Genomic DNA, 144,179 nt, shown 5'->3' with positions numbered 1-144,179 from the left:
TCTATGGAGCTGAACTCCCGTTCAGATAAAAATCTTTGCAAGATGCTGCACACACAGATGCTGTACACATGCAACAGATCAGTGTCTGCAAAAGATCTTTTCCTGCAAAAAATCCATTCCTGCAAAACGCATTCATAGTCTATGATATCTGCAGATGTCGTACACACCTTGTTTAACGGACAATTATCTGTAGACCAGATCCACCAGGTTGGATCTTCAGATCGGCAGATAATTGTCTGATCTGCAGATGAATGTCCATTAAACAAGTGTGTATGGGATCTGCAGATATCATAGACTATGAATGCATTTTCGGTAAGCCAAGGAAAGAAAAGTTCCAGCACTCTCACAACAGCAGTAGGAGATGGGACTCAAACCTGATGAACTTGTAAAGTATGCAAGTGCAGTCTCCTTGAAGTGCGTGCACAGGCTGGGTGAAGAACAACAAATCGATGTGGAGAGGGAGACAAGATATAGCCAGCACTGCAATTCGAATGTAGTTTATTGAGACGACAAAATGATGAAGCACTTACACAGTGCAGTTTCTAGGCTAAAATGCACCCAGGGCGAGTGTGTAAAAATTGCGCCCCCCCCCCCCCCAAGCAAGGTATGGGTGCCCGCAGTATAGGTTAGCCAGGTCTAGTTGCACTTAGTATAGGTCCCCCCAGTATAGGTAGCCAAGAATAGGTATCCCAGTATAGGTAGCCAGGCATAGGTGAGCCAGTATAGTTGCCCCCGCTATAGGTTAGCCAGGTAGGTGCCTCCAGTATAGGTAGCCAGTATAGTTGCCCCCAGTATAGGTTAGATAGGCAGGCGCCCCCGGTATAAGTTAGTTAGGTTGGTGCCCCAGTACAGGTTAGCTAGGTGGGTGCCTCTAATATAGGTAGCCAGAATAGTTGCCCCCAGCATAGGTTAGATAGGTAGGTTCCCCCCAGTATAGGTTAGATGGGTAGCTGCCCCCCAGTATAGGTTAGATTAGGTAGGTGCCCCCCAGTATAGGTTAGATTAGGTAGCTGCTCCCCAGTATAGGTTAGATTAGGTAGCTGCCCCCCAGCGTAGGTTAGATTAAGTAGGTGCCCCCCAGTGTAGGTTAGATTAGGTAGGTTCCCCCCAGTATAGGTTAGATAGGTAGGTGCCCCCCAGCGTAGGTGAGATTAGGTAGCTGCCCCCCAGTATAGGTTAGATTAGGTAGCTGCCCCCCAGCATACGTTAGATTAGGTAGCTGCCCCCCAGTATAGGTTAGATTAGGTAGCTGCCCCCCAGCGTAGGTTAGATCAAGTAGGTGCCCCCCAGTGTAGGTTAGATTAGGTAGGTGCCCCCCAGTGTAGGCTAGATTAGGTAGCTGCCCCCCAGTATAGGTTAGATTAAGTAGCTGCCCCCCAGCATAGGTTAGATTAAGTAGGTGCCCCCCAGTGTAGGTTAGATTAGGTAGGTGCCCCCCAGTGTAGGTTAGATTAGGTAGGTGCCCCCCAGTGTAGGTTAGATTAGGTAGGTGCCCCCCAGTGTAGGTTAGATAGGTAGGTGCCCCCCAGCGTAGGTTAGATTAGGTAGGTGCCCCCCAGTGTAGGTTAGATTAGGTAGGTGCCCCCCAGTATAGGTTAGATTAGGTAGCTGCCCCCCAGCGTAGGTTAGATTAAGTAGGTGCCCCCCAGTGTAGGTTAGATTAGGTAGGTGCCCCCCAGTGTAGGTTAGATTAGGTAGGTGCCCCCCAGTGTAGGTTAGATAGGTAGGTGCCCCCCAGCGTAGGTTAGATTAGGTAGCTGCCCCCCAGTATAGGTTAGATTAGGTTGGTGCCCCCCAGGGTAGGTTACATTAGGTAGGTGCCCCCAAGGGTAGGTTAGATTAGGTAGGTGCCCCCCAGTATAGGATAGATAGGTAGGTGCCCCCCAGCGTAGGTTAGATTAGGTAGCTGCCCCCCCCTTCCAGTATAGGCTAGATTAGACAGGTGCCCCCCAGTATAGGTTAGATAGGTAGCTGCCCCCCAGGGTAGGTTAGATTAGGTAGGTGCCCCCCAGTAGGTTAGATTAGTTAGCTGCCCCCCAGTATAGGTTAGATTAGGTAGCTGCCCCCCAGCGTAGGTTAGATTAAGTAGGTGCCCCCCAGTGTAGGTTAGATTAGGTAGGTGCCCCCCAGTGTAGGTTAGATTAGGTAGGTGCCCCCCAGTGTAGGTTAGATTAGGTAGCTGCCCCCCAGTATAGGTTAGATTAGGTTGGTGCCCCCCAGGGTAGGTTACATTAGGTAGGTGCCCCCCAGGGTAGGTTAGATTAGGTAGGTGCCCCCCAGTATAGGATAGATAGGTAGGTGCCCCCCAGCGTAGGTTAGATTAGGTAGCTGCCCCCCCCCCCCCTTCCAGTATAGGCTAGATTAGACAGGTGCCCCCCAGTATAGGTTAGATAGGTAGCTGCCCCCCAGGGTAGGTTAGATTAGGTAGGTGCCCCCCAGTATAGGATAGATAGGTAGCTGTCCCCCAGTGTAGGTTAGATAGGTAGCTGTCCCCCATAATGGAGGGGGGAGCCGGAGCCGCGGGGAGGGCAACCCGACCTCTCCCTCCCTCTCCTGGGCCGCCCTCCGTGCTCCCCCCTCAGATGTAGAGCGCAGCAGCAGCAGCAGCAGCAGCAGCAGCAGCAGCCAGGGAGGAAGCGCTGTAAACAACATACCTCCCTGCGTTCCAAGCGCTGCTCTCTCGCCGCCGGTCTCTTCCTCTCTGCCTATACGATGATGCACACGCTGGTTCCTGTTAGCCAGAACTAGTGTGTGCATCATCGTATAGGCGGCAGAGAGAAAGAGACCGGCGGCGAGAGAGCAGCGCTTGGAACGCAGGGAGGTATGTTGTTTACAGCGCTTCCTCCCTGGCTGCTGCTGCTGCGCTCTACATCTGAGGGGGGAGCACGGAGGGCGGCCCAGGAGAGGGAGGGAGAGGTCGGGCTGCCCTCCCAGCGGCTCCGGCTCCCCCCTCCATTTCAGCGCCCACCTCCCAACAGCGCCCCGGGCGGCGGCACGGGCCGCACGGCGCTAAAAACGGGCCTGCACTTACAGTTGGTTCAGGTGAGGTGCGAAGCGGATGTGGTGGGCGCCAGGTCTAGGTCCCCCTGCGGACGTCCGTTTCGCGCATCTAGCGCTTGTTCACCGCAGTGGGGGAAAGTGCTTCATCTTTTTTTGGTCTCAATAAACTACATTCGAATTGCAGTGCTGGCTATATCTTGTCTCCCTCTCCACATATGAATGCATTTTGCAGGAATGGATCTTTTGCAGGAACAGATCTTTTGCAGATACTGATCTTTTGTGTCTGTACAGCATCTGTGTGTGCAGCATCTTGCAAAGATTTCTGTCTGATGGGGAGTTCAGCTCCATAGAAAAGACTGTGTAGAGTATGGCTCTCATACTACATGAAAGGGGGTAAAATTGGTCTGTGATCTTTCATTTTCCAAAGACTTTTATCTGACGTGTGTACGCACCTATAGTGAAACAGAACATTTAAATGGGGTGAGAGGTTGTTAGCTGAGATAAGACTCCTTGTTTACACAATGCTTACAGACTTGGGAGTCAGACGCATCGTAAATTCCCAGTTCACAAGTTTAGCTATATAGGCTGAGTAAGAGTTTTGGCATTAAATATCATCAGCCAGCCTCATACCAGTATAAAAAAAGTTTTTGTCCTTACTCAAGTCTTTGTCCACCGCTTTGGACCAATTATATAGCAACTGGGAGTCCAGATTTGGTATCGTTAATAGTGTGCCTGCGTCCGTTCATACAGAGTTTGTCCAGTTTCTCCCACATACATTATGTTGGTATGAGGCTGATAAAATGTAACGCCATAACTCTTTCTCAGCCTGTATTGCATCTTCTCTGCTTGTAGCTAAACTTGTGAACTGGGAATTTACAATGTCTCTGTGACAGCCTGACTCCCAATTCTGTGAGTATTGTATACATAAGGGGCTTGATTCACAAAGTGGTGCTAACTGTTAGCACGCCTGTGAAAACCCCCTTAACACGTCTAAACGAGCTTTTCGCACGTAAAACTTTATGCGCGTAAAACTTTACGCGCACACTGCACAGAGCGCAGGGCGCTCCGCGCGAAATGCCCATTAAAGCCTATGGGACTTAGCGCGCATAGGACTTTGCGCGCGTAAAACTTTGCGCGCGATCTGATTGAGAAATCCGGTGCTAACCTACTTAGCACCCTGGTTAGCGTGTCTAAAGACTTTAGACGTGCTAAGTAGGTTAGCACCGCTTTGTGAATCAAGCCCCAGGAGTCTTATCTCAGCTGATGCCTGGTACACACCATGCAATTTTCAATAAGATAGGTGGGTCGATAGATAATTTCCGACAGATCGTTTTTCTGATCACATCTATGCAAATCTATCAGAAAAACGACCAGAAGTAAGATCGGACCTGTTGGAAATTATCTAGCTAATGGGAAATTAGATGGTGTGTAACAGGCTTAACAATCTCTCACCCCATTTAGATGTTCAGTTTCACTTAGAGGAACTTCAGCCTAAACAAACATACTGTCATTAAGTTACTTTAGTTAAGTTAATTAAAATAGATAGGTAATATCATCTTTTACCCACCCTATTTTAACCTCCTTGCCGGTTACCCCGAGCTCAGCTCGGGGTAACCTGCGCAGGAGGATTTCTCAGGCCCCGCTGGGCCGATTTGCATATTTTTTTTCCTACACGCAGCTAGCACTTTTCTAGCTGCGTGTAGTACGCGATCGCCGCTGCTCGCCGCCGATTCGCCGCTACCCGCCGCGCCGAGCCGCCCCAGACCCCTGCGCAGCCTGGCCAATCAGTGCCAGGCAGCACTGAGGGGCGGTTCGGGATTCCCTGTGACGTCGGTGACGTCCATGACGTCAGTGACGTCATCCCGCCCCGTCGCCATGGCGACCGGGGAAGCCCTGCAGGAAATCCCGTTCTCAACGGGATTTCCTGCATACTCTGATCGCCGAAGGATCGGAGTGGGTGGGGGGATGCCGCCGCTCAGCGGCTATCATGTAGCGAGCCCTGGGCTCGCTACATGATTTAAAAAAAAAAAAAAGTGCGGCGCTGCGCTGGTTAAAAGAACAGGCATTTGTGATTTCATGGGGGCAGCCATGTTTTGGTTGAAAGGAGGTGACAGGGAGCATGAGACACAGTTCCAACTGTCCTGATCACCCCTCCCAGCTGCGCGCACTAGGTAACGAGAACAACATCAGAAATCCCATCATGCTTTGCACAGCATCAGGGGAAAAATGCCTGGGAAGATTTCTTTGATGGAGTGGGGCTTAGCTTCTGTGCAGCTAAACATTAGGCTTTGGTAAGAAAAACAAAGTTCTGATGCTGTGAAACTGTTAAAGAAACACCAAGCATTTTCAGTGCTGCTGAGTAGATTTTTAGTCTGGAGGTTCACTTTAACCACTTGAGGACCCACCCTTTACCCCCCCTTAAGGACCAGCGCTGGTTTGAGTGATCTGTGCTGGGTGGGCTCTGCAGCCCCCAGCACAGATCAGGGTGCAGGCAGGGAGATCAGATTGCCCCCCTTTTTTCCCCCCTATGGGGATGATGTGCTGGGGGGGTCTGATCTCTCCTGCCTGCTGTGGGTGGCGGGGGGGGGCACCTCAAAGCCCCCCTCCGCGGCGAAATCCTCCCCCTCCCTCTCCTACCTGGCCCCCTCCTGGAGATCCTGCTGCACAGGACGCTATCCGTCCTGTGCAGCCAGTGACAGGCTGTCTCCTGTCACATGGCGGCGATCCCCGGCCGCTGATTGGCCGGGGATCGCCGATCTGCCTTACGGCGCTGCTGCGCAGCAGCGCCGTACAAATGTAAACAAAGCGGATTATTTCCGCTTGTGTTTACATCTAGCCTGCGAGCCGCCATCGGCGGCCCGCAGGCTATTCACGGAGCCCCCCGCCGTGATTTGACAGGAAGCAGCCGCTCGTACGAGCGGCTGCTTCCTGATTAATTAGGCTGCAGCTGGCGACGCAGTACTGCGTCGCTGGTCCTGCAGCTGCCACTTTGCCGACGCACGGTATAAGCGTGCGGTCGGCAAGTGGTTAAGGCATCTTAATTGCATGTATTTATGCTTGAAAAAAAAAATCTACGTATCGCCTTTTGATGTTGCATGTATATAGCTGTCTGTTCCATCAGTTTGTAAGCAAACAGGAATGAAGCCCGACGAAGGCTATACAGCCGAAAGCTTGCTTACTCTTATTGAGTTAAGTTCTTATTAAGTTAGTTCAAAATGTAATCACTGTGATCCAATCTGACGAGAATCGGAAAGGAAAATCTATAAGGCCTAAGACCCACTTTTGCGCCTTAGCAAAAGTCTGCAATTTCCGTGATTCCCAGAGAGATTGCAATTAGGTCCTGCATCCCTTCAATGCGTTCGCTCCGGGGGCACTCCAGAAATGCTGCAGCCTGATTGCCCAGCGCAAGCACTGAAGTAAAACCACCCTTATAGATTCCACTGCCTGAATGTCTCAGCCGCGGGCATCTGTATTTAACCTAAGTCACGTGTGTCATAAAACATCATTGCATCCGGTGACGTCAAGTCGTTCTGAAGCTCCGCCTATTGCATTTCGTTGCCTAACAACTCCTCAGGGACCCCGAGGAGTTGCTAGGCAACCAAATGCATTTGGCGAGCTACAGAGACGCAGTGACGTTTTATGACACTCAGCTTAGGTTGAAGCTCGAGACTGAGACTGGCATTCAGGCACACACGCTGTCCTTCACCAGGAGTTCCGAGCCTAGTACACATTGCCCACCTGCCAGTCGGGAGCCTTCAGACTTTGAGGCTGATCTTGTTTTTAAAATTGCTTATGAAATGTTGAAACAATAAAAAAAAGCCTTGCACTTTTTTTCGAGGCTGCTGTATAGATACGCAAAGAGCACACTTCTCCTGTATAGACTGTATCCGAGTGACGGAAGTGACGGGACCCGGTTCCTGAAGCAGCAGACGGCGGCGTGGGAGCAATCCCAGGGCCGGATTTAGGCCAAGGCCATATAGGCCATGGCCTAGGGCACCACAGGAGGAAGGGCACCACAGCAGCAGGCTAATCTGGTGCAGCATTTGCAAGCTTACAAATGCTGCAATGCAGGGAGATCAGGCTAGCTCCTGAGCGCGGTACTCTGCTGATAGCTGCCTGTGCAGCAGCCACCTTGCTCTCTGTGCACGCTTGCATTGTGGCCGGTGGCTATGGACTTGGGCAGCATTGGAGACGGAAAGGAAGAGGAAGCTTCTGCACTGGAGAGGAGAGGAGAAATGAGTGACACTGATGGCTGCTGCTGTGTGAAGGCGAGCTGGCTACCTATACTGAAAGGGGGTGGGGGAAGGATGGATTAAGGGAGTCATCTAGCTGCCTATACTGGAGGGAAAGGGGGAGAGGTCATCAGGCTACCTATGCTAGAGGGGAAAGGGGGAGGAGTCATCAGGCTACCTATGATAGAGGGGAAAGGGGGAGGAGTCATCAGGCTACCTATACTAGAGGGAAGGTGGGAGGGGTCATCTTGCTACCTATACTGAGGGGGGGCGGCTGATGACATTGGCCTAGGGCGCTAAAGCATACAAATCCGGTCCTGAGAGATCTGAGCGGATGGGGCTGGAGGAAGCCCCAGGTATGTATAAAATCTTTTTGTTTCATTCAGCTCTGAGTCCCTTTATGTAAGCAACTGTGGTTACCCAGGGCTTGGACCAGTACAACAGAGTAACCGGGTAGCTCGGGGTGACCCAAACCACTAGGAAAGTATATGAGACTCGGAGACCAAAAATCCATCTCTGCCATGCACTGATGAGGACCAAAAGTCCACAACAGGCCGTACATGTGCAGTGGCGGGACACTCATAAGAAACCCGACTTACAAAAGGGAACAGCAGAGAAGCGGCGGAGTGCGGGATGGTGGCGTAGGAGCTGGAGAACTTCAGGGGCTTCAGCCCCGGGTAAATAAATGGGCAATTATTTTTTTCACAACTGTAGCCAGATAACTAGATATTAAGGTGTTGGGGAGGTTGTGGGCCCTGTGGCACCTCTTAGTCTATAGCAATCAGTGTGTGACGGCTAGGGTGGCAGGGATGGAGGGGCGCACTTTGGTGTCTCAGCCTTGGGTGCTGGAGGACCTTGTCCCGCCTCTGATGAGAAGAATATGGAGGCTGCCATATTTATTTCCTTTTAAACAATGCACATTGCCTGGCAGCCCTGCTGGTCCTCGGCCCCTAATACTTTTAGCCATAGACCCTGAACAAGCATGCAGCAGATCAGGTGTTTCTGACATTGTCAGATGATCAAGGCCCGTTTCTAGGGGCCGTGCAGCCTTGCGGGCGCCCTGAGTGCTATTGGGAGGGGAGCGCTGTAATGGAGGGGGAACCCGCGGGGAGGGCAGCCCTCCCTCTCCCTTCCTCTCCCCGGGCCGCCCTCCGTGCTCCCCCCTCGGACTGCAGAGTGATTGCAGCAGGGAAGCGCTATACACAGCTACTCACCTGCTGATTCTGTGTCTCTAATACTTTTAGCCACAGCCCCTGAACAAGCATGCAGATCAGGTGCTCTGACTGACGTCAGACTGGATTAGCTGCATGCTTGTTTCAGGTGTGAGATTCAGCCACTACTGCAGCCAAAGAGATCTGCAGGGCTGCCAGGCAACTGGTATTGTTTAAAAGGAAACATCCATATCCCTCTCAGTTAAGGTTCCCTTTAAAAGGAAATAAATATGGCAGCCCCCATATTCTTCTCACTTCAGCTATTCTGCAAGGTTGTAAAAATCATATATGCAATCATATTGCAACACTCTAATGAATATTCCCCAGTCTACAGCAATGCTGCCACCTCCTGGTTAAAATGAAGCACATCAAGTTGAGAATATTTGACAGAATTCGACATTATTATTATTACTACTTATTATTTATATAGCGCTGACATCTTCCACAGCGCTGTGCAGAGTATATTGTCTTGTCACTAACTGTCCTCAGAGGAGCTCACAATCTAATCCCTGCAATAGTAATATGTCTATGTATGTATCGTGTAGTGTATATACTGTAGTCTAGGGCCAATTTAGGGGAAGCCAATTAACTTATCTGTATGTTTTTTTGAGATGTGGGAGGAAACTGGAGTGCCCGGAGGAAACCCTGCGCTGGGCTGCACTGCAAGGGGAAAGTGCTAACCACTATGCCACATTGAAGCTTATTAATATACTGAAAAAGCGAAGTGGAAAAAAACACATTTAATTAAGGTGGCCACACACGATACAATAAAATGATCCGATTTTACGGCAATTCGATAAAAACTCCCGTAAAAAAACTCCCGAAAAAAATCGAAAGCTTTTTTTTCTTTCGACTGAAAAATCCGATCGGATTTCCCATTTTCTTCGATTTTTAAGAATCCAGAATGCCAGATATTTTTCATTGACTTCTATAAGAAACGAATCGAGCGGAAACATCGGACAAGTTGGAATTTTATCATCGAAGGCATCTATCGAAACGATTCTTACAACAAAACGTATCGTGTAAACCCAGCATTAAAGAGAGTCTGAAGCGAGAATAAATCTCGCTTCAAACCTCATAGTCAGCAGGGGCATGTGTGCCCCTGCTAAAACGCCGCTATCCCGCGGCTAAACGGGGGTCCCTTACCCCCCGAAATCCCCTCTGAGCAGCGGGGGATCTCTTCCGGATTGAGGCAGGGCTAATGGCCGCAGCCCTGCCTCACGCGCGTCTGTCAGCGCGTATCTCCGACGGCGGATTGGAACGCATCGTGGGAGGCGCCGAGGGACGGAACAAAGAAGGGTAAGATTAACCCCCTCTCACCAACCCGCACAGGTGATGTAATTAGCAGGATGAAATCCGAAGTTGGTATTTGAGTATGCCTGACAGGCAGTATTCTTCTACTTCCTCCATCCACAAGCCGTCCATCCGCAAGCAGCAGAAAATGGCAGGCAGATAAGGATTCTTCTAATTAGACTTAATTGCCCAGAGCGGAGATCAAACAAACCTTTTACGGAGGGGGAGGAGGTGTACACTGTGCTTCAAACAGAGAATAGAGAAGATAAGTCTCACATGAAGAACTTCACACCAACCCTGTATAATGGCAGTGAAAAGGGGGCAGGGGGTTTAACTTCTCAAACATGGCAGCCCTTTCAGCTATTTGAAACCACAAGCTGCTAAGATCCCTTTGAATGCCCCACGAAATATGGAGAACAACATGACTATGATAAATACTACATTTAAATGTCCAAGAACTATACAGCGGCCGGGTACAAGAAACAGTCGTGAAGAAAGCCCTGCCCTTGCTAGCTCACAGTCATAGTCCCAAATGGAGGGTGGGTGGGGGCATAGTAAAACTTCAGTATCATTTATTTTAGTGTCACTCTTCCTTTATGCTGTGGGTATCAGAGCACTGTGGAATGATCCATTAGCAGGATCCTGGCATACAGGCTGAAGAGAACTGCAATGCAAGAAGATTACATTGAACTGCAATGGGATTGTCACAGGCCGCCACAAGAGGGTGCACTGGTTCCATGATCTCTGGTGACTCTGGAAGCAGCCTAGTAAGCCTAGAGAGTATTATAATTATTGATGATTTACAGTATATAGTACCAGCAGCATCATCCAACAGAATACAAAGTATAACAACACAATATAAACAATATAACAGGTAACAATGTACAGCAATGGTGGCTTACAGATGCAGCGAACATATTGACTACGGATTTGTACATAGGGGTGGATGATATGTGTGCATAATACACAGCATAGAGAGACCAAGAGGAAAAGCCAAACAGTCTAAAGGGTTAAGGCCCAGGAGTCAAACTCCAAGGCCCGCGGGCCAAATGTGGCCACCCTTTAGATTGTAAGCTCACAAGGACAGGGCTCTCTCACCCTTTTTAGTCTTGGAATTTGTTATTCATTTCATAGCTTGCACTCAGTTATGCAATTCATTCAGTGGCGTAGCTAAGGAGCTGTGGGCCCCGATGCAAGTTTTACATTGGGGCCCCCCAAGCACTCTATACATAGCAATTTATACTACGCACCAAAACCTGCCAATGGCAACTACAGTGTCAGAGGTGAAAGAAAGGGATGCAAAATAGCTTGTTAATGATTACCACTATTCAAATTATCTATAGAAGTGATTATTACCAGCACAGGACCAATAGAGAGCTAATACTGTAGTTGAGGGAGGACCCTTTGGGGCCCCTCTGGCCCAAGGGCCCCAATGCGGTCGCAACCTCTGAAACCCCTATTGCTACGCTCCTGAATTCATTCATCATGTTACATCTGTGTGAGAGATAGCGGAAACGCCGCCAGGACTGACGTGGTGGCGGGTTCCGCACCACAAGCGGCGGTTCCCGCATCTCTGCCGGCGGACGGTGCAGTGTAGGCGGCGGATTCCGATAGCTCGGCGGACTCCGCCGCACAGTTGCTGCCCGGGGGGTCGTCCGCTCCCTCGCTGGCTCACAGATTTAGGCGCGCGCGAGGAGACAGGAACTTTATGCTAGTAGAAGGGGTGTCAGCTGACCAGGCCGGTCAGCTGACTCCAGCTAGTCTCCAGATTGGCTGAGGGTCTGGGGCGGCGCTGTGCAGCTCTCTGGGTACATATAGGGCTTGCTTGTCAGTAGCAAGTTGTCTGCTGTCGTGAATACTTCTGTGTTAGCGCTCAGACCTTAGACTAGATCCCAGGTGTCGAAACCAAGGACTTCACACCTAAGATTAGGATTGTATATTGTTTATATCTGTGTATGACTCTGGCTATCCCTGACTATCCTTTACTCTAATCGTTATTGTACTTTTGCCTATCTGATTCAAGTTGCCGACCCTGCCTGTTTACTGACACTGAATCAGCCTTCTGTTTCTGTACTTTATATCTCCGGTAGTTTACGACGCTTTGTGAATCAATCCCTTTGTGTTGAACTGACGCAGAGATATGATAACTTCAGTTATTTCATATCTCTTCCTCCCTCTAATGACCGGGGGTTAAACTGGATCATGTAGTAGAGGCTGCCCATCTCTGATTACCATCTCCACCCTCCGGCTGGACACACAGACTGTCCAGAGTCCTTGCATTGCCTTTCCATATACTATCAAGGATCTGGCTTCATATCCTTGAACTATTATATCTTCTGTTTGGACTTACAGTTCCAAAGGACTTGGTAAGTCTATGGCTCAGACTGTATCCAGTTATTTTAACTTTTACGTTAGCACAAAATGCTAAATATTGTGATTGTGATTCCTAGTGGGTCCCTGGCCTTAGTGTGGGTGTGTGGCAGATGTGTTGAGGGAGAGACAGAGGCGCTTGGCTTGCTACTGACTTACTCTAGTTACTACATTATTTGCCTGATGAAGCAGGATTGCACCTGTGAAACGCATTGCATTGTGGAGTATTATAATAAAACAAGTTGTTATCACCTACTGAATCGAGTCTACTTTTGGGGAGGAAAGTCCACCACTACCTCCCTTTTTAAAAAGTTTTTAGCATCTTTTATCCTTTGTTGGCACCTCTGTTCCTACAACCAGTATATTGTTGAGCGAGGGAGTTCAAGAGAAGGGGAGAAGATCGATAGAAGTCCTGTAGGCGGGAATGAGAAGAGGTGACCAGAGAGGAAGACAGGAGAATGTTGTCAGTAGAGCGGAGATTGCGTATAGGATGGTATCTGGAAATAAGATGAGCAGTGCATAGAAATGAAAATCTGCACTTACCTGGAGCCTCCTCCAGCCCCCCACATAGTCCACGAGGTCCCTCTGCATCCTCTTGGTCCCCTTGAGAAGTCCCTCTGACTCCGTTAAGCTGGCGGCTTCATTTAACGTTGTTAGCTACTGCGCCTGCATGGCCTGTCCGCGCACCTGACACTATCACGCGCCCATAGCCGTAAGCCTGCGCGGTACAGTCTTTTGAGAACCGTGCATGCGCAGGAGGCTTACGGCGACAGGAGCGTGATAGTGTTGGACACGCCCGGGGACCTCGTGTGGTACGGGGGGGGGGGGGGGGGGTCTGGAGGAAGCACCAGGTAAGTGCAGATTTTCATTTCTATGCACTGCTCAGGGTCCCTATAAATAAGAAGGAGCTAAGTTGTAAAGTGCTTTAAGATATAAATTCAGCACAAAATTACATGAGAATTACACAAAATTACGAATAATTACACGAAATCAATTGAATTGACAAATCTCAATTAAGTATGGGCGTAATTGTAAAAATGTAGGTGAAATTTGTTGGTATCCTTGACTCCTCCCCTTTTCTTCTTTATAATTCCGGTAGACTGCTGTCGTACACGAACAGACCTCGGCACTTGCAGATCGGCCCGTGGGGCGGGGGACGGGCCAGTAGCTGTGAGTACAGTATGTGAATGCAGAAGATGCAGAGTCATGTAGAGTCTGCAGATTGCAGCGTCGGTGAAAAGCATGTACTCCACTGCTGAGAAATACCGGCTATTCTTAGGAAGTTCCCATTTACTGTACAGAGACAATGAGAGACGTGTTAGGTGGCCACATTCCACGAGACAAGCTCTGGCAGGCTCACTGAATACAGTCTCTGCAATTACCTTCTGTTCAGCACCTCCTGTGTTTAGAAAGCAAAATGATACTGTTTTTGGCATAGATAAGGGTGCTGTTGGGTTCCTTTTGGTCCTGGTGGTTTTGGCACGTACGTGGAAAAGAGGCGGGATCTGCGTGCCAGATCCAGCGATAAAATATTGCTGATAGTTAGCATATCTGTAATGTTATCAATAGTCTTCTATCCTCTTATACATCAACCTATTCCTTCCCTACATACAAAAAACAGTGACTTCCCCCCTCCTATGCCCAACACTAAATTCTGCTCTACCTATGCTTAACACTAACCTCCCTCCTACCTACGCCTAACACTAACCTCCCTCCTACCTACGCCTAACACTAACCTCCCTCCTACCTACGCCTAACACTAACCTCCCTCCTACCTACGCCTAACACTAATCCCCCCCAACCTACGCCTAACACTAACCTCCCCCATACCTATGCCTAACACTAACCTCCCTCCTACCTACGCCTAACACTAACCTCCCTCCTACCTACACCTAACACTAATCTCCCTCCTACCTACACCTAAAACTAACCTCCATCCTACCTACGCCCAACGATAATCCCCCCCAACCTACGCCTAACACTACCCTCCCCCACACCTATGCCTAACACTAACCTCCCTCCTACCTACGCCTAACACTAACCTCCCCCCTACCTACACCTAACACTAACCTCCCTCCTACCTACGCCTAACACTAATCTCCCTCCTACCTACGCCTAACACTAACCTCCCTCCTACCTACACCTAACACTAACCTCCCTCCTACCTACACCTAACACTAACCTCCCTCCTACCTACGCCTAACACTAACCTCCCTCCTACCTACGCCTAACACTAACCTCCCTCCTACCTACGCCTAACACTAACCTCCCTCCTACCTACGCCTAACACTAACCTCCCTCCTACCTACGCCTAACACTAACCGCCCTCCTACCTACGCCTAACACTAACCTCCATCCTACCTACGCCTAACACTAACCTCCATCCTACCTACGCCTAACACTAACCTCCCTCCTACCTACGCCTAACACTAACCTCCCTCCTACCTACACCTAACACTAACCTCCCTCCTACCTACGCCTAACACTAACCTCCCTCCTACCTACGCCTAACACTAACCTCCCTCCTACCTACGCCTAACACTAACCTCCCTCCTACCTACACCTAAAACTAACCTCCCTCCTACCTACACCTAACACTAACCTCCCTCCTACCTACGCCTAACACTAACCTCCCTCCTACCTACACCTAAAACTAACCTCCATCCTACCTACGCCTAACACTAACCTCCATCCTACCTACGCCCAACGATAATCCCCCCCAACCTACGCCTAACACTACCCTCCCCCACACCTATGCCTAAAACTAACCTCCCTCCTACCTATGCCCAACGCTAATCTCCCCCAACCTACGCCTAACACTAACCTCCCCCATACCTATGCCTAAAACTAACCTCCCGCCTACCTATGTTTTAAACTAACCTCACTCCTACCTATGCCCAACGCTAATCCCCCCAACCTACGCCTAACACTAACATTCCCCTACTTATGCCTAACAGTAACCTTCTCCTACCTGTGCTTAACACTAACTTAACACCACCTATGTCGAACCTCCTCTGTACTTATTCCTAACAATAACCCTCTTACCTATGCCTAACACTAAGCTCAATCCTACCTATGCCCAACACTAAACTCCCCCCTACCTAACCTTACATTTACCTCCCCCTACCTATGCTAAACTCTAACCTCCCTCCTACCTACATCCAACGCTAACTTCCTCCCACCTTCTCCTAACACTGACTTCCCCCCACCTACTCCAAACACTAACCTCCTACCAATGCCTAACACTAACCTCCCCCACCTACTCCTAACACTCACCTCCTACCAATGCCTAACACTAACCTCCCCCACCTACTCCTAACACTCACCTCCTACCTATGCCCAGCACACTAACCTCCCCCCACCTACACTTAACACTAACTCCCTACCTGGTCCTAACACTAACCTCCTACCTACACTTAACACTAGCCTCCTCCTACCTACACCTAACATTAACCTCCCCCATACCTACGCCTTAACCTATAAATAAACAAAATAGTTCTATTATATTTCCATACTTCGATTGATGCCAGTCATATGAAAATTTGTGGGGTTGTTGCGTGACACAACATGATAATACGCGATCATATTTCTCATAGCATCTTCTGTCACAGAGATATGGTTATTCTGTTATACAAACTGATAACTAATCAGTGTTTTGTTACTTATGAACTCCAGAGAACCCAATACATCCATAATTATGCGCATCTGCACTACCTGATGTATTGCCACCAAGATATATTTACAGACATTTCATATCTCTTTTGCCCTCTAATGAGAGGGGCAGAACTGTATCAGCTGTCAGAGTCTGCCCATCTCTCATTGCAATCTCCACCCCAGGATAGAGAGGGTTAAAAGTCTGAACACACAGAATGTCATTGGTCCTTTACTGCTAATCCATCCCATCATGGATCCATCTGCTAGCCCAATTGGACCCAGTTTTTTACTTTGGACTATCAACAAAGAATACAGGGAGGAAAATACAGCTTACTACTCCACCACATCCACTAGGAGCAGGACCAAACACAGCCAGGCCGACCACATGCAGAAAGGGAGAGACCTGCTGAACTGGATGGATAAAAGTCCAATTTTTATTTGAAAAACATCAAAGCTGGACAAACATCAATAATCATATAAAAATATCAATGAAGGACTTTCTACCAACATTGTTGGATTTAAAATCCCAAAGAACACAGTCATTCCATAGACTGCTTAGACTTTATCCAGTTATAGGCTCGGTCCACACTACAGGGGATTGCAGAACGCAACCCGCGGTTCAGGCTCCGGTTTTCAAAAACCGGAACATAAATGGATAAAAAAGGATCATGCTGCATTTTTGCAGCACATTTTCAGTCCGTTGACGTGGTCGTGGATGGGAGGGCCGCCATGCTGGAGGGGGTAGCAGCCAGGAAGGGGGCCAGCAGGTACAGCGGTGGGAAAGGGGGGTCGGACCTGCCCCCTCCCTCACCTGGGTGCACTCTTCCGCGCTCCCTCTCAGCTACTTTTGTTATAATCATTGCCTGCGGCGAGCGGGAAACTCACTCACTTCCTTGAGTTCCACCACTCTCAGCATCACTTCCTGCAATGCCGCCCTCTGTACGTCAGAGGGCGGCATTGCAGGAAGTGATGCAGCGAGCGGTAGAACAAGGAAGTGAGTGAGTTCCCCGCTCGCTGCAGCCTTCCTGGCTGCTACCCCCTCCAGCATGGCAATGATCTCCCTCCATTTTTGTATGCAAAGTATCCTGTGGAGAAGGAGATCCGTTTTTGTATTGCCTTTCACTACCCCTCTGTTATTCGGGGTCCGTGAAAAACCTGCAAATCCGGACTCTTCCGTTCAGTTTTTTTTTAAAGTGTGTGAAGATTAGTGATGGGCCGAACAGTTCGCCTGGCGAACCTCTCTGGGCCTCTTACTACTTCCGGGTCGCAATGACCCGGAGTAGTACGCCTGCGCTGGCCGGCGGAGCACATCCTAGATCGCGCTCCTGTTGCCGGGCACTCTCTGCACATGAGCGTGACGTCACTCATGACATCACGCACATGCGCAGAGAGTGCCCGGCAACAGGAGCGCGATCTAGGACGCGCTCTGCCGGTCAGCGCAGGCGTACTACTCCGGGTCAATTTTTATAAAAATAGATTCGAAAAATCAGTCACACTCGATTGTTTTAAGCTGGCCATCCATCTAACGATTTTCCAGGCTGATCGACTATCCGATTCAATGACTTTATCAAATCGGATGAAAATCAGTGCTGCAATATGTCTGCCCAATCGATGATTCGATCAACAGTAGTAAGAGGCCCATGGATTTAGAGATGTTCGTCGGCGAACAGTTCGGGAACCGTTCGCCACATCTCTAGTGAAGATGGCCGCTATTTTAAACATTGGTATCCGTGGCTCCGGTTTTGATCTGGGCCAAAAAGCGGCGTCACGGATACAGTTTTTAAACAAGTGTGAACCAACCCATAATCTCTACTTTATTTTTTCTCAATATTTTTACCATATTAATCTGTTCATTTCATACATCATTGTTTGTCATCTTTCTGTATTCCTCTTTATGCACTATTTTGTCATTTGTATTGAGACACAAATAATTGCAGTCGCAGAAACAAGCAGTCTACTCTAATGTAAAGTAAAGCGGTCCTACTGCACTAGACACACTTACAGACACGGAATACAGATGCATAACACAGAGATTTTATAGTTAGAACAAGACAAGAGTTGTCTTCTGTTTTATGTGGGCTGCCATATTGTTTTACTGCAGTGAAGTTTCACCGTCCGTTTGGTGCCCTCTACACACAGATATCTTGTGGTGTCAGTTTTATGCCTGTTGTAAAACCGCTCTGACAAACCTGTCACACAGTTCAGATCTCAACCCCTAACGTCTTCACATACGAGGAATGGAAGACACAAAGTCTGGCGTCAGCAGTGCAATACAATCTATTTATTCACTTATGTCTGGTCGTAATCCCAGCTTTGGCGTGACCTACTCTGTGCAATAAAGATTTATAGCACTTATTATTGTCTCTTTGTTATAAGCCCAATGCTTAAAGAGAACCTGAGGCGGATTTTGACATGCCTCTGTGTCTTTCTCCTGCTGCCGCCAGTTCCCTCCCCCCCCCCCCATCATGCTCTGCTGTCCCCCCTGATACATAGCAACAGGCTAGCGTCAATCTGCTTGTCACTAGCCTGCTATTTACCTGCAAATGTCAATCAGTGTCCTCCTCTGCCTCTCACATTACATGCTGCTCTCTCTGCTGCTCCCCGCCTCCGATAGCTTCCTCCAATCGGAAGTTAAGACGCGACCCAAGAAGTACTACAGAACATGCCTTTGTGTCCTATTACAGCGGAACTGAAGATAATCTAAAAATAAAGAGTTTCACTTACCTAGGGCTTCTGCAAGCCCCCTGCAGCCGTCCTGTCCCGCGCCGGTCCTTTCAGTTTCGCCATAATGCCACTGCACGGCTTTGGCCACGTGTATCCTTCTTTGCGTTCCAGACTACAATAGCGCTATTGCAGACAGGAACGTGTAAAAAAATACGCGCGGCAGCCCCTCGACTTACAAGTTGAGTAACGAAGCTAGCTGGCGGCGGGTAACAGAGGATCGGGCAAGACCGGCGCGGGACAGGACGGCTGCAGGGGGCTTGCAGAAGCCCCGGGTAAGTGAAACTCTTTATTTTTAGATTATCTTCAGTTCCGCTTTAAGATTTAAAAAATGCACCTCGGATTCTGTTTAAAATCACATTGGAGAAGAAAAACCATAATAGATAAGAAAACTCCTCCAGATACAGCAAAGTCCCTGTTATCCATAACTCAGGCAAGCGGAAGTCTCAACTATCCAGCATGCCTGGCTGAGGGAGATAACGGGGACTATGATTTTGGGGTTTTGGAGGACCAAAAATACTCACGAAGTATCCAGTGCTGTCTGCTAACTTTCCTGTAGCTCCTAGCGACTTTCTGGTGTCTGTGCACGGCTCCTGGCATGTCATGTGACACAATGGGCGCGATTCAGTAAACGGTGCTAACCCAGTTAGCACGCCTAAAGGCTTTGGTCGTGCTAACTAGGGTGCTAAGTAGTTAGCACATACAAACTACTTAGCACCGTAGTTAGCACATGCAAACTTAGCACCGTAGTTAGCACATGCAAACTACTTAGCACCGTAGTTAGCACATGCAAACTTAGCACCGTAGTTAGCACATGCAAACTACTTAGCACCGTAGTTAGCACATGCAAACTTAGCACCGTAGTTAGCACATGCAAACTACTTAGCACCGTAGTTAGGACATGCAAACTACTACTTAGCACCGTGCTAACTAGGGTGCTAAGCTCCATGATTAGATACCCCTGGTCTTGCTAATTATGAGCTTGTAAAAGATAGAATATTTGGAAATTTAAATTCAATCTGAGCTCTATATATTATGTGACGATCATTATATTATTGTTAACAATACCTCTCATCTTCCACAGTGATAATTGATGCTGAAGGCAAGCTACTGTTGGAAAAGTTAGGAGGCGCACTGCTACACTGCATATTCTGTCATATGTTCCTTTTCTTTGTTGAATAAACACTGATTTTTTTTAAAAAAACCTAGGGTGCTAAGTAGTTTGCATGTGCTAACTATGGTGCTAAGTAGTTTGCATGTGCTAACTACTTAGCACGTGCAAAGCTTGTTAGCACATGCAAAGTGGCTTTTCACTGGCGTGCTAACACTTAGCACCCTTTTCTGAATCAAGCCCAAAGTGTGTCGGGTGAAACACCGGGAGCTGTACACGGAGGATGCCAGAAAGCCGCCAGGATCTGCAGGAAGGTTAGAAGATGGAGCTAGACACTGCCCAGTGGGGGCGCTTTTTTGGCCAATTGACTTTGCTGTAGTATTAATTGGAAAAGCAGAGACGGGACAGGGTCTTCCAGACACTAAAGTGTGCCCCTCCATCCCTCCCACCCCAGCCGCCACACACTGATTGCTATTAGACTAAGATCCGCCCCAGGGCCCCCAACACCTTAATCTCTAGTTATCTGGCTTGCAGTCACTGCCATGTATCCCCTTTTCTTATTTCTCTCTCCTTCAAACACAATAGGGGAATGATAGCTGAGTGAGTTGTGTGCCCCCTCCTACACTGCGCCCTGAGGCTAGAGCCTCTCTTGCCTCTGCCCAGCCCAGAGGAAAAGATAGCCAGTAGGAAAAGGTGTGGAACTGTAAGCTAGAAATAATGGCATTGCTCAGTCTAAAGGTGGCCACACATGATAAAATATTTTCAATTCAAAAAAATACAATCAATTTTTCTTATGGATTGTAACATTTGAAAAAATATGAGCAATGTATCACACACACACATACACACGTCCGCTTTTCCCCCAATTATGAAAAAATACTGCTTGGGTCTATAAATCAAGAAAGTGATAATCTATCGTACACCATTCAATTTTTATAAAAATAGATTCGAAAAATCAGCCACACTTGATTGTTTTAAGCTGGCCATCCATCTAACGATTTTCCAGGCTGATTGACTATCCCAGTGTTTCCCAACCAGTGTGCCGCGGCATGTTGCCCGGTGTGCCGTACAGGTCTGGCCTCTCGCCAGACCTGTACCTACTTTAGGGTGCAGGAGGGGGGAAGTAGAGCTAGAAGGAGGGGCAGTGGAGGCAGCGGTGGGGAGGGGGCCTTCAATGCCGCCCACTGTTCTTCCTGATTAGCGGAAGCACAGTGGGCGGTATTGAAGGCGGAGATGTGTGACGACATGACGTTGCCGGCGCTTGGAACGCAGAAGTGGTGAGTAATTCTCCGTATGCCTCCCCGCCGCCGAGCCGCACTTGCCACCGCTAAACGGAGGGGGAGAGAGGCAGAAGGAGGGGTCCCAGGTGAGGGAGGGGGGGGGATATTTCCCCCCTCCCCATTGCTGCCTCCACTGCCCCTCCTTCTAGCGCTGCTTCCCCCCCTCCTGGGCATCTATACTGGGGGGAACTGTACTAGCTATACTGGGGGCAACTAAACTAGCTATACTGGGGGCAACGAAACTACCTACACTGGGGGCAACTAAACTAGCTATACTGGGGGCAACTATACTAGCTATACTGGGCACTATACTGGGGCACTACCTACCTATACTGGGCACTATGCTAGCTATACTGGGCACTATGCTAGCTATACTGGGCACTATACTAGCTATCTGGGTACTATACTAGCTATACTGGGCACTTTACTGGCTATACTGGGGCACTACCTATCCATACTGGGACTATACTAGCTATACTGGGGCACTATACTAGCTATACTGGGGCACTATACTGGGGTAACTATACTAACCATACTGGGGCAACTAAACTCCCTATACTGGGGCAACTATGCTAGCTATGCAGCCGCCCCCCCCCCCCCCCCCCCATAGCACGGCACTGTCCACTTGGTCGCGCAAACACCCGCGCCGCCGCCCCCCCCCCCCGCCGCCGCCGCCGCCGTTCCCCGGAGAAAAATATGGTCAGAAAGTGTTCCCCGGCCCGGAAAAGGTTGGGAACCACTGGACTATCCGATTCAATGACTTTATCAAATCGGATGAAAATCAGTGCTGCAATATGTCTGCCCAGTCGATGATTCGATCAATTTTGGACCGAAATTGGTCGACTGCATTGATTTGACTTACTAGAAAATCTTGGTCAAAAGTGCACAGCGGTAACAATGTGCGCTATCACGATGACCGACGTACGCAACTGACCCATCAACCGCTGTCCCCCCATGGTGTCCATGCTCTGTAAATTCTCACCTGTCCTGTTGGCATGACCCCTGACCTTTCTGCCGTTACCGCAGGTGGCTGTACCAGAAGCGTGTGTGTGTGACGTCACATGTGCCACCTGGTACAGGAATTCACAGCAACAGCAGACACAGGGTGACAGCGGAGGAGTGGCCGGGAGTTGCACCAGCAGGGAAGTGAGACTTTTTTGAGCAGAGGGGCCAGGAGGACAATTTACATTTGGGGGGTGGCCAGGAAGACGGCGTCGCTAGGCCTATTTCTAAAAGATGTAAGGCTAAATTCTATTGGAAATTGGTCAGCGGTAAGGGGCGGTTCTTCCATGAAGCAATGTAAATCAAGTGCTTCAGGGCGGCAACAATTAGAGGACGGCAAGATGTGGCTCCCCTCCCCCAAATGCCCCCCTCCTCGCTCTCCCTGTCTCGCACTCCCTAGATTGCACAGTGCCACTTCACTCACCCGCCGTCAGTGTTCCAGCGATGGGATCTCCATCTGCCCATCCAATGTCCTGTATCCACGGCTACAGCAGTGCCTCGTGTGACCTGTACTGCCGGGTCAGATAAGGCGCTGCTGTAGTCAGAGAGGAAGCAGGATTTCACGTGTAGCTGGTGATCCCAATCTGGTGACCCCAATCTGCTTAGAGCAGGTGAATGATGTGGCGCCGGTGCAGCACATACCCGGCATCCTGGGGATCAGATGCTGCAGGTCAGCAGGGAGGAGATGCTATGGGAGGAGGTGCAGCACATACCCGGCATCCTGGGGATCAGATGCTGTGGGCCAGCAGGGAGGAGATGCTATGGGAGGAGGTGCAGCACATACCCGGCATCCTGGGGATCAGATGCTGCGGGCCAGCAGGGAGGAGATGCTATGGGAGGAGGTGCAGCACATACCCGGCATCCTGGGGATCAGATGCTGCGGGCTAGCAGGGAGGAGATGCTATGGGAGGAGGTGCAGCACATACCCGGCATCCTGGGGATCAGATGCTGCAGGCCAGCAGGGAGGAGATGCTATGGGAGGAGATGCAGCACATACCCGGCATCCTGGGGATCAGATGCTGTGGGCCAGCAGGGAGTAGATGCTATGGGAGGAGGTGCAGCACATACCCGGCATCCTGGGGATCAGCTGCTGCGGGAAAGCAGGGAGGAGATGCTATGGGAGGAGGTGCAGCACATACCCAGCATCCTGGGGATCAGAGGGCCAGCAGGGAGGAGATGCTATGGGAGCAGGTGCAGCACATACCCGGCATCCTGGGGATCAGAAGCTGCGGGCCAGCAGGCAGGAGATGCTATGGGAGGAGGTGCAGCACATACCCGGCATCCTGGGGATCAGATGCTGTGGGCCAGCAGAGAGGAGATGCTATGGAAGGAGGTGCAGCACATACCTGGCATCCTGGGGATCAGATGCTGCGGGCCAGCAGGGAGGAGATGCTATGGGAGGAGGTGCAGCACATACCCGGCATCCTGGGGATCAGAAGCTGCGGGCCAGCAGGCAGGAGATGCTATGGGAGGAGGTGCAGCACATACCCGGCATCCTGGGGATCAGATGCTGTGGGCCAGCAGAGAGGAGATGCTATGGAAGGAGGTGCAGCACATACCCGGCATCCTGGGGATCAGATGCTGCGGGCCAGCAGGGAGGAGATGCTATGGGAGGAGGTGCAGCACATACCCGGCATCCTGGGGATCAGATGCTGCGGGCCAGCAGGGAGGAGATGCTATGGGAGGAGGTGCAGCACATACCCGGCATCCTGGGGATCAGATGCTGTGGGCCAGCAGAGAGGAGATGCTATGGAAGGAGGTGCAGCACATACCCGGCATCCTGGGGATCAGATGCTGCGGGCCAGCAGGGAGGAGATGCTATGGGAGGAGGTGCAGCACATACCCGGCATCCTGGGGATCAGATGCTGCAGGCCAGCAGGGAGGAGATGCTATGGGAGGAGATGCAGCACATACCCGGCATCCTGGGGATCAGATGCTGTGGGCCAGCAGGGAGTAGATGCTATGGGAGGAGGTGCAGCACATACCCGGCATCCTGGGGATCAGCTGCTGCGGGAAAGCAGGGAGGAGATGCTATGGGAGGAGGTGCAGCACATACCCAGCATCCTGGGGATCAGAGGGCCAGCAGGGAGGAGATGCTATGGGAGCAGGTGCAGCACATACCCGGCATCCTGGGGATCAGAAGCTGCGGGCCAGCAGGCAGGAGATGCTATGGGAGGAGGTGCAGCACATACCCGGCATCCTGGGGATCAGATGCTGTGGGCCAGCAGAGAGGAGATGCTATGGAAGGAGGTGCAGCACATACCTGGCATCCTGGGGATCAGATGCTGCGGGCCAGCAGGGAGGAGATGCTATGGGAGGAGGTGCAGCACATACCCGGCATCCTGGGGATCAGATGCTGCGGGCCAGCAGGGAGGAGATGCTATGGGAGGAGGTGCAGCACATACCCGTTATCCTGGGGATCAGATGCTGCAGGCCAGCTGGGAGGAGATGCTATGGGAGGAGGTGCAGCACATACCTGGCATCCTGGGGATCAGATGCTGCGGGCCAGTAGAGAGGAGATGCTATGGGAGGAGGTGCAGCACATACCTGGCATCCTGGGGATCAGATGCTGTGGGCCAGCAGAGAGGAGATGCTATGGGAGGAGGTGCAGCACATACCTGGCATCCTGGGGATCAGATGCTGTGGGCCAGCAGAGAGGAGATGCTATGGGAGGAGGTGCAGCACATGCCCGACATCCTGGGGATCAGATGCTGCGGGCCAGCAGGGAGGAGATGCTATGGGAGGAGGTGCAGCACATACCCAGCATCCCGGGGATCAGATGCTGCAGCCAACAGTGAGGAGATGCTATGGGAGGGGGTGCAGCACATACCCGGCATCCTGGGGATCAGATGCTGCGGGCCAGCAGGGAGGAGATGCTATGGGAGGAGGTGCAGCACATACCCGGCATCCTGGGGATCAGATGGGCCAGCAGGGAGGAGATGCTATGGGAGGAGGTGCAGCACATACCCGGCATCCTGGGGATCAGATGCTACAGGCCAGCAGGGAGGAGATGCTATGGGAGGAGGTGCAGCACATACCCGGCATCCTGGGGATCAGATGCTGCGGACCAGCAGGGAGGAGATGCTATGGGAGGAGGTGCAGCACATACCCGGCATCCTGGGGATCAGATGCTGCGGGCCAGCAGGGAGGAGATGCTATGGGAGGAGATGCAGCACATAACCTGCATCCTGGGGATCAGATGCTGCGGACCAGCAGGGAGGAGATGCTATGGGAGGAGGTGCAGCACATACCCGGCATCCTGGGGATCAGATGCTGCGGGCCAGCAGGGAGGAGATGCTATGGGAGGAGATGCAGCACATAACCTGCATCCTGGGGATCAGATGCTGCAGGCCAACAGGGAGGAGATGCTATGGGAGGAGATGCAGCACATACCCGGCATCCTGGGGATCAGATGCTGCAGGCCAGCAGTGAGGAGATGCTATGGGAGAAGGTACAGCACATACCCGGCATCCTGGGGATCAGATGCTGCGGGCCAGCAGGGAGGAGATGCTATGGGAGGAGATGCAGCACATACCCGGCATCCTGAGGATCAGATGCTGCGGGTCAGCAGGGAGGAGATGCTATGGGAGGAGGTGCAGCACATACCCGGCATCCTGGGGATCAGATGCTGCGGGCCAGCAGGGAGGAGATGCTATGGGAGGAGGTGCAGCACATACCCGGCATCCTGGGGATCAGATGCTGCGGGCCAGCAAGGAGGAGATGCTATGGGAGGGGGTGCAGCACATACCCGGCATCCTGGGGATCAGATGCTGCAGCCAACAGTGAGGAGATGCTATGGGAGGGGGTGCAGCACATACCCGGCATCCTGGGGATCAGATGCTGCAGGCCAGCAGGGAGGAGATGCTATGGAAGGAGGTGCAGCATATACCTGGCATCCTGGGGATCAGATGCTGCGGGCCAGCAGGGAGGAGATGCTATGGGAGGAGGTGCAGCACATACCCGGCATCCTGGGGATCAGATGCTGCGGGCCAGCAGGGAGGAGATGCTATGGGAGGAGGTGCAGCACATACCCGGCATCCTGGGGATCAGATGCTGCGGGCCAGCAAGGAGGAGATGCTATGGGAGGGGGTGCAGCACATACCCGGCATCCTGGGGATCAGATGCTGCAGGCCAGCAGGGGGGAGATGCTATGGGAGGAGGTGCAGCACATACCCGGCATCCTGGGGATCAGATGCTGAGGGCCAGCAGGGAGGAGATGCTATGGGAGGAGGTGCAGCACATACCCGGCATCCTGGGGATCAGATGCTGCGGGCCAGCAGGGAGGAGATGCTATGGGAGGAGGTGCAGCACATACCCGGCATCCTGGGGATCAGGTGCTGCGGGCCAGCAGGGAGGAGGTGCTATGGGAGGAGGTGCAGCACATACCCGGCATCCTGGGGATCAGATGCTGCGGGCCAGCAGGGAGGAGATGCTGTCTTGGAGGGAGCAGAGGGAGGTAAGTATAGTGCCAGTCCCTGCAATGTACAGCCCCATGTGTCTCTCCTCATGTATTGCTTCTGCTGTCTGCGGTGTGTGGCCAGGCAACAAATCTCTCTGTGATCAGATTCGATCGGCGTGATCTGTCTTATGGCCGATCTGCTCCATGTTTCTTATTACTCACATCCAATTCTGACAATTCTAGTCCCCAAGCCGTCTGAGCCAGGGAGTAAACCAGAGTACAGTAGAGAAAGACATATACTGTATAGCAATACAGGCGGAAACTGCTGCGCTGTAATACAAATACCCCATCATCAGATAAAAAGTCTAAGAATATTCTCAGAAGTGAGCCCTGCAAAGAACAGGTGTAGCTTGCAAACTCATGGGAGTTAGTAAATAATTCCCAGACAGGACTGTCTAGACCCTTTATGTACTGGAAGGGAGCCAAACTGATCTGTAGTAAAGGTGGCCAAACACACCATGCAATTTCCCATCAGATTTTGGATCAAATCGATAATGTCTGACAGGTCCAATCTGATTTCCGATCGGTTCTCTAATTGATTTTTTACAGACGTGATCAGAAAATCAATCAGAAAAACGATCCGAAATCAGATCGGATCTGTTGGAAATTATTGATCCAACCTGAAATCTGATGGGAAATTGCATGGTGTGTAACCAGGCATTTCGGGTTCATTTCCACTACGGTCTAATCTGGCCCGACGGCAGCGATTCCCAGCAAGCCGTGCTCAGATGTCACTCCGAGGAGGGGAAGGAGCACCTGACCAATGCTGGTATTGAGCGCTAACCAGCACCCGGCCGGTGCAAAAGAGCAACTGACAGGCGGTGAATTCACTGCATTTAGCTGCCCGGATAAAAGAGGCGTCAAATCTATCAGTTGTGCTTCGCTGGGCGAACGAACGGCCTCTCCATATTAAAACCTTCCACTCCTCGGAGTTTCCCATCATCAGGAAACAGTAACACCCTTCTTTCTAGAACAAAGGTGAACCCAGCCACCGGTAATCTCTCCCTGTTCTGGCCTGACAAGACAGACTGCATATATCACAGCTACAGATCTACCCAGCGCCTCCATCACTAGTTCCAGCAGCTACTGCCTGAAAACACTGGCCGGAGGGCACTACAAATACCAGCAGATGCTGCCGGCAGATGGCTACAGCCAGGCGATTCTGCCGAGTACAGAGCTTCCAACTGTCCCTCTTTTGGAGAGACAGTCCCTCTGTCACCCGCAATTGTTCCTCTTTCAGGACTGATGGACAGATCTATGATGGACAGATCTATGTTAATATATGAATTTTTCTACTGACAAATGTGTTTAATTTGCTCTAAACTTTCCAATCCTTCATTGATATACTCCGTCTTATTAAAAACTCACCTCACTGGGGCACCTATACCTGGCTACCTATACTGGGAGCACCTATAACTGGATATGTATACTGGGGGCACCTATACCTGGCTACCTATACTGGGGGCACCTATACCTGGATACCTATACTGGGGGCACCTACACCTGGATATGTATACTGGGGGCACCTATACCTGGCTACCTATACTGGGGGCACCTATACCTGGATATGTATACTGGGGGTACTGATACCTGGATACCTATACTGGGGGCACCTATACCTGGATACGTATACTGGGGGTACCTATATCTGGATACGTATACTGGGGGTACCGATACCTGGATACGTATACTGGGGGTACCTATACCTGGATACCTGTACAGGGGGCACCTATACCTGGATATCTATACTGGGGGCACCGATACTTGGCTACCTATACTGGGGGGCACCTATACCTGGATACCTATACTGGGGGCACCTATACCTGGCTACCTATACTGGGGGGCACCTATACCTGGATACCTATACTGGGAGCACCAATACCTGGCTACCTATACTGGGGGCACCTATACCTAGATACCTATACTGGGAGCACCAATACCTGGCTACCTATACTGGGGGCACCTATACCTGGATATGTATACTGGGGGTACCTATACCTGGCTACCTATACTGGGGGGGGGGGCACCTATACCCCTATAACTATACTGAGGGCACCTATACCTGGATATGTATACTGGGGGTACCGATACCTGGCTACCTATACTGGGGGGCACCTATACCCCTATAACTATACTGGGGGCACCTATACCTGGCTACCTATACCTGGCTACCTATACTGGGGGCACCTATACCTGGATACCTATACTGGGGGCACCTATACCGGGATATGTATACTGGGGGTACCTATACCTGGCTACCTATACTGGGGGGGGGGCACCTATACCCCTATAACTATACTGGGGGCACCTATACCTGGCTACCTATACTGGGAGGGGGCACCTATACCTGGATACCTATACTGGGGGCACCTATACCTGGATATCTATACTGGGGGCACCGATACCTGGCTACCTATACTGGGTGGGGGCACCTATACCTGGATATGTATACTGGGGGCACCTACACCTGGATATGTATACTGGGGGCACCTATACCTGGATATGTATACTGGGGGCACCTATACCTGGATACCTATACTGGGGGCACCTATACCAGGTTTTGGCCTTTATTAAATGAGAAAGATGAGTAAGGTCAAGGCTGGTTTCACACTGGGGCATTGCATACCCTTTAAAAACAGGCTCAGGCTCTTGGTTCACTGACTGATGGACCAATGAGAATCCTCCCTGTTGGTATGGAGGATTTTCTTTGCTCTCTTGCAAACCATTGGGAGCCTGATGCTTCTGCTAGCCTCTGATCTGTATGCTGGGGAGCGTCCCCTGCAGTGGATTGCAGGATTATGCAAATGTTGAATGTAAATTCATGCAACATGAAAATGGACCAATCAAATGAAGCCAAGTTGGGATTCCATCGGTCCATTTTCAAGCTACATAAATTGACATACAAAACTCGCATTATCCTGCATCAACTCTGAACTATTTACCTCTCATTAGCCATTCCTCGTAAAGACATCTTGTGGTGCCCTGCATCACTGAGCTGTGCAGCGCTCCTGTGACACGAGCCGTGCGCAGAGGATACCGCAAAGCTGTTGGGAGCTATAGGAGTGAAGAAGAAGATCGGCGCCTGAAGGATTCGTAGGTGATATCTCTACTCTGCCTGTCATCCGAGGGGGAGGGGGGGGGGGGGGTTAGTGTTAAGCTAAGTACCCATGGGCAGATCACAGCCAGATCTCTATCTATACAAATGTTATTGTATTATTCTATTAGATCTGCAAGTGTTGTTTGCGCCATCATAAACTAACGATCATGTTTAAACGATCGCATCAAAACCCACGAAAGTCGATGAAGATTGGAACGATCCTCCGCAATTTCATCTAACATGGCAGTCGGTCAAAAACGAACGATCGCCATGGGTGGCATATGTCGTCAGACATCATTTAACCTATTTACGTTATGTGCATGATATCACAGAAAAATTGTTTATCGTGAAAAATTGCGTCGTGAGTATGGACCTTTATTTTTAACGCTGGTTGCTTGACTGTTGAAGCAATGGGCAAGAACACAAATCCAGCAATCCCCTCCTGTGTTGGATAAATGACACTCTACTGTATTAGTTAACGTGGCCATACATCAGGTGACTTAGCAGTCGATCAACCATCCAATTTGATTATAATCAAATTAAAATTGGTGCCCAATCGACAATGCGACCAATTTTGGGCCGAAATTGGTCACATTAATCGATCAGGGAAGATGTTAGACCGTTGTGGTCCGTCAGGTACACTGCGGTAATGTTGAGCGATATCGGTACAAGCGACGAATGTGAAGAAGCGGCGTTAATTATTATTCCCCCTCCAGGTCCACGTGGATAGTGGGGAATGATATAATTTGGCTTCCAGCTATTGATGGAGGCCGAATTACAGTTTTAAAATGTAACTTCTGCTCCGTCTTCTGACGGCACCGAGGTTACTCAGTGTGCGCCCAAATCTCCTGCTCGTGACATCATACATGCGCCTACGTTACTATGGCAACCACATGGGGCACGTGCATGGACAGATGAGCCCGGAAGCAGCAGCAGACAAGTGGGGGACGCGAGAGAGGTAATGTATAGCACGCGGGGCACATGGAATATGGGGGGGGGGGGGTGCTCCAACTAATTAACCTACACCGTGGAGCTAACCTACTTCCCATAGACTTTACTATCCCCTCCAGAGGCGTATCTAGAGGGGTGCAGGCATGTCTGGTGCCATGGGCGCCATGCCTGCCCCTGTGCTGCACCCCCATACCTGCCTCCGTACCTCCCCGTCACTCAGACCTCAGATCAGATTAATTCTGTTAACTGGGGAACATGGCTATTTAATTTATGTATGTAGGGTGCACTTGGCTTAGTGTTAGAAAAGAGTTCAGAGAGGGAATAAGAAGAGATATTTCCAAAAAATTAACTTCAGCAATATACTGAGCCAAAACTATAGGCAACCATAAAATGTACGCGAGAAAGGATGCTGTTTTTAGATGAGAAGGGGGCTCTGACTAGGGGGAAGGTGGGTACAATTTCAGTGTTTGATACACCCCTGATCTCCTCCCCTTCCCTAACCCATCCTACTATGGGCTCTATTCATAAAAAAATTGTGGTGAAAAAACTCGTGGAGGGAAAATACATCGGTATTTTAGACTTCTGGGTGGTCATCCATAAAAATCTTGCCAGCTGCGATACAAGTGCGGAGATCTCCCGCTGAAAGCTGGCGGTAAGCTGTCGGAAGGCATGCGGAAACACTTACGCCGGCAGAGTCCCTCCGTGCGCTGCTCTCTCTGGGAGGTCTGTCCCATTCACTTTCATGTAATCCGAACTCTTCACGCTACATCCGAGGAAGCGGTATTTCCCATCCTCATACCGCTTCCTCTAACCTTTATGAATGGACATTTTGTTACTTTTTCTAGATAAATCTAGAAAAACACTGCACAGGGTGGAAATTTGTCGCTCTGCTGGGGAATTGTAGCTTATCATGCGGAAACAGCATTTATGAATGCCCACTGTGCTAAATGGACGGGAAAGTCAGCTGTTTTGAGCGCTAAACTGGCGGAAAAAGTTTTATGAATAGAGCCCAATGCGTTTTTGTCACTGGACGTAGGAAGATTTGATCGTCGGGACACCGGCGAGGCGAAAATGAGCGTACGGTGTATGGGTGGCCGACAGATCTCTCTCCGATCAGATTCGTTCACAGAGAGATCTGTCTTCTGATCAGTCTGCCATAAATCCTCTGATGTATGGGCACCTTTTATCATTCATAAACAGGCTGTCGGTAGTGCGGGAAAACACCGTTCTTCTCCGCAACCGGTAATTAAGACTGCTGGGTGGCCATTCATAAAGAAGTCTGCCTGTTGCGGAAGAAGTGCGGAGGTTTTCTGGAGGCAGCTGGCGGCAGCGTGGCGGTAGGCATGCGGAAACTTAAAAGCTGCCCGATTCCCTCCCTGTGCTGCTCTGTCTGATGCTGCTTGGGAGGTCCCTCCCATTCATTTATATGTATTCCGCCCGCCTATCGCTACTGTCGAGCAAGCGGTATTTTCCTTCCGGATACCGCTTGCTCTAATCTTTATGAATGGACGTGTTTGTTACTTTTTCTAGATTAATCTAGAAAAACTCCGCACAAGGCGGAAATGTATCGCTCTGTCACCTTTTCATGCGGAAAGAGCCTTTATGAATGGGGCTTATGCTGAGTGGTCGGGAAAGTCACCGGTGTTAAGCATTTCCGCATGCGGAAATGCTTTATGAATGATACCCAAAGAGCCCCCTGCCCAAGTGACTTGTCACATCCTGAAATGCCACCTGCCATTGGTGCTGAGTCACCCTGACTCACAACAAAAGTGGGCGTATCCCTGCCTCCTAGCCACGCCCTCATGTCTCTTGGACACCACGCAATCACCATACGAGCCACGTAACGTGCCCTGCGTAGGCACGCCCAGTCTGCGCTGCACATTCCGAGCTGTCAGGACCTTCGGCGACGCGCATAAAACTTTCCTCCAATCAGGAGTCAGCGGGCACACGCACGTCATGGCCGCGAAGCATCATGGGAAGTGTAGTCCGGGATGAGACGGGGCTTCCGCAAGTCCTGGAACGGTGAAAAAAGCCCCGGTGGCTGCGCTGTTTCATCACAGTGATGTATGGGGGTCGCCACACCTCGTGTGCGGCGCCGGGGCTGCACAGCCTTTACTTTCCCCCGGGAAGGTCACTATGGAGGCCTGGTGACGGGTCGGCCACGCCCCCGTGACGTCACTTACCGGCCAGGTAACTTTTAATTGGGCTGTGGGAGGGAGCGCGTGCCGCACAGAACTTTCATCATCCACTGACAGCGGGGGGAGCAACTGCTGGTGAGTATGTATCTGTGCATAGTGATATTATACTGTGTATGATTAACATAGAGACTGGCTGTGTATGTCATATGTGTGTATAGGAATATATGCATGTGTGCAGAGATGGATGGAGATATAATGGGGCCCTTGGCAATGTAGAAGATTTGGGGCCACCTTGAGGTCCTTTTGGTAAGCTGAAGTGGAGAGAGGTCAGAGAAGGTGGAAAGTTGGCCCCTTGACACCCACTAGGCCCCAGGCACCTGCCTAGATTGCCTGGTGGATGATCCTGCTCTGCATGTGTGTGTTTATATAAATTATAGATAAGTGTTTTTTTTGTGAATGTAAATGTGTATATACACTCATTCACAGACTCGTATGTATTTCCACTCACACTCTCTCTCTCTCCTGATTGACTGATGGAGCTCTGCTGTCATACTGATAGCAGAGCAAGTCTCTGATGGCAGAGAGGGACAAACGGTGAGAGAGACAGGTCTGTGCAGTGCGGTCAGTGGTTTTTTTTTTTTGGTTGTTTTTTTTTTGCCAAGAAGTCTCTGGTCCTTAGAGGATACATCCGAGGAGCATAAAAATAAAAAAATCCACTTACCTGGGGCTTCCTCCAGTCCGGCAGACATCCTGTGCCCTCACCGCAGCTCAACTCCACGCTGGTGGTCTGGGGTCCCCTCCGGCGCAAGATGTCCACTGCGCCTGCGTGAGTGTTTCTCAGAATTGCGTTGATGTCATCTGGACGGCGCAGTTGTTCTGTGCCTGCGCCGTACTACCCAGATGATGTCAGTGCGAGTGAGCCGTACGCTGGAGTGCAGGAAGATGCCCATCTGGCTAGGTCAACATCTGCACCGGAGAGGACCGGGGGCCTCAAGCTGCAGTGAGGGCACAGGATGGCTGCCAGCGGCTGGAGGAAGCCCCAGGGCGGATTTTTTTATTTTTAGGTTGCTCGGACCTTCCCTTTAAGTGGCTAATAGTAATGGGTTTATTACTCCATGAAGGAGTGAAAAAGTTGGATCTGTCGTGGTAAGCGGAGCGTACTTCTATGCTGTCCGTGATAATCCCGGATGCGTTCCCCATATAGCCTATGGTGGAAACACATCTGCCCCTGGCTCCAGCCGGCCCACAGCAGATCATGGGAGCAGACACCCTGCAGATGGGAACCGAGCTTTAGGGTACGTTTCCCCAAATTTGCATGTTATTTTCAGACGTGAAATCGCATGTGTATTTGTATGCGTCCGGTTTTTGCACGCAAATTCGTGTGCGTAATCGCTAATTTTTTAGTTATGTTGCTATTGACATACACGAAAATGTACAAAAAAAAACCCACAGCAAATGCACGTGAAAACTCCATACGGCATCATACATTTTGTTGCACTGCTGTCCAAATTTTTGGACTGGATACAGTGAAAACAGGCCCTTTGAAATACATTTATGTGTATACCTCTCTCTCTCTCTCTCTCTCTCTCTCTCTCTCTCTCTCTCTCTCTCTCTCTCTCTCTCTCTCTCTCTCTCTCTCTCTCTCTCTCTCTCTCTCTCTCTCTCTCTCTCTCTCTCTCTCTCTCTCTCTCTCTCTCTCTCTCTCTCTCTCTCTCTCTCTCTCTCTCTCTCTCCCCCCCCCTCCACTATTTCCTGTAGTTGTACATAATATACGTCGTGACTCATAACTTATAAAACAGGTAAAAGTAAGACCTTTCAGTGCAGAGGCATTTAGGTGCAGCACTCATGACCACAGGACACCCAGTTAGGAGCAGGGCTGTGGAGTCGGAGTGATTTTGGGTACCTGGAGACGAAGTCTGTGGTCTCAATAAATGGAGTCGTCGGGTGATTTTTGTTTTTTACCCCACAGTCCTAATAAGAATCAGAGTAAGGAGTCGGAGTCGAGAAGTCGGAGCAATTTTTGGGTACCTGGAGTCGGAGGTTTCATAAACTGAGGAATCGGATGACTTTTGTACCGACACCACAGCCCTGGTTAGGAGGGCCATAAAGATTTTCTAGACTGTGGTCTCTTTCATCCTTCCATAGATGCTGCACTGGTCACATAACACAATGGGCTCTATTACACTTTGTTAGTGTACACTGTATGTGGCACTCTGCATCTAACAGCATCTGATACATGGGACATCAGATGTCCTGGAAAAAGCAATGTCGGACACCCTTCTTGATTGTTAATTGTTAGAGAGCCTGAGGTGGGCTCAAAAAATAAAAAGGCAGGCTACCTGATCCGCGGGGCTGAGCGGATCAGGTAGCTGCAAAAAATCACCGCTCCTGTGGGCAAAGGCCCACTTTCACTTTCCGTGACCTCTGGGTCCCGACGCTGTACTGAGACTGTGTGTCTCTTATAGTGTGCATGGAGACGAGAGAGTGGAAGGCGGGCGTTTTAAATAGGAATTCCCTCCCCCAAATGTTTACATCTGAGATAGTGACAGACATTGTCGCTAATCTTGGGGGGGGGGGCGCAGAGAGTGGCTTGGGGGGACACAGAGGCATATCAGGAGGCAGAGAACATGCCTCTGTATCCCATCCGCCCACCTCTGGTTCTCTTTGAGGAGACCATTTTAAGGATGAGCACTGTGCAGACAGGCTGTTCAGCTATGGCGTGTACTGTTCTGTACACGGGAGGAAGGGTGGTGGACAAGCAAGAAGCTTCTTGCGGCATGGTGGAGAAAAGAGCTGTAAACACATGAGGTTCCTGGCCCAGGTGGCGTAAAATAATCATCTCGTCTGGGGATTGTGCGGGGGTTAATGTATGTGTTGTACCCCATTCTGTATAATGAATGGTGGCATTGTGACAGCAGAAGGCCCCGCAGGTGGCCGTATGTTGTAGTGTGATGTGCAGCCGCTTCATTCCCCCTGTGGACCTGAACTCTTGCACAGGACAGAAAGAAAGCATAGAAGAAATCCACCCTGTATGTATTTAGAGTTTAACCTGTCTAATTCCTCCTTATTTGTGACTATTCACAAGTTGTGATTTGATCTCTCAGCTGAGTCAGCTCAGGTGTAACCTCTGCCACAGCAGAGCAGCTAATTTGTAAACGCAGTACGTTAATCCTATGTCTTCTTCTGTGAAAGCAGGAAGTAGACACACTGCAGATTTATTGCAGGATTTGTATCAGCTGTAATAGAGGTTATCATGCTGTTGCTTTATCTTTTAGAGCAGAGAGAAAGTTCTGAGTTCATGTCCGCTACAAGTTTTTAAGGCTGGTTTGCCATCCCCCCCCCCCACGTGGCCAATGTAAATATCCGCCAAATCCAAAATGTATTTGTAAGTTTTTAATAGTGGAGAACGATTCTCAACAAATGGCGTTGTGCGCTTTCGTTGGGCTCAGCGGGTACTTGAATCTGTCATAGTCCATTTTAGTATAGTAAGCATTGAGATGAAAGTAACGATGAAATGAATAACAGACCTACACAAGTATTTAAAGTAGGCTAATATCAACAAGGAATGTTTAAAAATCACTTATACACCATAATCCGAAGAATAACAATCTGAACATTCGTATAGCATTTTTTCTCCTGTTGGAGAAAGCGCTCAAGAGGCCACCCTGCAGTGTTAGGGAGTCTTGCCTTGAACTCCTTACTGAATAGGTACTGACCCTAGCCAGGATTCAAACCCTGGTCTCCCATGTCAAAGGCGGTACCCTCAGCCAGCAGTACACTATCCAACCACTTCTATCATTAAAGTGAACCAGAGACGAAGCACCCTCATGTATTTTACCATATAGATCAGTGGGGACATTAGAGAAAACACCTACCCTGCTTTCTGTTTCATTCTTCTCTGCTAAATCTGCCTGTTATCAGCCCTGACTAAATACCCGACTGAGCATTCAGTCTGGCTTTGCTCAGGAGTCATTATAGCAGAGCCAGAAGGGGGCAGGCTTGGGCTTGAAAAGACATCAGAGAAGACTGACTCAGCTATGATTCCTGAGCAAAGCCAGACTGAATGCTCAGTCAGGGATTTTATCAGGGCTGTAACAAGCAGACTGAGCAGCGAAGAATGAAACCGAATGCCGGGTAGGTGTTTTCTCTGTTCCCACTGATATATATGGTAAAATACATGAGGGTGCTTCATCTCTGGTTCACTTTAAGTACTCCTAACAGATATAAGGGCTCATTTACACTCGAGTGGGAATCGATTCCCGCTCAGCGCAGGATGCTAGCGGTTTTTCAAAATCCGCTAGCCCATGTAAGCCTATGGCGGTGTTCTAACCGCAAATGCGTAACATTCAGCGTTTTGCCAGCGATTAGCATGAATTGCACTGCTAATGGCGATCGCTCCCAAAACTCTGCAGTGTCAAGTGATTTTTTTTTTTCGTGTTCATCGCGGAGAAATCACTCTCGCAAAAAGCTAACGCAGTAATAGTTTTGCGATTCTAGGTGTGGATGCGGCATTGGGCCCACTGGCAGCGTTCTTTGGAAATTGCAAAACACTTGTGATTTCTGAATTGTGGAAGTTCTGCCATTTTAAACTCTATTCCCAGAGTGATCGCGATCCGGCCCTGCAGCCATTGAATGGGATCACTCCCAAAATGCTGCAAGCAATGCTTTGCAACCAGCTCCACTGCTTTGCCAATCGCCGATGGCCGGCAATCGCTGCAAAAGCGCTGTTAGTGGGCCCCAGGCCTAAATGAGTAAAGTGCTACTTGAGATATTAAGGTGGCCGTACACCTATCGATGGTGGGCAGATCCGACCAAGAAACAAATCTCTCTGATCGAATCTGATTAGAGAGAGATCTGTTGGCTGCCTATACACCGCAGGCCGCTTCCCGATCTATTACATGCTGCAATCGATCCGGAATCCACCTTGTGACACAGCATTTGCCGGCCCAATGCTGCCCCCCATGTTAAATGTGTCTCCCCCTCCCATGCACTCTTCTTTATCTATCGCTGTCTGTTGCAGGCTCAGTCTATACACGTGCCCCACGTAGTTGCCGGAATAACATGGTCACGTATGTGACGTCCCACGTGCTCATGTGTACGCCGGCAACCACGTGGGGCAAGTGTAGATGGAGGACACAGCACAGCGGCAGACACAGACAGGTAAGTATAGGGGGAGGGGGCAGCTCCAGGGGATTTTGTTGCTCGTCTTGATTTTGCTCGCTGTTACCGCCACGCCTGTGATCGACCACAACAGCCTGACATCTTGCAGCACGTCCGATTTGATACATGCAATCAAATTCTGCTCAAAATTGGTCACATTGTCAAAATCGAACATGCTCTTGGCAGCATAGATTTTCATCAGGTTCAATAATTATTATTGAATTGGATGGTCGATCGGCCGCCAAGTCGATAGGCACCTTCACTCTCACAGTTGGGGTATTTGGTCAATGTAGTCATTAATAAAGAACATACTAAAACAGCGGTGACAAACCTATGGCACGTGTGCAGGAGGTGTCACTCTGAGCCCTCTCTGCGGGCACACTCTGCTGGCCACCACCGCCGCTTTATTGCAAAGTTTTTGGGGGTTTTTTTTTCATATTTTTTTCTTTGTTAAAAAAATTTCCCAATTACTCCCTCTAAAAACCTCCAGTGTAGTGCAGCGCAGAGAGGCAGGCAGGTGTAAGGGGACTATATTTTCACCTGCCGCCTCACTGTGCATTGATTCCTCCCTGTTCCTCTTCTGACAATTAACTTCTAGTTCTGGCGGGAACCAGGGCAGTGGTGTTGGTACAAAAATACTCTGACTCCTCAGTTTATGAAACCACCAACTCAGACTGCAGGTACACAAAATTGCTCCAACTCCTCAACTCTGACTCCGCAGCCCTGGCAGGAGCAACAGCACAGTCAGAAGTGCACTTGAGTCATTGGTAATTTCTGCATTTCATACATGGGGGTAATTGCTGCATTTTAAATGTAGAGTGGCCTTTAATGTATGCGTTTTTTTTTTTTCCTTCATTAAAACAGGTTTCATTATAAACTGGCCTTCTGGGATAAATAAGTGGATCTCTCTAAAAGGTTCGCCATCACTGTACTAGAGGAATGTTGAGACACTGCTACTCAGCTGCCAGCTATCAGTAGTGCAGTGGTAGGATTATGTGATGTGCAGACGCCATCTAGAATGAATTCTGCATGGTCAGGGTTGTTTTGCCTGACCGTCTCTGTGATGGGGAGGCTGTGCTTTTAATGAGACAAATCACATTGCACACAGATGACACAGATTTGTTCCCTTCCGTCTCTGAAGACCTGCTGGCCTGGATTACACCTTGCTAGCTGGAGTCTGTTTCATGATGTGAAGTTGTGTAAGATTAGGAGTATTAACGTCATCAGATTTGTGAGAGTTGCCAGGACTCTGTTCCAGTAAGGAAGGTATAATGAGGACACGGTCTCCCAGCAGTCTGAGGCACTTGCATTATTAGACTGTGACTTTGTCACCTGTCAGGTGTGAGTATATCCACTTCACACAGGCGGTTTGGGGGCATTATTTGTATTCAGGAAGGGGGGGGGGAGTTTCAGTTTTGTGACTTAAGACTGTATTCCACAGGAGGCTGAACTGCGCGCTTGTCGGATGAAAAAGATTGGATCATTAGTGGCCACCATTAGTGGTTCAGTGGTAGGATTATGGGAAACGCTTTGCACTTGCACTTTCTGGAGTATACAAATAAATCTTTTTGGAATTTACACAACATTCGTATGTGTGCTTGGAGGAGGTAAGTCCACCACTGCCTCCTCTCTTTTAAAGTTTTTAGTATATTTTATTCGTCTGGCACCTCTGTCTGCTGACATAGTGTTGCGTCTGAGGGCTGTCACTGCTGTGGTTAGATGCAACTTCATGGGGGGGCTGCCTGCCCACTGCCTGTACTGAGCGCTAACAAGCATCCATCGCCTTCTGCTGGCCGTGGTAAAAAAGGCCTTAAAGGGAATATCCGAGCTGCCCAAAAAAAATATCTACTTACCTGGGGCTTCCTCCAGCCCCTAGCAGCCACTGTGTCCCTCGCCTCAGGTCTATCAGCTGCTGGCTCCCGGTCCCCGATGGTGCAAAGGATGACCTCGCCAAATCGACTTCTGCGATTGCGTGAGCGCAGCTGTCAATCACTCGCGTGGTGTGGAGTGTACTGTGCAGGCACAGCAGAGGACGACCTGGCGAGGCCGGCCTCTGCACTGTCGGGGACCGGGAGCCAGCGGCTGAGAGCAGAGCTGCGGTGAAAGACATAGCGGCTGCTAGGGGCTGGAGGAAGCCCCGGGTAAGTAGGTGTCATTTTTTTTTTTTTTTTTGGGAAGCTCGGATATTCCCTTTAACCTCCTTGGCGGTAACCCCGAGCTCAGCTCGGAGTAAGCCGCCGCTGAAGATATCTCAGCCCCTGGTGGGGCGATTTCCATTCTGAAAAGTGCTGTACGCGCAGCTAGCACTTTGCTAGCCGTGCGTACAGCTTGATTGGCGCCGCACGCAGCGGTGGAAGAGGGACCCCCCCGCCAGAGCCCTGCGCAGCCCAGACCAATCACTCCCGGGCAGCGCGAAGGGCTGGTCCATGATGTCATTCCGATCATAGCCATGGCGACAGGAGAAGCCTAACAGGAGATTGCGTTCTATACGCAATCTCCTGTTTGCTGTTGTTGCCGGCGGCGATTGGACTAGAGGGACACATGTGCCCTCTAGTGGTGTTTCATGTAGCTACCACTCAGGTAGCTACTTAAAACAAAAACAAAAAATTACAAAAGTGCTAGGCAGCCTCCTTGGCGGAAAAAATGAACCGCCAAGGAGGCTAAACTTCATACATATGTTAAATGGTTCTTGGCTGAGGCACCAGTTAAGTAGTCCTCCTCATCTATTGTGTACAGCAGCCCAATTAAAGTGCCCCCCCCCCCCCCAGGCGACAGTGAAATATCGAGACTGACCAATCAGGTCTCCAACCCTCTCTATAGTAACAGAACATGTTGCTGTCTTGCAGGCATCTGTACAGCCTCGGCCCTGAATCTGTCACCCCAGTATTTGAGTCCCATATAAGAGGAACTGTAACCAAGGACTGCATCCCAATCAGTAGCTGATACCCCCATTCCCATCAGAAATCTATTCCTTTTCTCAAACGGATCATCAGGATGCTCTGTATGGCTGATATTGTGGTGAAACCCCTCCCACAGTGTGATGTCAGAATCATGGTCCTGACAGTTTCCTGTCTGTGAACCTCGTTGCATTGTGGGAAATAACGGCTTTTTCCAACTGCCAAGTAAGCAATAGCTCCCTTTTCAGAATGTTCATTTACTGACATCACCTAGTGCAGGTGTCTCAAACTCGCAGCCCGCGGGCCATTTGCGCCCCTCGATACAATATTTTGTGGCCCGCACCGGCAAAAGCTTCCTTATAGTTCGCTTCAGTGCTCCCAAGTAATCCGCTGCATTCCCACCGCTAAATGAGGGCTGCAGAGCCCCCAAATCGCCCGGGGGGCAATCCGCCGGCATTTCCTGGAAGGGGCAGAGCTTTCAGCTTCAGCTCTTCCCCTCCTGACGTCATTCTTGGCGCATCGCCGCCTCTGCCCGCCCCTCTCTGTGAAGGAAGAGTGAGAGGGGCGGGCAGAGGCGACAATGCGCCGCGATTGATATCAGGAGGGGCAGAGCTGAAGCTGAAAGCTCTGCCTCTTCCAGGAAATGCTGGCGGATTGCCCCCCCCCCCCGGGCGATGTGGGGGCTCTGCAGCCCTCGTTTTGCGGCGGGGACACGGCGGATTACTTGTAATGGGAGCACTGAAGCGAACTATAAGGAAAAATAGGCAAAATAGTTTGCTTCAGTGTGAATTTGATTTTGAAATAAAAATCAATGCAGGGGGGGGGGGGGGGGGGGGAGCTGCTGATTGATTGATTCCCTTATGTGGCCCAGCCTCATCCTGACTTTGCCTCCTGCTGCCCCCAGGTAAATTGAGTTTGAGACCCCTGAGTGGGACCAAAGATGTGATAAATTTCAGGATGTAAATCAGGTAGAGGAAATATTTTATAATGGGGAAATTCTAAATGCAATTTAATTCATTACTTTTTCACTAGTTCCTTTTTTAAAGCGGACCTGAACTCAAAATTTCCTCTCTCCTCTACAAGATAAGCAACAGCATAATCTTTAAAGAAGAAAAATGTATTACAGCTGATACAAATCCTGCAATAAATCTGCAAGGTGTCTACTTCCTGCTTTCATGGAAGCTGACATATTAACATCCTGTGTTTACAAATTAGCTGCTCTGCCATAGCAGAGGAGATTCCTGAGCTCACACAGCTGAGAGATAAAATTACTACTAGTGATTAGACACACATGAGGGGGAATTAGACAGGCTAAACTCTCTAAATACATACAGGGTGCATTTCTCTGTTTTCCTTCTGTCCTGTGCAAGAGTTCAGGTCCACTTTAATGTCCTTAACCCTGTCCATCTGCGCTGTCTGGGTGATCCTTTTTCTAGGTACGGTTTAGACTGGTGAGATAGGAAGGCAGGAAGAGATCTCTATACTTTCTGCTGTCTCTGTTGTCCTCAGAGTGGTTGCATAGGTCAGTACTGAATGTCCTGTGTGTCCCGCAGGCAAGCAGCCAGCCCCGGTGTCCTCTTTCTGAGTGTGATCTCCTCTCTGACCTTCAGCAGCAACTTTCATTAATTTCATGTTCACATTGTTCTGACACTTCCTCTTCTTGTGTTGTGGCAATATTACATCACTGCATGATGTCACCACTCTGTCCCTCCACTGCCTACAGCAGCCCCTCGCCGGTGTGAATCCCTGGGTCCGTGTTGTATTTCTCCGGCTGGCCTTAAAGGGAACCTAAACTGAGAAGGATATGGATTTTTCCTTTTAAAATGAATAACCCCAGTTGCCTGACTCTTCTGCTGATCCTTTGTCTCTAATACTTTTAGCCACAGCCCCTGAACAAGCATGCAGATCAGGTGCTCTGACTGAAGTCAGACTGGATTAGCTGCATGCTTGTTTCAGGTGTGTGATTCAGCCACTACTGCAGCCAAAGTGATCAGCAGGACGCCAGGCAACTGGTATTGTTTAAAAGGAAACATCCATATCCCTGTGTTTAGGTTCCCTTTAATCTTCTCTTCACTTCCTGTCCCATCCTGTGAGAAGGGGAAGTTCAAACAGTAGGGCGCCCTCTACTGTTTGAACTTCCGCTTGTCAAAGGACGGGAAGTGAAGAGGAGTCGGAGGAGGACGCCGTAAGAAGTGAGACTGCATGGACCCAAGGACTTGTGCCTGCGGACATGTAGTATCATTGCTGCTGGCTGGGGGTGTCGTGAATGATACGGACGCCGAGACGCTTGGCGATTCTGTATCGTTCCGCAAAGTAGCGCAAAATGACTTTTTTTTTTTTTTTTTTTTTTTTTTTTCCTTTTCAGCGAAGGCATGTGTTTTTGATTAACTTGTTCAAACAGAATTCCTTGCTGGCCAGTGACTTGTTAATTGGCCAAGGGGTGTGAAGCCTAGCCAGAATCCAGGTGTTATGTGCCAAAGTAGACTTTCACAAACACACAAAGTTATCCTGCGCTCCAAATCGAGGTTACACGGTCAAGGATGATTCCCCTTTGAAGGTTCCAGCACTGCAGCGCTCCGGTAATGGGTAGTTAGCAGAACAACTGAAAAAGGAAGGAGCGCGCCATAGTGCATTAAACGTATTGGGGGGTATTTATTGACACATACAGGTTGTACTCAGGTTGTACTCACAAACATAGAAGTTAAAATCGCATGTCAGCGGACAGCCAGCCGCTTCCCTCAGTGGTGGAGAGTAGCACGCTGTGGCCAGCAGCGCGAATTTCCGATGTCCTGGGCTCCGGAGACCCCACCACTGAGGGAAGCGGCTGGCTGTCCGCTGACATGCGATTTTAACTTCTATGTTTGTGAGTACAACCTGAGTACAACCTGTATGTGTCAATAAATACCCTCCAATACGTTTAATGCACTATGGCGCGCTCCTTCCTTTTTCAGTTGTTATGTGCCAAAGGTTGTTTTGGCTGGTCACACTCAGATGCTAATTGAGCACCAAAAGTTCCTTTCATCACAGGAAAGGCTAAGGCAGCTTTCCCAGCAGGAGTCCAGCCGAAGCGGCACCGCTGGGGAACAGGTTTAAATGCATATGGTTTTTAATTTCGGTCTGTTAAATGAAAACTGTGTATAGCACAGCTATGAAATTAATATAGTCTTGTTCATTAAAATCTGCCCAATGTGCTGACATAAAAATCGTAACCATAACCAGTCCCTTCTCGGGGACAGGTCACCCTAACGCCCTCATGCAAGATGTCATATTAATCGGTATTTTCTGACAAGTATGAATCTGCTATCCACCTACATATGACATGTATAGTTTGAGTTACAGGGTTTTACAATTTAAACTCAAAATCCTCCTAGGAGGAGGAGGTGGACTGTCATTGGTGGGTGATTCAGAGGGGGCAGGCGTTGCCACACCCCCAAACTAGCTTCATCAAAAGCACATTGCCAGCAGGCGGACTTCAGTCCTCCCATCCCAATACATCCTAACAGTTATAGAGTGAGATCAGAGGTAACCATGGGTGAACAGTGTAGAAGTAAGGTAGCTGTGATACTTGGCCAAGCAAGAAGGGTATAGGATGGCTGTGGTATGGTGAAGTAGGAGCCCCCGGTGGACAGCTCCACTGGTATCATGGCCGTCTTGCCACTTTTTCAGAGACCGGGGGATCCATGCTTGCATCCGTGCATGAGTACAGTGTGTGTGGTTTTCTTACATATAGGTCTTACATATATTTCCTTCTTTGCAGACAAAATGGCCTCAAACACAGGAGATGTTCTGCCGACCTTTGAGACGGGTGACACCCAGACATCAAAGTTAATACGAAAATCAAAAGAATCTCCATTTGTGCCAATAGGTGAGTTATCATGGGGTATTAAAGGGACACTTGGATGTTTTTTCTTTTATTAAAGTACCCTGAAGAAAATAAAAAGTTAGATCCTTCCCTCAATAGTATGAAGTTTTTGTATAGTCCACAGGCTTCCAATAACTTTTTTACTCTCCACTGTTCTAGCAAAAACTTATTTAAAGGGTCACTTAAAGAGGAACTCCAGTGAACATGTTACTGTTGGCAGGTGATGTAGCTGCATGTTTTTTGGCAGTTGGAAACAGCTGTAAACAGCTATTTCCCACAAAAGTAGTTGGGAGTGCAGTGATTGGCCGCAATGACGAGCATAGTCCCGCCCGCGGGACTATCGGGTGGTGTAACAAACCAGCAGTAGCCGTGTGTGCTGTGATTGACTGTATGGGGCAGCGCTCCTCCACCTGATTGGGCTAAGGCTTCTTCGTCATCTAACCTAGATAAAGACGCATGGTAGCGGTGGCATTCGCGCTGCATTCCTTCCTCTTCGGTAAGCTCTCCAAAATTTCTGCAGCGATCTGTCATCTTTCCTTATACACGTCCTTTTCTCTCACTCAGCGCTGGTTCAGCGCCCTGTTTACAGCACTATATTACTATCTGGGGGTCTCCTTATTCACTGATGTTAATGGGACAAGCAGATTCTGCACACGGGGACACCACACACAGAGGGACTAGAACAAACATAGGCACTGGTTCCTACATTCGGACTATAAGACGCACTGACTTGCCCCCCCCACTTTTGGGGGAGAAAAAGTGCGTCTTATAGGCTGAAAAATACGGTAAGTGGTTCAAATGTTTAATACTAATTAATGTTCGTGAAAATTTATCTTTATAAAAGCGATATCCCTATTGCTGTAGTGTCAAAATTCTCACCAGTACACATCTTGTGGTTTCAGGCATCGCTGGACTTCTTGGGGTTGTGGCCTTTGGACTGCTGAAGATGAGATCCAGAGGGGACACCAAGCTGTCTGTGCATCTCATCCACATGCGTGTCGGCGCGCAGGGCTTCGTGGTGGGGGCGATGACGTGTGGTGAGTATCGCCTTTCCTGTGAGCTTTACCTGCTGGATACACGGTCTGCTCTGAATTGTATCAGTGGCGTTATCGGCCCATTCCCATGTCAGCTTCTATCGTATTGCCCATGTGTGTAACCTGAGCAGCAACCCTTTGCGTTCTTGGCCACAGCTACGAGGAATAGGCAGTGGTGGATATAAAAACCCAACTAAAAACTGGATGACGCAAATTCTCAAAGTAGTCATGTTGGTTAGTGTAAAGGAGGACTACGTTTTTGGGATTTAAATTTTTTTAAATGAAAAAAACATATTCTGAAGCTGTGTTTTCCTGTAGCTGTGCTCCTATTTGTACAGGCTTAAAGTGCAGCTGAACTGAAGAAAGGAAAAACAAAAAAAGTGAAGTACGTACCTCTGTATTGGGAATCCTATATATGGTCTAGAGCAGAATTCTCCGACCCTGTCCTCAAGGCCCACCAACAGTACATATTTTGCAGGAAACCACAAACCTACATAGGTGAGGTAATTAGTGTTGCAGTGAGGTAATTTTGTGGATTTCCACAAAACGTGCACTATTGGTGGGCCCTGAAGACAGGGTTGGGGAACACTGGAGGCGACCTGAATATGCCTGCAGCTCATTGATGCAGTGTAGAGTCCCGCTAACTAACTCGTGTCAGCCTCTTTGGCCATGCTCTGTTGTAGATGAATGCATCTAGACTGATCACTGTGTAGCGAGTTCTCATAGGGAGGGAAATCCTCAGTACTGATGTTGTAGCTCTCCCTGTATCCTCACACCTCTGTTTTTCACCTGTCCACAGTTGAGTCAGCACCATCAAAAAATATAAATTTAATTAGATTAACCACTACCCCACCGCTGTGGATATTAAAATGTTTAGTGTGCCTTTGTCAATAGCAAACGGACATTTAATGCTGGGTACACACGATACAATTTTCTTGCAAATTTACCTGCCAGATCATGTATTTTTTTTTTTTCCCCCAATCTATTTCCATTGTCATTGTCTATTTCTACTGTCATTAAAGGGACTCCGAGCAGTGCAGAAACTATGGAAATATGCATATCATTTTAAAGCTCTTTCTCCTCTTTCCAATGATCTATAAACCGCCGCCCTATGCCTTTTAGTTTTCGCTATTTACGTGATTGAAATTGCCGCGGCCGCAATTTCGATCGCGAAAATAGAGAACTAAAAGGCGTAGGGCGGTTTATATATCATTGGAAAGAGGAGAAAGAGAGCTTTAAAATGATATGCATCTTTACATAGTTACATTGTATTACACAGGGCGACTCTTTCTGCTGAATGGAGCTGCTGACTTTGAGAAAAAGTCGCCCTGGTAATACAATGTAACTATGGCTTGATGGATATCATTTTAAAGCTCTCTTTCTCCTCTTTCTGGCGACACCTAAATCGTCGCCCTACGCCTTTTAGTTTTTCCTCTATTTTTGCGATCGAAATCGCGACTGCGGCAATTTCAATAGCGAAAACTAAAATGCGTAGGGGGCGGTATATATATCATTGGAAAGAGGAGAAAGAGAGCTTGAAAATGATATGCATCTTTCCATAGTTTCTGCACTGCTCGGAGTCCCTTTAAGTTATATTAGTTATGTTAATTAAAATAGATAATATAATCTCTTACCCACCCTGTTTTAAGCCCCATCTACATGATCTGATTCTTTATACGGTTCTATTACGATTCTATTTACGATCCAATTAAATCCAACATGTCCGATCGGGATTCGATTCAATTCAATTTGATTTGCCATTGTTTTGCAATGGCAAATCAAATTGAATCGAATCCGGATCGGACATGTTGGATTTAATCGGATCGTAAATAGAATCGTATAAAGAATCGTATCGTGTAGATGGGGCTTTAAAAGAACAGGCAAATGTTTGTGATTTCATGGGGCCAGCCATCTTTTTGGTTGAAAGGAGGTGACAGGGAGCATGAGACACAGTTCCAACTGTCCTGATCACCCCTCCCAGCTGCGCGCGCTAGGCTTCAAATCTCAAATTCAAAAAAATAAAAAATAGCAGAACGAGAACATCAGAAATCAAAAAATGCCCAGGCAGGTTTCTTCTGTGCAGCTAAAAATGAGGCTTGGGTAAGAAAAGCAAAGTTCTGATGCTGTGAAAGGCCTGGTGCACACCAAAATCCGCTAGCAGATCCGCAAAATGCTAGCAGATTTTGAAACGCTTTTTCTTCTTTTTCTGCAGCGTTTCAGCTAGCGTTTTGCGGTTTTGTGTAGCGGTTTTGGTATAGTAGATTTCATGTATTGTTACTGAACAGCTACTGTAACAAAAACCGCCTGGCAAACCGCTCTGAAGTGCCGTTTTTCAGAGCGGTTTGCGTTTTTCCTATACTTAACATTGAGGCAAAAAAGCCTCCGCAATCCAAAATCTGCAGCAGCCCGGGAGTATGCGTTTCTGCAAAACGCCTCCCGCTCTGGTGTGCACCAGCCCATTGAAATACATTACCCTAGCGGATCCGCACCCGCAAGCAGATCGCAAAACGCAGCAGAACCGCTCTGGTGTGCACTAGGCCAAACTGTTAAAGAAACACCAAGCCTTTTCAGTGCTGCCGAGTAGGCCTGAAAGATAAATCGAATTTAAACCGAAATCGCGATCACCAAGATCACAATTTCGGAATCGTCAAAGTGGCGAGTATCGCGATGATGTCATTTCTGCATAGGGGAAGTTTGAAGAATCGACTTCATACTCCCCAAACCCGCCACCTCCCACCACCCCAAGTCCAGAGGGTGCAGCCCGCAGCATCTGCAGTGTTGGACATACTTTCTGCACAAACCCAACACTGTCTGGCATCCATCGCCAGCTGATGTGCACAGCATACTTCCTAGTTCCTGTGTGTCACATGACATACAGGACGTATGCTGTGCATTAGATCCTGCAGAAGAAGTGGATAGACAGGCATCGCTGGACTCTTGCTGGAAGGTATGTTCAGAACTGCTGCAGCTTGGGGGACAGAGGGGCCACAGAGAGAGACCCAAAGCGGGTACAGAGAGACACACAGAGGGACACAAAGGGGGCACGAAAAGACAAAATGAGGACATAGAGAGACACAGGGTGCACAAAGAGAGACGGGACAGAGAGACACAGGGTCAAAGCTTGATTTGAAGAAAATCGTGAATCGAATCGAAATCGTGATTTCGGACAGAAATCGTTCAATTCAATTTTTTCCTAAAATCGTTCAGGCCTACTGCCGAGTAGATTTTTAGTCTGGAGGATCTGTAAAAAATAAAACATCCCCTGGGGGATACTTACCTGGGGAGGGGGAAGCCTCTGGATCCTGATAAGGATATCCCTGTCAATATTGAATCAAAAAAGAGGAAAGTACCCATATGACAGCACCAAACCAGCCAAGAGTTTTTGCAAAAAGTATAACCATAACTTTATTTATACAAATTTAACCACCTATATAAAACCAATTAAAATTCCACCAAAACGGTGAAAAGGCGGCAACTAATTTTGATAACAGAATAAATTAAAAATAACAATGATCAAAAAAAAGGCCAAAAGAAACCAAGATCCTCTCTAAATCACTGTTTATATCTATATAGATATTTATATATGTGCCCAATTGTTGTTGTTCTAATTCCCCTTTTTGGGTTATCTAATTGCTCTTATTGGAGAACAGTATGTAATGTTTCTATTTATCTAAATTACCTATGCTATTTCTGATTTTCTCACTAGATGGCAGCAGAGCTTAATACACATTGCTCCACCCACCTTGCATTTATACATACATTAATCTATTCTTTTTCAATCCCTGAGAATATTGCTTTCCTTCTTGCAATTATATTACCCCATTTTTGTTTTACCACCCCTTTTTCTCCCCATCTATTTCTATGCTCTCCACTGTATTATATGGCTCTTTTCTAATATGGATAGACAAATTAGTCTGGTTCCTATGGTTACCTGACGCAGGTTGTCTGACGTGGCCGCGTCATATCCGGTTGCAGCGCATAGTCACCAGGTTTTCAGGTGTAATGACAGACAGTGCAGCTCTGTTGCTACTGCACATGCGGCTGTACAGCGTGCGTGCTACGCCATCCCCATCGCTGCATGTATTAACACATAGCAGCGTATAAATCAGTGCTGCTCCACAGGCCAGCGTGACATCACTGTACTCTGCCACTTGCCCTTCTGCAATTTAAAGAGAACCAGAGATGAAGCACCATCTTGTATTTTACCTTATAAATCAGTGGGAACATGACAGTAAACACCTAATCTGCTCTTTGTTTCATTGTTCTCTGTTTAATCTGACTGTTATCACCTCTGATAAGAATCCCCTACTGAGCACTCAGTCTAGCTTTGCTACGGAAAGATTATAGCTGAGTCTGTCTTCTCTGGTGTCTTCAAGCCCAAGCCTGCCCCCTTGTGGCTCTGCTATAATGACTCCGCTATAATTATTCGCTGCAAAGCCAGACTGAATGCTCAGTCCGGGATTCTTATCACAGCTGATAACAGACATTTTTAGCAGTGAGGATGAAACAGAGAGCATGGTAAGTGTTCTCTCTAATGTTCTTACTGATATATATATATATATTAAAATACACAAGGGTGCTTCGTCTCTGGTTCCCTTTAAATGATTTTTTTTTTTAATCTACATTTTAAACACATTCCCTGTAACAGCTGGAAGGCAATGGAATGGGAAAATCTGGTGTAATCCGACCATTGTCACATACAGTCAATGAAAATTCTGCTTCACTTTTAGCACTCCTGTTTCACAGGAACTACATGCAGTGTGCTGGGATACCCTGTGCTGTTGTGTCGCAATGCACTGGCAGTGTGGCGAGCCACGTTACAAAGCAGCTGTTCTGCCGCAACGCAGCACTGTGAACGTGGTCTAAGGGCCGGTTTGCACTTGCAATAAAAATGTACCCGTTCAGTACGCTCTCTGGAACTGACAAAAAGGTATGTATGGATTGTAATGTTAAAAATATTGGCCGCCTTGAAAAATGCAAATAAGAACTGATCCATCGGAATCATTCAGGTGAGCAGATCCCCACAGAGGCAATGGAAAAAAGTATTTTCCATTCCCACACAGAAATTTGCACTCAAATCATATGCCAAAGCGCATTGACTAAACTTCCTGCTCCTCCGCTCAACACCATCTTTGTGGACTTCCTGTTTATCGAGCAGGGCTATAAACATGCCAACCCATCAGTTTTTCAATGTGGAGGTCCTGACATTAGCTGTGCAGAAGTACCCAGAGCTCTGACTAGCGCAGTCCTGGGTACAGTGACAGCACTATTGCAAGAAGCAAAAATATTGCTTGGAACAGCTCAACCACTTCCCTTCCCATTGGACAAAAAAAGCAAAATACCATAATAAAAACAAAACACCATAATAGAAACGCCCATTTAAAAGTACACGTTTCTACCATACATTTAAACGAACTGGAAATGTGTGCTACTAATAGCACAGAATAGTGAATAACGGATCCGTTTAAAATGTTTGGATCTGCTGCAAGTGTGAACTGACTCTAAGGCTGTGTTAGTTTGGTGTCATTTTACTAATGCTCTCTCCCTCTCTCCCCAGGTGTGCTGTACTCCATGTACAAGGAATATCTGGCCCATCCCAAAGAGTAGAAGAGCGATCCCACGACACAGAGCGACAGTATGACCTTACATTGGGGCGACATTTTTGTGATGACATGCAGCGCCTTTCTGCACAGAGGTCTTGCGGTGCATTGCGGACAAGTCCATCGGCTTAGAGCTCAATAGTTTAGCTTCTTGTAGATTATAGACTCTTTCACCCACTTCTGTAATATAAAAAGAAAAAACATTGGAAGCCTATTTATTTTTCTTACCGTATAGTCTGAAATCTGAACAAAGGAAATGTGATCATTCTTCATGCTGTTGGGGGGGGGGGTTGTTAGTCCAGCGTTTGTAATCCTTGGGCTGCCCAATTGCTCAGTGATGCCTTCAGAAAGCTTTTCAGTTTACATCGCGCTGGAGGATGCAAATAACTGACGTTAAAGTAAATCCGAGCCGAAGTTGTGGTGAAAAAGGCAATGCCAAAGAAGTGTCCCGTGCCCATCCTGCTACCCTCTAAAAGATCCGGGCCTTGCTGGAAAACTTTGGGGGTCCGCAAGTTGCGACTGGAGGATGTTGTAGGAAGGCTTCATAGGATTCAGAGTCCTCTTTCTTCCTAGGTAAATATTCCCTTTTTGACTCGAACTTCAGCTCAGTACACTTTACGCTGTACCCGAGACCAGTGTAGCTGCATGATTTATACTTACCTGGGGCTTCCTGCGGCCCTATGAGGACTGTGGGCTCCATCGCCGTCCTCCCAATCAGAGCCACCGTGGCTGGGAGCGTTTGGCACCAGGCTGCGCATGCGCAGAACAGTGCATCTGGGCGATCTACGAGTGCTCAGAACAGGGAGGATGGTGATGGAGCCCATGGTCCTCATGGGGCTGGAGGCAGCCCAGGTAAGTCTAAATACAACAATTATACTTGTCTCGGGTCTCCTTTTTAAGGCCTGGAACCCTCTAGCAGCACTTTTGCTAATGTAATGCTATATGTGTGATCACACTTGTGGGATGTGAATTTATCAAAAAACAACAACACATAGCATTGCATTAGCAAGAGCTTTTCAAATCACAAGTGGTAAGAAAAGGTTGCTAGTGAGTCCCAGGCCTATAGCTGTGTCTGCCAGATGCAGTTTGATCCACAGTGAGTGATATCTCTGAATGGAAAATAATACACATTACAGTCCTCTGCACACTGTAGGGTTATTGAGTTTTGTTACATTCCACGTCTGTCTCCCATTTTCATGAACAATAAACCTCACATCTCAGTCTCTTCCTGGGGAGTTTGTCTTATTTATCTCTGCATCTTCTGCAGCATTCTGAGCGCTCTGTACAGCCGCGACTAACTGAAGATATGAAGGATGATAATCACAGCGGAGACCAGGATTCTGCCCGGCTTATAGACCTCAGATTTCTGAATGACCTCAACAACCTGTGTCTATAAATACACTGGTACTACTGACCTCCCCCAAAAATAAGACCTATCTTATACTGTATTTCAAGCATGCTTGAAATAGAAGACATCCCCCGAAAATAAGACCTAGCTGGGATGCTTTGTGTATGGGGAGGTGTGCAATCTCTAACCGCACCTCCCTTGTGGCTGCGTCCTCCTTCATTCCTTGTAACTTCTCTGCTGGGGGGGTGCCCTTTGATCCTCACACTGACACGCGGTACGCTGGCACTCCTCTCTTGTCATAATCAATGTGCGCCTGGCTGATGCGTTCCAGGCGCACATTGATTATGACAAAAGGGGAGTGCCTGCTTACCACGTACAGTGTCAGCGTGAGAATCCAAGGTCACCCTCCCAGCATCAATATGCTGCTGCTACAATGGAGAAGTTACTTAGAATGGAGGGGGATGCAGCCACAAGGGAGGTGCTGTAAGAGATTGCACACCTCCCCATACACATAGTGTCTACCCCTCTGCTAACAGTAAGGGCCCGTTCAGACTGCGCGTGTTTCCAGCCGCGTTTTGGAAACGCGTGCAGGAGGCCGACACGCACGACATCAGACAGTGCATAGACTGCACTGTCTGATGTTCACACTGCATGCGATCCGGACCTGTGCGGTTCGCGAACGCATGCTGCACGCAGATTTTACAAAAATGCGCGGCTGTCCCATTCACTTTTCAGTGATGGGATCAACCGCGCAACGCACACAAACGCGGATGATGTGCGTTCGTACGCGTTGCGTTCCGCATGCGTGGCCGTCCGCGTTTTGCAGTCTGAACGGGCCCTAAACCCTTCTCTTCCCCTCCCCCCCCCCCCCCTCCAAAATAAGACCTAGCACATATTCCCATCCCCCCAAAAAAGTATGGCCGTCTTATATTTGGGGAAGGATGGCATACATACTGTATTATGTGTTGGTGTTTGAATTATGGTACTGTAGGCGGAACCACGAATCATGCCAAACGCCCACTTCAGCACCGAAGCTAGTGGATGGGGTCACGCGGTTCAGGCCGCTCATCACAAGGCTCCCATGTTTCCTTCTTGCAGTTTCAGAGGAGGAAACATCAGAGTTGCCGATGTGGACCGCGACCCTGTCTGCTTGGTAATGGCACTGAACTGGGTGTACGGCATAATCTGGGTTTGTAAAGCCAGATTCGCACTCCAATACTACATATAATTACAGCCAATTCTCAATTTTTACCAGGTTGTGTTCCAAGAGGGGATTATCATATTTTCCATAAGTTAAAGCAGAGATGAAGTGAGAGGATTAGGGAGGCTTACATTTCCTTTTAAACAATGCATATTGCCTGGCTGTCCTGCTGAGTGACAACTCCTCGACTCCAACTCAGACTCCACAGCCCTGCTGACAACTGGTATTGCTTAAAAGGAAATGCATATATGGCAGCCTCCATAAAACTCTGTTCAGGTGTCCTTTAAAGGATACCACAACTGACATGTGGCATAATGAGATAGACATGGGTATGTACAGTGCCTAGCACACAGATAACTATGCTGTGTTCCTTTTTTTCTTTCTCTGCCTGAAAGAGGTAAATATCAGGTATGTAAGTGGCTGACTCAGTCCTGACTCAGACAGGAAGTGACTACAGTGTGACCCTCACTGATAAGAATTTCCCCCTTTTTTATCTTTCTTGCTCTCAGAAGCCATTTTCTTCTAGGAAAGTGTTTTATAGTTGGAATTTCTTATCAGTGAAGGTCACACTGTAGTCACTTCCTGTATGAGTCAGGACTGAGTCAGCCACTTACATACCTGATATTTACCTCTTTCAGGCAGAGAAAGAAAAAAAGGAACACAGCCTAGTTATCTGTGTGCTAGGCACTGTACATACCCATGTCTATCTCATCATGCCACATGTCAGTTGTGGTATCCTTTAAACTAGAGTTGTGACATTGGTATATAGTTTTGTCTTCGACACCGGCTCTTTCGTTTATGGGATCGGTGACTACAACTCCACTAATGTACTAACAATTTTTTCATGTTGATTGGGAGAAAGTAACATACGAGATATTTCATCATTGCCAAGCCTCAGCCATTTTATAGATATATGAAGATGGTGTTGGCTAGGAAGCTGAGGGACTAACCTGTTGGCCATCCAAGCCTGTAAGTGAATGAATGAATGTCACTGCTGAAGTCTGGGCCTAAAATCTACATACAAGCCTATGTCACTGCTGCTTTTTATGATATCCTATACATATTTTGTTATCCTGTGCATAAAATTCCCTCCACACTGTAGGCTTGCAGGGCGACTGCCTATGATGTCACTAGCTCACACTTTTATGGCTGAGACCCACTAGCAGCACTCGATTTTTTTTTTTTCCGCTAGAAATTGCTTTGGTAGTGGCCACCTTTTATACCTATGTGGTCACTAAACATACAAAGAATCATTCGTAAACTGTCATTCAGCAAACTACGATTGGAAATTATAGTTTGACCACTAAGGTAAAATAAAAAAAAAACAAAACAATCCATTCAGATTGAAATTGATGTGATTTTTGCATTGATCCCGGCAATCTGATTGGATTAGTTAGATTTTTGTCCATTAGTTGTCTCACATGATCATTTCTGATAGTTCATACAAAGAATCATTTGTAAATGATCATTTGGGAAATTGTATTACTAGCAGGGATGAGCTTGTTAGGTTCCAGAGGCTTCTCCCTCCTGAGTTAAAGAGAAACTCCAACCTAGAATTGAACTTTATCCCAATCAGTAGCTGATACCCCCTTTTACATGAGAAATATATTGTTTTTCACAAACAGACCATCAGGGGGCGCTGTATGACTGATTTTGTGCTGAAACCCCTCCCACAAGAAGCTCTGAGTACCGCGCACTTTTGGCAGTTTGTTACAATGTAACAAAGTTCACAGACAGGAAATAGCTGTTTACAGCTGTCTCTAACAGCCAAAACAGCTAGGAGCAGCTAGATAAGGCCCTGTTCACATCACAAACGCGGATGGCCATGCGTGCGGAACGCAACGCGTACAAACGCACGCCATCCGCGTCTGTGTGCGTTGCGTGGCTGATCCCATCACTGAAAAGTGAATGGGACAGCCATGTGGTTTTACAAAAAAATGCGTGCAGCATGCGTTCCAGGACCGCACAGGTCCGGAACGCATGCAGTGTGAACATCAGACAGTGCACTCTATGCACTGTCTGATGTCGTGCATGTCGGCCACCTGCACACGTTTTCAAAACGCGGCTGGAAACGCGTGCAGTGTGAACGGGGCCTTACCTGCCCACAGTAAAAATGTCACCATGTAATAAATGTTAGAATGTAAATCGGGGAGAGGAAAGATTTTACAATGGGCAAACACTGACTAAATCATTTATACATAATTATTGTAAAAATGAAGCACTTTTTTTTTATTACATTATTTTCACTGGAGTTCCTCTTTAAGTACCCCCCGAGAGGGTTTTTTTCAGTTACAGATTCTCTTTAAAGCGGAACTGTAGATATAAAATAAATACATTGTTTCCAGCAGCTGTCCTGTCCCACACTGCTCCTCGAGTCTCCCTTCCCCCGCCGCCGCTCGGTCCTGTACCTCGACTTGTAAGTCGATGCTAGTGCGGCCCTGCCAAGCGTATCCTTTCTTTGTGTTCCCCTTTGCAATAGTGTGCAACGCGAAGAAAGGATACGTGTGGCCCGGCGGCGCAACCGAAACTAGCTGGCGGTGGCCGAACGGAGACTTGTTGAGGAGCGGGACAGGATGGCTGCTGGGGGCTTGGGGAAGCCCCAGGTAAGTGAAATGTTTATTTTATATCTACAGTACCGCTTTAAGTAGCTAGAGGAACCTCAGTATTAAGTAGCTAGAGATAACCCTGACTGAAGGGTGATCTCATCAGTGGAATGCCGAGACCCAGGTGAGTAACCTCTCATTTATGCTCTGCTAGGGACTTTGCATAGGTGGGGCAGGAGGGAGGCATCATCAGGCGCCTGTAGGCACGTTCCTACAGTGCCTTAGGGTAAATCTGTTCCTGCTGTAAAAACAAGTTGAATATGTGTAGAAGGTCCCAGTGCTGGAATGGCGAGGATGGAGGAAGCTATCCTGAGGCTTCCATTGAAGTATATACTGTAGTATTACCGTATATTCCGGTGTATAAGATGACCTCCCAACTTTCCAGTTAAAATATAGAGTTTGGAGATATACTCGCCATACTGTATAAGACTATCCCTCTTCCAACGCACACCAAATAAAAAAATCCTGTACTGGTGCTATGTATGAACAGATACTGGTGCTGTACTGTATGTGGTACCCAGTATATAACAGTATATAGGCGATAGACTGGTTGGATTGGTTAACTCTCTCCCTAAGCGGATTGGTCAGCACTCCCTGTTTATCAGAGAGGTATGGAAGAATAGGTCGCGCTGTGCCCATAAAACATGCCTCTTTCACCTGTCTGGCCCCGCCCTTGTATCCTATTTACCTCTTCCTCTGCCTCTCAAATCTCGCACATGTGCGCCTGTGCCGCTTCACTACAGTCCTCAGCAGCGAGATCTGAGAGGCGGTAACAGGATAGGGCGTATCACCCTGCATCAATGATGCCTGGTGTATAACACGATCCCTGACTTTTCAGATGATTTTCAAGGGTTAAAAAATAGTCTTATACGCCAGAATAGCGGAAAATTGTTACTTACCTATCCGTAATTTTCCTTTCCCGATGCCTTATGTCATCACACGAATGGGTAGATGCCCCACCCACTCTACCCCATAGGACGTAGTATAGAGAATTAAAATGTAAGACCCGCCCCTTCCAGTCTCGTCAACCTGGGAATCACCGAAGCTAACAAGAAGGGAGGGCGTTGTGTGATGGCATAAGGCATCGGGAAAGGAAAATTACGGATAGTTAAGTAACAATTTTCCGCTTTCCCAATGCCTATGTCATCACACGAATGGGATATATCTAGGAAATGAAGGGAAGGTAGTATATGCTGTCACACAATTCTTGAATTAATCATTTATACAGAGGTTACATTCAGCACTGCTCTTCCAAACTCTGTTGAGGACTGAGCAGTTACATCTAACCTATAATGATTCATAAAGGTATTGAGTTTTGACCAGTTGGCAGCTTGGCAGATTTTTTCAGCTGGAACTCTATTCATCGCTGCCCAAGATGTCGAGACACTCCGAGTGGAGTGTGCCACTATCTGTTCCAGTGGGCTTAGTCCTGTTACTCTATAAGCAGCCTGGATTGCCTTCACCAACCAGGCTGCCACCGTCCTGGTGGCCGCCGGTTGTCCTTTCTTATATCCTGTTGGGATCACCCAAAGTCTTTCCGTACTTCAAAGTCTCTGGTAGCCTGCAAATAAGCCCTTAAGGTTTCAGCAATGTCCAAAGGATGTGTGGTTTCTGAGTCCTCCTGTAGGAATACCGGTAAGGTACAGTCCTGATTTAAGTGATATGCTGTTGTGACCTTTGGGAGAAAGCTTTGAATAGGACGAAGTACTACACGATCAGGAAAAACCGTTAAATATGGTTCATCACATCCCAACGCTTGTATTTCCGACACTCTACGAGCTGAGGCAACTGCCACTAAGAATACTGATCTTAATGTTAGATTCCACAAGGAACAATCTTGAATGGGAAAGAACGGTTTTCTTGATAATGCCTGTAGTACGAGTGGAAGGTCCCACTTTGGAAATAGATTCTTCCTTGGCGGTCTTAATTTTAATACACCCTTAATAAATTGCTTTAGTAGAGGATGGTTGCCCCATGGTGCACCCGTCAAGGCGGAAATGGCTGAGATGTGACCCTTGATGGTATGATAGGCCAACCCTTTCTCCAGACCCTTCTGCAGAAAAGCCAGTACCTGATGAGGCTGGGGGCTCAGTGGGTCAAAGTGTTCACTTTCAGCAAATTCAAGGAATTTATTCCAAATGCATGAATAGGTTGCATTGGTTGACAGCCTCCTGGATTGTAGCAGTGTCTGAATTACTGCCGGTGAACAGCCTAGTGCTTGGAACCTTTTCCCCTCAATATCCAAGCCATAAGATTTAGTTTCCGAGGTTCGGGATGATATATCACCCCCTGCTGTAGCAAGTCCGGCCTGTTTGGGAGAGTGAGAGGAGACTGTAACTTCAAGTCCCATAGCAGGGAAAACCACGGCCTGTTCGGCCAGAATGGCAGTATTGCGATTAGTGTTACTTTCTCCATCAGTAATCGTACTAACAAGTGTGGAATCATCGCAATTGGAGGAAAAACATAGCCAATTCTGAATTTCCACAGGGCCGTTATTGCATCCGTCGCCACTGCCTGACTGCAGGGGTACCTGGAGATGAACTTGATGCATTTTGTGTTGCTCCTTGTCGCCATTAGATCTATTTGTGGAAATTCGAACTGGTTGCAAATCCACAGATATACCTCCCGTCAGAGACTCCATTTGGAATTGTCTATCCGATACCTGCTCAGATAATCTGCCCTTATGTTCTGAGGACCGGGGATATATACTGCTGTTATGTTCCATAAGTTTTTTTCCGCAAACTGAAATATCTTTTCTGTCTCCAGTAATAAGTTTAGGCTCCTTGTCCCTCCTTGTCTTCTTATATATGAAACAGCCGTGCGATTGTCCATCCTCATCATTATCGATTTTCCTAGAATGAGATCTTGGAATTTGTATAACGCCTGAAGCGCTGCCTCCAGTTCTAACAGGTTTGCCGGCGTCTGATGCTGTGGGGTACTCCATGTTCCCTGCACTGAATATGTTAGATAGTGAGCACCCCAACCCTTCTGGCTCGCGTCCGATGTAATTATGGTCACTGGACCAGGTTGGATTAAATGACCCCTCCTGAGATTGGGCTGTGTTTTCCACCATTCCAAACTGTGCTTCATCGGGGCTGTTATCTGAATAATCTGATTCATCTGATGCTTGTTCCACTGTTTGAGGAACCCCCATTGGAATGGACGAATATGCCACTGGGCCCATCTGATCATTGGTATGGTCGATGTGAGATATCCTATCAGGCTGAGCCATTGTCTTGCTGTTAGAGTTTCTCTGGGAAGTATCTCTTGAACTCTTGTTAATACTGTTAGTATCTTTTCTTCTGGTAGCAATAACCTGTTCTCTCGGGTTCTGAACAGTGCCCCTAAAAATATCATATCCTGTGTGGGCTGCAGCTGGCTTTTGGTGAGGTTTATCTTCCATCCAAAGCTTTGAAGGGACTGTAGTAAAGTCTGTCTGTGTTGCAGTAGTAATTCCTGATCCTGGGCCAGAAGTAACAGGTCGTCCAGGTATTGGAACAGACGAAGTCCCTTGACCCTAAGGAGTGCGACCACCGCCAACAGAACTTTCGAAAATGTTCGTGGTGCCGTACTTATCCCGAATTGGAGACGTGAATTGGAAATGCTGTTGACCTACAGCGAACCTTAGATATTTCTGAAAGTCTTGGTGGATGGGGACGTGTAAATAAGCGTCCTCCAAGTCGACAGATATCATCCAATCCGATACCATGATTGATCTTGTGATGGTTTGAAGAGTTTCCATCTTGAATCTTCCAAGATTTATGTGCCTGTTCAGCTGTCTCAGGTCCAAAACCGGGCGCCAATCCCCCGACTTCTTGCGGACAAAGAATAGCGGGGAGTAGAAACCTTTTCCTATTGACGCCTCTGGTACTGGAATTATCGCCTTCTTTAATAGTAACGTCTCGATATACTGATTGAGAGTAAGTCTCTTTTCCTCCGACGTTGGAATCTTTGTCGGGGCAAAGTGGGAGGGAAGTGGTTTTCCTATGAATTTTCACCGGTGGCCTTGCATTACTGTCCTCAGCACCCAAGGGTTGCTGATGTTGTCCGCCCAAACCTGTCCGAACTCCCTCAATCTTCCCCCAACCGGTCAAGTCTGGGCGGAGACACCATCAAAAGGACTTCTGTTGTCCCTGAGAAGACGGTGTTGTCTTCTGCCTGTTGATCCTGTGTAGAGTCGGTTGAGAGCTTTGCCAATTCCTGCGGTACTCACGTCCCGGTCTGTAAGAGCGAGTGTTGCGATATTTTGGCTGCTGAAATCTAGACTGCTGGAAAGCCGGCTTTCTACTTTTCCTATCTTGCGGGATTAGTCCCGATCTTCCCACTGTAACACGCTGAATCGCTGTGTCCATCTCACTACCAAATAAGTTCTTCCCGTTGTATGGGATCTTGCACCAATCAATTCGCGAGGACGGATCGGCCGACCATGCTCTTAACCAAAGCGATCTCTTAGTGACCACGGATTGTACCATGGATCTTGATGTACATCTGATTATATCCACAGCCGCTTCTCCCATGAAGTCGGCAGTGAGTTTCAGATCATCCAACGCAGCTATTATCGTGTCTCTTTCTACGCCATTTCGAAGTGCTTCTTCAATGTCTGCGGTCCAGGATTTCAAAGCCTTAGCTATTGAAGTGAGAGCTACCACAGGTCTGGTGGCCCCACCAGAGCTTGTATAGATTTTCTTCAATTCAGAATCTATTTTTCTATCCAACGCGTCTTTAAAGGATGCTGCATTTTCTCTGGGCAATGTGGAGGGTTTAGCCAGTCTTGTAACTGATGCGTCCACTATTGGAGGGTTATCTAACGGCTTCGCCTTCTCCTCCTTGATCGGGTATAGTTTATTTAGCCAATTACTCAGCGGAGGCCTCTTCTCAATCTTGTCCCATTCTTCATTGATTACCTCCGCTATCTCGTCCATAAACGGAAAAGGGGTGCATTTCTTTTTTAGGTGTGAATATATACTCCTTATTTTTCCTCGGCCTTTCTGAGCCGTCTTCGTCTTCAGTATCTTGCCACTGTATGGCTTCTCTGACCGCACATACGTAGGGCTTTACCAGGGTAAAATCAAACCCTACTGCTTGAAAGTCATCATCCATCGGTATTGGCTGTTGTTGTGTTGTTGAAGTTGATGGCTGAGGTGGCAGGGAAGCTAGATATTCCTTCATTGAATCTTGGACTGCAGTTTTAATTAGTTCAGACACGTCCATAGGTGTTTGTTGTGGTTCTGATGACATCTCCGAAAATCATCTTTGACACACGGTCTTCCCTGGTAATACGTCTCTATCACAAGCCCAACATCTTTTGTCTCTTCGAGTTGCAGAGCCTGGTCTGTGTGTATGAGGTGATCGACTCCTTTCTCGGTAGTGGTAGTATTCTGGATTGCGTTTCCGCGACCTTGATCTGCTTCGAGACTTCTTGCTCTTGTTACGATGCTTCCTAGGGCTGACCAGTAAAGAAAAACTGGTATTAGTTCGCGCTCAGTGTTGCGGGCAAGAACCTACCTGAATACCCCCTACCTTTCTGCCTGAGGCTGGTTTGATGTCGTGGCTGTGGAATCCATAGGATCAGCTGAATTAGCTGTAAGGAAGAGATGAAAACAATGTATAGCATAGATAGAGTAAGGGAAAAAAGAAAGTATAGGCGGCTACAGTACTGCTCTCTCGGATGTTCATACCTGGTACCTCCTGCTGAATGATCTGTACATCCTCCTCCACCATGGGCCGTTGCTCCGCAGCGCTCATGTTGGGACTAATCCAGGTTGGCTTGGTTAGGAGCCGGCAAGCACACCCTGTGTGCTGTCACCTAATCTGAGAGGCCGAGCGGGGGTAGGAATAGAAGCGTACGGGGAGCGCCTACACATTACCTGCCGATAGCGCGATAGAACGCCGCGCAGCAGGCTTAAATTTCTTTTCCGGTTTCCTCCCCGCCTCCCCAAAGCCTCCGGCCAATGTACTCAGCCGGCGTGACGTTACATCCGGCGGAACGCTGAGCCTGGGAGATGTGGAACGTAGGCGCTGCTCAATGGAGCGCACGCCATCCGAGAGAGGAGAAGAGGAAGGATTCCACAGCCTAATGGATACCGCTGTTAGTGGAAACCAGGTATTTAGTTTAGGCACTGACCCCAGCCATTTAGACTGTCCGGGTATACGCCCAGCCCGCAGTACTCTAGCAAACTGTCAGGCTCTACCCCAGCTAATTTATAGCATTATAGGGGGGGGGGGGGGGGGGGAATTGGCCGAGGCCACCAATCCATCAGCGCTTTAAAAAAAAAAAAAAAAAAGCGGGTAGAGGGTAAAAACAAAAAATATATAAAATTAAGGCTTGAAAAGGCCCTAGAAACTACGTCCCTGAGGTGAGCTCCGAGGACGAAATGAGACTGGAGGGGGCGGGTCTTACGTTTTAATTTATGGATACTACGTCCTATGGGGTAGAGTGGGCGGGCATCTACCCATTCGTGTGATGACATAGGCATTGGGAAATACAGTATTAAGTATTTGTATAGTGCTGACATATTCTGCAGCACTGTGCAGGGTATAGATGGTGAATGAAAATCTATGGCTGCAGTTCAAGGCTCTGCAAGAGCAGAAGCGGCTGCAGAGGTTGGTGGAGACTCTAAATCTATGGTGAGCTGTAAGACAAGATTCATCATCCTGGCGTCGCCAGGGCCGGCCCTAGACTTTTTGCCGCCTGAGGCAAAATTAGAAAAAAAATCGCTCCCCCCCCCCCCCCCCCCGTGGGTGGGGGGGGGGGGGTGGTGCCGCCGAGCTGGAGGGGTAGCTAGCAGAAAGGGGGTATTGGGCCTAGCGGCGGGGAGGGGGGTCGGACCCCCCCCTCCCTCGCCTGGGTCCCCCGATCTGCGCTCCTTCTCCAGCGTAAAGTACCAGCCAACCTGTCCTGCATATGAGAAGAGGCAACGGGCGGGGGAATCACTCACCTTCCGCGTTCCATCGTGCGCTCCACCGACGTCACTTCCTGCAAGGCCGTCCACTTACAATACAGTGGGCGGCGTTGCCGGAAGTGACGTCAGTGGAGCACGCGATGGAACGCGGAAGGTGAGTGATTCCCCCGCCCGTTGCCTCTTCTCATATGCACGCTGGCTGGTACTTTACGCTGGAGGAGGAGCGCAGATCGGGGGACCCAGGCGAGGGAGGGGGGGTCCGACCCCCCTCCCCGCCGCTAGGCCCAATACCCCCTTTCTGCCCGCTACCCCTCCAGCTCGGCGGGCGGCCCCAGCGTCCATGGACGGGCGGGTGCCGCCCCCCCAGATCTGCCGCCTGAGGCAAATGTTTCACCCCGCCTCATGAGCGGGCCGGCCCTGGGCGTCGCTATGGCCCCTTTCTCCAAGGGAAGCTGGAGGGGGTGAATTCACCAACAGTCAGCTGCTCCCGTGCACCAGCCAGGCACTTATTTAGTATTTATATAGCGCAGGCATATTACGCAGCACTGTACAGAGTATATTGTCTTGTCACTAACTGTCCCTCAGAGGGGCTCACAATCTAATCCCTTCCATAGTCATGTCTATGTTTGTATCGTGTAGTGTATGTATCAGAGTCTCGGGCCAATTTGGGGGGAAACCAATTAACTTATCTGTATGTTTTAAGGTCTGGTTCATGCGGATGCTTAGCGGCGTTTAACGCCAAACGTTCAGGACTCGTTGGCTAAACGCTCCCATTCAAGTGAATGAAAGCATTTAGCATTGCGCAGTTACCGGCGATCATCGTTGATTGTGCAAACGCGGCGTTCCGATTGTGTATTAAAGCGTAGTTTCAGCCGGCCCTAGAAGCTGCATGTGGCTTCTGGGGTCGCTTAGCCACCGTGTCTTCATGTCCCCTTGCAGGATGACAAACGCCGATCGCGACGGGAAGCCGACTCGCCGTACCGCGGCCCCTGAACAAGACGTGATGGGACAACGCAGCTTCCCGGACGTCCCCAAGCGTCTGTGAACTACGCCCTAATTAAGTTTATTTTTCACTACAGATATGCTTTAACCACCCTGGCGTTCTATTAACATCGCCAGGGTGGCAGCGCAGCACTATTTTTTGCTTTTTTTTAAAAAAATCATGTAGCTAGCCTAGCGCTAGCTACATGATTCCCCCCTTCCTGCGGCATCCCTCCCTACCATTCGCTCGCCGCCGGCGCATTAGCCCATCCTAAAATCCCGTTGTGAATGGGATTTCCAGGAGGGCTTCCCCGTCGCCATGGCAACGATCGTGATGACGTCGTGACGTCAGCCGGAGTCCCGATCCACCCCGCAGCGCTGCCTGGCACTGATTGGCCAGGCTGCGCACGGGGTATGCGGGGGGCTCCTTTCGCGTCGGGTAGCGGCGGATCGGCGGCGGCGATCGAATCTCCCACGCAGCTAGCAAAGTGCTAGCTGCGTGATTAAAAAACGAAAATCGGCCCAGCGGGGCCCTCCGGCGATAATGGACGAGCTGAGCTTGTCCATACCGCTAAGGAGGTTAAAGGGACCTGAACTGAGTAGAATTATTTAAAATAAACACATGACGTAGATGCAAATTAATATTGCTTACTAACCTCACCATCTGTTCCTCTCAGAAGCTCACCATTTTCTTCTTACAGTGATCCCTTCCAGTTCTGACAATATTTTGTCAAAACTGAAATATACCAGTTGCTGTCAGTTATATATCAGCAGCTGTCAGTTACAACTGAATGTGCAAGGTAATGTCTATGTTTTCCTATGGGTCAAGTGGGTGATATTACAGTTTAACCGTGCGCTGATCATGAAGATGTTATGGGGTAATGGCCATTTTTAAAATGGAGGATGAAGAATTCCATTGATCACGGTGGAGGTAAGTATGACCGGTGTATGGTTATTTTGACTTTTTATTTTCAATTCAGGTCCTCTTTAAAGAGAATCCGAGATAAGAACATATTTATACATACCTGGGGCTTCCTCCAGCCCCATAAGCCTGGATCGCTCCCACGCCGCCAACCTCCGCCGGTACCGGGTCCCGTCATTTCGGCCAGTTGACGCAAGCGCAGTGCGCTCCCTCCGTACTGCGCAGGCGCATGCCTAGAGAGCCGGAGGGAGCCCCTGTGCATGCGGAAGACTGGTCGCGTCCGCCGGGAGTGACGGGACCCGGTACTGGCGATAGAGGCAGCGGAGGATGGGAGAGTTCCAGGCTTATGGGGCTGGAGGAAGCCCCAGGTATGTATAACATCTTTTTTCATTTTTTTAGGCAGTCTTTGTCTCTGGTTCCCTTTAAAGAGGAGCTGTTAGGTATAAGGTCTCAGAGAAAAAAACACATATATCAGTAGCTAAATATTGGCTGTACTTACATTACATATGCATTTCACTGTCCACGTTTGGATTTCACAGAATTTTTATATAGTATTTGCAGAGAATGATGCTTCAGACAGCTCATGGCAGGTTCCATGTTTGTCTGTCTCCTATGGAGCCAATTGTGATGTCATGTCCTCCCTGCTTCCTGATGATTCTACTCACAAAAAAGATCTTAATGGACAACACTACTGTGCAGTGAATATTAATTAGCCATGTGGCTAGGAACAATAGGGGACTCATGCAGTATACTCTGCTCTGTGATTTTTCAGTGCTGTGAGCTGGACTGCATTACAAGCTGCTGTAACATGAGCCTGTAACTTCTCACTAGCAGCCGAGGGGAGGACCCAAGGTGGGGAGAAGTAGCCCCAGAATGCTTTGCAGTATGTTATGCGGCCTCTCGTCCTTTTAAGAGCTTGGGAATAACAGCCTTGCTGTTCAGCACACATCAAAAGTAAGAGAGATTTTTAACTTCAGTATTGCCTTTTTGGCTTCCTTCTAAACTGTTTAACACAGGAGAATAGAGGTTTAAATTAGCTTTTGCAGCCTGACAGTTACTCTTTAAAGAGAAACTCCGACCAAAAATTGAACATTATCCCAATCAGTAGCTGATACCCCCTTTTACATGATAAATCTATTCCTTTTCACAAACAGACCATCAGGGGGCACTGTATGACTGATATTTTGGTGAAACCCCTCCCACAAGAAAAGTACATACTATTTTTTGGCTTTGCTGTCTGTGAACCTTGTTGCATTGTGGAAAATAGCTGTTCCAACTGCCAAAAATCATGCAGCAGCAGCAGCTACATCACCTGCCAACACTAAAATGTTCACTGGAGTTCCTCTTTAAGCTATGAAATATCACTGCTGCGCCTCACACAATAGATAGAGCTCATTATATTGCATAACTATTATGTATGAAACCGAATCCTAGAGCGGAGACAGCCTGGTTTGGCGCAGCAGCTCTCACATTATAGATTGGAGCCGCGGCTGTGTATGTCGCGCATGCGCACAAAGCACTGTGATTGTGACAAGCACCCCCGGGTCACGTGACGAGCGCAGGGTGATGCCGTCACGTGCGCGCCGTTTCCATGGCGCCGGTTGCCAAGGTGACGCGTCTAGCGGTGCAGGAGAGCTCCGTGTGACCGGGGGGAAGCGTTGAGTGACCGGGGGAGAGACGCGTGCGGCCCTCCCTCTCCTCCACCGATACCTGAGGGAGGAGGACTACAGGACTCAGCGTGCCCAGCCTGAGGGAGGAGGACTACAGGGCGCAGCGTGCCCAGCCTGGGGGAGGGGTGAGCGGCAGGCCTGCCTGGAGAATAATAATATGCAGGGAGACGCATCAATCCATGAGGATTATCACATGATTATTATTAGTGATTGTTGTAGTGCTATTATTCCTGCTTCTATCTACTCATAATAATATAATCATCATCCCCACGTGGATTTACTTTTATATCGTATTATTTCTTATTCTGCAATGTAAAAGTAACATGTAAGCTGATGATGACAATTATTAATAATGCTCTTATTTCTATTAATTCTGCAATTATTATTCATATTATTGATATTATTTCTGCCGTAGTACTTATTATTATTATCTTTAACAATAATTCTAATAATAATACTGGACTACAGTACAATCTCCTTATAACCTCTGATATCGTAAACTCAGTCCTCAGGTCCCTGTAACAATATACAATGTAAGACCAATCCTCCTGACATAGTAAACATCTGGATATAGTAAACTCAATCCTTAGGTCCCGGCAGGGCTGGAGCTACCATAGGAAAAAATGGGCAATTGCCCCAGGGCCCCAGAGCCTGTAGGGGCCCCCAAGGTGTTAATCTTAACTATTGCTCCCCAGGGACTCTGCAGAGTCTTTGGCAGAGTAGCGCAGTGTTGCCAACTCATCCCTTTAATTACTGACACATCTAAGTTATACAGGTTCTGGAGCTACTTACACATAATCAGTGCCTTAACTGCATCTACCTAGCCACAAAACCTGTATAATTCATATGTGTCAGTAATTAAAGGGATGAGTTGGCAACACTGGAGTAGCGTCTCATCTGTGCTGGCGGGCAGGTGAGACACCACACTGACAGACACTGCAGAGGTCCTAGGGAGCACAGTTAAGTTGGAAGGTGATTGGGGGAAGGTCAGCAGCCAGCTCAGGGGTCTAGGAGGGAAATTTGGCTGCAACAAAGGGCCCCTTATGACGCTTTTTGGTCGGGGGAGATTTCTGTTGGGGGGCCCCCAGGCTAATTTTGCCCTAGGGCCCAATTGCTACTTGAGCCGGCCCTGGGTCCCGGCCATGAGCCTGCAAGAATATATAATGCATGACTAATCCTGACATAGTAAACATCTGGATATAGTAAACTCAATCCTTAGGCAGTGTTCTCCCCAGAATTTTTTTCCAGCCGGGTGGCATGAAATAGTAGCCGGGTGGCATGAAAAAGTAGCCGGGTGGGTTGAGATGAAAATGCAGGGCAACTCTGCTTACAGCATAGGAGGTGAGCCGATGACAGCCGGGTGGTCACCAAATCTAGCCGGGTGGAGCACCCGGCTAAAAGAGCCTGGGGAGAACACTGCCTTAGGTCTCGGCCATGAGCCTGCATGAATATACACTATAATGCATGGGGAGATCTGTAACGGTACAGCAACCATGAAACACTGACAAAGTCCAAATATCACAAACAAAAGTGACCAGTGCTCAATAATAATACATATATATATACAGTATATATACAGTAATAGCTGTGCTTAGTCTACAAAAATGAAATAAACCAATCAAAATTAGTTACTTGTGCTGCTTCAATAAAGCAGTCCCCGTATTTTTAAAGTCAGATATACATATCTGATTGTGACTGTATATATCAGGGCTGTGGAGTCGGAGTCGTGGAGTCGGAGTCGTGGAGTCGGGCAATTTTGGGTGCCTGGAGTCGGAGTCGGGAAAAAATGCACCGACTCCGACTCCTAATGAATTTGTAACTGTAATTAAAATAGAAAATATGATAAAATGTTCTATTTCTCAGATAATAGTCATTAAAAATAATGTATATATACAGTAATAGCTGTGCTTAGTCCACAAAAATGAAATAAACCAATCAAAATTAGTTACTTGTGCTGCTGCAATAAAGCAGTCCCCGTATTTTTAAGGTCAGATATACATATCTGATTGTGACTGTATATATGATGTGTACACAGGAATCTCTTATATATACTAAATAACATCTATGCTGTAAGAATAAAGCCTGATGTGTAGCTGTGTCACTAATAGAGATGGTCAACGAGATGGAAATAATTCTGCATTGATTCTGATTTATGCAAATGTATGCACTCCCTTTGCTGATGAAATCAAATAATTTGATATGTTGTTAAAATTTGGTTTGGTGACTACAAATTAAAGGGTAACTGAGACGGATGAAAAGTAAAGTTTTATACATACCTGGGGCTTCCTCCAGCCCCCTTCAGGCTAATCAGTCCCTCGCTGTCCTCCACCACCCGGATCTTCTGCTATGAGTCCTGGTAATTCAGCCAGTCAGCGCTGTCCGTCCGCATGCCGCTCCCACAGCCAGGAACATTCTGCACCTGCGCAATAGTGCTGCACAGGTGTAGTATGCTCCTGGCGGCGGAGTGTGTGCATGCGCACTACGCCCGACTGGCTCAAGTACCTGGACTCATAGCAGAAGATCCAGGTGGTGGAGGAGGACAACGAGGGACTGATTATCCTGAAGGCGGCTGGAGGAAGCCCCAGGTATGTATAAAACTTTAATTTCATCTGTCTCAGGTTTACTTTGTTACACAGTAGTACTATACATATGCACTCCCCACAGAGCTGCAGGGAATCCACTGAGAATGCTGTGCACATTTAACACAGAGGTGTTGTCTGTTTACAATCTCCTCATTCCCCTGCAGAGTACCTGCACATCATTCTTACATGTACCCACACTTACATTGCCTAGGGCCTGATAGATGTTCTTTGTTCCGGTTTGTACCTTTTACAAGTACTCTTACCAAGGACTAGTTTTAGTCTAAAGGGAATAAATATAGTAGTCTACATATCCTTCTCACTTCAGTCGTCTTGTAAAATTCCTAAGCGTTGGCAGTTAAGAGACGAATTTCATGTTACATACTTTTAATCAACAAAATTGTAATATGCAAATTAGAGGAGTCGTGGAGTCGGAGTCGGTGGAATCCTAAACTGAGGAGTCGGAGTCGGTGGATTTTTGGACCGACTCCACAGCCCTGCACAAAACACACTTGAGGTGTAAGATATATGAGCAAAGTGGTGGTTCTTAATTAAGGCCTCGTTCACATTACAAACGCGGACGGGCACACACGCGAAACGCAACGCGTACGAACGCACGCCATCCGCGTTTGTATGCGTTGCGTGGCTGATCCCATCACTGAAAAGTGAATGGGACAGCCACGCGTTTTTGCAAAAAATGCGTGCAGCATGCGTTCCCGGACCGCACAGGTCCGGAACGCATGCAGTGTGAACATCAGACATTACACTCTATGCAATGTCTGATGTCATGCGTGTCGGCCACCTGCACGCCTTTCTAAAACGCGGCTGGAAACGCGTGCAGTGTGAACGGGGCCTTAGCCTTAGTAATAACAATATACAAGTGCTTAGTATCAATACATGAATGAGGCTCCACGAATAAGCAGACCGATGAACTAAATCAGCATGGCTGCTAAATGTGAATGTGAGTACCCAGTACTAAAGTGAATGTACATAGTCCAGCCGGACCTGGGCATGACATAAGCCGCATGGTCTAAGGCTGGTTTCACAGTGGGACGTTACAGGCGCACGTTAGAGCAGCCTGTAACGCACCCCACCGCACAGCAATGAAAAATCAATAGGCTGTTCACAGTGCCCACGTTGCGTTACTTAGTAACGCTGCGCCATAAGACAACGTACTGCATGCAGTACTTTATAAGCGGCAGAGCCGCGTTAGACTGCTTGCACATGCTCAGTAATGTTGGGGAGGAGCGGAGAGCGGCTAGGCACATGACTAATTAATATTCACTGCACTCAGTGACGTGCAGTGTTTACTTCCTGGAGCGGCCGCACTGTGCGGCGATTGGCCAGGCAGGACCACGTGATGCCGCATGCGTCCAAGAGTACGTATCACGGCATCACGGACGCCAGAGTGAGCTGCACAACGCGGCTCACTCTGACGTCCACATCAGAGAGCACCAGGCGTTGCGTTAGGGGCACGTTATGTGACCATAACGTCCCCTAAAACGCAACGTCCTACTGTAAAACCTAAAAGTAAACCGCCCGCATATCGGTGAGTAGCGCAGAAACCATGCCGTGAGACACCCTTAAGTAAGGCCTTGTTCACATTGTCGGATTCAAGGGGTAAAAATTCCAGTGAAAGAAAGGGTGCTTAGTTCCCTTGAAGATGACACATTTTATCACTTCTGTGTTAATGCATCTTCTGGCAGAAGGCCCTGATGTGTTTGGATGCCATCCTCTGAATCTTGTGGAGGAATTAGGCTGGTTTCCCACAGATGGGGGAGCTACGCGCTTGTCTGGCAGTTTAACCTCCAGGTTTGTCGGCTGCAGTGTCATGTAGCTGAATGGCAGCGTTTGCTAACTCCACGCTGGTCATTATTTGACACACAGCTGTGGCTGCACTTAGATGTGACTCTATAGGGAGGCTTCCTTTCCAATGCCCATGCAGACTGCTAGAAGGTGTCTGGCTTGTGCACAGGAGCGGCTGACAGTCGGTGAATTCACCCCCTTCAGCCTTCCATGGAGAAAGGTACCTTAGTGACTCCAGGCTGATGAATCTTGTCTTACAGCTCATCATGGATTCAGACGAGACGGTGAATGAAAATCTGCGGCAGCAGTTCAAGGCTCTGCAAGAGCAGCAGCAGAAGCGACTGCAGAGGTTGGTGGAGAGGAGGAAAGAGAAGCAGGTGGAGCACGAGCAGAAGAAGGCCGACGCGTTTGGAGTGGATGATAAACTCAATCTGCTGCAACTGGACAGAGACTGCTCCAGTGACCTGGACAAAAGGTGACCATTCAGTGACTGCTCAATGTGACTGGGATTTATAAAACATAAGGGCCCCACACACACTACAAGTCTTTGTTATTATTCCAGTCCATAAACATCTTTATATAAATAAGTAAAGTTTCTTTTTCCAAACAAGTCATATTACAAGAGAAATCACCAACACCATGCCGCTATATCACCCTCTATGCTGCTATAGCGTATAACATATACGCTATAGCAGCATAGAGGGTGATATGGCGGCTGGGAACGCGGAAAATCAGCCGCGTTCCCAGCCTGTCGGCGGCTGTCGCCGATCCCGGAAGTAGCCGCCGGTGGGGACAGGAGGATTGGAGCGGGGCTGCGAGGGCACCAACCAGCTTCGGGGGCTGAGGGATGCCCCAGGTGAGTAAATATCATTTTTTTATTTTTGACTTAAGTTTTCCTTTAAGGGCTCTGCCTCTGACACAGGTGACCAGGGTTTGAATTTGGGCTCTTCCTGTTCAATAAGCTGCACCTATTAAAGAGACACTGAAGCGAAAAAAAATATATGATCTAGTGAATTGGTTGTGTACTATGAATAATTACTAGAAGATTAGCAGCAAAGAAAATATTCTCATACTTTTATTTTCAGGTATATAGTGTGTTTTCTAACATTGCATCATTCTATAATATGTGCAGATTACACAACACTCAGCATTCAAAATGATTCTTTCAGAGCAGTCTGTGAACTAATGACCTCTCCTCTAGCAGAGAAAAAGTAATTAGTTCACTTACAGTTGAGATAATAAAAGTCAGATAACAGCCCTCTCCACGACTTTGAAAGTCGTAGAGATTAATGGCTTTTTTGCATAGAGATAACAACTAGAGTTTCTTAACTCTTCCTGTACTGGAAACAATTAGACTGATATATCTGATCTTAATGTTTTATTTCTTAGCTGTACTACACATACAAATCATAATATCATCATTTTTTTTCGCTTCAGTGTCTCTTTAAGTGGGAGACCTTGGACAAGACTCCCTAACACTGCTACTGCCTATAGAGCACGCATAGTGTTTGAGTCTGCCAGGAAAAGCACGATATAAATGTTCTGGGTCTTGTCTTGTACTTTTGTTTTATTTGTAAATAGTAATACTTTTTACTTTGATTTAACGTGGAAGGTGGGCAAGTTCAAAAAGGGTTAAAACAGCTGCATTACTTTGGCCAGAGGAGAAGAATCTCATTATGCAGCCATGAGTCAGGTTCACTGCAGTAACAATGTCTTTGTCAAAGCAAACATTTTTGAAAAATGCATCTCTATTTCAGCAACGATCGCGCCCCCTACCTTCCCCCCCCCCCCCCCCCCCCCCCACACACACAAAAAAAAAGGGGATAGGGGATAAGGAGTCGTCAGGATGTGGACGGAGCTAACCGTTATGAAACTCTGCACTCTATACAGTGCTGCATAAGATGTCAGTGCTACATAAATACACAATTATAATAAAAATTAGACTATGAATATGGTACGATTAGATTATGAGCTCCTCTAAGGACAGTCAGAAAAGGGGGACATACGAAAGAGGGGGATGCATATGAGGAGGGGTGGGGGATAAAATGGTAGTGGCACAAGACTGAGAGCCTGGTGAGGGAGGAGAAATGGCAGGAAGACCTCTCACCAGGACTGCAGACATCACCAGTGCTGTTTGGCAGGGACATGCTGTTAAAAGAAGCCACTAACATCTTAAAAGTGGAAAGGGTCGTGGGGGAAGACAACAGGGTGTGAGGGGGAACTGGGAAAAGAGATATGATTACCTGCAACTCAAGCTAATCTAAATTGCATGGAGCATTGCCAACGGGACAGGAATGGGGAGGGGTGTCCATCTAGTGCAGGAAGTAGTACAGTCTCCTGCACTGCCTGCTGCTATTTTCCCGAATGTTGCCCAAACTATAAGAGGTCGCAGGTGGAAGAACACAGTGTCTGAGCACCACAGTGGCACCGCTAGCTACACCCGGGGCTGTGAGTACCTACAGCTCTATGGTAGGTACGCCACTGCTTGTTATTCATCCTGAAATAAACATGCTCCTTGAAATGCTCCTAAAAATTCACTTTGTTCGCACTCCCGCCGCCGGGAGAAAACCTTGTACTGCGCAGGACGCTCCTGGTAATGGGAGCGCCAACGAAGACACACGCAGTCACAAAGGCACAGTGCCGCCAACAGTTGAAATTGAAATGGAGCTGCGGCGGGGGGCTGGAGGATCATTTCAGTGACGGCGCGGGCACAGGGCGGCTGCAGGGGGCTGGCAGGAGTCCCAGGTATGTTTACTGCAGGTTTCCTCTAAAATGACTTGATGGCTTATTTTCCACCTCTCACTCCCCAAGCCTGTGTCTCCAAAAATTTGGGTGAGCCAAATGCATCCATGTAAAGAAGGCACCTGGACAAAAGGGTGTGGGGGATTGGCGCTAGTAGAATATTAGTATAATTACCAATATTCTACTACTTCATTTCAACAGCATTAATATATGTATTATAATAGTATTATTATATAGTAATATTCTTATACTTAATACTACATCCACACCTGCACTTAATGCCGCAACTTGCATATATGAAAGCCTTGGCACCCACAATTTTATCGGGCACCTCCGTGCGCCCAAATTTCCCTTTGTCTCAGATCGCAGGTTTATAATGGGCACCTGGCACCCTTTTTTCCTGTTCCGGAGCCAAACACTGTCCAGTTTACTGGCCACTATTATATTTCTGATCAATGACGGCAATTCAATTGTTTGGACACTTTTTAGTTTTAGGACTATAGCTATGCTTGAATCACTGAACTGTAGGCAATACAACCTATGGCATACTTTGTTCTGTGTGGTTTTGGCGCCATCTCGTGGACACAGTGTCTTAATGGAAAACAGGAAAATTAATACTTGCCTATCGGAAATTTTCCTTCCTTGGTACATTTCCATTTGGCAGCATACGATGGGTTCTGGCCCCGCCCCATAATCTGCTGCCATGGAAGCACCAGGGAAACAAGTAATGTTTAAAGGACAAATGAAGAGATTTGGAGGGGGATATATTTATTTCTTTTTAAACAATGCAGATTGCCTGGCAGTCCTGCTGATCCTCTGCCTCTAATACCTTTAGCCATAGCCCCTGAACAGGCATGCAGATGATTCTGGCATAAATTTGGCAAGATTAGCTGCATGCTTGTTTCAGGTGTGGGATTCGGGCACTACTGCAGCCAAAGAGATCAGCAGGTCTGCCAGGCAACTAGCATTATTTTAAAGTAAATAAATATGGCAGCCTCCATATCCCTCTCTACTCGGGTTCCCTTCAAAAGGCATTTTATTGATAAAGTGTGAAAATATCACCTGGGACAAAAAGTGAATGTGAGCAGGTAAATCTATTGACACAGCTCTGCTGTGCTCTGGAAAAAGGGAGGAGACACAGAGACCAGACACAGAACATTTATATTGCGCTTTTCTCCTGGTGGACTCAAAGCACCAGAGCTGCAGCCACTAGGGCGCGCTCTATAGGCAGTAGCAGTGTTAGGCCAGAGCTGCAGCCACTAGTGAGCACTCTATAGGCAGTAGCAGTGTTAGGCCAGAGCTGCAGCCACTAGGGAGCGCTATGTAGGCAGTAGCAGTGTTAGGTCAGAGCTGCAGCCACTAGGGAGCGCTAAGTAGGCAGTAGCAGTGTTAGGCCAGAGCTGCAGCCACTAGGGTGCGCTCTATAGGCAGTAGCAGTGTTAGGCCAGAGCTGCAGCCACTAGGGAGCGCTCTATAGGCAGTAGCAGTGTTAGGCCAGAGCTGCAGCCACTAGGGAGCGCTAAGTAGGCAGTAGCAGTGTTAGGTCAGACCTGCAGCCACTAGGGGGCGATCTATAGGCAATAGCAGTGTTAGGCCAGAGCTGCAGCCACTAGGGGGAGCGCTAAGTAGGCAGTAGCAGTGTTAGGCCAGAGCTGCAGCCACTAGGGGGCGCTCTATAGGCAGTAGCAGTGTTAGGCCAGAGCTGCAGCCACTAGGGGGAGCGCTATGTAGGCAGTAGCAGTGTTAGGTCAGAGCTGCAGCCACTAGGGCACGCTCTATAGGCAGTAGCAGTGTTAGGCCAGAGCTGCAGCCACTAGGGAGCGCTAAGTAGGCAGTAGCAGTGTTAGGTCAGAGCTGCAGCCACTAGGGCACGCTCTATAGGCAGTAGCAGTGTTAGGCCAGAGCTGCAGCCACTAGGGAGCGCTATGTAGGCAGTAGCAGTGTTAGGCCAGAGTTGCAGCCACTAGGGGGCGCTCTATAGGCAGTAGCAGTGTTAGGCCAGAGCTGCAGCCACTAGGACGCGCTCTATAGGCAGTAGCAGTGTTAGACCACAGCTGCAGCCACTAGGGAGCGCTAAGTAGGCAGTAGCAGTGTTAGGCCAGAGTTGCAGCCACCAGGGGGCGCTCTATAGGCAGTAGCAGTGTTAGGCCAGAGCTGCAGCCACTAGGGACCGCTAAGTAGGCAGTAGCAGTGTTAGGCCAGAGCTGCAGCCACTAGGGACCGCTAAGTAGGCAGTAGCAGTGTTAGGCCAGAGCTGCAGCCACTAGGGAGCGCTATGTAGGCAGTAGCAGTGTTAGGCCAGAGCTGCAGCCACTAGGGAGCGCTATGTAGGCAGTAGCAGTGTTAGGCCAGAGCTGCAGCCATTAGGGAGCGCTATGTAGGCAGTGCAGTGTTAGGTCAGAGCTGCAGCCACTAGGGAGCGCTAAGTAGGCAGTAGCAGTGTTAGGCCAGAGCTGCAGCCACTAGGGGGCGCTCTATAGGCAGTAGCAGTGTTAGGCCAGAGCTGCAGCCACTAGGGAGCGCTGTGAAGGCAGTAACAGTGTTAAGACAGAGCTGCAGCCACTAGGGTGCACTCAGTAGGCAGTAGCAGTGTTAGGGAGTCTTGCCCAAGCTCTCCTGCTGAATAGGTGCTGCCTTACTAAGCAGAGATTCAAACCCAGGTCTCCTGTGTCAGAGGCAGAGCCTTTAACCAGTACACTATCCAGCCACTCCCAGGAGGAGTGGGCCCAATAGTTCCTAGGCTTCCCTCTGATTCCGAAGGTCCTGGGGGCTATTGTTATACACCTGATTACATCTCATTCAGGCCTGGAACCCACTACAAAACGCAATCGCTAGCGTTTTGTGTGAGCAGTTTGTAAGCGATTTCATGAGCGTTTTAGGGAGTGATTTTAAAAAGTGTTTTCAATTTGCCAGCGGTTGTGTAGCGATTAGCGTTTTAACCTTCCTGGCAGTAAGCCCGACACAGTGTCAGGTTAGCCGCCACAGGGGATCGCATGGCCCCAGGAGGATTTTTTTTCATAAAACTTGTTCTGTAGTCTTCAGCTAGCGCTTGGCTAGCTATCTATGCCCCCCAAGTGCCTCCTCTCTCCCCCCGATCCCCGCCGCAATACGTACCCCCCAGGGATCCCGCGATGGCGCAACCTCCCGATCAGCTGCAGGCTTCGCTATGGGGAGGATCGGGACTGCGCATGACGTCGATGACGTCATGTCCGATCGTCACCATAGCGACGACTGAAGCTAATTGGGAAGCTGCGGCTCTCGCGGGATCGCTGACAGGTGAGTGTTGCCGGCGGCGATCGGGGGTCAGCAGATAGGTGCCAGGGGACTTGGGGGCCTAATGCTAGCTACAAAGTTTAAAACATGTTTTATTCAAAAAATCCCTCCCGCGGATGCAGCCTCATAAACTGCGTACCGCCAGGGAGGTTAAAGTCTGATTGGTCCTTTCAATTAATTTAAATTTTGTTACAGTGTACAGTACCTTTAAAACGCTAGCAAAATCGCTCAGAGCAGGTTTTGATGAGCGATTACGCCAGCGATTATATACTTTACATTGAAGCGCAAACGCTAACAAAATGCTGCATGTCCTGTGTTTGCGATTTTGCTAATCGCAATCGCTTCTGTGGAATTTGCACCATCCATTTACATTGGCAGAGCATTTAGGGAAATCGCTAGCGATTTATCACGCTCCCTAAACGCTCAAAAAATGGCTCTAGTGGGTTCCAGCCCTCATCATCTTGCTGTAGTCCGACTCTACTGTAGGCATGGCTGGTAAAGGGGAAGCCTGATTACTCTGGCCGATGATGTGAATGTGGTGTATTTCCCTCCTTCCAGGCTCCTGGAGGAGGAGAATGAGCAGATCCAGGTCCAGCTGCGGGAACTGCGGGATGAAAATGGCCGAATGCACAAACTCCTGAAAGAGAAGGACTTTGAGATCCGACACCTGCGGAGGAAAGTGGAAGACGACAAGCTGGCCCTGGCCGGTGAGGGTGGCTGAGAGGACGTGGAATATAGAGCTAAGCATGGATTCAAAACGGGAACTAAAAAAACGGTGATCTGCCTTTAGACTGCCACTTTATAAAGAGGCCCAGGAAAGCGCTACTGACTAATACAATGAGAAAACAAACAGCAGGGCTAGTACTGAGCAGTTCATCACTGCCCTGCATCTATCATCTATAGACACCTCCCCCTCTTACAGGGGCAAACCCAGGATTTTCAAGGGGGGATTCCTAAAAGGACTCCCTCAGCCACGCACAAAACAGTATAATAATATGGTAGGACATCATGCTGGGTACACATAATGCAATTTCCTGTTCGACTGACAGGATCTGACAATTATTTCCTAAATGTTCGATGTGCTCCCGATCGACAACGGGATCGATGAGGAGCAGTTTGGATACAGATAATAATGAGGACAGCTGACATTGCTAATGAAGGGGAAAGTGAAGCATTCACCCAGCAGGGCTCAGGGCTGTGCTCATACCTGACTCTGTTAAAGGGACACTGTAGGGGGGTCGGGGGAAAATGAGTTGAAGTTACCCGGGGCTTCTAATGGTCCCCCGCAGACATCCTGTGCCCACGCAGCCACTCCCCAATGCTCCGGCCCCGCCTCACTTCTGGAATTTCAGATTTTAAAGTCTGAAAACCACTGCGCCTGCGTTGCCGTGTCCTCACTCCCGCTGATGGCATCAGGAGCGCACGGCGCAGGCCCAGTATGGTCTGTGCCTGCGTAGTACGCTCCTGGTGACGTCATTGGGAGCGAGGACACGGCAACACAGGCACAGTGGTTTTCAGACTTTAAAGTCTAAAATTCCAGAAGTGAACCGGAGGCGGGGCCGGAGCATCGGTGAGTGGCTGCGCGGGCACAGGATGCCTGCGGGTGACCATTAGAAGCCCCAGGTAACTTAAACTCATTTTCGCCCGACCTCCCTACAGTATCCCTTTAAGTTCCCCAGAGCTACTCCATGCTCTGTACACACACCGCTGCTCCATGCTCTGTACACACGCTGTTGCTCCATGCTCTGCACACACGCTGCTGCTCCATGCTCTGTACACACACTGCTGCTCCATGCTCTGTACACACACTGCTGCTCCATGCTCTGTACACATACACTGCTGCTCCATGCTCTGTACACATACACTGCTGCTGCATGCTCTGTAAACACACTGCTGCTCCATGCTCTGTAAAAATACACTGCTGCTCCATGCGCTGTACACACGCTGCTGCTCCATGCTCTGTACACACGCTGCTGCTCCATGCTCTGTACACACGCTGCTGCTCCATGCTCTGTACACACGCTGCTGCTCCATGCTCTGTACACACACTGCTGCTCCATGCTCTGTACACACACTGCTGCTCCATGCTCTGTACACACGCTGCTGCTCCATGCTCTGTACACACGCTGCTGCGCCATGCTCTGTACACACGCTGCTGCTCCATGCTCTGTACACACGCTGCTGCTCCATGCTCTGTACACTCGCTGCTGCTCCATGCTCTGTACACTCGCTGCTGCTCCATGCTCTGTACACATGCTGCTGCTCAATGATCTGTGCACACTGCTGCTCAATGCTCTGTGCTCACACTGCTGCTCCATGCCCCGTAATAAGCATGACTCAGGCATTGGGCTTCAAGGATGCCGTCTTTCACATAACTTCATATGTGCTGATTAGAGATGGGCAATGAGATACGAATAGTTGGTGCAAATCTTATGCAGATTGGAAAATGACCAATCCAATGAATTTGCTGTGTTGGATTGGTCCATTTGCAAACTGCATAAAATTTGCAGCAAAAAGAATTAAGATGCGTACTCACGATGACATACTACCAGCTGCAGTGCCTGGGACTTGATCCCCCGGGTGACAGTTCAGAGCCGATTGCAATACAGATGTGCTGCTAGTCTAGGGGCTATGAATGCGTTCTGTTGCTATGCAGCAGGGAGGAGGGACGACATACAGTGCATGATAAAGTGATAGGGGAGAGAAGGTACACAATGCCCTCAGCCTGCGCTCTGCCAAGATGATCCGCCACTCCAGGTCTCTAAGCAACGCATAAGGTAGCATTGGGAAAGGTGGGCGCTATACACATACTAGATTTATAGCAGAGGCAGCCCTGACTGGCTCCTACAGCCAAGAACCATCTAATATGTGTAGAAACGTCTACGCACGTTGAGAATTCCTCAAGTGAATATGGAGTAGTCCAAAACCTATCAATAAGAGGTTCAGGGCTGTCAGATTACAATACCTCCTGTAAGTGACAGTTACATTCGAATAAAAAAAACCTACAAAACGACAGTGCATTTACTAGGACAATTGTATGTACGTGTACATATGTATTTTATGTTTTTCGCCATAGTGCCCTATTAGAGGACAACTAAAGTGAGAGGGATATGGAGGCTGCCATATTTGTTTCCTTTTAAGCAATACAAGTTGCATGGTTATCCTGCTGATCCTCTGCCTCTAATACTTTTTAGCCATAGCCCCTGAACAAGCATGCAGCATATCAGATGTTTGTGACATTATTGTCACATCTGACAGGATTAGCTGCATGCTTGTTTCTGGTGTTATTCATACACTACTGCAGCCGAATAGATCAGCAGGGCTGCCAGGCAACCGGTATTGTTTAAAAGGAAATAAATATGGCAGCCTCCATATACCTCTCACTACAGTTGTCCTTTAAAAGAGAAGGTATTTGCAAGTATTCTGCTTAAGGAAGAAATTACTCCAATAATACTTCACTTCAAGACAGTAAGGGAATACTGGAATCGTTCCCTTATGTCCCTGGAAAGCCAGGCATACAGAGCTGCTGGTTTATAGTAAGACTATAGCCGATACATGTTACATCTTGCAGACAGCTGTGTTAGCTTTAATCACTGTAAAGGTGGCCACACACCATACAGTTTTTTAAATATCTGTTTAATTTAAGAATGGCAATCTACCACACACCATACAATCTTTAGAAAGATTGAAGAAAAATATCGGGCATTCCGGATCGATAAAAATCGAAAACGGGAAATCCGATCGGATTTTTCTGTCGAATGAAAAAAAAGCTTTCAATTTTTTCGGGAGATCGTATTCTTTTGAATCGAATTGCTGTAAAAATCAGATCATTTTATTATATTGTGTGTGGCCACCTTAAGTTATCGGTTAATATGACATCCATGGAAAGATCTGGAATGTAGTTATGTTATTGGGAACCGGAATCACGCCGGCTTTCAGGGACAACAAATAGACTATTTGCATATACAGCAGTGATGCATTGTGGGACATCTCAGAGCTCACTCCAACCTAAATAATTGCAAATACCTTCTGTTTTAAGAAGGTACAATTCTCTTTTACATAGCATTTTAGTAAGGAGGCTTTTTGGTCCTTTGTAGCCCCTTACACACTCCTAGGAGTTCTGGTTCACCAGGAGCTTGCTGGGCAATCTGTAACCCAAGGATTTTTGTAGAGAGGCAAAAGGAAAACCCCCCCCCCCCCCCACTGATACAGAAAGGTAGATTGTGCTTAGCATAGCGCTTGTAACATTTAGGTAAATCAATGTGTTTCCCTCTTCTGTATCCTCTCCAGGGACAGCCGGAATAGCAGGAGATGTCGCCGCCACTAAAATTGTAGAACTGTCCAAAAAGAACCGTGAGCTCACTGCGGAACTGGAGAGCGAGAGAACCAAAGTGAAGCAGCTGAATAACAAAGTGAAGGAGCTGGACCGAGAGGTAACGGCTGTGCTGTGCTGGCTTTTATTTCAGGGGGGAACCTGCTGAGTATTACTATAGCTGTGACGCCACACAGAGATTCAGCCCATATTGTACCCTTGTTATGGAATGGACACTCCTGAAGAAGGGCTACCGAAGTGAGAGTTAATGCTGAACTTAGAGAAACAATTCAAACTTGTAAATATACAGTAGACTCCCGGTTATCCGGAACTCAACTAACCAGCCGTCTCAGCCAATCAGCACAACTCGCTGGCAGTACTCACAGTGGTGAAGGCCAAGTTCTCAGGCTGTTTGTGGGCTCTGCTGTGCTTAAAGCGGACCTGAACTCAGAACTCCTCTCTGCTCTAAAAGATACACAACAGCATAATAACCTATAAACAAATAAACATTTGTTACAGCTGACACAAATCCTAAAATAAATCTGCGCTGTTTCTACTTCCTGATTCATGGAAGCAGACCTATTGTTAACAGCCTGTGCTTTGAAATGAGCTTATCTGCCATCTCTGCCATGGCAGTCATGTGACACGGGAGGAGATCAGATTACAACTTGTGATTAGACATAGATAAGAGGGCATTAGACAGGCTAAACTCTCTAAATACATACAGGGTGCATTTCACTATGTTTTCCTTTTAACCTGTGCAAGAGTTCAGGTCCACTTTAACCACTTCCCGACCGCCGTATATACAATTGGCGGCCGGGAAGTGGACCCCGCAAGGACCGCCGTATAGACAAATGGCGGCGGTCCTTTTACGGGCATGGGCGGCGCAACGTCATTCGTGACGCGATCGGCCGCCGGTGCCTGGCTCCGCCCCCCTTGCGCTGTAACCCGCCGGCCGTTCGGAAGCGCCGGCGGGTTACTAGCACCCGGATCACCGCATACAAAGTGTATTATACAGGCTGCCTCCTGCCCTGGTGGTCCCAGTGTCTGAGGGACCACCACAGCAGGCTGCAGCCACCCTAGTCTGCACCCAAGCACACTGATTTCCCCTCCCCTGCCCCCTGATCGCCCACAGCACCACTCAGACCCCCCCCCCCTGCCCACCCCCCAGACCCCTGTTTGCACCCAATCACCCATCAATCACTCCCTGTCACTATCTGTCAACGCTATTTTTTTTTATGCCCTAAACTGCCCCCTGCTCCCTCCTGATCATCCCCACCCACCCCTCAGATTCTCCCCAGACCCCTCCCCCGACCCCCCCCCCCCCCTGTGTACTGTATGCATCTATCCCCCTGATCACCTGTCTATCACCCATCAATCACCCCCTGTCACTGCCACCCATCAATCAGCCCCTAACCTGCCCCTTGCGGGCAATCTGATCAACCACCCACACCAATAGATCGCCCGCAGATCCGACGTCAGATCACCTCCCAAGTGCAGTGTTTACATCTGTTCTCTACCCTAAACACCCACTAATTACCCATCAATCACCCCCTATCACCACCTGTCACTGTTACCCATCAGATCAGACCCTGATCTGCCCCTTGTGGGCACCCAATCACCCGCCTACACGCTCAGATTGCCCTCAGACCCCCCCCCCCCCTTATCAATTCGCCAGCGCAATATTTACATCTGTTCTTCCCTGTAATAACCCACTGATCACCTGTCAATCAACCATCAATCACCCCCTGTCACTGCCACCCATCAATCACCCTCTGTCACTGCCACCCATCAATCAGCCCCTAACCTGCCCCTTGCGGGCAATCTGATCACCCACCCACACCAATAGATCGCCCGCAGATCCGACGTCAGATCACCTCCCAAGTGCAGTGTTTACATCTGTTATCTACCCTAAACACCCACTAATTACCCATCAATCACCCCCTATCACCACCTGTCACTGTTACCCATCAGATCAGACCCTAATCTGCCCCTTGTGGGAACCCAATCACCCGCCTACACGCTCAGATTGCCCTCAGACCCCCCTTATCAATTCGCCAGTGCATTAGTTACATCTGTTCTTCCCTGTAATAAGCCACTGATCACCTGTCAATCGCCTGTCAATCACCCATCAATCACCCCCTGTCACTGCCACCCATCAATCAGCCCCTAACCTGCCCCTTGCGGGCAATCTGATCACCCACCCTAAATGAATTTTGGCTCCTTTTCTTGTCACTAATAAAGCTTTCTTTTGGTGCTATTTGATTGCTGCTGCGATTTTTACTTTTTATTATATTCATCAAAAAAGACATGAATTTTGTCAAAAAAATGATTTTTTTAACTTTCTGTGCTGACATTTTTCAAAGAAAGGAAAATTTCTATATACATGCAGCACGAAAAATGTGGACAAACATGTTTTTGATAAAAAAAAAAACCCATTCAGCCTATATTTATTGGTTTGGGTAAAAGTTATAGCGTTTACAAACTATGGTGCAAAAAGTGAATTTTCCCATTTTCCAGCATCTCTGACTTTTCTGAGCACCTGACATGTTTCATGAGGGGCTAGAATTCCAGGATAGTATAAATACCCCCCAAATGACCCTATTTTGGAAAGAAGACATCCCAAAGTATTCACTGAGAGGCATAGTGAGTTCATAGAAGATATTATTTTTTGTCACAAGTAAGCGGAAAATGACACTTTGTGACAAAAAAAAAAAAGTTTCCATTTCTTCTAACTTGCGACAAAAAAAAATTAAATCTGCCACGGACTCACCATGCCCCTCTCTGAATACCTTGAAGTGTCTACTTTCCAAAATGGGGTCATTTGTGGGGTGTGTTCACTGTCCTGACATTTTGGGGGGTGCTAAATTGTAAGCACCCCTGTAAAGCCTAAAGGTGGCCATACACTGGTCGATTTGCCATCAGATTCGACCAACAGACAGATCCCTATCTGATTGAATCTGATCAGAGAGGGATCGTATGGCTACCTTTACTGCAAACAGATTGTGAACCGATTTCAGCCTGAAACCGATCACAATCTGTTGTGGTGGTGCTGCTGCCGCCGCTCCCCCCGCCCGCATACATTACCTGCTCCGCCGGCGCGACTCCCGGGTCTCTCTCCGCTCTTCTTCTCCGCTCTGGTCTCCGGCTCCAGCATGCCTCACTTCTTCCTGCCCGGCAGGAAGTTTAAACAATAGAGCGCCTTCTACTGTTTAAACTTCCTGCCGGGCAGGAAGAAGTGAAGGCATGCCGGAGACCAGAGCGGAGAAGAGCGGAGACGAGCGGGGGCAGTCGCGCCGGCGGAGCAGGTAATGTATGCGGGCTCTATTGCGTCGGTCGTCGGGCACTCGAACGCCGCTAGCGATGCGCTCTTTACCCGCGGGCGATCGACGGTAATTTTCCGCACGGCGCGATCGACGGGATCGGACGAAATGAATCGAAATTCGGCGTGTAGCGCGAACGATTGGCAGCAGATTCGATCCCAGTGATCGAATCTGCTGTCGAAACGGCAGTAAATCGGGCCAGTGTATGGCCAGCTTAACGGTGCTCATTGGACTTTGGGCCCCTTAGCACAGTTAGGCTGCAAAAAAGTGCCACACATGTGGTATTGCCGTACTCAGGAGAAGTAGTATAATGTGTTTTAGGGTGTATTTTTACACATACCCATGCTGGGTGGGAGAAATATCTCTGTAAATGACAATTGTTTGATTTTTTTACACACAATTGTCCATTTACAGAGAGATTTCTCCCACACAGCATGGGTATGTGTAAAAATACACCCCAAAACACATTATACTACTTCTCCTGAGTATTGCGATACCACATGTGTGACACTTTTATGCAGCCTAGGTGCGCTAAGGGGCCCAACGTCCTATTCACAGGTCATTTTGAGACATTTGTTTTCTAGACTACTCCTCACGGTTTAGGGCCCCTAAAATGCCAGGGCAGTATAGGAACCCCACAAGTGACCCCATTTTAGAAAGAAGACACCCAAAGGTATTCCGTTAGGTGTATGGCGAGTTCATAGAAGATTTTATTTTTTTGTCACAAGTTAGTGAAAAATGACACTTTGTGAAAAAAAAAGAATAAAAATCAATTTCCGCTAACTTTTGACAAAAAAATTTAATCTTCTATGCACTCGTCATACACCTAACAGAATACCTTGGGGTGTCTTTTTTCTAAAGTGGGGTCACTTGTGGGGTTCCTATACCGCCCTGGCATTTTACAGGCCCAAAACCGTGAGTAGTCTGGAAACCAAATGTCTCAAAATGTGTTTTGGGGTGTATTTTTACACATACCCATGCTGTGTGGGAGAAATCTCTCTGTAAATGGACAATTGTGTGTAAAAAAATCAAACAATTGTCATTTACAGAGATATTTCTCCCACCCAGCATGGGTATGTGTAAAAATACACCCCAAAACACATTATACTACTTCTCCTGAGTACGGCGGTACCACATGTGTGGCACTTTTTTACACCCTAAGTACGCTAAGGGGCCCAAAGTCCAATGAGTACCTTTAGGATTTCACAGGTCATTTTGCGACATTTGGTTTCAAGACTACTCCTCACGGTTTAGGGCCCCTAAAATGCCAGGGCAGTATAGGAACCCCACAAATGACCCCATTCTAGAAAGAAGACACCCAAAGGTATTCCGTTAGGAGTATGGTAAGTTCATAGAAGATTTTATTTTTTGTCACAAGTTAGCGGAAAATGACACTTTGTGAAAAAAAACTATTAAAATCAATTTCCGCTAACTTGTGACAAAAAAATAAAATCTTCTATGAACTCACCATACTCCTAACGGAATACCTTGGTGTGTCTTCTTTCTAAAATGGGGTCATTAGTGGGGTTCCTATACTGCCCTGGCATTTTAGGGGCCCTAAACCGTGAGGAGTAGTCTTGAAACAAAAATGACCTGTGAAATCCTAAAGGTACCCATTGGACTTTGGGCCCCTTAGCGCAGTTAGGGTGCAAAAAAGTGCCACACATGTGGTATCGCCGTACTCAGGAGAAAAAGTATAATGTGTTTTGGGGTGTATTTTTACACATACCCATGCTGAGTGGGAGATATATCTCTGTAAATGGACAATTGTGTGTAAAAAAAAATCAAACAATTGTCATTTACAGAGATATTTCTCCCACCCAGCATGGGTATGTGTAAAAATACACCCCAAAACACATTATACTACTTCTCCTGAGTACGGCAATACCACATGTGTGGCACTTTTTTGCAGCCTAACTGCGCTAAGGGGCCCAAAGTCCAATGAGCACCGTTAAGCTGGCCATACACTGGCCCGATTTACTGCCGTTTCGACAGCAGATTCGATCACTGGGATCGAATCTGCTGCCAATCGTTCGCGCTACACGCCGAATTTCGATTCATTTCGTCCGATCCCGTCGATCGCGCCGTGCGGAAAATTACTGTCGATCGCCCGCGGGTAAAGAGCGCATCGCTAGCGGCGTTCGAGTGCCCGACGACCGACGCAATAGAGCTGCAATACATTACCTGCTCCGCCGGCGCGACTGCCCCCACTTGTCTCCGCTCTTCTCCGCTCTGGTCTCCGGCATGCCTTCACTTCTTCCTGCCCGGCAGGAAGTTTAAACAGTAGAGGGCGCTCTACTGTTTAAACTTCCTGCCGGGCAGGAAGAAGTGAAGCATGCTGGAGCCGGAGACCAGAGCGGAGAAGAAGAGCGGAGAGAGACCCGGGAGTCGCGCCGGCGGAGCAGGTAATGTATGCGGGCGGGGGGAGCGGCGGCAGCAGCACCACCACAACAGATTGTGATCGGTTTCAGGCTGAAATCGGTTCACAATCTGTTTGCAGTAAAGGTAGCCATACGATCCCTCTCTGATCAGATTCGATCAGATAGGGATCTGTCTGTTGGTCGAATCTGATGGCAAATCGACCAGTGTATGGCCACCTTTAGGCTTTACAGGGGTGCTTACAATTTAGCACCCCCCAAAATGTCAGGACAGTGAACACACCCCACAAATGACCCCATTTTGGAAAGTAGACACTTCAAGGTATTCAGAGAGGGGCATGGTGAGTCCGTGGCAGATTTAATTTTTTTTTGTCGCAAGTTAGAAGAAATGGAAACTTTTTTTTTTTTTTTGTCACAAAGTGTCATTTTCCGCTTACTTGTGACAAAAAATAATATCTTCTATGAACTCACTATGCCTCTCAGTGAATACTTTGGGATGTCTTCTTTCCAAAATGGGGTCATTTGGGGGTATTTATACTATCCTGGAATTCTAGCCCCTCATGAAACCTGACAGGTGCTCAGAAAGTCAGAGATGCTGGAAAATGGGAAAATTCACTTTTTGCACCATAGTTTGTAAACGCTATAACTTTTACCCAAACCAATAAATATAGGCTGAATGGGTTTTTTTTTAATCAAAAACATGTTTGTCCACATTTTTTGTGCTGCATGTATACAGAAATTTTCCTTTATTTGAAAAATGTCAGCACAGAAAGTTAAAAAAATCATTTTTTTGACAAAATTCATGTCTTTTTTGATGAATATAATAAAAAGTAAAAATCGCAGCAGCAATCAAATAGCACCAAAAGAAAGCTTTATTAGTGACAAGAAAAGGAGCCAAAATTCACTTAGGTGGTAGGTTGTATGAGCGAGCAATAAACCGTGAAAGCTGCAGTGGTCTGAATGGAAAAAAAGTGCCTGGTCCTTAAGGGGGGTAAAGCCCCTGGTCCCCAAGTGGTTAAAGATTGGGTCTCATGGCTCCTCCAAGGTGAATACACTTTCAATTACTGTATTTTATTATTTAATGCTCCTTTTATGTTATGTACATAGAGTATATGTGGAGTGGGGTACAGTGAACAGCTTGCAAGACCGCCACTTGCAAACGGTCCGTAAAAATGCTTACAATTTAAAGAAACGATTAAAAATTGTACCTCTTTTGGTACAAAAATCCAGCGTAAATTGAACGCCCGTGAGGTTAACAATGCTCTTGCACAGGCTTCCATGTGTGATAATATATTTTTTCTCCCGTGGTTTTGATCTTGGAAGAAAACTTGAGAGGAATGTGAAATATACCATTATTGCTTGTTCCATATGTGTCACTGCTGCAGCCAAAATGTTACCATGACAGTCAGGGAATTGGCCTTTTTGGGAAAAAAATAAAACAGAAAGTGTCTATATTCCTCTGACTATAAGTGTCCTCACGGGGAAAACGACAGATATTTACTGTGGCGTGTGACTTTCACTGTCCACAGACACCGTTGGCCTTTCTGTCTGCTTTAATCGGTCACAGCATGGCTGTCCTTACATGAAAAATGTATTCACTTTGTGGCAGGGAATTGATCCAATCATTTATTTTCCAGCTACAGAATACAGTGAGAAGACTCCCACAATCCTTAGAGAAAGACCTAAGTAACGGATCCAGTGTCATCCGGTCCATGGAAGTGTCACCAGTGAGTTTTTACTGTGCATGTGAAAATAGACAAGACAAATAACATTTATATTGTGATATTCACCAGGCGGACCCAGAGAGCTTGAGCTGCAGCCACTAGGACGCGCTCTATAGGCAGTAGCAGTGTTAGCGAGTCTAGCCCGATGACTCCTTACTGAATAGGTGCTTGCTTACTGAACAAGAAGAGCGAAGATTCGAGCCCAGGTCTCCTGTGTCAGAGGCAGAGCCCTTAAAGAGTACCTGAGATCAGGACACTGGGCATATTTATACTTACATGGGGCTTCCCCTATCCCCATGAGGTGGGATCTCATCATCACTGTCATCACCGGCCGCTCGGGTATCCTGGAATCAGCCCCGATAATCTGGCTGGTCGCTGCCTGTCTGAGGCTTCTGCGCCTGTCTTCAGTAATCTCCCTGTGTCTGTCTGCATCACATGCTCATGTCTTCAGTAGTCTCCCTGTGTCTGTCTGCATCACATGCTCATGTCTTCAGTAGTCTCCCTGTGTCTGTCTGCATTACATGCTCATGTCTTCAGTAATCTCCCTGTGTCTGTCTGCATCACATGCTCATGTCTTCATCCACTCCAAAGAAGGACCGGCACCACACCGACCCTCCTGGGTCTTTGTCAAGTTGCAGGAATCATATAACACCAAATAACATACAAACATACATATATAGTGAATTAACCCGCCCACAGAGGGGCCTGGTGACCAATCCTGAGAGCGCCTTAATGGAGGACCTGATGGGAGACTGATCACCCTACTACACACCAATAGCAACTCAGCATTTCAAAATGTCACTCACCAATCAGGGTAAAGCGGCGAGTTCCCCGCTGTCAAAGTGTCGGCGGTGCGCATCATAGCAAAGCCGCTACCTCAAACGGAGCAGGCAGTATGACTTCCTAGTCATGTGATCAAATCACATGACTTGAGTCAGATGGCGAAATACAGCCAATCATGTGCGCCTCCTTCACAGCATACACAGCCTCCGCATCAGAGCGGTGGGAGGTGCCCAAGCGGCCCAGGATACCGCCCATGTAACCATACCTACATAGACGCTCCACAATACAAACAGGCCGCCGCACTCACCACACCACGCGGAGTTAAAGGGGAACCCTGCCAGTCTCTCCCACTGCGCTCTCCACATTGGTCTGAAAGAAATAAAATAATAAAATATCACTCATCAAACATTAAAGAGTAGAAAACCTAATAGAAAATATACAATATACAATACAAGGCAGACTAGCAGAGGACTCATATTAATTAGACGCAGAAACTCAGGTCAAGCTCCCTATTCAGCCCTGCTCTCCCCCTTGCGTCCAACCTTCTGATCCATCCCGCCTCCCTACGAAGCAATTCTTTGAGCCTATTCCCCCCCCCGCCACTGTGGTGATACCCCATCAATGGCCATAACCCTTAACTGAGAAACATTATGTCCAAAGTTAATAAAATGATCAGATACTGCCTGTCCTGTAGTGCCATTCCTAATAGCTGACTTATGGGCTGAGATCCTAACCTTAAGGCACTGAGTAGTCATGCCAACATATATAAAACTGCATGGGCATTTAATCAAATATACCACGTGATTTGAATCACAAGTGTAATGGCCCCTAACATGATACTCAGTGCCCAGGGTAGGATGTTGGAATACATTACTCCTAATGACACTATTGCACATGTGACAGGACAGGCAGGGAAACATACCAGTTCTCGACGAACAGGATTGTACCGGGGGAGCCGACTTGACACGTAATTTATCTCGCAGCGTGGGCGCACGTCGAAAAGACATCATAGGGGGGCTCCTGAACTCAGGAACCCTTGGAAAACCATCACGTAGAAGATGCCAATGTTTCCGCAATGAACGTGCCACAACGTCACTACAGACGTTATATGTGGACACGAAGGGAATACGTGGTATCCCCCTAGTGTTACGCTTGCGTCGTTGTTTTTGCCCCTGCGAGGCCTCCAACGGATACCCCCTGGAGCGAAATTTGTTTATCAATTCACTTTTGCGTGATACACATATGTCAGGCTCACTTACAATCCTGTCTATTCTAGACAGTTGACTACCCGGAATTCCATCCTTCACTCCTGCTGGATGAAAGCTATTATAGTGAAGGGTGGAGTTCCTGTCCGTCGGTTTGGTACCCTGATTGGTGAGTGACATTTTGAAATGCTGAGTTGCTATTGGTGTGTAGTAGGGTGGTCAGTCTCCCATCAGGTCCTCCATTAAGGCGCTCTCAGGATTGGTCACCAGGCCCCTCTGTGGGCGGGTTAATTCACTATATATGTATGTTTGTATGTTATTTGGTGTTATATGATTCCTGCAACTTGACAAAGACCCAGGAGGGTCGAAACAGCAGTCTGTCGTTGCTAACATGTGTTTTGATTAAACCTTGAAGAGCTATAATTCCTCGGTGTGGTGCCGGTCCTTCTTTGGAGTGGATGTTGTGACCCCTTGGGTACCGGGGTGAGGATTTTGGCACACCTATATTTTCATTTTGAGCCTGCAGTGGTGCTCCTGACCGTTTGGAATATATGCTCATGTCTTCAGTAATCTCCCTGTGTCTGTCTGCATCACATGCTCATGTCTTCAGTAATCTCCCTGTGTCTGTCTGCATCACATGCTCATGTCTTCAGTAATCTCCCTGTGTCTGTCTGCATCACATGCTCATGTCTTCAGTAATCTCCCTGTGTCTGTCTGCATCACATGCTCATGTCTTCAGTAGTCTCCCTGTGTCTGTCTGCATCACATGCTCATGTCTTCAGTAGTCTCCCTGTGTCTGTCTGCATTACATGCTCATGTCTTCAGTAATCTCCCTGTGTCTGTCTGCATCACATGCTCATGTCTTCAGTAATCTCCCTGTGTCTGTCTGCATCACATGCTCATGTCTTCAGTAGTCTCCCTGTGTCTGTCTGCATCACATGCTCATGTCTTCAGTAGTCTCCCTGTGTCTGTCTGCATCACATGCTCATGTCTTCAGTAATCTCCCTGTGCCTGTCTGCATCACATGCTCATGTCTTCAGTAGTCTCCCTGTGTCTGTCTGCATCACATGCTCATGTCTTCAGTAGTCTCCCTGTGTCTGTCTGCATTACATGCTCATGTCTTCAGTAGCCTCCCTGTGTCTGTGTATAACATGCTCATGTCTTCAGTAGTCCCCCTGTGTCTGTCTGTATAACATGCTCATGTCTTCAGTAGTCCCCCTGTGTCTGTCTGCATCACATGCTCATGTCTTCAGTAGTCTCCCTGTGTCTGTCTGCATTACATGCTCATGTCTTCAGTAGTCTCCCTGCGTCTATCTGCATTACATGCTCATGTTTTCAGTAGTCTCCCTGTGTCTGTCTGCATTACATGCTCATGTCTTCAGTAGTCTCCCTGTGTCTGTCTGCATTACATGCTCATGTCTTCAGTAGTCTCCCTGTGTCTGTCTGCATTACATGCTCATGTCTTCAGTAGCCTCCCTGTGTCTGTGTATAACATGCTCATGTCTTCAGTAGTCCCCCTGTGTCTGTCTGTATAACATGCTCATGTCTTCAGTAATCTCCCTGTGTCTGTCTGTATCACATGCTCATGTCTTCAGTAGTCTCCATGTGTCTGTCTGCATTACATGCTCATGTCTTCAGTAGTCTCCCTGTGTCTGTCTGCATTACATGCTCATGTCTTCAGTAGTCTTCCTGTGTCTATCTGCATCACATGCTCATGTCTTCAGTAGTCTCCATGTGTCTGTCTGCATTACATTCTCATGTCTTCAGTAGTCTCCCTGTGTCTGTCTGCATTACATTCTCATGTCTTCAGTAGTCTCCCTGTGTCTGTCTGCATTACATGCTCATGTCTTCAGTAATCTCCCTGTGTCTGTCTGCATTACATTCTCATGTCTTCAGTAGTCTCCCTGTGTCTGTCTGCATCACATGCTTATGTCTTCAGTAGTCTCCCTGTGTCTGTCTGCATTACATTATCATGTCTTCAGTAGTCTCCCTGTGTCTGTCTGCATTACATTCTCATGTCTTCAGTAGTCTCCCTGTGTCTGTCTGCATCACATGCTCATGTCTTCAGTAATCTCCCTGTGTCTATCTGCATCACATGCTCATGTCTTCAGTAGTCTCCCTGTGTCTGTCTGCATCACATGCTCATGTCTTCAGTAGTCTCCCTGTGTCTATCTGCGTTACATTCTCATGTGTTCAGTAGTGTCCCTGTGTCTGTCTGCATTACATTCTCATGTCTTCAGTAGTCTCCCTGTGTCTGTCTGCATCGCATGCTCATGTCTTCAGTAGTCTCCCTGTGTCTGTCTGCATCACATGCTCATGTCTTCAGTAGTCTCCCTGTGTCTGTCTGCATTTCATGCTCATGTCTTCAGTAGTCCCCCTGTGTCTGTCTGCATCACATGCTCATGTCTTCAGTAGTCTCCCTGTGTCTGTCTGCATCACATGCTCATGTCGTCAGTAGTCTCCCTGTGTCTGTCTGCATTACATGCTCATGTCTTCAGTAGTCTCCATGTGTCTGTCTGCATTACATGCTCATGTCTTCAGTAGTCTTCCTGTGTCTGTCTGCATTACATTCTCATGTCTTCAGTAGTCTCCCTGTGCCTGTCTGCATTACATGCTCATGTCTTCAGTAGTCTCCCTGTGTCTGTCTGCATTACATGCTCATGTCTTCAGTAGTCCCCCTGTGTCTGTCTGCATCACATGCTCATGTCTTCAGTAGTCTCCCTGTGTCTGTCTGCATTACATGCTCATGTCTTCAGTAGTCTTCCTGTGTCTGTCTGCATTACATTCTTATGTCTTCAGTAGTCTCCCTGTGTCTGTCTGCATTACATGCTCATGTCTTCAGTAGCCTCTCTGTGTCTGTCTGTATAACATGCTCATGTCTTCAGTAGCCCCCCTGTGTCTGTCTGTATAACATGCTCATGTCTTCAGTATTCCCCCTGTGTCTGTCTGTATAACATGCTCATGTCTTCAGTAGTCCCCCTGTGTCTGTCTGCATCACATGCTCATGTCTTCAGTAGTCTCCCTGTGTCTGTCTGCATCGCATGCTCATGTCTTCAGTAGTCTCCCTGTGTCTGTCTGCATTACATGCTCATGTCTTCAGTAATCTCCCTGTGTCTGTCTGCATCACATGCTCATGTCTTCAGTAATCTCCCTGTGTCTGTCTGCATCACATGCTCATGTCTTCAGTCACCTCCCTGTGTCTGTCTGCATTTCATGTCTTCAGTCACCTCCCTGTGTCTGTCTGTAAAACATGCTCATGTCTTCAGTAGTCCCCCTGTGTCTGTCTGCATCACATGCTCATGTCTTCAGCAGGCCTGTGTGTCGCTTCTGCAGGGAGTTCCCTGTATGTAATAACATCTGAACATTCTCTGTTCCCGCTCCTCAGGCAGAAAGCTCCGAGATGAAAGCGCTACAAGAGAAGCTGTCGGCTGCCAATCTAAAGCTCTCAGAATATCGCAACCAGATCCAGAGCACAAAACAGGAGCTGAAAATGGCTCACAAGGTAAAAAAGAACACTGGTAAATAAAATGGCCTCTCCGGATCTTTCCTAGCCACAAACTGTTATTTAGGAGAAGCAAAATCTTCTTTCTCTACAGGCAAATCTCAGCTCACCCTGAAGTGAAAGAAACCAAGACAGTCCAAGCCAAGCTGGCTCCGATCAGTTAGGCCCGGTTCACATTAGCGTTTTTTTGCAGATCGGAACCGGAACGTATACTGTAGAAACGGAACGGATGTGAATGCATCCAATGTTAACCTATGGATCCATTCACATGCGTCTGTTGGTACGGATACGTTTCGTACGTTCCGGTCCCCGGATCTAAAAATTGCTGCAGGCCCTAATTTTCCGGACCATTCTGCCCAGCGGAACGGATCCAGACAAAAAATGCTGCAGCATTGGGGCAATGGGAAATGGAACCTTTCTTCACACTAGTTCCACCGGGGATGTGGGCATGGGCTGACGTGAACCTTAGCGACGGGAGGGTAAGAGGGTGCAGCAGCTAGGCGGGAGGGTGCAGCAGCCGGGTGGGTGGGAGGGTGAGGGAGGGTTTATACATACCTAATCTTCCATAGCAGCTGGCAGTAGAGGCTTCCGTTCCTTTTCCGCGTCATGTGACTAGTCACATGAGGCGCTGTGTAGTCACAGCGGAAGAAGAGGAAGCCTCTACCGCCGGCTGCTACTGAAGATTAGGGATGTATTGCTGAGTGAAAACGGATCCGACCAATCATCAATCAGATCCGTTTTCACTATGTGAACCAGGCCACGGACTGAGCCACCCGGATCCGGTGAAGCGGATCCTTTTGGCTCGAAACGCAAATGTGAACCGGGCCTTAGAGAAGCAAACCTGTCTGGCTGTTCCTGGGGTATACAGCCACCACACAACCGTAAAGAGAATCTGAAGTGAAAATAAACGTATGATATAATGATTTGTATGTGTAGTACAGCTAAGAAATATAACATTAGTAGCACAGATATGAGTCTCATTGTTTCCAGTACAGGAAGAGTTAAAGAGACTCCGTAACAAAAATTGCATCCTGTTTTTTATCATCCTACAAGTTCCAAAAGCTATTCTAATGTGTTCTGGCTTACTGCAGCACTTTCTACTATCACAGTCTCTGTAATAAATCAATGTATCTCTCTCTTGTCAGACTTGTCAGCCTGTGTCTGGAAGGCTGCCAAGTTCTTCAGTGTTGTGGTTCTGCTATGAACTCCCCCTTCCAGGCCCCTCTCTGCACACTGCCTGTGTGTTATTTAGGATTAGAGCAGCTTCTCTCTTCTCTCTTATCTTTTACAAGCTGGATAAATCGTCCTCTGAGCTGGCTGGGCTTTCACATACTGAGGAATTACAGACAAGGGCAAAGCTGTTTGCAGGAAGAAACAAGCAGCCTGAAACTTCAGTGCATGAGAGATGCAGGGGGAAAGAAACACACAAATGATCTCTTGAGATTCAAAAGGAAAGCTGTATACAGCCTGCTTGTGTATGGATGTATTTTCTATGTGTGGACATACTGTACATCAACCTACTTCCTGTTTTGGTGGCCATTTTGTTTGTTTATAAACAAACTTTTTAAAACTGTTTTTAACCACTTTTAATGCGGTGGGGAGCGGCGAAATTGTGACAGAGGGTAATAGGAGATGTCCCCTAATGCACTGGTATGTTTACTTTTGTGCGATTTTAACAATACAGATTCTCTTTAAGAAACTCCAGTTGTTATCTATGCAAAAGAGCTTCTCTGAGCTCTCCAACTAATTTAGTCAGAGAGCAATGCTATTTTCTGAAGCAATTATACATCAAAGAAACAATATAAGACAACTTCAGGTAAGGTTTTACTGTAGATCATTTAAAAGGCTCATTAGCTCTGCTTGTTTTATAGTTTAAAATACAGAGAGTAGTTTGTAAATGGCAAACATTATGCGTAATACACACAATGAGATTTTCTGGCAGATTTACTGCCAGGTCGACTATTTTCAACATGTCCGATCTGATTTCCGATCTATTTTCCATAGAGGTAAACGAAAAATCGATCGGAAATCAGATTGGACATGCTGGAAATAGTCGATCTGGCAGTAAATCTGCCAGAAAATGTAATCGTATATATTAGGCATTAGAGTATGATGCAGTGTTATAAAATAAAAGTATATAACTAAAAATAAAAATATGAGACTCTTTTCTTTGCTGCTAATGTTTATTTATTGTCTGTACTACACATACAATTCATTATATCATCATTTTTTTTCACTTCAGTATCATTTTAATTGTATTATTATTATTATTATCATTATTATTATTATCATTATTATGCATGACACTTCTGTAACGGCACTTTATAGAGAACACTAAACATTTCTCATCACTAACTGCTCCTCAGAGAGGTTCTGAATCCAATGTATTATTATTAGTGGTTTATAAAGTGCCAACATATTCTGTTGTACTTTACAATGTGAGGAACAAACATGGGGTACATAATAATACAGACAATGGTATACACCAATATACAAGATACAGAGTTGGCACAAAATTGGTAATGACAGTGACAAAAGTAACATGAATAAAATGTATAACAAAATCCAAACGGGTGAGAGAGCCCTGCCTTTGCAAGCTTACAATCTGAAAAAAATGGGGCGTACAAGAGGTGGGGTAGTATGCCATATTCATACCTAGAGGCAGTGTGTTGTAGGAGTGCAACTTGGTTGAAGGGTAAATGGCTTAAAGAGGAACGGTCGCGAAAAATCTTAAAATCTAAAACACATACAAATAAGAAGTACGTTTCTTCCAGAGTAAAATGAGCCATAAATTACTTCTCTCCTATGTTGCTGTCACTTACAGTAAGTTGTAGAAATCTGACATTACTGACAGGTTTTGGCAGTGATTGGCAGTTGCTCCGTCCAACTGCCAAAAAAGTGTGCAGCGAGCAGGGAGGCTGGCCAGCATCTTTGTATTAATCATTTTCAGGGAATGTCTTTATAAAGAATAAAGGCCATGCTGAGAATCCCCTATAGATAGATGGACTAGCCCAAAATCTGTTGGTAATGTCAGATTTCTTATAGTTACTGTAAGTGACAGCAACATAGGAGAAAAGTAATTTATGGCTCATTTTACTCTGGATTTTAAGATTTTTACGATGGTTCCTCTTTAAGGTACAGCATATGCTTGATGTAAAAAGTGAATTTTGAGGGAGCAATATATCAAAGGTTAGAGAGCGACGAATGTGTTGCAGAAGAGCATTCCAGAGGAGGGGTGAAGCACATGCAATTTATGTACTACAATAACTGCCTCTTCTCCCTTCACCTTTCCATAGGACAGTACATACACCCTCTTTGGTCTCCTCCCCTCAACCATCCATAAGACACATACAGTCTCTCTTCCACTCCCCTTTCCATAGGCACTATGTTCAGCCTCCTTCCTCTCCTCCCCTCGCCCTTCCATAAGATTTCCTGATTCTGTTCCCCCTCCCTTCTCCATAGGGCAGAACATGTAAATTAGGTTAGCCTGGCATATAAGGCAGTCATAGGCTTCTGTGGACTGCTGGGCAAAATGACCGTGAATGAATGTTTCAGTTGGCATAGATACAGTATGCTTAGGTTGCTGTGTGGAGTCTTGATTGATGGTCAGACCTTCACCTTGTGCTCATGCTTCGTGAAGCTGCCCCTTCCCTACAATCAGCACTAATATACATTCCATCATGCTTGGTTAGTGCTACATTTGTGCCCATTTGTGCTGCAAAAATTAAGATTCGTGCTGCTTTCATTTTGAAAATAATAGCACTTATTACTTCCAAAACAATACCATCACCCAGCCCCAGAACAACAGCCTACAGGTATAAAATTGGTATGGATGGGTTGTGCTGTGCATGTGCTCATCTGTGCTTCAAAAATCGTCTTTCTATCTTTTAAAGTTTTTGAAATATTCATGTTTTTATAAAGGTCAAAAGTTCACTCGGGCTCGCTCAGCCCTTGCGATGTTGTAGGGAGGCTGAGTGAACTTTTGAACTTTAGAATAAAGTGAAAATCTTAAAAACTGTAAAATATAGAAATATAATTTTTGCAGCACAGATGAGCACATGCACAGCACTACCCACCCATACCAGTTTCATGTCTGTAGGGTGTTGTACGGGGGTTGGGTGATTTGGTATTACTTTGGAAATAGTAAGTGCTATTATCTTCAAAATGAAAGCAGAAAAAATCTTAATTTCTGCAGTGCAAATAGGCACAAACATAGCACTAACCAAGCATGATAGAATTTTTATTTGTGCTGATTGTAGGGGGCCAGCTTCACAGAGATGTATACTGGGCCTCTCCTGTTTTAATGTCAGGTCGGTTTAACTTGCAGATACCAGTCTAACATCTAGATGTCCCATGTTCTCCTCAGGTTTTGGTCAATGAGGTTGGAGAGGAGGTAAACATCGCACAGCTGGTGGCCTCATCGGGAAGCTGGCGAGGACGGTCTCAGCAGATACTCGCTCTGCAGGGAAGGGTGAGTATGGAGATTGTGGACCAAAATGCGATAAATGCTAATTTCACCGACATCGCTAGAATGTTATGATTTTACATACTGGTAGTTAGTATAGTTGAAAAAAAAAAGACATCTGTCCATCAAACTCAACCAGAAAAAAAAACTCACTGTCTTGCACCCTCACATATCCCAGGAGATTCAGAGGAAGACAAAAAAACACTACAAGGCTAATATGCCTTAAAAGGGAAAAATTCCTTCCTGACTCCAGATGGCAGTCAGATAAATCAACTCTCCTATGAATTACCTAGTATTTATAGCTGTGGATGCCCTATGTAAGATAGGATAGTAGTGGCTGGATAGTGTAATGGTTAAGGGCTCTGCTTCTGACATGGGAGACCAGAGTTCAAATCTCGGCTCTTCCTGTTCAGTAAACCAGCACCTATTCAGCAGGAGTCCTTAGGCAAGTCTCCCTAACACTGCTACTGCCTATAGAGCGCGTCCTAGTGGCTGCAGCTCTGGCGCTTTGAGTCCGCCAGGAGAAAAGCGCAATATAAGTGTCATTGTCTTTAAACCCCCTCTTTAAATACAAATATACAGTTTGCCACTAACTCCTGAGGTAAGATATTCCAGATTTTAACCACTCGTACTGTAAAGAACCCCTTTCTAAATTGATGGCAAGACCTCTTTTTCTCCATACACAGATCATGTCCCCTTGTCTTTGCACAAGCTTGGGGACAAAAAGCTCATCTGCCAAGCTTTTGTATTGCCCTCTGGAATCATCTTTTTTTCCAAGCTAAATAAGCCCAGTTTGTCCAACCTTTCTTGGTAAGTGAGACCTTCCATCCCTCTGATTAATTTAGTTGCCCGTCTTTGTACCTGTACTAGAAGGTCAATTTCCTTTCTATAGTGTGGTGTTCAAAACTGTATTCCATACTCCAGAAGTGGCCTCACAAGTGATTTATACAGAGGGAGTAGTATACTAACATCTCGAAAAAAATGTTTTCCCCATTTTATGCATTCCAGAATGTTATTAGCTTTAGCTTCTGCTTGGCATTGTAAATGGTTACTTAACTTATTATCAACCAGTATTCCCAAGTCCTTCTTTAACGCTACATACTCACCTTGTGACCCAAGAAGATGGATCCCATTGACCTCCCATGACAATGAGTGCTCCCCGATACATCTTTCTGGTGATGGGTATGCCCGACATCATGCGATGGCACATGACAGATGGAAATGAGACTTCTAGCAATTGCGGTACTTTGTGCGGGTGTCGTTGGGGATCTTAAAGATCTGATCCGGCTTAGCGGTGGTTAACGCTGCGCGACGCAAAAAGACGTTTGTGTGATCGCATGCCTGTACCCAGAAACGATCGATCGTCGCTCAAATTATCGCCAGTCATCTGAAAAATTGTTGGGAAAGTAGCTTCATGGGTACGGGCCATAAGTCTGATGTTGTGTTTACTCTTTCATCCTTCTGGTGACAACAGGACATTAAAACTCCCAACTCCCCCACCATCCTTCTCCAAACTGCTTGCTGAAACATAACCCTTCTGTGCTGTGTGCAGGTCCGGGAGCTGGAGACCCAGCTGGGCCAGGTGCGGAGTCCCACGTCGGAGCTGAGCCTGGAGGAGGAGATGTTGGGGATCTCGGTTCCCAGAAGGTTGCCTGCCCAGGAGAAGAACTTGTTCCGTCTCCGGACCCTGGAGAAGGAGAGGAAGGAATCGCTGGAGGTCAGTCATATAACTAGATGATCAGTCTTACAGCTGGCAGTCTAACTGTTTCATCTCCAGCTTTTAGTCTCAAAGATTTGTATTTGTATTTAAAGGAAAAAATGTCAATTGTACAAAACGTGCCAAACATTGGGCTGAGTGCTCTCAAGAAATATAAAAAGGCTCAATCATGAATCACATCAAGAAGATACCTGCTTCAGCAGTTCATAGACCCTCATCTCCTCTTCAGCAACCTCCATCTGTCTGGTCCCTCCAAGACTGTTCCAGACATTCCCCCCTCAGTCACATGGGCATGCATGGGATAGAGTGATTGCACTGTCAGATGAAGCCACGCCTCATTGCTGAATAATAGCCTATAACAGCTCTCAGATTTTCGTAGGGAGGTGTGGCTTCATCTGACAGAGCATCCTGCACAGGTGCAGAACGAGGTTTTCTCATACTTGTAAATCAGGGAAACCGAAAGTGAGCTGCGGTGGGGTACTGGATGATCGTTTTGTCCTGGCACAGGACACCTGCAGGGGGCTGGTAAAAGCCCCAGATAAGTTAAACTCCTTTTTTTTTTTTTTTTGCTTCATTACAGGTTTCCTTTAAGAGATGGACTAGTCCAAAACCTGTTGGTGAGAGTTTTGGAGCTGTCAGAATTGATAAAACCTTCTGTAATTGACAGCTACATAGGAAAGAAGTATTTTACAGTGCATTTTATTCTGTGACACATGTACATTTTACATGTATGTTTAAACATGTCCTTAAAATTTAGCACATTTTGAGGATAGTGGTCATTTAAGCCATTTTGTTTGTGTGACAGCTAGATATGTAAATGCAGCCTGGACATGTCACAGTAAGGAAAGCAGAGTCGGGCTCGGTGCCTGGACAACACTTGTAATTGTATACTTACAGCTAATGTAGTCTATCATCAGTCTGCATGTTCTGGGAAGCCTTGTCTGCTGATACAGCAATCTCCACTCTGCGCAGTCAGTGAGGGGGCGGGACTCACTATGTGCTATACTGATGCATAGAGGAACCAATCAAACTGGGGCTCACTGGTTGTCCAATGAACAGACCACTATAACACCAGCAGGCAGGAAAAAAACAGACTCCAGAGTCTAATAATAGACTTAGGTGGTTTTAAAAAAGGAACATTACCAAAAGATATGCGAGTGAACAGATGCGCCAAAAGTATAAAATATCATAAAAAAATTTAAACCATGGAAGTGGTAGTGGTGGTGGACTCTTACTCACTCCAAAGGATATGACAGTACAAACGTATTAACAGAAAATGTATTTATACACTCCACGATTTTTGCAATGCGTTTCGCAGGCGTGACCCCGCTTCATCAGGGATTGTAGTACAAGGAAAAATAATACAGACATTGCAAAGTGAGAAGTTGAAACATAGAAGATAGATCAAGAAATGATTGATACTATAGATGAGTGTCAGTAGCATGTTGTGCCCTGTGTATAGATGAGTGTCAGTAGCGTGTTGTGCCCTGTGTATAGATGTATGTCAGTAGCGTGTTGTGCTATGTGTATAGATGAGTGTCAGTAGCATGTTGTGCCCTGTGTATAGATGAGTGTCAGTAGCGTGTTGTGCTCTGTGTATAGATGTGTCAGTAGCGTGTTGTGCTCTGTGTATAGATGTATGTCAGTAGCATGTTGTGCGCTGTGTATAGATGAGTGTCAGTAGCGTGTTGTGCCCTGTGTATAGATGTATGTCAGTAGCATGTTGTGCCCTGTGTATAGATGGGTGTCAGTAGCGTGTTGTGCTCTGTGTATAGATGTATGTCAGTAGCATGTTGTGCCCTGTGTATAGATGTATGTCAGTAGCATGTTGTGCCCTGTGTATAGATGAGTGTCAGTAGCGTGTTGTGCTCTGTGTATAGATGTATGTCAGTAGCATGTTGTGCCCTGTGTATAGATGAGTGTCAGTAGCGTGTTGTGCTCTGTGTATAGATGGGTGTCAGTAGCATGTTGTGCTCTGTGTATAGATGTATGTCAGTAGCATGTTGTGCCCTGTGTATAGATGAGTGTCAGTAGCGTGTTGTGCTCTGTGTATAGATGTATGTCAGTAGCATGTTGTGCCCTGTGTATAGATGTATGTCAGTAGCATGTTGTGCGCTGTGTATAGATGAGTGTCAGTAGCGTGTTGTGCTCTGTGTATAGAAGGGTGTCAGTAGTGTGTTGTGCCCTGTGTATAGATGGGTGTCAGTAGCGTGTTGTGCTCTGTGTATAGATGTATGTCAGTAGCATGTTGTGCCCTGTGTATAGATGAGTGTCAGTAGCATGTTGTGCTCTGTGTATAGATGTATGTCAGTAGCATGTTGTGCCCTGTGTATAGATGAGTGTCAGTAGCGTGTTGTGCTCTGTGTATAGATGTATGGCAGTAGCATGTTGTGCCCTGTGTATAGATGGGTGTCAGTAGCGTGTTGTGCTCTGTGTATAGAGGGGTGTCAGTAGCGTGTTGTGCTCTGTGTATAGATGTGTGTCAGTAGCATGTTGTGCCCTGTGTATAGATGAGTGTCAGTAGCGTGTTGTGCTCTGTGTATAGATGTATGTCAGTAGCATGTTGTGCTCTGTGTATAGATGAGTGTCAGTAGCGTGTTGTGCTCTGTGTATAGATGTATGTCAGTAGCGTGTTGTGCTCTGTGTATAGATGTATGTCAGTAGCATGTTGTGCTCTGTGTATAGATGTATGTCAGTAGCGTGTTGTGCTCTGTGTATAGATGGGTGTCAGTAGCGTGTTGTGCTCTGTGTATAGATGGGTGTCAGTAGCATGTTGTGCTCTGTGTATAGATGTATGTCAGTAGCATGTTGTGCCCTGTGTATAGATGAGTGTCAGTAGCCTGTTGTGCTCTGTGTATAGATGTATGTCAGTAGCATGTTGTGCCCTGTGTATAGATGAGTGTCAGTAGCGTGGTGTGCTCTGTGTATAGATGTATGTCAGTAGCGTGTTGTGCTCTGTGTATTGATGGGTGGCAGTAGCATGTTGTGCCCTGTGTATAGAAGGGTGTCAGTAGCGTGTTGTGCTCTGTGTATAGATGTATGTCAGTAGCATGTTGTGCCCTGTGTATAGATGAGTGTCAGTAGCGTGTTGTGCTCTGTGTATAGATGAGTGTCAGTAGCGTGTTGTGCTCTGTGTATAGATGTATGTCAGTAGCATGTTGTGCCCTGTGTATAGATGAGTGTCAGTAGCCTGTTGTGCTCTGTGTATAGATGAGTGTCAGTAGCGTGTTGTGCTCTGTGTATAGATGAGTGTCAGTAGCATGTTGTGCCCTGTGTATAGATGAGTGTCAGTAGCATGTTGTGCCCTGTGTATAGATGAGTGTCAGTAGCCTGTTGTGCTCTGTGTATAGATGTATGGCAGTAGCGTGTTGTGCCCTGTGTATAGATGAGTGTCAGTAGCATGTTGTGCCCTGTGTATAGATGTATGTCAGTAGCGTGTTGTGCCCTGTGTATAGATGAGTGTCAGTAGCATGTTGTGCTCTGTGTATAGATGAGTGTCAGTAGCGTGTTGTGCTCTGTGTATAGATGTATGTCAGTAGCATGTTGTGCCCTGTGTATAGATGTATGTCAGTAGCGTGTTGTGCTCTGTGTATAGATGTATGTCAGTAGCGTGTTGTGCCCTGTGTATAGATGTATGTCAGTAGCATGTTGTGCCCTGTGTATAGATGGGTGGCAGTAGCATGTTGTGCCCTGTGTATAGATGAGTGTCAGTAGCGTGTTGTGCCCTGTGTATAGATGTATGTCAGTAGCGTGTTGTGCCCTGTGTATAGATGAGTGTCAGTAGCATGTTGTGCTCTGTGTATAGATGAGTGTCAGTAGCGTGTTGTGCTCTGTGTATAGATGTATGTCAGTAGCATGTTGTGCCCTGTGTATAGATGTATGTCAGTAGCGTGTTGTGCTCTGTGTATAGATGTATGTCAGTAGCGTGTTGTGCCCTGTGTATAGATGTATGTCAGTAGCATGTTGTGCCCTGTGTATAGATGGGTGGCAGTAGCATGTTGTGCCCTGTGTATAGATGAGTGTCAGTAGCGTGTTGTGCTCTGTGTATAGATGTATGGCAGTAGCATGTTGTGCCCTGTGTATAGATGTATGTCAGTAGCATGTTGTGCCCTGTGTATAGATGTATGTCAGTAGCATGTTGTGCCCTGTGTATAGATGAGTGTCAGTAGCGTGTTGTGCTCTGTGTATAGATGTATGTCAGTAGCCTGTTGTGCTCTGTGTATAGATGAGTGTCAGTAGCGTGTTGTGCTCTGTGTATAGATGTATGGCAGTAGCATGTTGTGCCCTGTGTATAGATGTATGTCAGTAGCATGTTGTGCCCTGTGTATAGATGTATGTCATTAGCATGTTGTGCCCTGTGTATAGATGAGTGTCAGTAGCGTGTTGTGCCCTGTGTATAGATGTATGTCAGTAGCATGTTGTGCCCTGTGTATAGATGAGTGTCAGTAGCGTGTTGTGCTCTGTGTATAGATGTATGGCAGTAGCATGTTGTGCCCTGTGTATAGATGTATGTCAGTAGCGTGTTGTGCTCTGTGTATAGATGTATGTCAGTAGCATGTTGTGCCCTGTGTATAGATGAGTGTCAGTAGCATGTTGTGCCCTGTGTATAGATGTATGTCAGTAGCATGTTGTGCCCTGTGTATAGATGAGTGTCAGTAGCATGTTGTGCCCTGTGTATAGATGAGTGTCAGTAGCCTGTTGTGCTCTGTGTATAGATGAGTGTCAGTAGCGTGTTGTGCTCTGTGTATAGATGGGTGTCAGTAGCGTGTTGTGCTCTGTGTATAGATGTATGTCAGTAGCGTGTTGTGCTCTGTGTATAGATGTATGTCAGTAGTGTGTTGTGCTCTGTGTATAGAAGGGTGTCAGTAGCGTGTTGTGCTCTGTGTATAGATGTATGTCAGTAGCATGTTGTGCCCTGTGTATAGATGAGTGTCAGTAGCGTTTTGTGCTCTGTGTATAGATGTATGTCAGTAGTGTGTTGTGCTCTGTGTATAGAAGGGTGTCAGTAGCGTGTTGTGCTCTGTGTATAGATGTATGTCAGTAGCATGTTGTGCTCTGTGTATAGATGTATGTCAGTAGCGTGTTGTGCTCTGTGTATAGATGTATGTCAGTAGCGTGTTGTGCCCTGTGTATAGATGGGTGTCAGTAGCGTGTTGTGCCCTGTGTATAGAAGGGTGTCAGTAGCGTGTTGTGCTCTGTGTATAGATGGGTGTCAGTAGCGTGTTGTGCCCTGTGTATAGAAGGGTGTCAGTAGCGTGTTGTGCTCTGTGTATTGATGGGTGGCAGTAGTGTGTTGTGCTCTGTGTATAGATAGGTGTCAGTAGCGTGTTGTGCTCTGTGTATAGATGGGTGGCAGTAGCGTGTTGTGCTCTGTGTATAGAGGGGTGTCAGTAGCGTGTTGTGCTCTGTGTATAGATGGGTGTCAGTAGCGTGTTGTGCTCTGTGTATAGAGGGGTGTCAGTAGCGTGTTGTGCTCTGTGTATAGATGGGTGTCAGTAGCGTGTTACACACAGACTGTCAGTAATCTCAGCATTGACATGTTGTGCTCTGTGTATAGATGGGTGTCAGTAGCGTGTTACACACCGACTGGCAGGCAGCAGAGCTTTCGCACTGTCAGGAATCTCAGCCTTGACGTGTCGTTCTCTCTGTATTAATCCCAGAGACTGATGGGAGAACATGACGCTCTCAGGAAGGAGCACGACGAGCTGAAGAAAAGGTTTGAAGCCTCCAAAGCCAGAAATAGATCCCTGTCCACTGATGTGAAGAGCCTGAAGATGCAGCTGACGACACTGCTGGAGAAGGGGAAGCATGACGATGAACTCATAGATGCCCTGATGGTAGCGTGTCACCTACTCTGCACTCCCAGGCTGCCCATTCAAGGGTGCCACGTGTCTAACAGGAAACAATTATTATTACTGATTTATAAAGCTCCAAGATACTCTGTGGCGCTGAGCACATTAAACCACAGGGGTAAAACACAAGGCCCACGGGCCAAATGCCATTTTAACAGTCTTTCTAATTGAAACATTGTCATTTTGAGCCAGGGTGTAACAATAACCCACAGGACCCCCCCCCCCCCAACAAAATTAGCATGGGGACCCCTCCTGGGAGCTGCCAACCCACCCAGCAGGTCATAAACCACACACACATACACACCTCCCCCCCCCCCCCCGGGCACAATTTCCCCACATAGCAGAGTAGCACAGAGGAGCAATGTAATATTTAGTTGCTCCAGTGATGCGTTTTGTCTCCTGTTCTTCCTAGAAGTCGCATGCTCTGTGCTTCTATACCACCTTCTTCCCTTCTTCCAATCACGTGACATCCATTTGGAGCCACGGGTATGCCTCATAGAGCGTGCGGCTGTCAGGAAGATCAGAGGAGACCCTGGAGCAGGTAAATATTAATCTGCTCCACTGCGCTGCTCTGCAGAAGGGGAGGAGCCAGCCCCTCATGGTCACTCTAGTTACGCCACTTAGTTGAGACTGTTCAATAAGTTTTCAATCTTAATAAAAATGTTGGCTCGCAATTTACCGTAGTCTGTTTTTAGATTTTAACAGTCTAGAGTGTCCTGCTGCGCTTCCGTGTATTCCGATGGAGAAAAGAGTCTCTGTTTAGCTCCTCATAGACATCCAGTGCAAGGAAAAGTGCCGTCACCTGAGTAGCAGGATGAGAACCAATCAATCTCCCTCAAAGTGCCTGCTTACCCGCAGGATGCTTGACCATCAACATTCATAGGCAGCCATTGCCTCCATGCATGAGTAACTTGAGATCAATAAAGGCTTTTCATAGCGTAAAACAATTTTATTAAAGCAGTAGGATCAGCCATACGATGCCAGGGGAAAAAACACATATATAAGTAGATAAATACTTGACCTAATTACATAACATGTATTATACTGTCCACGTTTTGATTTCAGTGAATGTTATATAGTAAATGACGAGAATTCTGTTCCTGGTGGGAACCATGTCTTTTGCCCACAGTTAAGGCTAACTTGTGATGTCATTTCTGCCCTTTACTTTTTTTCTTGTGTCCTCCAATTGCTGAGTCGCCTCAGCCTTGCTTGTAAACACAAGTGAGTAGGGGATTAGGTTTCAGATAAGCAGCTGGCAGGGAAATAAAGGGAAGAGGAGGAATAGATTATAGATAAAAAGAATCCCCAGCATTCAATTCTTTGGCACAACTACTAAAGGGCCAGTGCTCCTTAATTATGTGATAACTCCAAATCATAACAGCAGAAAAAGTTTTGAAAGTTTTGAATGCAGGATTAGCATCTTTATCACTTAACCTCCTCGGCGTTCTATTGAGATCGCCAGGGAGGCTGCGGGAGGGTTTTTTTTTAATTAAAAAAAAAATATTTCATGCAGCCAACTGAAAGTTGGCTGCATGAAAGCCCACTAGAGGGCGCTCCGGAGGCGTTCTTCCGATCGCCTCCGGCGCCCATAATAAACAAGGAAGGCCGCAATGAGCGGCCTTCCTTGTTTTGCTTAGATCGTCGCCATGGCGACGAGCGGAGTGACGTCATGGACGTCAGCCGACGTCCTGACGTCAGCCGCCTCCGATCCAGCCCTTAGCGCTGGCCGGAACTTTTTGTTCCGGCTGCGCAGGGCTCAGGCGGCTAGGGGGGCCCTCTTTCGCCGCTGCTCGCGGCGAATCGCCGCAGAGCGGCGGCGATCAGGCAGCACACGCGGCTGGCAAAGTGCCGGCTGCGTGTGCTGCACTTTATTTGATAAAAATCGGCCCAGCTGGGCCTGAGCGGCAGCCTCCGGCGGTGATGGACGAGCTGAGCTCGTCCATACCGCTCAGGAGGTTAATACACTCAGACCAGTTTCTGTTGAAATTTTATTTTTATGGTGACGATACTGCCTTATCCACTTTATCCACCACTACAGTATATCTACGTCCTCTGTGACTTCATGTAAGCCACGAGGACGTAGATATACGTCTTGTAGCAGAAGCAGTGCTGTGCAGGATTGGGCTTGTTCCCGTGCAAAACCTCTGGCACTATCTGATGCAGCACTAATTGGTAAACGGAAATATATGTTTCCTGAGCTAATGAGATTGATTTTTACCATTAAAAATACTTTTATTTTCTCAGTTCATAGTGAAAAATACACACTGTAGCATTATTTCAGAATCAAATATCTTCACCATAAATTGTGACAGGAACATAATCTAAGTTTTGTGATAAACGGTAAGAATAGCCAAACAAAATTTGTGTTTTTTTTATCTACAGTAGCATTTTTTATTTTTAAACTGGAATTGGTAAAACTGAGAAATAATGTGTTTTTTTTCTATTTTTATCCTTGTTTTCCCATTAAAATTTATAGAAAACAAAATTGTTTGAGGGAAAAAATGGCATACAATGAAATCCTAGAAGATCTTGAAAACAAACAATATATATTTCATTTCTGTTTCATAAGTAGGGATAAAGTTATTTATGATTAACTAGGGACGTAGCTAAACTGTCAAAACTGCTCTGGTCCATAAGTGGGAAACAAGGTCTGCCTGCTACAAATCTACGTACATAATAGCAACTTGTCCATATTGCATATCAAACATATCTCTTACTAGCCGTCCATATGCATTCCCAGCGGCTCCCATCAGCTATACAGTCTCATCCACAGCGAGTTGCGGGCTTCCTAGCTCCTCCCTATGCGTTTTATTACGGGGCGTGACTCATCAGGCTGATCATACTTCAGGTCTGTCAATAGTTGGAATATCTAACACCGCCACGTACCTGACCGAGACCTTTTGAGCGAGATCTTTGCTCGATCCTGCCGAAAATCAATTGTGTCCCCTTTCTTTTGAGATCATTGCACGCGGTTTGGACCGCTGAATGCCTGACGATCAGTCTGTCCTTGTTCATATAAACTTATATAGAACACCTGCTATATTTTCCTCTTCCTGTGAACACCAGGAACTCAATCTGGCTTACAGGAAGTACTTTGGATCCCAAGATCCTTGGCAAGTGTCATATGATATCACCCACCCATCCCAGTATCTTCCTCCTCTAAATACAACCATTCAAACATGTCAGACTCAGACAATGACCTTATGTACTCCAGTGTTCTGTAACTCAGGATGATAGAAGTAAATCCTTCCCTATGTAACAAGGCTTTAGAGCAAGGCAGGAATTTATAGTCATAACTGAATTCTATAACACAGCCAGGTAAATATGAGTTGAGAGCTGAGTGTGTGCTAGAATGGTTATAAACTATAAATGTTCCATGACATGCACACCTATGTTTCCAGGGCCAGCAGAAGAACTTGCAGGAGATTCTGGGCCGTCTGAGTCAGCAGGAGGAGAAAAACAAGGACTCTCAGCATTCTCTGAGTCTGCACCTGAACAACGAGAGCCAGAAGCAGAACTCACTGGTGACTCAGCTAAAACAGATGGTGGCTGAGAGGGAAGCCAAGGTGAAGGAGCTGGAGGATGAGGTCCAACAACTCACCACCAAGGTAAAGCTTCACCCACACATCAATCCTCTGACCACACCAGGCCCATCAGTCCTCTGACCACACTGGGCCCATCAGTCCTCTGATCACACCAGGCCCATCCGTCCTTCTCATCCACACCGGGTCCATCAGTACTGTGACCACACCGGGCCCATCAGTCCTCTGACCACACAGGCCCATCAGTCCTCTGACCACACCAGGCCCATCCGTCCTCTAATCACTCCGGGCCCATCAGTCCTTTCTCCACACCGGGCCCATCAGTCCTCTGACCTCACCGGGCCCATCAGTCCTCTGACCACACCGGGGCCATCAGTCCTCTGACCACACCAAGGCCATCAATCCTCTAACCACACCGGGCCCATCAGTCCTTTGACTACACCGGGCTCATCAGTCCTGTGACTACACTGGGCCCATCAGTCTTCTGACCATACCGGGCTCATCAGTCCTCTGACCCCATCAGTCCTCTAATCACACCGGGCCCATCAGTCCTCTCTCCACACCAGGTCTATCAGTCCTCTGACCACACCGGGCCCATCAGTCCTGTGACCACACAGGCCCACCAGTCCTTTGACCACACCGGGTCCATAAGTCCTGTGACTACACTGGGCCCATCAGTCTTCTGACCCTACCGGGCTCATCAGTCCTCTGACCACACCAGGCCCATCAGTCCTCTAATCACACCGGGCCCATCAGTCCTCTGACCACAAAGACCCATCAGTCCTGTGACCACACTGGGCCCATCAGTCCTGTGACCACACTGGGCCCATCAGTCCTTTGACCACACTGGGCACATCAGTCCTCTGACCACACTGGGCACATCAGTCCTCTGACCACACTGGGCACATCAGTCCTCTGACCACACCGGGCCCATCAGTCCTGTGACCACACAGGCCAATCAGTCCTGTGACCACACTGGGCCCATCAGTCCAGTGACCACACTGGGCCCATCAGTCCTGTGACCACACTGGGCCCATCAGTCCTGTGACCACACTGGGCCCATCAGTCCTGTGACCACACTGGGCCCATCAGTCCTGTGACCACACTGGGCCCATCAGTCCTGTGACCACACTGGGCCCATCAGTCCTGTGACCACACTGGGCCCATCAGTCCTGTGACCATACTGGGCCCATCAGTCCTGTGACCACACTGGGCCCATCAGTCCTGTGACCACACTGGGCCCATCAGTCCTCTGACCACACCGGGCCCATCAGTCCTGTGACCACACAGGCCCATCAGTCCTGTGACCACACCGGGCCCATCAGTCCTCTGACCACACCGGGCCCATCAGTCCTCTGACCACACCGGGCCCATCAGTCCTCTGACCACACTGGGCCCATCAGTCCTCTGACCACACTGGGCCCATCAGTCCTCTGACCACACTGGGCCCATCAGTCCTCTGACCACATTGGGCCCATCAGTCCTTTGACCACACTGGGCCCATCAGTCCTCTGACCACACCGGCTCCATCAATCTTCTGACCTCACCGGGCTCATCAGTCCTTTAACCATGCAGGCCCATCAGTCCTCTGACCACACCGGGCCCATCAGTCTTCTAACCACAATTACCTCCTCAGTGTGAATGGGCCCTTGGTGGCGCCGGACGTTTTTATCCCCTTGTCTTATTTCTGAAGATATGTAATAAAGCTTGTATTGTTTGAAAGCTATCTTTCCTGTCCTCCGATACTGAGTGTTGTTCTGTGGAAATGGCCGGTGTTTTCCCATTGGCCCCTCCCAGCCCCCACATGTGACCTCTCATGGTCCGTCTGCTATGCACCTACAGTCACGTCAGTAAGGGGATAATTTATGACATTGTAACAAAAGTTCCCTTTATACACCGGTCTTACTTCTCTGCATTGCTCCTCTTCTGGAAAAGGAAAGTATATCCTGTTTATAGAAGGGTGACATTTCCTTTACAAAAAACAGAACTATGCTGAGTGCAAGTGCAGCGCCTCTCCCAACACAGCTCAACAGCTTCTGCTTTGTCACTGGCCAGTTCAGTCACTCGCACCCTCATGCACTTGCCTTATCTTTGTTACAATTGTTCTACAGTATATAACATAAATGGCATATGAAATTCAATGTTGAAAAATGTAAAGTCATGCATTTTGGTCGTACCAATGGTCTAGCACCATACAAAATAAATGGGATACAGTTGGGGACATCGAGAAGGACTTAGGAGTACTCATCGACAAGTTAAATAATCGTACTCAATGCCAAGCCACTGCAGCTAAAGCTAACAAAATTTTGGGATGCATTAAAAGGGAAATAAAAACTCGAGATGTTAGCATGATATTGCCCTTGTTTAACTCTCTAATAAGGCCACATCTAGAATATGGAATTCAGTTCTGGGCACCACATTACAAAAAAGATATTGCAGTTTTAGAGCAGGTGCAGAGACGAACAACAAAATTGATACGTGGGATGGAAGGTCTCGCTTACCAAGAAAGGTTAGATAAACTGGGTTTATTTAGTCTAGAGAAAAGACGCCGTAGAGGAGATCTGATTAACATGTATAAATACATCAGAGGGCAATATAATAGCTTGGCAGATGAGCTTTTTGTCCCTAGGCCTTCTCAAAGGACTAGAGGACATGATCTGCGCATGGAGGAAAAACGTTTTAGCCATTTATTTAGGAAAGGGTTCTTTACAGTAAGAGTGATTAAGATGTGGAATGCATTGCCACAGGAAGTCGTTATGGCAAATTCTATACCTGCATTTAAAGGGGGCTTAGATGCTTTCCTTGCGTTGAAAGACATCCATGGCTACAATTACTAGGTAATGCCTAATGATGTTGATCCAGGGATTTTATCTGATTGCCATCTGGAGTCAGGAAGGAATTTTTCCCTTTAGGGGCTAATTGGACCATGCCTTGTGGGGTTTTTTCGCCTTCCTCTGGATCAACAGGGATATGTGAGGGAGCAGGCTGGTGTTGTACTTTGTACTGGTTGATCTCGATGGACGTATGTCTTTTTTCAACCATAATAACTATGTAACATTTCATTACTTTATTTCAGTTGTTCTATATAAACCAATCTTTATTTCGATTATTCTATATACCTTATATACTCGCAAATAAGCCTAATTTTTTAGTACAAAATTGTGCCCCCCATGCACTGCAACATGGTGTGCAGAGCGCGCTGCTCAAGACTACCTGTGTCCCCTGGCTTGTGGAGTGGAGCGTGCAAGCAACGTGTCAGCGGTGCAATGATCGGGGATTCTGCCTGTATGGTAATCGCTGTGTCTCATATGACGCCATCTAGTGGTGTCTTGAGACACAGCAGTATCATCCTTGGGGCACATCTGGCTATGGGGAGGGGGACTGACCTGTACTGGGGGCGCATCAGGCTACTGTGAAGGGGGCTTAAATGCAAGTCAATCACTTTTTCCTGGTTTCTGAGGGAATAGTGGGAACCTCGGCTTATACGCGGATCAGCTTATATGTGAGTATATACGTTAATATCTTTCAAGCATACAGGAAGCAAATTAAATAAACAAAGTGAATAAAGTACCATAAAATCAAAGGACAACTATCCCAAAAAAGTGTTTAATATAAAATGCATACATCTAAAATATAGATTTCTCCCAGAGTAAAACGTACTATAAATTACTTTTTTTCCTGTGTCGCTGTCACTTACTCAGTTGTGATAGTGAAAATCTAACAGAACTGTCAGGTTTTGGACTAGTCCATCTCCTCATGGAGGATTCTCATATACTTCTTTATTTGCAAAAAATGCCTTACTGAATTGTCAATTGCTCAGTCCAACTGCCACATTAGTGTGCATTCAATTAGGGAAGCTGGCTGGCAACTTTGTATAGATCCTTTCCAGGATGTGCTTTTATACAGACTAATGGAAATACTGAGAATCTCCTATGAGTAGATGGACTACTCCAAAATCTACTCACAGTTGTCATTTGTCAGCATGCATGCAAAGGAGAAGATGAGGTACAGTAAATGCTAAAGGTACCGTTAAAGTGAACCAGAGACGAAGCACCCTCATGTGTTTTACCATATATATCAGTGGGAACATTAGAGAACACACCTACCCTGCTCTCTGTTTCATCCTTCACTGCTCAGCCTGCTTCTAATCAGCCCTGATAAAATCCCCTTCTGAGGAAGCATTTGTAACGAGAAACAGCTGTCTGGCTTGTTAACCCCCCCTGCTAACCACGCTGTCTGTTTTCCTTGGTGATTAACCTCCTTAGCAGTATGGACGAGCTCAGCTCTTCCATTACCGCTGGAGTGCGCCGCTCAGGCCCCGCTGGTCCGATTTGCTTAATTTTTTTTTTCAAACACGCAGCAAGCACTTAGCTTGCTGCGTGTCTATTCTGATTGCAGCCGCCGATGCGCCGATAGAGGCCCCCCCAGACCCCGTGTGCAGCCTGGCCAATCAGTGCCAGGCAGCGCCGCGGGGTGGATCGGAACTCCGGATGACGTCACGACGTAGATGACGTCGATGACGTCATCGCGATCGCCGTCATGGCAACGGGGGAAGCCCTTAAGGAAATCCTGTTCAGAACGGGATTTCCTTACATGGCTACCCGCCGGCGGTGATCGGAACTACGCGCTGGACGCCGCAGGGAGGGGGGCATCATGTAGCTAGCTCTAGGCTAGCTACATCATTTAAAAAGAAAAAATTAACAAAAACTGCTGCGCCGCCACCCTGGCACAGGTAATAGAATGCCAGGGTGGTTAAAGGTACCTTTAGCATTTACTGTGCCTCATCTTCACCTTTGCATGCATATGGACTTGTGTTGTTCCTGAGTGCACGTTTCTGATGGTACATGATCCCAGAGCAGCCCACACATATCCCAGCTGCAGAATCTAGTGCTGGTCTTTGTTGCTTTAGTTAGTTGTAATTTGTCACATGGAAGCTTTCTAACATGCTAAACAATTTTGAGCTCTGAATTCCCCATCAGAGGAATACAAGCTCCCGGTCCCCAGGCATAGGAGCAGAGGGAGCATTCAGGTCTCTCTCAGCTCAAATTAAAGGACAACTGTGAAAAAAAAATGCAACGTTTAAAATATATAAATATAAATGGGCATTTCTCCAAGAGTAAAATGTCCTATAAATCACTAGGCCTCAATTCACTAAGATCATGCTGGTGATAATAAGGCAAGAGAAAACTTACCTTCACACAGTGAGAGAGTAATCTTATCTCTTCATTCCTTAAGTTACCTCCTCTGTAGTTAATTTACCTCCTCTGTAGTTAATTTACCTCCTCTGTAGTTATTTTCACATGCAGTTAATAAACAGCCTGTCTTTAACTCTGGAGTTATTTTAAGGATTGGAGAGTTAATTTAAAGACAGAAGAGTTAACTTTAGGTTTGCCTGAGGTAAAATGTTTCCTGAATACTACATGCCTTATCACCATGGTAACAACTCTAGAAGAGTTATTAAAGACAGGAGATAATCTTAGTGAATTGAGGCCAAAGTTCCTTCACTTACAGTAGGATTTGAAAATCTGACAGATTTTGGATAAGTCCATCTCCTTATGGGGGATGCTTTCAATCCTCTATCATCGTTAATGGCCACCTTGTGATGTCGTTTTTTCAGAGTCCTAAGCGACATTCCAGCATGAAAAGTGTAACAATGGAAGAGAGTGAAGACTGGGTGAGGACAGATGGACGGGTTCCAGCGCGGTCACCGCCAGGCAGCGGAGATCACATGGGCACAGCACGCTCAGCCAGGTAATGATTCACTCCGAGCTGCCACCATAACATCTGTTAAAGGACACCCGAGGTTAAAATAAACTAATGAAATAAACAATTGTATCTATCCTCCTTCTCCTAAAAATGACTTTTTAAGATATTCCACAGTTTTATTTTATGTTTAAATCTACTTTTTACGTTTTTACTGTTTTATTGTTTTTTGCGCAATGACACATTCATTGAAGTATGCCAGAGCTAAAATCTATGAACTAGTGTACCTTTTTATCTCTTTCCTGCTCTCAGAAGCCATTTTCTGCTAGGAAAGTGTTTTATAGTTGTCATTTCTTATCAGTGAGGGTCACACTGTAGTCTGACCCAGTCCTGACTCAGACAGGAACTGCAACTAAAGGCGCATACACATGCTGGACTTTTTCAAACTACGGGTCGTCAGACGACAATTGCACGTGAGTACAAGCTGTCGTCAGACTGATAAGACTGGTTTTGACTGATCCAGAGGGGACCCCGGGCCACCGGAGCTGCGGCGAGGGCACAGGATGGCTGTCAGGGGCTGCAGGGAGCCCCAGGTAAGTAGATTTTTGATTTTTAATCTTCCTGGACCTTCACTTTACAGAGGGATGAAACACTGATTTTAAAATCATAAATAATCAATTCAGCATTGATTAAATTGTAAATCATCCCCCCCCAATTAATAAGTAGTGCCTGTTTGAACCTTTAGTCCCCTATGGCTGTTTCACATCGAGGACTGATCCGCTGTGATTGTGCTGCTGATCGGCGAAGCTTTAGTGCAGTGTCTCCTTATGGGAGCTTTTACACCGCAGCACTGCGAACGCAATACGACTGCAAAAGTGCTGCATTCATTCCAGGAGCAATCGCGCTCCGATTTTCGTTCCTGAAAGGAGAATTGCAATAGTTGAATAATCACTAAGCGCTAGCGATCACAATTTTTGACGTGAAAAGGCCCCATGCTGAGTAGGAGGAAGTAAAGTTTTCTGAGGTCGCGATTTTTCTGCGTTCGCGATATTGGTGCGATTTTTGGAGCGGTTGTGTTTTTCATACAGAAGTGAGCTGAAGATGGACGCTCGCCCAGGATGAATATTTGAACTTTTCAGATTAACCCGCCCACTCCTGTAACTAGCTCGCTGCTTGTCCCAGAAAACTCCTTGGAGTTGAGAATGAGATGTGGTATAGAATATGATGGTTGCTGCCAGTGCCGACAGCGAACTTGTAAGGGGGTCACAGGGATGCAGTATTTTGCATAGCTACAGAAGATGTGATCATGTGATTAAAAAGAACCCGAGGTGACAGTGATATGTAGACTGCCATATCCATCTCCTTTTAAACAATACCAGTTGCCTGGCTGTCCTGCTGATCTATTATGCATCAGTAGTGTCTGAATCACTCACTTGAAACAAGCATGCAGCTAATATAAGCATGTTTCAGGTAGTGTTGGGCGAACAGTGTTCGCCACTGTTCGGGTTCTGCAGAACATCACCCTGTTCGGGTGATGTTCGAGTTCGGCCGAACACCTGATGGTGTTCGGCCTTTTAAGTTCGGGTTCGACCCGAACTTCTAATGGCCGCCGAACAGGGCCGAACAGGGCCCCTGTTCGGCCGAACAGGGCCCTGTTCGGCCGAATACTGCCCCCCTATGGGGTCGCAGGCATAAGGGGGGAGCATGCCCCGATCGCGGGGGGGGGTCGGAAATTCCCCCCACCCCCTCCGCTAGCGCTCCCCCCTCTGCCCGCTTCCCCATACAAAAATTTCAAGAAGTACCTGTGTCCGGTGGTAGTGGGTGGCTGCCTGGCTGGCAGTGGGCGGCACTATGAAGTGACTGACTGAGGAGGAGGAGTCCGGAGAGTGACGCGTTGAGGGAGGCCGGGCAGCGGGCGGTTCAGCAGTAGTACCGTACTACTGCTGATCCGCCCACTGCCCGGCCTCCCTCAAAGCGTCACTCTCCGGACTCCTCCTCCTCAGTCAGTCACTTCACAGTGCCGCCCACTGCCAGCCACCCACTACCACCGGACCGGTACTTCCTGAAATTTTTGTATGGGGAAGCGGGCAGAGGGGGGAGCGCTAGCGGAGGGGGTGGGGGGAATTTCCGACCCCCCCCGCGATCGGGGCATGCTCCCCCCTTATGCCTGCGACCCCATAGGGCCCCTAAAAGCGGGATGTTCGGGAAGTTCGGGGTTCGGCCCGAACATGCCGAACATTGCGGCCATGTTCGGCGAACTTTCCCGAACATCCAGGTGTTCGCCCAACACTAGTTTCAGGGCTGGTGCACATCAAGAGCGCTTCTGAGCACTTTTAAAAACGCTAGCGCTTTGAAAAGCACTTGGCTAATGTATTTGAATGGGATGGAGCACACCAGTGCAATGTGATTTTTTTTTTCCCCCAAAACGCAAATGCAGCATTTTTGCTGATTTCTGAGGCCGTTCAGCCTCAATGTTAAGTAAAGGAAAGTGGAAAATCGCTCTGAAAAGAGCTAAAACAGAGGGATTTCCAAGTGTTTTTGTTACAGAAGCTGTTCAGTTACAGCTGTAAAAGCTACACAAAAACACTCCAAAAATCGCTAGGCATGATTAAAAAATCGCTAGGCACATGCCTAGAATTGCTCTGCAAAGTCACTTTAGAAAGCGCTGAGCGTTTGCGATTCTGCTAGTGCTTTTTGGTGTGCACTGGTCAGAGCACCTGATCACCATGCTTGTTCAGGGTCTATGCCTAACAGTATTATTAGAGGTTCAGTTCCACACAGACAAACAATGGGGTTTTCTTTGAACCAATATTGTCTATTTATTCTTTATTATTAGCGGTAATGACGAGCACAGCTCGTCCATTACCGCCGCGGCGGAATTCTCAGGCCCTGCTGTACCGATTTTCACAAATTTTTTAAAAACACGCAGCTAGCACTTTGCTAGCTGCATGTTGGACGCGATCGCCGTCGCTCGCCGCCGATCCGACGCGTAACGGGATTTCCTGTTTGCTCTGATTGCCAGAGGCGATCGGAAGGGGCGGGGGGATGCCGCTAGGCTAGCTACATGATTTAACAAAACAAAACAAAAAAATAGTGCGGCGCCGCCACCCTGGCGCAATCCATAGAACGCCAGGGTGGTTAAAAGTGTCTTCAAATTGCGGACAGACACTGACAGGAACTTGAAAAAGGAGGATTGACCTCCGAAACGTCGTTCATTGTGTCATGATGTCTGTTCAATAAATCCATTGAGCTATATTTACTGGATGGTGCCGGTCTTCATTCCTTCCTTACAAGTTGGGTCCTGAGTGCTGTGGGACCTTTTGACCTGGCACATCGACTTTCACTGGGGAGTGCTGTCTGCTACAAAGTTTCAAGTGTGTATCAGCTTCTATGGGCTTGATGCACGAAAGTGCGGTAATATTTCCATGCACAGACAGCACAGAAAAATATCACCCTTACTACCGGATCTGTGTATCGCGTTACGTTATTGCTGCGACCCGCGGTACTCAAGTAACGTGACCGTTGCTAAGGCAATGCGTGCTACTAATGTTTATATTCGTTAGTAATGTAAAGTACTGCAGGTTGCGCTAATAGTGTAACTTGCTGCCAGTAGTAAGAGTAATATTGCTGTATGCTATCTGTGCACGGAAATATTACTGCACTTTTGTGCATCATCCCCCATATGTCTCTCACCTAGCACTACCTCTAGGGAACCTTAACTGAGAGGGATATGGATGTTTCCTTTTAAACAATACCAGTTGCCTGGCAGTCCTGCTGATCTCTCTTTGGCTGCAGCAGTGACTGAATCACACACCTGAAACAAGCATGCAGCTAATTCAGTCGGACTTCAGTCAGAGCACCTGATCTGCATGCTTGTTCAGGGGCTGTGGCTGAAAGTATTAGAGACCCAGGATCAGCAGCAGAGTCAATATCCCTCTCAGTTTAGGTTCCCTTTAACGAAAAGGATTGGTTTTATTTTCTTCACTTTTATTATTATTATTATTATTTTTAGTATTTATATAGCGCCAACATATTACGCAGCGCTGTACAATGTATATATATATCTTGTCACTAACTGTCCCTCAAAGGAGCTCACAATCTAATCCCTACCATTGCCATATGTCTATATTATGTAGTGTAAGTACTGTAGTCTAGGGCCAATTTTAGGGGGAGCCAATTAAGTTATCTGTATGTTTTTGGAATGTGGGAGGAAACCGGAGTGCCCGGAGGAAACCCACGCAGACACGGAGAGAACATACAAACTCTTTGCAGATAGTGCCCTGGCTGGGATTCGAACCAGGGACCCAGCGCTGCAAGGCGAGAGAGCTAACCACTACGCCACCGTGCTGCCCGTAGTGTTGCTTTACAGTTCTCTTTTCAGTTAGGTTTCCTCATTTTCACTTGTATTGCCCAGGGAAATGGGGTGATGCTATTTGAGGCAGCTGTGATATTTTTACACTATGTGCTGTTTTATCTGTGAATTCAGGACGGTTTCTAAACTGGGACATGAGCTGGTGGAGGCCGCAGAGAGTCAGTCTCCTCTCATCTACATGGCTGGATCGCCCACAAGGTGAGATGGGATATGTATTATTTCTCCTTTATGTATATGGCGATGTTTGGGGGACAGAACAGCTGGCCATACACTGATAAAATCAGAATCATATTTTTTTTGGCCAAGTACAAACGAGGGGTGGTACCCGGAATTAGTCTTGGCTCATACAAGTTCTGGAAGGATGGTGGTTGGGGGGGGGGGGGGGGAGGGGATAATGTCCGAAAGCCAAGAGCCGAGGCTGCCATACTACATAAAATCATCGATTTGTTTCTGATTGGAATTGATTCAGAGTTGAATTGATTCCCAGCACACAGTACATTGATCGTCAATGCATTCCAGCAGGTGAATGATGAAATGGCAGCATTGTTCTGTTTGATGTGGTGTTACGCTGTGGGCCGTCCATTTACCGCCAGTCCTGCCCCACCCCCGATCCACCCAGATTTTACTTCAGATAGACAATTTGATCAATCGATTGTCAGCAGATTTATTTAGAGTGATCGTATCTGCAGGAGAACCAACAGGAAAATCAATAAGGCTTGGTTTCCACTGCTGCGGTTCCCCCATGCAAATTCAGATGTGATTATTTCTGCCTACTGAAATCAATCATCTGCATCGGAATACGGTGCAGGGAAAAAAGTATGACGTGCAGCATAAAATCACATGCACACCTCCCAATTTTTTGAGATAAGAAACAGGGACACTTAAGCCACACCCCTGATCACGCCCCCATCAAACAACCCTAGTCACACATGCCATAAAGATTTGATAAGAAATATATGTTGTTTTATAATTCAAGCCATGCTGCTCCTTTCAATCCTGGTTCATCTTCCTTCATAGTAACATGTGAAAATAAGAAAGATATCAATTTAACCACTTGAGGACCACAGTGGTAAACCCCCCTAAAGACCAGGCACATTTTCTCTAAAATGGCCACTGCAGCTTTAAGGCCAAGCTGCAGGGCCACACAACACAGCACACTAGTGATTCCCCCCCTTTTCCCCCCACCAACAGAGCTCTCTGTTGGTGGGGTCTGATTGCCCCCTAGTTGTTAATTTTTTTTAATAAATATTTATGTTTGTTTTTTTTTTACTGTTTTTGACTGTTTTTTTATTGATTTATTTTCCAATCCCCCCCTCCCCCCCAGCAGGCCAATCACAGCGATCGGCTGTCATAGGCTTCTGCCTATGAGAGCCGATCGCTCTCTTGTCCCCCAGGGGGACAGCTGTGTCACACTGCTGTCCCCAGTGCAGCGCTGCTGCTGATCGCAGTGCTGTACTAAAACTAACAGTTCTCGGGAGACTGAAGGCGGGGCGGAGCTCCGTCCCCCCAGCAGGAGATGCGCGTGCAACCTGCGCGCGATCTCCTGCAAAATGCAGCCCCAGGACTTGACGCCAAGCGGCGTTAGGTGGTCCTGGGGCTGCCGCCGTGGCCACGCCCATGGGCGTGGAGCGGTCTCCAGGTAGTTAAAGAATGTAAATAAAGTTTGGAGTCAATTAAACTGTACATCAGTCTTGAAAGAGGGAGAAATGAGGAAGACAGAGGGATTGGGTTCCCAAAGAGGGACTGTCTCTTCAAAAGAGGGACAGTTGGGAGCTATGCACATGATGCATCCTCTAGCAGTCGGATCAGTGAATAATGGCGCACAACGCCTATGCATACAAATGGCGCCGCATTAAAAAGATACGCTTATCGCTATTTATCGTTAGTACTGCATAATAATCGCGCACAGGGAAAAAAAGAAGAAAAACGGCACACATTAACGTTATTTATCAATAGTGGCACACACTAACGTTATTTATCAATAGTGGCACACACTAACGTTATTTATCAATAGTGCCGTTCATTTGCCAAACAGCAGACGTTATTGCCCACAGTAACATTATTTATCAATAGCGCCCTACATAAGCCAAACTGCAGAAGTTATTTAACTGCAAAACAGTGAATGAATTTAATGTAATACTGTCAAGGTTAGGGTTAGGCACCACTGGGGGGGAGTCTTAGGGTTAGGCACCACTGGGGGGGAGTCTTAGGGTTAGGCACCATCAGGGGGGTCTTAGGGTTTGGCACCACCAGGGGGTGGTTAGGGTTAGGCACCACCAGGGGGGTCTTAGGGTTAGGCACCACCAGGGGGGTGGTTAGGGTTAGGCACCACCACGGGGGTCTTAGGGTTAGGCACCACCAGGGGGGTGGTTAGGGTTAGGCACCACCAGGGGGGGTCTTAGGGTTAGGCACCATCAGGGGGGTCTTAGGGTTAGGCACCATCAGGGGGGTCTTAGGGTTAGGCACCACCAGGGGGTGGTTAGGGTTAGGCACCACCAGGGGGCTGGTTAGGGTTAGGCACCACCAGAGGGGTGGTTAGGATTAGGCACCACCGGGGGGGTCTTAGGGTTAGGCACCACCAGGGGGGTCTTAGGGTAAGGCACCACCAGGGGGTGGTTAGGGTTAGGCACCACCAGGGGGCTGGTTAGGGTTAGGCACCACCAGAGGGGTGGTTAGGATTAGGCACCACCGGGGGGGTCTTAGGGTTAGGCACCACCAGGGGGGGTCTTAGGGTAAGGCACCACCAGGGGGTGGTTAGGGTTAGGCACCACCAGGGGGGTGGTTAGGGTAAGGCACCACCAGGGGGGTGGTTAGGGTTAGGCACCACCAGGGGGGTGGTTAGGGTTAGGCACCAACAGGGGGGGGGTTTAGGGGTTAGGGATAGGTACAGAGAGGGTTCTGTGTGTTAACGCTAAATAACAATAAGGCTTTAACGTTAAATAACAATAAGGCTTTAACGTTAAATAGCGATAAGCGGCAAACGGATTAGCGGCAACACCGTGCGCCATTATTCGCAGGCGCCATTTTCAGATGGATCCCTAGCAGTGCATGGCACAGGGGCATTCTGGCAGAGTGGAAACAGGGCCTAAAGGTGGCCATACATCCCTCGACTTGGCAGCCAATCGACCATCTGATTCAATCATTATTGAATCAGAGGAAAATCTGTGCCGCCAAGAGCATGCTCGGTCGATGGTGAAACCAATTTTGGACTGTGTTGATCGCACATGCTACAAGATGTATGGCGGACATGCTCAGTCGGGTGCGCAGTGGTAACAGCTTGCGATATCAGGACAAACATGACGGAACCTCCAGTGCTAATCCCCCCCAGTGTAACATGTGCCCTGTGCAGTATACTTTACCTGTTCTGATGAGACGTCACACACATGCCCATGTGGGGCGTATACAGAAGGAAGAGAGATGGACCCAGCAACGGACAGGACAGGTAAAGTGTACTGCTTGGGGATCAAGGGAGAATCAGAAGGGTATACAGATCCGGGTAAAAGGATTCAATGGATGGTTTGTAATAGACCAATGGGAATCATCCCTCCCCAGAGAGGATTCTCATTGGTTCACTGAATAGCGGACCAATGAAAAACCTCCCTGGTGCTCGGAGGATACCCATTGGTCTTTTGCAAACCAGTGGGAGCCTGAGAGAGATACCAGCGGCTGCTGGAGAGATACGCAAAAGCACACTTCTGCTGCATAGACTGGAGCCGACTGACGTCAGTGACGGGACCCGGTAGCGGCGGTAGAGGCAGCGGAGGACTGCGGCGTGGGAGCGATCTGAGCGGATGGGGCTGGACGAAGCCCCAGGTATGTATAAATCTTTTTATTTAAGTGAACCCTGGTACACTTTAAGTCAAACTGCACCCAAATGACTACCTGCATGAGTGTGCAGAGCCTACTAATAGACAACGTGCACACCCTGCATTCAAATCAGATGCACCAAATTACCATTGGAGGATATTGGTTTCCATAATAGCTTGCATGCAAATTATCAAGTACTTGACCCTCCCACCACGATGAGGTCATCCTCTGCAGTAGGGGCCCTACCTCTAACTAAATTAAAAACCATGCATATGCATAACCTGGGTGTGACACAGATTAAGAGTTTAAACATGCAAAAATAGGTAGATCAGAGCATCACCAGGTACCCAATCAGAGGCGGCCCGGTGATGCGCTGATTTACCTTTTTTGCAGGACCTGTTTATTACCCAGTACAGTGTGAGCCCGGGCATATACTTACCTTGGGGGTCACTTGGTGTACCGTCTTTCCCCAAAAATAAGACAGTGTCTTATATTAATTTTTGCTCTAAAAGATGATATTTTTAGGAGATGTCTTATATTTGTATTAGGAAGTGTAACTCAGCAGAACATTTCCTGTTCCTTTGTACTGTGATTGATGTTCATGGATTTGAAAGTTTGCTACTGTACTGATCAGGCACCTGCCCTGTCTTCCCTGCACACAGCTAATAACCTTGCCGTGTGCTGGGATGACAGGATCACTGCCCTATTGGCACTGCACCACTGTGTCCCCACTTACTGGCTGCCTCTTCCTCTTTTTTAACTTCCACTAGGGCTTATTTTCGGGGTAGGGCTTATATTCCAAGCATGTTCAAAATTCCAGCTAGGGCTTATTTTCAGGGTAGGTCTTATTTTCAGGGAAAGAGGGTATATATAGGCCAATATATAGAATGATGAATTATACTGCAGTAAAGCTGATAAACACAACGCGGCTGCCTCTTACCACTGCAGTGACTGTCCTGTGTATTGCAGCTCGGAGCTGCGGGCGCTGCAATCGCAGAAGGCGGAGTTCCGAGCGCTGTGTCAGGCCGCGGAGGTGGAGAGGGACCGGCTGATGGAGTTGGTGTCGGTGCTGCAGAGGAGGGTGGAGGAAGGAAATATGAAGGCCCTGGAGGCGGAGAAGAAGCTGCAGGAAGAGAGGCGGCGCTGTGTTCAGCTGGAGCAGCAACTGGAGAAGCTGAGGCTGGAGGCGGGGAGAAACGGGGCCACGCACAAACTGTCTGCTCGTGGCAAAGTGGGTACGTGACAACAGCCATTGTGCGTGCGTGAATTATGCCAGGCTTACGCCATACAGTTCATGATAGATCAGGTCAAAGGGGACCTGAAATCAGAACTTCATCTCTGCTGTAAAAGATAAGCAACAGCATAATAACCTTTACAGAAAAAAACATTTCTTTGTTACAGCTGATACAATTCCTGCAATAAATCTGCAGTGTGTCTACTTCCTGCTTTCATGGAAGCAGACAAAGGGTTAACATCCTGTGTTTACAAATTAGCTGCTCTGCCAAGGACTGCCGAATTTGTGCATACCTCCCAAACTTTTGAAATGAGAGAGAGGGACACTTTAAGACACTCCCCTACCGCGCCTCTGATCACACCCCCGCCACACATACCACAAAAATAAATGAGCGAAATATGTAATTTTAGAATTTAGACAAGACAAATAACATTTATATCGCGCTTTTCTCCTGGCGGACTCAAAACGCCAGAGCTGCAGCCACTAGGGCACGCTCTATAGGCAATAGCAGTGTTAGGGAGACTTGCCTAAGGTCTCCTACTGAATAGGTGCTGGCTTACTGAACAGGAAGAGCCAAGATTTTAACCCAGGTCTCCTGTGTCAGAGGCAGAGCCCTTAACCATTACACCATCCAGCCAAAACAACACCGGTTCTCTTTATCATCTTTAAGTTTCCTTCATATTAACATTTCAAAATAAGAAATATCAATGAGGTGAGAGTTATATTGATGCTGCCATATTTGTTTCCTTTTAAACAATACCAGTTGCCTGGCAGCCCCACTGATCTATTTGGCTGTAGTAGTGTCTGAATCACACCAGAAACAAGCATGCAGCTAATCTTGTCAGATCTGACAATATTGTCAGACACACCTGATCTTCTGCATGCTTGTTCCAGGTCTATGGCTAAAAGTATTAGGGGCAGAGGATCAGCAGGATAGCCAGGCAACTGGTATTGATTAAAAGGAAATTAATATGGCAACCTCCCTATCACTCTCACCTCATTGATATTTCTTCACCTCAGGTTTACCTTGAAGGTTGGGAATAAAGTATGGAGTCAATTTAACACACTTTTCAGTAGAAAAATAAGTGTAATAGTGGATGGAGCATACAGCAACAAGTGTCTATGAGCCAGCCTAACGCCTCTGGGAGAGGTGCCAGGCTGAGACATAGCCACTTGTTGCTGTATGCTCCTTCCACTATTGCCTGACGAAGCAGGGCCACACCTGCGAAACATGTTGCCATACATTGGAGTGTATATATGTTACGGCCAGAACCCGAAGTTTGGCCAGAACTAGAAGTGGCCGGCCACTTCGGGTTCTGGCCGGCCAATGTGCGAACTGGCCGCTGCGCTGCGGCCAATGTGAGAAATGCAACAATTCCTGTAAGGTTAATGGGATGTTGTGGCCGCAGCGCAGCGGGCAAATGTATGACACATCTTTACTTTATTCAATGACATTAAGCCGCCCGGCTTTTTCTCTGCCTCTCTCCTCCCCCCCCCCCCCCCCCGCCTCTCTCTCCTCCCCCCGCCTCTCTCTCTTCTTCTCTTATGGGCAGCCGGGCGGGGACACGCGTGTCCCTCCGGAGTCGTTCGTCGCGGCAGGGGAATCCTGCCGTTCTTGCAGAGCGGGTGCTGGCAGAAGCGATGTCTGCAGCCTCCCCGCTCTGCTCTCCTGCCGCGACGAACGACTCTCCTGGACATGCGTGTCCCCCGCCCGGCTGCCCATAAGAGAAGGAAGAGAGAGAGGCGAGGGGAAGAGAGAAAGCGGGGAAAAAGCCCGACCGGCTTTTTCCCCGCTTTCTCTCTTCCCCTTTTTCCCCGCTTTCTCTCATTGAATAAAGTAAGATGTGGGATACATTTGCCCGCTGCGCTGCGGCCACAACATCCCATTAACTTTACAGGAATTGTTGCATTTCTCACATTGGCCGCAGCGTAGCGGCCAGTTCGCACATTGGCCGGCCAGAACCCGAAGTGGCCGGCCACTTCTAGTTCTGGCCAAACTTCGGGTTCTGGCCGTAACATATATATAAATAAATGTGCTTGTTGATATAATATCAACCTGTTTTTGTGTCTGCTTGGAGAAGGTAAGTTCACCACTGCCACCTAGTTTTTTTTTATTTTTTATTTTAGCTACTTTTATCCTTTTGGCACCTCTGTTCATTTCCACATGTAAATGATCAATATCTGGAACTGCTGATCTTAAATGTTCAACCTCCATTTACCAGCAGATATTGGGCAAGATAGCATCAGAAATCTTATCACGCTTTTGCAGCTACAGAGTTATCCTCTTGTAGCTATCACAGATCTGTGCTGTATAATCTCTCGTGTGACACCAGCTTTATCACTGTATGCAGGGTCACTAAGGGCCCACCAGGAAAAGCTTCAGCCTGGGGCCCGCCGCCCCCCTATTTTGGGGTCACATACGCATGTGCTCTAGAAATTTTTGCACTATATATATATACATAATTTGGTAGGACATTAGATTATGGTAGGGAATAGATTGTGAGCACTTCTGAGGAAAGTCCATAACAGGGAGATGTCCACATGCGGCGCTCGCAGCCACGCCACAGCAAGAATAAATGGGTGTCACCACGCACTGGAACATGGGCGTGGTCATGAAGGGTCATGGGCAGACTTAAAGAGACACTGAAGCGAAAAAAAAATTATGATATTATGATTTGTATGTGTAGCACAGCTAAGAAATAAAACATTAAGATCAGATACATCAGTGTAATTGTTTCCAGTACAGGAAGAGTTAAGAAACTCCAGTTGTTATCTCTATGCAAAAAAGCCATTAATCTCTACGACTTTCAAAGTCCTGGAGAGGGCTGTTATCTGACTTTTATTATCTCAACTGTAAGTGAACAGTTTTCCTTTTCTCTGCTAGAGGAGAGGTCATTAGTTCACAGACTGCTCTGAACGAATCATTTTGAATGCAGAGTGTTGTGTAATCTGCACATATTAGAGAATGATGCAATGTTAGAAAAAACACTATATACCTGAAAATAAAAATATGAGAATATTTTCTTTGCTGCTAATCTTCTAGTAATTATTCATAGTACACAACCAATTCATTATATCATATATATTTTTTCGCTTCAGTGTCTCTTTAAAAATACACAAAATACCACCTGCGTGTGGGATTCAGCAGTCTCCTTGTTTATTTGTTATCTGTTGAAAATTCAAATAAAAAGAATTAAAAGAAAAATAAACAAAATAACAAAAAAATACACAAAATAAGTAGCGATGTTATTCACAGAGAGTGGGTCCGACCAGATACATTTTAGATAAAATAATTAAGTAGTTACTGTACATGACTCATGATAATTCATTAAAGAGACTCTGAAGTCTCTAAAAAAACTTCTTTTTATTTCATAAATCTGTTTAATACCTTAGCCCTAACTAAACCGCCGCATCCCCGCCGCTGTAAGCTATCTAAATCCCCCCTAACTCCCCCCTCCCTCTCCCCTGCAAAATCCATGACTTTCTTGTTTGTGGATTTTGCTGCCCTAAGTGCTTCCGTGAGAGCCCCCTTGTGGCTCTGCTTTCCTGCTATGTATCCTCTTAGCAAGAAACAGAGCCACAAGGGGGCAGGCTTGGGCTTGAAAAGACATCACAGAAGACTGACTCAGCTATAATCATTCAGGGCAAACCTAGACTGAATGCTCAATCGGGGATTCTTATCAGAGCTGATAACAGGCAGATTTAGCAGAGAAGAATGAAACAAAGCGCAGAGTAGGTGCTTACTGTCATGTTCCCACTGATATATACGGTAAAATACATGAGGGTGCTTCGTCTCTGGTTCACTTTAAAGGGCCTGCTCAAGGTCCCTTGAATGCTGCAGGGGGGGGGGGGGGGGGGCTGTATCTGTTTTTGTTTTTTCGGCAGTTTGCTCAAGCAACCGACAAGCACACGTAACCGGCATCTGACAATCCCCGCCACTGCCAGATACTGGGGACTTTGCTGTGTAATTTATTTACTGAACTACCCCATATCGATATTAAGTGTCTATCCACCCCTCCTCCATGTTCAGTTCTATGAAAATGACAGCCAATGTTCTCTCTTTAGGACAATCTCTCAGCAACTCCCGGCACCTGCTGAGTTATAACGACACAGCGGATCCATCCTCCAATGTCCCGATGGAGACGCAGCTGGAGGAGCTCAACATAAAGTAAGGACGCTCTCTGTTACTCCACTCGCTGTGTTACCGGACTGGCCCTGGATAGAAAGGTCCTGAATGTTTACTTATCAGGCCACGAATGAAGGGGAATAACAGACCATCATTTATTGACAGGACAACTGTAGCGAGAGGTATGTGGAGGCTGCCATATTTATTTCCAATACCAGGTAGTCTGGCAGTGCAGGGGCCCCAGGAGCTGACTCTGATGGGTGGGTAGAGGGCCCCCAAGTTACTTTTGCCCAGGGGCCCCCATGTGGCTTAAACCAGGCCTGATTGTCAGATCTGACAAGATTAGCTGCATGCTTGTTTCTGGTGTTATTCAGACACTACTGCAGCCAAATAGATCAACAGGACTGCCAGGTAACTTGTGTTGTTTAACCTCCTTAGCAGTAATCACGAGTTCAGCTCGGGGTGGAAAAAACATGCCAGGTGCGGTATCCCCAAGCTGAACTCGTGGTAGCCGCTGGGAGGTCCATGCAGAACAATGTGGGCAGCGGGCGTTTAAACTCACCTCCCAGGGGATCCCGACGTCGGCTGCCATTCTTCTTCCTCTCCTCCTAGACTCTGCTTCCCCCTGGTGAGATCGCTGTCTGTCGTCATGACGACAGCCAGCAATCTCACTATAGGGTTACAGCGCCACCCGGAGGACGGAGGATAAACTGCAGCGCTGGAGCCCAGGGAGGTGAGTGATTACTGGGGCTGCTGCAGATCTCCCTGGCAGCATGATTCTTTCCAGGTTTTAGGGTCTGAAAGGGTGCAAAAAAAATTGTATCACTTTTAGATCCTAACATCCGGAAAGAATCATAACGCCAAGGGGGTTAAAGTGTACCAGAGACTTAGCCAGTTACCGGGGCTGATCGCGGCTGAATGGCAGACTGCAGGAGGACAGTGAGGGACTCAGGCGTGCTTATCAGGCTGGAGGAAACCCAGGTAAGTGTTGAATCTTTGTATTATAACATCTCTGGTTTCCTTTAAAGTGTATCCGAGATGAAAAACTAACTATAACAAGTAACTTGTCTATATATCTTATCTAAAGTTTAGATAGTTTACACAGCATATCTAGCTGCAAACAGCTTTAACAGTTTATGATTATTTCTTCCTGTGATAGAATGACAGCAGCCATGTTGTTTGTAAACATTACACAGAGGCAGGCTTATCTGTATCTTGAGCAAAAAAACCTAATCCCCCCTCCTCCTCCCTCCTCCCCTCTGCCTCTGAAATCTCTTGCTAGTAATACCTCCCCCTCCTCCTGCCCAGACTGAGCTCCCATGAGCCTTTGCTACTATCTGAAAATGCCTTGGCTCTCTGAAAAACTGTGGGCGGGGCTTGTTTAGTTTATAGGGAATTAGAGTATTAAAACAAAAACAAAAAAGTATTTGGCATGAGGAATGCCCTATAAACAATAAGAAAGGAACACAATTATGCAATGAGTAAAAGTTCATCTCGGATCCACTTTAAAAGGAAATAAATATGGCAGCCTCCATAATTCACTTGTTACAGTTGTCTTTAAGTAAGTAGAGGAAGATTTTGGGGGGTATCAAATTTAGTAAATTGCCTAGGCAGTGGCAATATTCGAGCACCTTTGGGTGGCCACATAACGTGCTGTATAACAGCGCTGGATGATTATATCACCTGCACACTGGCAGTGGAGTCCTTGCCATCATGCGTGGCAGTTGTTACCATGGTACCAGGATATAATATAGCTCAGTGCTGTGCTGGCCTGGGGTTTCTGGTTTTCTGGCTATCTGGTGTATTTGAGAATCTTACTCTACAATCTTTATGCTGTTTTTTGTATTTTTCACATCCCCTCCGTCCTCCAGGCTGGAAATTAAGATGGACGAGAATGAAGCTCTGAAGATAGCACTGAAGAGCGCGCTGAAGACTAAGGAGGATGACCTGAAACTCTACAATGAGATGATGAAGCAGGTGAAGCAGATCTTCATCCAAGCCCTACGCCAGCACAAGCAGGAGCAGAGCGCCCCCTAGTGTCTGCAGAGGCAGCTGCGTCTATGTATCAGGCTCCTTCTTCAGTGGGACTCATCAGGAGCGGCTGAATGCCGAGCGGCTTCTGCTTGAGCAATGGCACCGCCGCTAAGGGCGACATTCTCACACCTACTGCAGTTCCCGGCCTCCAACCGTGCCACGGCAGCCTGGTCACAGATCTGCACGATGGAAAGTCAGAGACAATCCTAACCACCTACCTCAGATAACAGCAGACTGTGTACAAACCTGTGAGGCCATGTAGAATTGTCTTGCTGTCCCAATATTTATGAACCTGACTGTAAGTGCCTTGAGCCAGTCTGCAGAGCTGTTAAGTGCCTCAAGCCTGGTCTTGGACACGCCCACCGAGAGTCTTAGCTGCAGAATCCTCATACAAGAAAAGATCACATCTGGGCACTCTGCTCGCTGAGGTTTGAGATGGTGTACGTACCTCGTGGCCCGAGAAATAGCCTGTACAGGTTATGAGGGATGCAGACTTCGAGACAGGAGGGCAGGAAAGCCCTGTCCACAGAGCTCACGCTCTAATCTAGATGTCTACATCACATTATAGAACCAGTTGTTGGGGATTTATTCTGCACAACCAAAAGCCAACTACCAGAGGATGTTATGATGCTTTTATACATAGGTAATTGATATTCATTTTTTGGAGTGATATTTATTTTTACTATTATAATTATTAATGTAGATAGCGCCAGCATCTTCCGTATGTACAACAAAGTACAGCAATGCAGAATAAACAGTACAACAGTTAAGAATACAATACATTTGTGGATTACAGCTGATGCAGCGACTAGTGACCAGCTACAGATTTTAGACAGGGGTGGATACCTTCCATCTGTCCCTCTTTTGGAGGGACAGTACCTCTTTGGGAACCCTGTCCCTCTTTCCTCCTCATTTGTCCCTCCTTCGGGACCCATGTACAGATTTATGTAAAATTATGTATTTTTCTACTGAAAAATGTGTTTAATTGACTCCAAACTTTATTCCTGTCTTTTAAATTGATATACGGTATTTCTTATTTTCAAACTTTAATATGAAGGAAAATGGACCAGGACAGAAAGGACCAGTGTGGTTTGAATTGTAGAACAACATATTTTCCTTATGAAATCTTTATAGTATATATAGTATACGTGACTAGGGGTGTGTCGAGAGCTTGATTAGTGGTGTGGCAGGGGTGTGGCTTAAGCAGTGGCGTAACTAGAACTCACTGGGCCCCCTGCGAAACTTTGGATGGGGACCCCCTCCCCTCGACCCTGCTGGACACTGAATAGGGACTGTCTACAGATCTTTGTTTGCAAAACTTTGTATGATTCCTTATTAGTGGCTGCGCAGATGCAGTCACTAGAACAATTGTGCAGAGAGCAGAACGTTTTTCCTCTCCATGTCCTTAGTAGTCAGTCTCTAAGGACTGGACGCCCTGCGGCTTCTGGGCCCCCCTGCGGCTGCATCCCTTGCAGGGTCTATTGTTACGACCCTGGTTGGGAGGTATGGGGGTGGAATATATGTGCACAAAATACACAGCATTGAGAGACCGAAGGGAAAAAGAGCCTTGGCCAAAAGGCCTTACAGTCTAAAGGTATAAGGATAGGACAGTGGGTGAAGGGAAGCTGTGTATGAGATGTTAAAAATGGTTGTCAGTGGCCATCATTTTTTAAAAGTGTTATTGTACATAGACTTAAAGTGTATCCAACCCAAAGCCCTGCCTGCTCTCCAAACAGCTTGCACGGATCCTGTTGGACGTGTTGCAAGCCTCACCATGGCGCACTTCCTCCTTACGGCTTAAAGGAGGAATTGCGTGTAGTGAGGCATGCAGCACGTCCAATAGGACGCGTGCAAGCTGTTTGGAGCACAGGCAAGACGGCGGAATTATGGGTAAATGACCCCTTTTTTTACAGTTAAGGCTTGGTTTCCACTATTTTTGTCTATATTACCGCATTGTAAAACAAACAATGAATGGGTTCTATTGTATAAATAGACAGGACACAGAACATTTATATGCCACAGCTGCAGCCACTAGAGCAGGGGTCTCAAACTAGCGGGCCATTTGCGGCCCTCGATACAATATTTTGTGGCCCGCGCCGGCAAAAGCTTCCTTATAGTTCGCTTCAGTGCTCCCAAGTAATCCGCCACATACCCGCCGCTAAACGAGGGCTGAAGAGCCCCCAAATCACCCAGGGGGCAATCCGCCGGCATTTCCTGGAAGGGGCAGAGCTTTCAGCTTCAGTTCTGCCCCTCCTGACGTCAATCACCGCACGGATCGCCGCCTCTCCCCGCCCCTCTCTGTGAAGGAAGAGTGAGAGGGGCGGGCAGAGGCGGCGATGCGCCGCGATTGTGAAATTCCTTATGCGGTTCAGCCTCATCCTGACTTTGCCTCCTGCGGCCCCCCAGGTAAATTGAGTTTGAGACCCCTGCACTAGAGCATGCTTAGTAAGCAGTAGCAGTGTTAGGGAGTCTTGCCCAATGTCTCCTTGCAGAATAGGTACTGGTTTACTGAACAGGAGATTTGAACCCTGTCTCCTATGTCAAAGCCAATAACCATACTACTATCCAGCCAGATCTGCTCACACTTGTCAGTCTGCAACGGATCCGATTTGGTAAGCAGGCCGCACTTCCCAGACAGGCAGATACATTTCCTGTTTAGCCTATGATTGAAAAGCATTCACCCCGTCTCCAGCCAGACCACAGCGGACTACCAGAGCAGACCAGTCACAGCCCCCTCCCGCTGTCCATACGGGGTCCGACGGGAAACGGGCCTAAAGGTGGCCACACACCATACATTTAAAAGATCCAATTTTTCACCAATTCCATAATTTCGATCGGTTGTCCCAAAAAAATCAAGAGCTTTTCTTTGTTTTCGATCAATAACTCCTTTGGTTTTTTTTCGATTTTTGGAGATTGGGCATGTTGGAAATTGCAGACCAACTTTGTCAAGAATTGTATGGTGTGTGATGGTTCGTCAATTACTTGATGTCCAGTTCCAATCCATTGTTCCTGAGCTGTCAATTATTTTATTCATGATTGGGGAACAATAGAACATAGGTGTGTGGTACATTGGTCAGATTTGTGAATTGTTACAATCAGTCAGAAAATTGTTTCCTCTTCTTAAATTGAACAAATATTTAAAAAACGGTGTGTGGCCACCTTAAAGAGAAACTCCGACCAAGAATTGAACTTTATCCCAATCAGTAGCTGATACCCCCTTTTACATGAGAAATCTATTCCTTTTCACAAACAGACCATCAGGGGGCGCTGTATGACTGATATTGTGGTGAAAACCCCTCCCACAAGACACTCTGAGGACCGTGGTACTCCTGGCAGTTTCCTGTCTGTGAACCTTGCTGCATTGTGGAAAATAGCTGTTTACAGCTGTTTCCAACTGCCAAAAAAGCATGCAGCAGCGACATCACCTGCCAACAGTAAAAATGTCACCATGTGATAAATGTCAGAATGTAAATCGGATTGAAAAGAGTTTACAATGGGCAAACACTGACTAAATCATTTATACATAATTATTGTAAAAATTAAGCACTTTTTAATTACATTATTTTCACTGGAGTTCCTCTTTAACCTCCTTAGCGGTAACCCCGTGTGTGACACGGGGTAAGCCGCCGGAGGGTGCCGCTCAGCCCTGCTGGGCCGATTTACATAATTTTTTTTTGCTGGACACAGCTAGCACTTTGCTAGCTGCGCCAGCACACCGATCGCTGCCGCCCTGCGCCCGATCGCCGCTATCCGTTGCGGCGCGCGGCTCCCCCCCCCCAGACCCCGTGCGCTGCCTGGCCAGTCAGTGCCAGGCAGCGCCGAGGGGTGGATCGGGACTCCCAATAACGTCGGTGACGTCATCCCGCCCCGTCGCCATGGGGGAAGCCCTCCAGGAAATCCCGTTCTTTGAACGGGATTTACTGATCGAAGCGGGCGGGGGGATGCCGCTGAGCAGCGGCTATCATGTAGCGAGCCCTAGGCTCGCTACATGATTTAAAAAAAAAAAAAAACTGCTGTGCTGCCTCCTGGCGGAATGTTTCATACCGCCAGGAGGGTTAAGGCTAATTGGCTCAATCCTTAGAATGTCTCATTCCCAATAGCTGACCACAGTACAAAGCACTATGAGAATGAGCTCATCCCCATTGGTGTAACATTATGTGGTGATTTTATGCTGTCGGAGTTCCTCTTAAAGGCATATACTCATGAGCCGTGCAGTTCTTAGGAGAGCAGCAGACGGGACCGGCCACCAATATAGCCATGAAACTGATCCCCTCTCACGCTATATTAAGGTTCCACTGAGCCAGGAGGGGTGTCCGGTTACTGCTGCTCCGGAGTGACAACTGCTGTCTGCAGAGCGAGAAATCCTCGCCTAAATCCACGCCAAGCAAAGTCACCCTTCACTAGCGGAGGTGACCTTTACCAGACGTCACTGCTGAGGTGCCCAAGCCAAATATGATGAAGCCTGGCCCAGAAACTGATCGAAATACCCCCAAAATAATACAAGGCTAATAAATCCCAAAATCATAATACAAGTCCCCAAATTACCAATTACTCAAGCGAGCCTCTGTCTCTGCTGCTGTTCTCAGCCGGAACTATAAGTTAATTGTCATGAGGGGGAACAGGGAGGTATCAATACGCAGTGAGGCGGCAGGTGAAAATATAGTCCTCTTAAATCTGCCTGCCTCTCTGCTCTGCACTACACTGGAGGTTTTCAGAGGAGAGGGGGATTAATGCTGGATACATACGGTGCGTTCGCGCACTCGATTTTCCCGTCGATTCGTTTATTTCCAACATGTCCGATTTGGATTTCGATGGATCGTTAGGTCGATTCGGCATGCGAATCGACCTAACGATCCATCGAAATCCAAATCGGACATGTTGGAAATAAACGAATCGACAGGAAAATCGAGTGCGCGAACGCACCGTGTGTATCCAGCATAAAGGGAATTGTTTATTTAAATAATTAAAAAAAACAACACCAACCCTGTAATTTAGTGGCAGCCAGCAGCGTGTGTGACCACACAGAGAGCTCAGAGTGCCACTATCAGGTGCGGGTCCGTTAGGGTTAGGCATTGGTAGAAGGAGGGCACATGTGAGAACAGGGCTAGGTGTTTGTATAATGTATGTAATTTTTTACAAAATGTTACTATCACACTTAAAGGGAATCTGAAGTGAAAATAAACTTATGATATAATGATTTGTATGTGTAGTAGTGCTAAGAAATAAAACATTAGCAGCAGAGATATGAGTCTAATATTGTTTCCAGTACAGGAAGAGTGAAGAAACTCCAGTTGTTATCTATGCAAAAGAGCTTCACTGAGCTCTCCGACTTTCAAAGAGCTCTGTCTTCTAAAGCTTATTATCTCAACTGTCTCACTGTATTTTGTTTTTTCTGCAGAGGAAAGTTCAAAAGGTCACTGGCCTGCTCTGTGAAATCATTTAGAATGCTGAGTGTATTGTGTAAACTGCAAATATTAGAGAATGATGCAATGTTATAAAAAAAACAATATAACAGAAAATCAAAAGATGAGACTATTTTAATTGCTTCTAATGTGCTATTAAGTATCCGTACTACACAACCAATTCATTATATCATCATTTTTTTTGCTTCATGGTCACTTTAAATAGTGGAATATTAGTGATTTTACCGATATTCCACTACAGACTTTCTCCAGCGCCCAGATTACATATAAATGTATGTGAAAAGCCATACTAGACTTACTCCCCACTCCCAAGTATTACTATTGTTAAGTCTTTATATAGGGCGACACACTTCCTGCGCACAGCAATATAAAGTGAGAAACATGATTTTATACCTGCAGCTCGCTTTGGCCAGAGTTCCACTGTAAAGTTGTCTGAAAGCCAGCATTTCAACTTTGCTCTAAGGCCTCTTTCCCACCAAGATGTTGCGTTTTAGGGGACGATAAGGTCGCATAACGTGCCCCTAATGCAACGCATGGTGGTATTGAAGTTGGACGTCAGATTGAGCCCTGATATGAGGCTCTTGGTGCTATCCTGGGAAGTCCGGATCTTTTTAATGATTCGGATGATTAGAATTGGATCATTGAAAAGATCCAGATCTTTGAACCGAATCTTTGAATCATTTTACTAGGGAAGCAGGAAGCAGGGGTGCAGCAGAGTGAGAGGTGCAGGAGAAGGAGGGCACATTGAGGGTGCTAATGGGGAAGGGAGAGATGCAGCAGGAAGATTGTGCACAGAAGCTGCAGTTCCTGTTTCTTCCAGACATCCACTGTGAACCGAATCCTTCATTGTGATGATCCGGGTGATTCGACTCACAAAAAAGATCCGGATCAAAGATCCGAATCGTTCATGATCTGGACAACACTACAGTGCAGTGAATATTAATTAGCCATGTGGCTAGGAACAATAGTGTACTCTCCCCTTACTGAGCATGTGCAAACAGTCTAACGCAGCTAAAACCACCTATAACGCACAGCATGCTGCACTTTCATAGAACTTCCAGCGTTACACTGTAACGCAACGTGGGCACTGTGAACAGCCCGTTGATTTATCATTACTGTGAGTTGGGCTGCGTTACAGGCTGCTCTAGCGTGCGCCTGTAACGTCCCACTGTGAAAGCATAAAAGATTCATCACAGCTTGAAAATTACTATCCCAGAAAAATAAAATGTTCTGTGTCTGTGTTTGTTAAACAAACACTCTCTGAGAAACTGTCTCTGCTTCAGGCACACACAGTGTTCAGAATAGCTCATTAGAAGATTTTAATATATAATAAAAAGCCGTTATAATAGAAAAAGAATAAAATGCAATGGCAGCTTTCAGGGCAAGAAACACTACACTTTGGAAACTTGTAATTTGTAAACAGAAACTTGTGCACAAAAGCAAATATGGTAACAGTATGAGTAATAAAAAGTAGGAAAACACATTTTTATTGAATGTTATGTAAGAGTTTCAGACCACTTTAAGGATTGCACAGAGCAAGATTCACTTAAAATATATTCATTGTAACAGAAGTACAACAGCTCCCTTTCATGATCACGTCAGGAGCCTCTGCCAGGAAACGGGATGTTGGCATGGAGAATAAGAGCACCCCGGGGCCAGACGTCGGCTCAGGTTGTTGCACTTTTATGGAAATGGTGATGATGTAGATTATAATGACTCTCAGGTAGACAAAACATGCACGAAAACAGACCTCCGAGATGGAAGAATACACAACGAGAGTTTACTTTCAGCAAAAGCTGTATATGGAAAACGATCAGCAGTTCCAGACATACAAGCTTCTCAGAATATTACTAGAGTAAAAAAAAACAATTCAACTTATTTAAAGAGGAACTGTAATGAAAATAATATAATAAAATTGTTTGTTTTTTTTTTAGTTTTTTTTTACAATATTCATTTACAGTATACATTATTTAGGTGTGAAAATTATCTCGGGCAGCGACATCTTTAGTCCTGTCAGGTGTAGTTGCTCGGAATATTTTGTTTCTAAGAATTCCGAAGCCAGTGAAAATAATGCCTCGTCTCCCAGTCCCAAAATGCTCTAGGAGGAAAATTCCTAATAGCTAAACAGCCTAGACTAAGCATCACTGGGAAGGCGGGACTACATACCAATAACACAGTAATATGTAACTATAGGAAGTGTTTGTGATGCTGAAACCAGGGAAATTGCTGTAAAAGGGGGTATCCTGAATAGGTTATTACGTTCTACTTTATGTCACTTCAGGGCCTGTTTAAGAATCCTGAAGCGAGAGGAATGCGGACGCTGCCATATTCTTTCCCTTATTATTATCTTATCTTACTAATATTATAATATAGGGCGGCTCCCCTCCGTGAATCCCTCCACTGGCTTCCTATCCAGTCCAGAATCAGATTCAAGATACTGTGTCTGACCTACAAATCTGTCCACAAAACCTGTCCAACCTACATTTCCGATCTTACTCAGAGGTACACACCTAGCCGCTCACTCCGCTCTTCCAATGAACTTCGCCTAACCGCCCCCCGCATCACCCAGTCCCATGCACGCCTCCAGGACTTCTCAAGAGCTGCTCCAACACTATGGAACTCCCTACCTCCACCCATTAGGGCAGCCCCCTCCTTCAACATCTTCAAGAAGGCTCTCAAAACTCACCTTTTCACTCTGGCCTACCACCCCTCACAATTGCTCTAGAGTCTAAACTGACAACGGAACTCTGGCCCCCTACCATTCGTGTCCTTACCTCTCCCTCTAGATTGTAAGCCTTTGGGCAGGGTCCTCCTCCTTTTGTGTCCTACCTGATTATGCACCTCCATTACTGTGAACCCATGCTATGCACTTAAGTGAATCTATCTTGCCTAATGTGCAAATTTGGACATAGGCGCCAGGCAGGTTAAAATGATCTAAAAACAACTAAAAAGGAGGAGTACAGGTGGACTTACCTCCTGAAATTATGGACAATCGAGATTGTTCAAATCGCAAATAACAATTTATTTTGGCACTCCGCAACGCGTTTCGCAGGTATAACCCGCTTCATCAGGCAAGGAGTGCAAGCTCAAAAAAAGGTCCAATAGTGGCAATGCGCCTCTGTCAAGATACCCAATGTTCCACAACTGAATATGCAAATTATCCTTTTTCGCCCTTGTAAGCAAGGCAAGCATCCAGAGCCGCTGGTGTATAGCAATCCTATAGCTTTAAATATTACACAGTCACATCAACCCCACATGTAGACAGCCTTTGGCTTTTGGCCCTCATCAGTACATGGCAGGAATTGATATGGCTGTATGGGATAGGGCTTGGACCAGTACAACAGAGTAACCAAGCTTACTAATATTATAAACTAGCTGATGACCCGGCGTTGCCCGGGTATGTATTTGGCTGGTGTTGGCTCCGTCCACTTTTTCTAACCCTAACACACAAACACTCAATGACCAAGTTTGTGAGCTTTGGCATCAATAATTTGTATATTCCCATAGAAATTAAACAAATCAGATTGACTGTTTGTAGATCCGCCCCTCTGTGGCATTCGAACCCCAGTCACCCAATGATCAACGGTAGCAGGTTTGAGGCATCTGCTACTAACAGTGTAAAAATGCCTGCAACTTAAATATTCCCCTTAAAAATCAACAGGTGACTTTCGATTGGCCATTATAGGCTCCACCCACTTCTCTGAATATTAATCTCAGTCACCTAGTGACCATCTGGGCAAAGGTTGAGAATCCTGCCATTAACAGTGTAAGAATGGCTGCAGTTTATATTTTTCCAGTGAAATTTGGTTTTGGCTCCGCCCACTTTTTGTAATCTTGACACACAGTTACTCAATGACCAAGTTTATGAGCTTTGGGGTCCTTGGCATCAATAATTAGTATTTTCCCAGTACAATGAAACAAATCTTATTGGCTGTTTGTGGCTCCACCCCCTTTTCTGAATTTGAACCCCAGTGACCAATGACCAACTGTACCAGGTTTGAGGCTTGTGCCATTAACAGTGTAAGAATGGCAGCAATTTACATATTCCTCTTGAAAATCAACAAGTGAATTTTGATTATCTTTTTTAGGCTCCACCCCCTTCTCTGAATATTAATCTCAGTCATCCAGTAACCTTCTGTGCAAAGTTTGAGTACCCTGCCATTAACAGTGAAGAAGGGCTGCAGTTTACATTTTCCCAGGAACGTCTGTTTTTCACTCCATCCTTTTTTTGTAACGTTGACACACAGTCACTCAATGACCAAGTTTGTCAGCTTTCGGGTTCGTGACATCAAAATTGTGTGTATGGGAGCAGTTTATCCAGCAAAGAAATCTGGTTCTTTGTGGTTCCGTCTCTTTAGTGAATTTGAACCCCGTCACTTATTGACCGACTGTAGCAGGTTTGAGGCCTCTGCTATTAACAGTGTAAGAATGGCTGCAGTTTCAATATTCCCCTTGAAAATCAATAGGTGAATTTTGATTGGCTGTTGTAGGCTCCACCCACTTTTCTGAATATTAATCTCATTCACCCAGTGACCAAGTGTGGCAAGTTTGAGAACCCTGCCATTAACAGTGTGAGAATGGCTGCAGTTTATATATTTCCATGTAAAAAGTTAGTTGTTTTTGGCTCCGTCCACTATTCCTAACCTTGACATACAGTCACTCAATGACCAAGTTTATGAGCTGTGGGGTCCTTGGCATCAATAAGTTGCATTTTCCCACTGAAATTAAACAAATGTGATTGGCTGTTTGTGGCCCACCCCCTTTTCAGAATTTAAACCCCAGTCTCCCAGTGACCAACTGTACCAGATTCGAGGCCTCTACTATTAAGAAAGTAAGAATGGCAGCAATGTAAATATTCCCCTTGAAAGTCAGTAGGTGAATTTTGATTGGCTGTTGTGGGCTCTGCCCACTTTCCTAATTATTAATCCCAATTATCCAGTGACCAACTGTGTCAAGTTTGAGAACCCTGCCAATAACAGAATGGCTGAAATCAATCTATTAAATCTGATTGGCTGTTTGTGGCTCCACCCCCTTTAGTGAATTTGGACCCCAGTCACCCAATGACTGACTGTATCAGGTGTGAGGCCTCTGCCATTAAGAGTGTAATGCTACGTACACACATGCGACAACGATCGTTCGTTGAGAACGACGAACGAACTTTTAATTGATGAAAGAACGACCTAAGTAAAGTTAGTTTTAAAATGTGTGTAACGATCTGATCGTTAGAACGAACGTTACATCACGTAAAGCAACTATTGCGCTTGCGCATAAAAATGAGAAGTTTCATGGAGAAATAGCGAAATGCGCATGTCAAGCCTAGTACGAACGACCGTTTCCAACGATGTACTACTTTTGCAAACGATCGTCGTTGAAAAAAATCCGCCAAGACAGAACTTTCTTTTGTAGCGATTTGGCTCGTTCGTCGTTTGCCTTAATAGTCGGTGGTTCGTTTTTTGTAACGATCGTCGTTGGTAAAGATCGGGGAACGATCGTTAGAAACGACTATAGTCGCATGTGTGTACGCACCTTAAGAATGGCAGCAATGTAAATATTCCCTTGAAAATCAATAGATGAATTTTGATTGGCTGTGGTAGGCTCCACCCACATTTCTGACTATTAATCCCAGTCACCCAGTGACCAACTGTGTCAAGTTTCAGAACCCTGCCATTAACAGTGTAAGAATGGCTGCAGTTTATATTTTCCCATGTAAACAATTTAGTTGTTGGCTCCACCCCTTTTTCTAACCTTGACATACAGTCACTCAATTACCAAGTTTATGAGCTTCGGGGTCCTTGGCATCAATAATTTGTATATTCACATTGACATTAAACAAATCTGATTGGCTGTTTGCGGCTCCGCCTCTTTCTGAATTTGAACCCCAATCACCCAGTGACCAACTGTACCAGGTTTGAGGCATCTGCTATTAACAGTGTAAGAATGGCAGCAATTTAAATATTCCCCCTGAAAATCAACTGGTGAATTTTGATTGGCTGTTGTAGGCTCCACTCATTTTCCTGAATATTAATCCCAGTCACCCAGTGACCAACTGTGCAAAGTTTGAGAACCCTGACATTACCAGTGTAAGAATGGCTGCAGTTTATATTTTCCCAGTGAAATGTGTTTTTGGCTCCGCCCACTTTTTGTAACCTTGACACAGAGTCACTCAGTGACCAAGTTTGTGAGTTTTCGGGTCCTTGGCATCGGAGATGGGTGAATGGAAGCAGTTTATCCACCAAGGAAATCTGATTTGCTGTTTGTGGCCCCGCCCCTTTAGTGAATTTGAACCCCAGTCACCCAATGACCGACTGTAGCAAGTTTGAAGCCTCTGCCATTAACAGTGTCAGGGCCCGTTTCCACTACAGCGAATCTGCATGCGTTTTCTGCATGCAGATTTGCATAACCAATAATAGTGGATGGGGCTGTTTCCACTTGTCAGGAATTCTGTGCGGTCTGCTGTGCAGAAAAAATCTGCACGGCAGAGCCGTCAGAATTCGCATGCCGCACACCCGCACGCGAATCGCCACTAATGTAATTTAATAGAAAAACCGCAAGCGTCTTTGTCTTGCGGTTTTCCATGCGTTTTCGCGTGCGTTATCGCTTAAAAACCCATGTCAATGCTTACCGGCATTGACATGGTTAAAATCGCATAGCGCAAACCGCGAGCGATTCCGCGAGAAAATCCGCATGGAAGCGTGAATGAATCCGCACCCGCATGCGGATTCGTTGACGCGTCTTCTGCAACAAAATCGCAACACACAAGTGGAAACGTACCCTCAGAATGGCAGCAGTTTCAATATTCCCCTTTAAAATCAATAAGTGAATTTTGATTGGCTGTTGTAGGCTCCACCCACTGAATATTAATCTCATTCACACAGTGTGGCAAGTTTGAAAACCCTGCCATTAACAGTGTAACAGAGTAACCAAGCAGCTCAGGGTGACCCAAACTACTAGGAATGTGTAGGGGGATAAAAGGGACCAAACAGCCCTCTTACTAAAAAAGCAAAGCTTGGTGTAATTGCCTTCTTAAAACAGAAGGAAATTTGCAATAATTCAGTTATAAATGAACATTTGTGGTTACCCACAATGTACTACTACTAAATAAGCAAATTATGCCTTTTCGCCCTTGTTAAGCCAAGCAAGCATCCAGAACCGCTGGTATATAGCAAGCCTATAGCTTTAAGTTTTACACAGCCATATCAAACCCACACAGTGTAAGAATGGCTGCAGTTTACAGTTTCCCATTTAAAATGAATGGCTGAAATTTGATTGGCTGTTTTATGCTCCGCCCACTTTTTCTGACTTTGTAAACTCGGTCGTCAAGTGTCCAACTGTGCCAAGTGTGGGGACTCTGGCTTGATTACTGTGAGAATGGCAGCCTTTTCCATTTTTTCCATTGAGTTGAATGGGTGAAATCTAATTCGCTGTTTGTAGCTCCGCCCAGGTGTGCAGGGGGGGCCACGAGACCTCCAGAACATATCATCCCAGGTAGTAAGGGATCTGCATACCAAGTTTCGTTCAAATCGGTCAAGCCGTTTTCGAGTGATCGCGACATACACACACACGCACACACACACACGC

General features: G+C 47.3%; 2 protein-coding genes across 5 annotated transcripts; both read left to right on the top strand.

Annotated features, from left to right (window-relative positions):
* Window positions 1–32,359: 32,359 nt before the first annotated feature.
* On the top strand, window positions 32,360–52,299 carry HIGD1A (HIG1 hypoxia inducible domain family member 1A). 2 transcript variants are annotated; one of them, XM_068235135.1, is made up of 4 exons: window positions 32,360–32,571; window positions 44,334–44,441; window positions 45,341–45,475; window positions 51,030–52,299. In XM_068235135.1, the coding sequence occupies exons 1-4, from the start codon at window positions 32,448–32,450 to the stop codon at window positions 51,077–51,079; spliced, it is 417 nt and encodes a 138-aa protein (XP_068091236.1). In that variant the 5' UTR covers window positions 32,360–32,447; the 3' UTR covers window positions 51,080–52,299. The 2 variants fall into 2 exon arrangements, with proteins under 2 accessions (XP_068091236.1, XP_068091237.1); XM_068235136.1 differs by having other exon boundaries at window positions 32,566–32,654.
* A 14,321-nt stretch (window positions 52,300–66,620) lies between these two features.
* Window positions 66,621–132,329, top strand: CCDC13 (coiled-coil domain containing 13). 3 transcript variants are annotated; one of them, XM_068235133.1, is made up of 15 exons: window positions 66,621–66,824; window positions 71,345–71,559; window positions 77,658–77,806; window positions 81,390–81,532; window positions 88,750–88,839; window positions 94,210–94,326; window positions 98,693–98,797; window positions 100,344–100,508; window positions 106,169–106,345; window positions 109,762–109,968; window positions 115,520–115,653; window positions 120,092–120,175; window positions 124,754–125,019; window positions 129,084–129,186; window positions 131,016–132,326. In XM_068235133.1, exons 2-15 carry the CDS (start codon window positions 71,351–71,353, stop codon window positions 131,179–131,181), a joined length of 2,115 nt encoding a protein of 704 aa, XP_068091234.1. In that variant the 5' UTR covers window positions 66,621–66,824; window positions 71,345–71,350; the 3' UTR covers window positions 131,182–132,326. The 3 variants fall into 3 exon arrangements, with proteins under 3 accessions (XP_068091234.1, XP_068091232.1, XP_068091235.1); XM_068235131.1 differs by having other exon boundaries at window positions 124,733–125,019; XM_068235134.1 differs by lacking the exon at window positions 106,169–106,345 and having other exon boundaries at window positions 124,733–125,019; window positions 131,016–132,329.
* Window positions 132,330–144,179: the final 11,850 nt, after the last annotated feature.

The sequence above is a fragment of the Hyperolius riggenbachi genome, chromosome 5 (genome assembly GCF_040937935.1).
Source record: "Hyperolius riggenbachi isolate aHypRig1 chromosome 5, aHypRig1.pri, whole genome shotgun sequence".
NCBI classification, from domain to species: domain Eukaryota; kingdom Metazoa; phylum Chordata; class Amphibia; order Anura; family Hyperoliidae; genus Hyperolius; species Hyperolius riggenbachi.
The sequence above is the reverse complement of the archived record's forward strand: the minus strand, read 5'-3'. Positions and strand labels throughout refer to the sequence as shown.

Coding starts and splice junctions, on each gene's coding strand:
- HIGD1A (XM_068235135.1), top strand. CDS start 32,448: ATGGGGGTCGCCACACCTCGTGTGCGGCGCCGGGGCTGCACAGCCTTT. Junction 32,572..44,333: donor TGACGTCACTTACCGGCCAG/GTAACTTTTAAT, acceptor CCTTCTTTGCAG/ACAAAATGGCCTCAAACACA. Junction 44,442..45,340: donor ATCTCCATTTGTGCCAATAG/GTGAGTTATCAT, acceptor TTGTGGTTTCAG/GCATCGCTGGACTTCTTGGG.
- CCDC13 (XM_068235131.1), top strand. CDS start 71,351: ATGGATTCAGACGAGACGGTGAATGAAAATCTGCGGCAGCAGTTCAAG. Junction 88,840..94,209: donor GGTCCATGGAAGTGTCACCA/GTGAGTTTTTAC, acceptor CCCGCTCCTCAG/GCAGAAAGCTCCGAGATGAA. Junction 98,798..100,343: donor TACTCGCTCTGCAGGGAAGG/GTGAGTATGGAG, acceptor TGCTGTGTGCAG/GTCCGGGAGCTGGAGACCCA.